The sequence below is a fragment of the Callorhinus ursinus genome, unplaced genomic scaffold, assembly GCF_003265705.2.
Source record: "Callorhinus ursinus isolate GAN/ISIS: 27379988/994484 unplaced genomic scaffold, GSC_fseal_2.0 scaffold7, whole genome shotgun sequence".
NCBI classification, from domain to species: Eukaryota; Metazoa; Chordata; class Mammalia; order Carnivora; family Otariidae; genus Callorhinus; species Callorhinus ursinus.
In genome coordinates, this window is record NW_027397069.1 from 68,578,106 (window position 1) to 68,721,886 (window position 143,781).

Sequence of the window (143,781 nt, forward strand, 5' to 3'; positions counted from 1 at the left end):
CCATTTCAGGTGTACATTTCAGTGGTTTTTATTTTTTTTTTATTTTTTCTTTTTTAAAGATTTTATTTATTTATTTGAGAGAGAGAGAATGAGAGAGAGCACGAGAGGGAAGAGGGTCAGAGGGAGAAGCAGACTCCCCGCTGAGCGGGGAGCCCGATGCGGGACTCGATCCCGGGACTCCAGCATCATGACCTGAGCCGAAGGCAGTCGCTTAACCAACTGAGCCACCCAGGCGCCCTCAGTGGTTTTTAGTATAGTCACAGATTTGTGCATCATCACCACAGCCAATTTTAGAGATTTCCATCACCTCTAAGTGAAACCCTGTACCCTTTAGTTTTCATTCCCCTGTGTCTGCCCCAGCCTTTAACAAATATTTTTGTACTCTCTGCTCTATAGATTTTTCTATAGATTTCCTTTGTTTGGAAATTTCAAAAATATTTTTAAAGGAATGTTGTTTGCAACGCCATGACAGTGAAATTGAAAACCTAGAGGAAATGGGCTTTCACAGCAAAATTTAAATTTTCAAAATTAACTCAAGAAGAGGTTGAAAACCCAGAAGATCAATAGCAAGAGAATTAAAACATGAATTTGATATAAACTTTTAAAATATGTACCAAATCCAATGGCTTTGCCTCTGAATTTTATATAAACATCTAAGAACAGAAATTTCTCAAGAACTGTTCTTGATGCTAGAAAAAGAGAATATCCTGGTTCACTTTATGAAGCTAAGATACCTTACTACCCAAATATCTTTGTTAAGACATTGCCAAAATAAATAAATTTGTTGGCTAATTTCACTGTGGAATATGAACATAAATAGCCTAAATAAAATATTTGCAAACTGAATCTATTAGCATCTAAAATAATTTAAAATATACGCAAGTTGAATGCAAAAGAATACTCAATCATGACCAAGAATGGTTGTTATAGAAATGAAAGGGTTGTTCCAGATTAGGAAATCTCTTAACAGAATTAAATCTATCCACAGATTTAAAAACATTGTATCAATGGAGGAAAATAAGCAATTAAAATTCTTCAGTTCTTAATATAAGCTTTAAGTAAATTGGGAACAAAAGGAAACTATTTAAGGAGAATATTATTTAAAAATTAAGGATTTAAGGGCGCCTGGGTGGCTCAGATGGTTAAGCGTCTGCCTTCGGCTCAGGTCATGATCCCAGGGTCCTGGGATCAAGTCCTGCATCGGGCTCCCTGCTCAGCGGGGAGCCTGCTTCTCCCTTTGCTTCTCTCTCTCTCTCTGTCTCTCATGAATAAATAAATAAAATCTTTAAAAAAAATTAAGCATTTAATTGAAGTCATGTTTATTGGGCGCCTGGGTGGCTCAGTCGGTTAAGCGACTACCTTCGGCTCAGGTCATGTTCCTGGAGTCCCGGGATCGAGTCCCGCATCAGGCTCCCTGCTCAGCGAGGGGCCTGCTTCTCCCTCTAACCCTCCCCCTTCTCATGTACTCTCTCTCTCTCTCATTCCCACTCTCTCAAAATAAATAAATCTTTGGGAAAAAAAAGTCATGTTTATTAAAATACAGAAGAAGACAAAGAAGCTTGCTATCACCATTATTTGTTAATGTTTTTGGAGAGATTTTCCTGATAGTCAGAAAATAAAATAAAATCATGATCTTGGAAGAGACAAAGCTATATTTATAAATGAGGTGATTGCATGGATTGTATATATAGAAAATCTGAAAGCTATACTGTCCAATATGGTAGCCACTAACCACTTATATCTCCTGAGCACTTGAAATGTGGCTGGTCCAAGCTGTGCTACAACTGTGAGACAGATACTGGATTTTAAAGATGTGGTGTGAACAAAGAAAGTATAAAACATCTAATTAATAATTTTGTATATTCCATGGTGAAATGATAATATTTTGAATATATTGGGTTAAATAAAATATACTATTAAAATTGTTTCCACCTGTTTTCTTTTTCTTTTTATAATATGGGTACTAGAAAATTTTAAATTTTGTATGTGGCTTACATTACATTTCTATTGGACAGCACTGCCTTACTGTGTCTAATACCAATATAAATTAAGAAAAAATTTTAAGGTTGCTGAATATTAGATAAATACTTAAAAATAAATAACTTTTTCTCCTTAAGAACCAACTACAAATGGAACTAAAGATAGCTCTACTTCTATTAGTGATAAAACTATAAACTACTTAAAAATAAATCTAACTAGAAAACTGCAGGACTTATATGAAGAAAACTATTAGTAATTTATTGACAAGAAAAAGTATCTGAATAAACAAACTAACAGAAATGCCTGTGTTGGAAGATGTCACATCATTAAACTCTAAATCCTTGAAAATTATATACATAAATCAAAATCCTTACAAGAGAATGGGCTCTTGGGGGTTTTGTTTGCTTGGTTGTTTGTGAAATTTTATTTTTCTTTGGTGTCTGAAGCAAATAATTTAATTGTCATAAAGCCAAATAAATATGGAAATGAGGGAAGACCTGCTTTATCAGATCTTAAAACATTGTTATAAAGCTCCTGTAATTACAAGAGTACAGTCCTGGCATAGAAACAGATAACTAAATAGTAAAGGAAAAATACATCCAAGCTTTGTGAAACATAATCTATGGTAAAGGTGTTGTTTTAGTTCTGTGAGAAAAGGAATTTTTAAAAATAACTGTTGCTGCTATAATTTTCTATTTTAGAAAACAAAACAGTTTATGAAAACTCTGGAAGGATCCAGTATATAAAAATAAAATCCAAATGGGATATAAAAATAAATAAGAAAATCTAGGAGAATGTGTATATAATGTTGCATCCAAAACCTTAAACAATACTGGAAACCCAGTAAGCAAAAGAGAGAAATGAGATTCAGAACATGAAACTCAGTTGAAGTAAAGAGAAAGAAATCCTAACATTGAATGGTGAGGGGAAGACAGCGTGAAAGTATGATGAGCATACCTTCCAGATTTTGAACGGTTTTTATTAAAAGGTTTAAATAATGTGCATGGATAACTTTGATAAAAAAAAAAAGAACACTAAGGAGCGCCTGGGTGGCTCAGTCAGTTAAGTGTCCGACTCTTGATCTCAGCTGAGGTCTTGATCCTGGGGTCGTGAGTTCAAGCCCCGAGTTGGGCTCCACACTGAGTGTGGAGCCTACTTAAAAAAAAAAAAAAAAAATGAACACCAAGATTTAAAAAATAAGTAAAAAGCTCTTCTTGTGTATGTGATGATGATAAAATCTTGAGGTATTAATGATTATTTCCTACTGTTATCTCATCCAATTCACTAAGAATTCTCTCAAATATTATTGCCCCCATTTTCAAAAGAAAATGAAGCTAAGAAAGGTCAACTAAATTACCTAAGATCATACAGCTAAGTAAAGAGAGCCATGTTTCAACCTAGACCATCTAAATTTAAGAGCTATGCTTTTTTTAATACCTCCAGTAGAATCAAAGTTGTTATACCTTTTCCCCAAAAATAACCCTCCCACCTAGTTCTGCTTTCACTTCTCTGTTCTCTCCCTCCTAAGTAGGGGTAACTGTTCTCTGGACAGGTGTATAATTAGGTAATTTTTGTTTAGGCCAAATATTCATAGTGTGTTAAGGAAGGTATAATATACTACATAAATTTGTAATCCCTCACTTAAGTTATTTACATGCTAAAAAACCAAATTAGAATTAGGTCATAGTTTTCAAAGGAAAAGAATCACCGAAATAGAGACCTAGTTGTGATAACTACTATTGGAGGAATAGTTCGTTGTAGGTTTTTATTTCCCCCTGGATTTGAATTAATCAGATGTATATGCTAAGTTTCTTCAAGGCTGTCAATTTTTTTAAAAGATTTTATTTATTTATTTATTTTTAGAGAAAAAGAGAGCGTGCGCGTGAGTGTGAGCAGGGAAAGAGGCAGGGGGAGAGGAAGAGGGAAAGAAGCAAACTCCCCGCTGAGGGAAGAGCTAGAACTGGGGCTCAATCTCACAATCCTGAGATCATGACCGGAACCGAAATCAAGGCTCCAGGGCTCAACAACAACAGAAACAAAAACAGACAAACAAAAAAGGAAGAAGAAAGAGGAGGAGGAGAAAAAAGGAAAAAATAAATTTATACTAGCCAGTGGTGTCCCCAGAGCAGCAACTCAAACCATCACCTTGAGATTTCACACTACCGCCTGCCCGCCAAGACTGACTAACAGGAAGATGTGAGAAGGAATAATTGTTCTGCCTTCAAGGAGAGGATAGAATAATTTCCATTTGAGGGCAGTTGACACCACTATATTTGAAGATTTAATGACTAGAGGTCAATTTACTATGAAACTAATGAAGCTGGGCTTGCATATGGTCTGGCAAAGGCCTTGGGAGGGGCCTTAGAAATGTCTCCTCATGGTCATATTTATTTGTAAAATTTTCAAAAGTAATACATTTTAAACACAGCTAATTAAAACTATTGTTTCTTTCCACTCAGACTTTTCCTTGTGTTGGGTTATGTTTGGGATATATTTAATTAGTTTGGGTTTAATGGAATATAGTTATGGGATAGTCACTTCTATGTCTAAGTAAGTCACTGAGAGTCATTCAGATTATAGGAATAGCTTCTAAGAGTTCTCCTACCTCCCAATACCAACTCACCATGAAGCATAACCCAAAGACCTAGGACTAAAGCCAAGTCTGTAGAAAAGTCTTCCAATCAATTCTTCCAATACATAGCATATGAAATCATAAGCTGGAGGCTTTGGTTCTCATCAACACCTAGCTAAAATGGAAATCCTTGGGGCGCCTGGGTAGCTCAGTTGGTTAGGAGTCTGCCTTCAGCTCAGGTCGTGATCCCAGGGTCCTAGGATCGAGCCCTGCGTCAGGCTCCTCGCTCTGCGGGAAGTCTGCTTCTCCCTCTACCTCTGCCTGCCGCTTCCCCTCTTGTGCTCACTCTCTCTCTCTCTCTCTGTCAAATAAATAAATAAAATCTTTTAAAAATAAATAAATAAAATGGAAACCCTCGCCTGTCAGGAATGTGTTCAGTAATGCAATGTATACAAGTATAAATGAACCATTCATTTTTAAAAAAATAGGAATGGCACAAAATAGAATTTGCCAGAATTCCTGTGTTTGTGGGGCAAAGCCTGTAGCAGTATTACAGACAGCAAGTATGTCTTTGGGTGAAGTTATATTTTATGCTTCTATGATTGGATTGATTCTTAACATATCTAACACCTCTTGCTCTGACAAATTCTGGCGGTTCTAGACAAGAAGGCATGCACAGCTGGCCCCAAAGCAGTGAAATGAGCTTGATATCTTACCACTCATAAGTGAAAGAAATTTAAGTGAGGTTTTCCCAGATTTGAAAACAATCCTAAAACTGACATGGTCTAACTAGTCATGAATTGTGATGCAGAAATTTTAAACTATTAATAACAATAAAAAATTTTGATTGAGCATGCTTTATGAAAGACTCAACTATCTTTCTATTCTTTCTAGAGAATATTATTTTCTAAAAGCAATGAGAAGGGGCACCTGGGTGGCTCAGTCGGTTAAGCAGCTGCCTTCAGCTCAGATCATGATCTCAGGGTCCTGGGATCGAGCCCCACATTGGGGTCCTTGCTCAGCAGGGATCCTGCTTCTCCCTCTGCCTGCTGTTCCCCCTGTTTGTGCTTGCTCTCTGTCTCTCTCTCTCTCGTTCTCTCTGTGTCAAATAAATAAAGAATCTTTAAAAAAAAAAATAAAAGCAATGAGAAGAGGCAATGAAACATTATGGAGCCATAAAAGGTAGGGAAAAAGTGATATAAAATACACCTGGCAGTTATTAATTAATTAATTAATTAATTAAAATAATATAAGTGTAGAAATAAAAGTATTTGTCTTAATTTCATGACATCTCTGATATTTGTCAACTTTTAGAAATCTGTAACTCCCCCCAAAACAAGTAATCCAATTAGAAATGGGCAAAAGACATGAAAAGACATTTCTCCAGAGAAAACATACAGATGGCCAACAGACACATGAAAAGATGCTCAACATCACTCATCATCAGGGAAATGCAAATCAAAACCACGATGAGATATCACCTTACACCCGTCAGAAGGCTCAAATCAAAAACACAAGGAACAGCAAGTGTTGATAAGGATGTAGAGAAAAAGGAACGCTTGCGCACCACTGGTGGGATTGCAAACTGGTGCAGCCATTGTGGAAAACAGTATGGAGGTTCCTCAGAAAAATTAAAAATAGAATTACCATGTGACCCAATAATTCCATTACTGGGTATTTACCCAAAGAAAATAAAAACACTAATTTGAAAAGATATAAGCACCCTGTGTTTATTGCATTATTTATAATAGCCAAGATATGGAAGCAGCCCAAGTGTCCGTCAATAGATGAATAGATAAAGAATATGTGTTATATATATATAGATATAGATATACAATGGAACATTACTCAGCCATAAAAAGGAATGAAATCTTGCCATTTGTGACAATATAGATGGTTCTAGAAAGTATAATGTTAAGTGAAATAAGTCAGAGAAAGACAAATACTATATGATTTCACTCGTATGTGAAATTTAGGAAACAAAACAAATTAAAAAAGAGACAAACAAATAAAAAAAACCAGACTCTTAAATATAGAGAATAAACTGGTGGTTACCAGAAAGGAGGTGGGTGGGTGGGATGGGTAAAGTGGGTGAAAGGGATTAAGAGAACACTTATCATGATGAACATGGAGCAATGTATAGAATTGTTTAATCACTATGTTGTACACCTGCAACAATATAACACTGTACATCAGTTATACTGGAATTTTAAAAAAATAAAAATCTGTAATTTGTTATGATCTCTTTTTCAATTCTTAATAAATATTTACTTTTGTGCCTAATTCTATGTTTATAAAGTTGCATTCCTTTTTAGAAGGTTCCTCAAATTATATATGATTCAAGTCCCCCCCCAAACCTGGATCCTCCCTTTGGCTCTGACAACAAGGGAAAAATACCCCAGGACCTTCAGTTTAGGATTTACTTAAAAGTAAATGAACTTCATGAACCAGTGGAAAGGTAAGCCTGCTCACTGCTATAGCACCAAATTCAGAAGCCTAGTTTCTTTCAGAGTACACAAATACACTTGGGCATCGTGTGTTCTGGGCCCTCTCCGCTCTTCCTACTGTACTGTATTCCTTGGTGATCCCAACCCAGCTGACTCACGGCTTAAGTAACATCTGTAGACTGGAGACTCTCAAATTTGTATCTCCAAACCAGACTTCTCTCCTGACCTCCTGACTTGTTTGTAAATGCTTACCTGACATTCTCACTTGAATTTTCACAGACATTTCAACCGTACCATGTCTAAAACTGCAATCTCATTATTTCAACAAACTTCTCTCCCAGTCTTTCCCATCTTGGTGAAGGGAACCTCCAAAGCCCCAGTTTCTTAAGGCTGAAGGTAATCCTGAGCACCCCACCTCCCAAACTCCCTTTACCCTCCTTTCAAAATGGATCCACTCTCTTCTCTTCCCCTCTACTGCCATGATCCTTGTTCCTATGATTGTCACTTCTCTCCTAGATGATTGTTAACCCCCTATTTTCTCTTACACAATCCATTTTCCAAAAAGCGTCCAATCAACATTTTTAAAATATATATTGTCAAAGCGTACACGCTTCCAGTTATAAGATGAGTAAGTTCTGGGAATCTAATATTCAATGTAGTAACTATAGTTAACAATACTATATCACATATTTGAAAATTGCTGAGAAAGGTCTTAAATGTTCTCATCACACACAAAAAAACCTGTCATTATGTGAGGTGATCGATGTTTTAACTAATCTTATTGTGGTAATCACTTCACAATACATACATGTATCAAATCATCATGTTGTATGCCTTAAGCTTACATAATGTTTTATGTCAATTATATCTCAATAAGGCTGAGAAATAAACAAAATAAACTAGCTGATCAAATCACACCCCACCACAGCCCCCCATTAAAATCTTTGTTCATTTCCCGCTGAATCAATATAAATCCAAACTCCTTGGCATGACCTTCAAAGCCCTGCGTGATATATTAACCTCTCTACCTCATCTCTTGTCAGAACAGCCCCCTATTGGCTTTATTTGAGTTTCTTGACACACCAGACTCTTCCATTTCAAAGTCTTCGTACATACCATTTCCTCTACATGGAATACAGGCCCCAACCCCAACCCCAACACACACACTTTATACAAATTCTGCTATAGGTCTTAGCTTAAGTCTCCTCAGGGAGACCCTTCCTTTACCACCCAGTTTAAACTGGGTCTCCATTATTTAGTCTCTCATTAGCAATTGACACTTTCCCCCTTTTAGGATAGATCATAATTTGTATTTATAAGTTACTTTTGCTTAAAGTTTGTCCGTCCTACCGGCTATAAGCTCCGTGAGGGCAAAAGCTGTTTCTATTTACCTCAGCACTGGGTTCACAAAAGCTTTCAATAAATACTTGTTGATGAATGAGTAAATAATACGATGCCTACTTAAAGTTAGAGCAAGCCTACTAAAATTATGATACAGGATTAGATAAAGGTTTTTAATCAGGAAGGAAGGGAGGGAGGAAAGAAAGGGGAAAAGAAAAAAGGTTGAATGAAGGAAGAAAAGCAAGAGAGAGCAAAGACACACTACATTTCTAAGGCTTTATTCCTGTCCTTTGATTTGGAAACTCAGCCTAAGCTTAAGATCCTATCAATACTTAAATCCCGCATATCAGTGAGACCATATGATAATTGTCTTTCTCTGATTGATTTATTTTGTTTAACATAATATACCCTCTAGCTCCATCCACGTTGTTGCAAATGACAAGATTTCAATTTTGATGGCTATGTACTATTCCATTCTTTATTCATTCATCTGTCGATGGACATCTGGGCTCTTTCCATAGTTTGGCTATTGTGGACATTGCTGCTATGTGGAATTTAAGAAACAAGGCAGAGGATCATTAGGGGAAGAGAGGAAAAAATGAAATAAGACAAAATCAGAGAGGGAGACACACCACAAGAGACTCTTAATCTTAGGAAACAAACTGAGGGTTGCTGGAGGGGAGGGGGTGAGGGAATGGAGTGGCCAGGTGAGGGACATTGGGAAGGGTATGTGTTGTGGTAAGCGCTGGGTGTTGCATAAGACTGATGAATCACAGACCCGTACCCCTCAAACAAATAATACATTATATGTTAATTTTAAAAAAAAGATCCTATCAATACTTGTGTAGTCCCTTTCCCTATTACAAAAGGACAGAAATAGCTGTAACTTCAGGAAAGCAATTTAACTGATAAGGTGAACATTCTATACTTCCTTATTGTACCTCTCTGTTAAATATCCAGAAATAGCACGTTTACTATCAGTCTTTTGCAGCCTTTCAAGATATACAGTTGCACCCCAATCTAAAATGTAAGCTTCTAATTTATATCACTAGAATCATGGAAGATTGAATGTATGGGTATATGGGCAGGAAGAATCTGTGTTGTTTTAGAAATATGCAAAATCAATGTAGCAGTGTTGTGATATGAAGGTAATACTGGTTGAAATGTCTCTGAAAAGTTACTCACTCAACTTTTTCTTTTTCATTTCAACTGTTAAATGAGTTTATTCCATTCACGATTCATTAGCCATTTTGATTTTCATCCCCATATTTATTAGTGGAGAATTTTAAATCCACAAATTATCATGTGGGTGAAAAACACAAATAAATGAGTGTTTTCAAAGAATTTACACATTTCAGAGGGATTCCCTGATGACTCAGAGTTCAAGCTGCACTGTGTAGAGAGAGCATGCTGTCAGTCTTCAAGGTATGGGTATATAAGACCACCTAATACTGAAGATACTCTGGTGGCTACTAACAGATAATTATTACTAACATTTCTTTTTCTGGCAGCCTTTTGGTTTAATTCATGGCTAATTATTTTTAAGTGATCTCTATACCCAACATGGGGCTCAAACTCATGACCCCAGGATCAAGAGTCGCATACTCTACGGACTGAGCCAGCCAGGCATCCCAATTCATGGCTAATTTAATTGGTGAAATAATGTTGCAAAATTAATTCATCCAGCAACCATGTATTGAATTCTGACTCTGTACTGGAGCTGCACTGTGTGGTATAGCCACCAGCCATGTGTCGCTATTGAGGACTTGAGAAATAGCTAGTGCTACCTTTTTACCTTATTTTTAATTAATTTAAACTGAAGCACTGACTCTCAAATCAGTTATTGAAAAACTTTTAAGTATGTTTGGAACAATTTGGGTATGCAAATCTACCTTTTCAACCCTAAATTTTCTGAAACGCAAGTATAGTCCAAGCATTTATAGTAAAAATTTAGCATCCATATTGAGACGTACTTCAAGTACAAAAAACACACTGGATTTTGAAGACACAGGGCAAAAAACACTAAAATATTCTATAATATTTTAATAGTGGTTACATACTGAAATGGTAATATTTTTTCTATTTGGAGTTAAATAAAATATATTATTAAAATTAATTTCCCCTGTTTTGTTTTATCTTTTAAAAATGTAGCTACTAGAAAATTTCAAATTTCATATGTGGCTTGCATTATATTTCTAGTGGACAGCTCTATCCTATGGACTACATGTAGAGTCAAAAATGATTTCACCTATCCCTTGGTGTCAAGAAGCCCATGACTTGAATTTCAATTAGTCTGAGCCAGTTGCTCTCACCATCTTCTTTAGCACCAGTTATACCACACAACCCAGCCAATGCACAAATATATGCCATTGGGCCTAAAGATCCAAGTATGGATGAATCAACACAAATGCACTCCTCCTACTAAAAATGTCAACCCGGAGGAAATTTTATGTGGATGATACAGTAAAAAATATAATTTTCACATATGATTACTAATCAATTCTTATCATTCTTTATTTTCAACACACTCTAACTTCTCCTCCTTTCATAGAATTTCACAATTTCCTGCTTGACCAAATTTCCATGCATTCCCCGATTTGTTAAGGCTTGAATATAGGCTAAACAAAGGAGAGTATATTCGTTATCTGTTGTTGCTTAACAGATTACCCCAAAATTCAGCAGCTTAAAACAATGAGCAGTTGTTATCTCGCAGTTTCTATGAGTCAGGAATCTGGGCACAGCTTATGTGGGTTCCTCTGGCTCAGTCTCCCATGGGCTGTTGTCAAAGTCAGGGCTGCAGACATCTCAAGGCTTGACTGGAGAGGATCACCTTCTAAACTTATTATGTGGCTGATGTCGGGCCTCATATCCTCACTGGCCATTGGCCAGAGACATTAGATTTTTGCCACGAGGACCTCTCCATGAGGAAACTCACAGTAGGGCAGGGGGCTTCCCTTAGAGTGAGTGAGCGAGAGAAGATTGAGAACAAGCAAGACGGAGGCCTCAATCTTTTTATGACCTAATCTCGAAAATGGCGTACTATCATTTTTGCCATTTTCTACGTGTTAGAAGCGAATCACTAGGTCCAGCCTACACTCGGGGTAGGTCATAACACAAAAGCAACAACACCAGGGGTTAGGATCCCCAGACCATCTTAAAGTATAACCAAAATCGGTTAATGAGCCCTTGAATAATTGAGACTGACTCAAGCAAAGAAAGTCTTTAATGTGACTCTTTTTAAATTGTTAACCATAAATCTAGAAATGTAATCAAATATTCTTGAAATATATATATATATATATATATATATATATATATATATATAGTAGTTCTGACTGAAGGTATTTGGTTACTGTTTGCTGGAATGCTAAGATTTTTAGGATTTTGTTCATGATTTGTGAGGGAAACCCACCCCCCCAAAATATGAAATATAGTCCATCCCCTAAAATGATAGTAGCATCATTAAAATTCTCAGAAGCTTGTATTTTTAAAAATCCATAATCAGAAGTGCTCAGGTCTGGTTTTGTTCATAGGCAAGTCATGGTTAATCCCTCTTAAAGACTTTTCCCTGGTACTGTGGAGTTGAAGTATTCCTGATGCTTTTCCGTGGCACGAAAATGTGGGCTGCTCTGAAGTGGTACTCAATTCCCATTTCAAATTAAAACTCATATGGAATGGATCCCCCTCCTTTCATTTACCTAACTCATCTCTCACTACACCCCCACATGAGTTTTCCACTGTGACCTGAATCATCCACCGACTTCTCTTTACAAGGCCATCACATAGCTATCATCCTGATTGATAACAGATCCGTTCTATTTCTTTCCATTAAACCACATTTTCCCTTGCCTCTAAAAAATAAAAAATCTGCTGAAGCTCACCTTCCAGACGAACCTCAGCAGCTTTTAATGACAATTTAATTAGACTGGAATGAAGGTGCAGACTACGGAGTGGTGGAGAGTTGCTATCAGACCAGTGTACTGACATTTACGATTTCAGAGGTAGAAGATTTTCAAGGTGTAACCACGGAAATGAACAGACAATTTGTTATCAAAATTGTTGGGAACAAGGGTGTCTATGTTATCGGAGGGCAGAAAGTTGGATGGGTGTATGTTCTTATGACAATGGTTAGGCGGAGGGATGCAAGTGAAGGAGGAGAGTAACTAGACTGGGGGGCCCAGTGCAATATCCCCTCAACTTGACTCAGGAAAGAGAAAGCTGTATGAGAGGCTGCAGTTAAAAAGGGGTGACAGTGACTAAGAGGAATACATAATGTACTGGATTTTCATTTTTAAAAACACAACCTGGTTTGAAGAAGTGATCAGCCAAATACAGGCTGGCCTGTGAATTATTCTGGAAGGTGTACCCACACTCTCACCTCCTGATGCCAAATCTATAACCTGTGACCCTAAATATATATCACAGCCAGACCGAGCTTCTCTTAGAGAAGTAAACTTGCAATGCTGGGAAAGTATAAAAATAAGTTGTTAAATGGTAAAAAAATTGATGCCAAATCACAGTGCTTAATATTTTTGTACAAGTATTATAATGTTTTGTAAATCATTGTTACAGTTTCTATGTTTTATTCATGATTTGAGATATTTGATGTGTTTAAGAGAACCTCACGTGTTAGATTTGTCTTTAAGTGAAATACTTAGAAATGTTTGACTAATTAAACTTATAATCCAATATTTAAGGGAATCCAATTATTAAATCTACAAGTATTCTCTTATTATTCATGCAAAAACTCCTTGAATGCTGAGGAAGTTTGATTAGACTTTATTAGGTAAAGAAGAAAAAAGTTACTAAATGTGCGATCGTTTGAAATGTCTAAGAAAATTTGGTAAATGTGTTAAGTGTTTAGGGAGATTTAATTATAAATTTATAGTTAGTAATATAAATTTATAAGATGATTGTTAACAAAGAAAAAGTAAAAATGAGTGTTTTGAATTTCAAGACAAACTACATTAGGTTTATAAATAAAATAAGATTTCTAAGTTGAGCTCAAAAGCAAAAAACTAAGTTCAAAAATTTGCAACCGTTACTGAGTATTTTTTCTTTTTTTCTTTTTTAAGTAATGTCTACGCCCAACATGGGGTTCAAACTCAATCCCAAGATCAAGAGTTGCAAGCTCTGCCAAATGAGACATTCAGGTGCCCCTGTTACTGAATATTAATTAAAATAAAAATAGTAATATGCCAACAACATGGATTGGTTACATCAATTATGACCCATCGGTATGATGAAATTTCAAATAATTACAAATAATTTTGTAGAAAAATCAATATAGACAGCATTTGATTTTTTAAAAAGCAAGCTATAAAAATATATATAAGATTATCCTGTGACGCCTGGGTGGCTCAGTTGGTTAAGCATCTGCCTTCACCTCAGGTCATGATCCCAGGGTCCTGGGATGGAGCTCCACATCCACATTGGGCTTCCTGCTCAGCAGGGAGTCTGCTTCTCCCTCTCCTTCTGCCCCCCATGCTCTCTCTCTTTCTCTCTCTCTCTCTCAAATAAATAAATTTTTAAAAAATCTTTAAAAAAAAGATCGCATGCCTCTTTAAATGTAGGAATTGTTTCCTCACCCACGTAACCCCAGTGTCTAGCACATAGAAGGCATTTAATAAGTGTTGCTTGAAAGAGGGAATGAAGAATAACTTCATTTTTCTTCTTGCCTCTCCACTTGAAAATGCAGGCTCTGATTTGAAGACTTCCTATCCCCCCAAAACCAATCTGCTCTAAAATATCTCCTTGTCAGTTTGCCACAGTGATTGAAATTCTCTCTGTTCAAGTAAACTTTTTTTAGTTAAAGCATTATCTCCAAACACTCTACTCTTGAACTCTATCCATTCCCAGGACTGGCAAAATGATCATGGTTGTCGACACTGAGTGATGAATATGGATATCGTTTACATTGTTACCTCTACTTTTGTGTATCTTTGAAAAGTTCTGTATTAAAAATTGTCTTAGAAACCTGTCAAAAAATTCAACAGGTCATGCAACAAATATTTAATTTATGAGAGCACACTGTATGCTAGTCACCGGGTTGGAGTCTAGGGATATACGTGTGAATAAAAGGGGTGTGAGTGGGCTATGGGTAGGAGTGGGACAAACATACAGTGCAACACACAGACGTGAGAAAGGAGAAGATATACCTAGCTCACAGTTGGGGTGCAGCCGGGGGCTGACAGAACAGTCCAGGACAAATCTAGAAGGCAGACTGGAAGGGGCAGGGAAAATGGTGAGAAGCAGGGGTCACTCCAGACAGAAACAGTATTAAGTATCGAGACATGGAAACCAGGTAGAAGGTGGTGAGTTTGGAATTCTAGTTCACTATGACTCTAACTTCGGGTACATATGGAGGAATGGTGGGAAAAAAATTGTCCAGGTACAAGCTAAACTGTTGTCACAAAGAGACCCCAAGATAAAGTGGATTAAATACGATCAAAGTTTATTTCTCTCAAGTAGCCGTCTAGAGGTATGCAGGTAGTCCAGGATTTTAGGGCTGCTCATTGGAGTCCTAAATGCCTTCCATACTGTTGCTCCACCATACCCTAAGATGTGGTCCTTGTCTGCATAATCAAAATGGGATGACTGTCATGTCCATGTTCCAGCTCAGCAGAAAGAAAAAGCAAACATGGAAGGCAAGAAATTTCCTTCAAAAGATAATTTACTTTGAAGTAATTTCAAATTTATAGAAAAATTTTCTAACCAGTAAAAGGAATTTCTGTATCTCCTTCACCTAGATTCTCCAATCAACATTTTATTGCATTTATTCTCTTGTATTCATGCTCTCTTTATATATGCATATAAGAAGAGGCGTGTCCTAAACTCTCTGATTTCCATTTCCCCCATGCAAAGTCATTCTCCTTTCTAACTAGGATACAAACCCTCCAAATCAGGAAATCAACATTAGTACATAGTTAAAGATGTCATTCAAATTTTGTCTACAGCAACGTCTCTTTCCCTTTCTGGCCCAAGATCCCATTCAGGAATATGGGCTACATTTTGTTGTTTATTTCTGCAGACTCTTTAGTTGTGGAACAATTTCTCAGTCTTTTGTGTCCTTGACAGTTAAGAGTACAGGCCTTTCATTCCTTAGAACGACCCTCAACTTTAGTCTGTCTCATGTTTCCTCATCCAGACTCTGGTAAGGCGTTCTTAGAAGGAATACCACAGAAATGACACTGTGTTCTTCTTAGAGGATCCCAAGAAGAGACATGCCATGTTGACCCAACTGGTGGGTGATGTTAACCTTGATCACCTGGTTGAGTTGGTGCATGCTAGGTTTCTCTACTATGGAGCCATCATTTTCCACTTTGTAATTGATTAGTATTCTGGAAGGGGGTGTTCCAAGACTGCACTAATATTCTATTATTTATAGAATGATGTGTGGCATCATCCGGGCTTTCCTGAAACAAAGTATTGTGATCCGATTGTGCTTTAGAGAATCTCAATGCGAAGGGGGCAGTGATGGTTGTTGTGGGGTGACTGTGATAATCTAAGCAAGATCATTGTGAAGACTCAAGGCAGTGGAGAGTAGAAAGGACGGAGGGAACATATGAAAAAGATATTTAGGTGATAGCTCCCAATCTAGACCTGATGATGAGTCTAACATGAAGATTTAAGAGAAGAAGAGGTTAATAAAAGGGTGAATAGTGACTGAGATAGTGTGTTGCAGGAGCACATTTTGGTTTTTTTGAAAATGGATGTGTAGTTGGTGAGAGGGGTATAAACTGAAGATACAGACTGGAATCTTTGGTGTCGAGACGGTGCTGGGAGTAGAAGAGTCACTAGGAAGGCTGGAGGAGAGAAGAGAGGGGCTTTGGCTCAGCATTTGGGGAAGGGAAAGAGGAGGTAGACAGCAAAGATTGAGAAGGTATAATTGGAGAGGTGGAGGGATGATAGTTGTAGTAAATAAGACATTAGCAGATTAGCCCCCTACAGCCTAACAAAAGTCTGAAAGGATAAAACATGAGACTTCACAGATGTGCATGGGAGTGACGGGAAGTAGAGAAAGACAAACCCAAAAATGCCCCCCATGGCCAAGGAGCGGCACACATACCCTAAGTGAACAGGTTTGTTAGGAAGAATGTGAAACCTATAGCTTTTCTTCCATCCGCTTCTTGGTCCTGAGCCGGGCTGCTCTAGTATTTGTAGTCCTCCACAGGCCCTAAGATCGTTTCCTGTCTTCCATCTCTACCTGCTCTCCCCTCTCACCAGCCAGGCCTACTGAGCAACAGAAAATGTTACCAGCTCTACTTTTATTATCTTGTCACCAAACACAAACACGTGTGAGTATTTTTAAGTATTTTCCTTTAAGAAACTACAAGAGAAATAAAGGGAACAAAACAAAAGTCACAGGAACTGTGCAAAAAATAGTACTAGAGCAGTTTGTTAGTTACTGTTTTCCTGGAAGTATAAATGGCTCTAGGACAGCTTTCAGTCCCCTTCTCAGAGGATGCTCAGAGACGCCTGGGGTAGTTTCCATAGTTAGCTTGGGTCCTAAATCAACTGATTCCTTTCTTAAATGCAAGGTTATTTCTGCTGCTGACTCTTGGCAAGCATACAATTCTGTTTCTTTCTTCCTTTTTTTATTTTTTTGTTTAAAAATTTTATTTATTGAGATATAAATCACATACCACCAAAGTCACTCATTTAAAATGTGTAATTCAGTGGTTATAGTGTATTCACAGAATTGGGCAACCGTCACCACAATCTACGTGAAGAAAATTTTATGACTCCAAAAAGAAACCTCAGACCCATTAGCAGTCACTCCTCGTTTGCACCCCTGCTTCTCCCAGCCCTGGGAAACCACTACTCTACTTTCTGTCTCTACTGATTTGCCTATTCTGGACATTTCCTATAAATGGAATCATATCATATGTAGTCTTTTATGACTGGCTTCTTTCACTTAGCATAATGTTTTTAAGGTACCGTGTTGTAGCATCTACCTCTCCTTTTCATGGCCAAATAACATTCCATTGTATGGATACACCACAGTTCGTTTTTCTATTCATCAATTGATGGGCATTTGGGTTGTTTCCACTCTTTGGCTATGATGAATAAAGTTGCTAAGAACATTCATGTATGAGTCTTTGTGTGGATGTATGTTTTCATTTCTCTTGGGTACATACCTAGGAGTGAAATTGCTGGGTCATAAGGTAACTATGTTTAACCTTGTGAGAAACTGCTGGAATATTTCCCAGAGCAGCTGCACCATATTACATGCCTACCGGGAGTGTACGAGCGTTCTGATTTCTTCTACATCTTCACCCACACTTGTTATCTTTTTGATTCTTACTTTTTTTGCATCAGTACTTTCTGCTCTTCTCTGTAGGGGAAGTAGGGGTCCCAGCTAAATGGCCCTTCTATGCTTTACCACCTCTGTGGACTTCGAAGCCCTGTGTACAAGAAAAGCCAATTCTTTTTCAGTGCCTAAAAATCCCACTCCTAGGCTTTGGGCCAATCTGTACTGGCCTGGCGTACCTAGTTTCACCCTTCCTGAAGCGTCCTTCCTCTGACTCCCTAGGAGAGAGGGGGCTAGGATGCTGCCCTACCTTCCCCTACCAATGAATCTCCTTAAATCCCTTGCTCCCAAGGGTTGTGGTTCCTTTCTCCTTTCCTGGATACCAAAATAGTAGAATCCCTGGTGATTTTCCTTGAAATGTAAACGGGCCCAAGTTCCCCTTCACCCAGATTCACTCTTTCCTATTCCATTTGTCTGAAGTATGTTAACTAGCTGGGTGTCAATGACTTTCTTGACTTGTTAAAACTCTATCCCTTCCCCTCCATTTTGTTTTTAGTTCCATTATTTTATATGTTGCTGATAATTGAATTCATGCTATTCTCCTTGAGCCCAATATTGCTTAGCAGAGTGTTTATAAACTTCCAAGATTTTAGAATCAAACTTATGAATTTTTGGCTTTACTGTAGAGCGATCAGAGAATGTAAGCTTTGCTTTTGAGATTTATTTATGTGACCTGGTATATCATCAAGATTTCTAAAGTGCCAAAGAAGGCCAAAAAAAAAAAAAAAGGTATCTTCTCTGCATGTAGGATGTAAATGACTTGTTGATTATATATTGTTTGAGTCTTCTACATCCTTAGTTGTTTTTGACACTTTGACATGGGCCATGGAGTCATTACAACAGATGCCACATCTTCAATTCCTGTCTTCTTTTCATGAACTCCTTCCTTTGACTTCTGGAATCATCCATCTCTCCCTGCTTCAGTTTATGCTAATAGACTTCTGTAGAGTAGGAATAATGATACCTGACTATAAGATTGTTATTAGAATTAAATAAGATCACAGTTACAAAGTGATTAGTACAGTGTTTGGCAATTATACTGAGACATGATGGTTAAAAGCAGGGTTATGGATGAGAGCCAACCTGAATTCCAGTAGCCTCATACTAGCTGAAAGACCTTGGGTGTGCCACCTAACAGATCTGAGCCTTGGATTTCTTTTTTTTGTTTGTTTGTTTTAAAGATTTTAAGTAATCTCCACACCCAATGTGGGGCCCAAATGCACCAACCTGAGATCAAGAGTCACATGCTCTCCCTCTCTGTTGTGTGTGTGTGTGTGTGTGTGTGTGTCTGTCTGTCTGTCTATCTACCAACTGAGCCAGCCAGGTACCCCCAAGCCTCAGATTTCTAATTGGAGAAACAGGTTCCTTAGCGCTCCTAAGGCCACAAGTCAGAGATAATCAGTTTGCGTTTTGCCTTCCAGGCATTTGGATATATATATAATTTTTAAAAATCTGACACATGTTTTCAGAGTTTTGTATCCTTTCTTTTTCTTTTTTTTTTTTAAGATTTTATGTATTTATTTATTCAGAGAGAGTGCATGAGGGGGGAATAGGGGGAGGGACAGAGGGAGACAGAGAATCTCAAGCAGGCTTCCTGTTAAGCATGGAGCCTGATGCAGGCCTAGATCCCACAACCCGGAGATCACGACCCGAGCCAAAACCAAGAGTTGGATGCTCAACCGGCTGAGCCACCCAGGCGCCCCAGTTTTGTATCCTTTCTAATGGAACTCTTTAGAGGCATAATTTTTAATGGCTCTCGTTGTGTTAAAATGAGTTAAAAGTAACTCATATTATATTTCTTTGTAAAAACAAAATATTAAATTGCAATCTACCAGCAATTAATTAAGCCATAGGAGAATCCTATGGATTAATTTCTAGGTATCGATTTTGAAATCTATGTGTTATGGGTGGATTGTGCCTCCCCCACCCCCGAAAGAGATATTTTGGAGTCCTTAATCCCTGTACTTCAGATCATGACCTAATATGAAGATAGGGTCTTTCAATAGGTACTCCGGTTACAGTGTGATCATTAGAGTGGGCCCTAATCCAGTATGACTGGTGTCCTCATAAGGAAGGGGGAAATTTGGACACAGAGACAGACACACACATTCACACCCACACACACACCCACCCACACACACATGGAGAATGCCACGTGAAAATGAAGACAGAGACGGGGGGTGATGCAGCAGAAGCTGAGGAATGTCAAAGGTTGCCAGCAAACCACCAGAAGCTCAAAGTGAGGCATGGGACAGATTCTCCCACACAGCTCTCAGAAGCAACCAACCCTTACTTCACCTTCATCTTGAATTTCTAGCCTCCAGAACCGTGAGACAATAACTTTCTCTTGTTTAAGTCACTCCGTTTGTGGTACTTTGTTACAGCAGCCCTGACAAACCAGTACATTACCTGCTGCTAAGAATTCTAAGGACCTGTGTGCTACCAGGTTTGTGTCTTGAAAACTGTTTCCAGGGTTGTGCTATCTAGTTCATCTCATTTAGGTGGGTTAGTAAAATGAAAATAAAGAGCAGCTGGTGACGTCTAAGGGAGCATAGTTATCTGCCACACATTCGGGATGACTTAACTACTCCATTATCTCAAAATCTTTTTCCCCCCAAATCTTTTTATTATAGAAAATTTCTAAGAAAAATATAATGAGCTTATTTAAGTATTGCTGAGATTCAATATTAGTCACACATGGTCAATTTTGATTCCCCCACTCAAACCTTCCCACATCAAATTATTTTGAAGAACATCTCAGACTTTATCTCATTTTTAACAGCTTTATTGAGATCGAATTGACCTGCCATATAGTTCACCTCTTTACTGTAAAACTCAATGGTTTTTAGTATATTTACAGAATTGTGCAACCATCACCATAATCTAATTTTAGAACATTTTCATCATCTCCAAAAGAAACTGTATTCATTAGCTGTCATTCTCTATTCCTCTCTCAAGCTCCCCATTTTATCTGTAAATATTTCATACGTGCTTCTAGAAAGGTAGGAACTATTTTAAAAATACATAACAATATTATCACATACAAGCTTTTTTAAACAATAATTATTTAATATCAAAGATAAAATCGTGGTCACATTTTCTTGACTACTCTGTATTTTCAGTTTGCTTGAACTAGGATCCAAATAAAATCCTTACATTGCACATTGCAATTGCTTGATATATCTGTTAGTTTTCTTTTCATCTATAGGTTCTCTCCCTTTTTTTTTTCCTTACAGATTTTTATTGAAGAAAATAGGTTATTTGTTCTATAAATTTTGCTAGGGTCTGGGATTTTCTGATTGTATCCTTGTGTCATTATTTGCCATGTTCCACTATCCCGTGTATTTCCTATATATAGGTAGCTGGATCTGGGATCTCAATCAGATTCAACGGTTTTTGTTTGTTTGGATAAGACTACTTCATAGGGGGCGCCTGGGTGGCTCAGGTGGTTAAGCAACTGCCTTCAGCTCAGGTCATGATCCTGGAGTCCCGGGATCGAGTCCCGCATTGGTTTCCTGTTCCGCAGGGAGTCTGCTTCTCCCTCTGACCCTCCTCCCGCTCATTCTCTCTCTCTATCATTCTCTCTCTCTCAATAAATAAAAATCTAAAAAAAAGACTACTTTAGAGATAGAAGCGTCGTGTCAAAATTTCTTTAAAATATTCTTTTATTGTGAAATACATCATACCTGCAGCAGTGTATAAAAATAGTTATATAGTTTAAAAAAGAATAATAAAACAAACATCCAGCATCCATTGCAGGTTAAAACAGTAAGAGTATATAGCCAGGTCCTTAGAAATACCCAGTCTCCCTTCTCTAATGAAATCTCCAATTAAATCCTTCTCTTCCCACCCCATTCTAGAGGTAAGCACTATCCTGACTTTTGTGATAATTATTCCTTCAACTTTCTTTATACCCTTTATGAATATATTCCTAAAAAGAATATTGTTTGGTTTTGCCTTTAGGTCTATTATTCCATGATTTGCTTAACAGTGCCCCACCCAACACTGTTTTAAGATTCATCCATGTTGCTTCAGATAACTGTAGTTCATTCATTTTCACTGTTATATAGTATTTCTTTCTCTCTCTCTTTTTTTAAAGATTTTATTTATTTATTTGACAGAGGGAGACACAGCGAGAGAGGGAACACAAGCAGGGGGAGTGGGAGAGGGAGAAGCAGGCTTCCGCTGAGCAGGGAGCCCGATGTGGGGCTCGATCCCAGGACCCTGAGATCATGACCTGAGCCAAAGGCAGACACTCAACAACTGAGCCACCCAAGGTGCCCCAGTGTTATATAGTATTTCATTATATGAATATACTAGTTTATTCTTTTGTAGTGGACATTTAGATTGTGCCCAATTTTTTGACATTACACACAATAATGCTATGAACATTTTTGTGCATGTGTGTAGAATTTCTTTAAGGTATATATATATATACCTTAGAGAAATACAACTTGTTTGTCTCTTTGCTTGTTTTGTTTCCTAAATTCCACATAAGTGAAATCATATGGTATTTGTCTTTCTTTGTCTATTTCACTCATTTGTTATTTGACTAATTTCCTTCCCTCTTACCACTTCTCGTAGAAATTTCTGCCTTGTGCCCAAGATTCTTTGAAGAAGCATCATATCTTCATGATTTTTTGTTCTTGAACCTTGCTCCACCCAAGCGGATATTCTGCAAACTTGCAATCATCAGTTTCTTTTAAAGCTTGCAGTAATCAATTTATAAATAAAAGGCAATGCATTTGATCTTGGCAGTAGGGAGGCTTACAGCCCATTTTTCTTCTCATTACTAGCCTGCTTCATTGCTTTTATCTCTTCATGCCTCACTTAACTCATGCCTCTTCCTCTAGTTCTTTGTTGGACCCAAGGTAGACACTTATCATTTTTCAAAAGCTATTAATTGTGATAAAATGCACCAAGATGATATTTACCATCTTAACCATTTTTTTAAGTGTACGGTTCAGTAGCGTTAAGTACATGCAGATGGTTGTGCAACCAATCTCCAAAACCCTTTTCATCTTGCAAAACTGAAACTCTACCCATTAAACACCAACTCTCCATTCCCCCCCCCTTCCCTCCCACCCATGGCAATCACCATTCTACTTTCTGTCTCTATGAATTTGACTGCTCTAGGTACCTCATACAAGTAGAATCATGCAGTGTTTGTTTTTCTGTGACTGGCTTATTTTACTTAGCATGTCCTCAAAGTTCAACCATGTTGTAGCACGTATTAGAATTTCCTTATTTTTTTAAAAGTCTGAATAATAGCTCTTTGTATGTATATACCACATTTGTTTGTCCATTCATCTGTAGATGGAGATCTGGATCGCTTCTACCTTTTGACTATTGTGAATAATGCTGCTATGAATGTGGGTGTACAAATCTCTCTTCGTGACCCTCTTTCAGTTCTTTTGAGTGGAACTGCTGGATCATATGGTAATTCTATTTTTACTTTTTTGAGAAACTGCCGTACTGTTTTCCACAGTGGCAGCACCATGGGAGACGCTTTTGTTTCCGTCATACCCTATGGGGTAAAAATTATTGTGCTATAGACTACCGCTGAGGGAAAGGATTGTATGACCAAGAATGAACACTGCCAATTATCATGCTTTATTAGAAAATTATTTACATAATTAAAAGCATGGAGTTCCTAGAATTGGGATTCACCTTATAAACCATTTGGTCCACTCCCCTCATCTACAGGTGAGTTAGCGGGGACTGAGAGGGCAAGCGGCTTGTGAGGTCAAAGGGCTAGCTAAGGGAAGACTCAGAACTGGCATCCAGGGCTTTCCAATCTTCAACTTACTGCAAAGAAAGTAATTTTCAACTGGAGATATATATTCGTCGAAGAACAAGAATTATGGAATGGATAATTCAAAACATCCTCTGTGTGTTTTGCTTTTGTTTCTATGGCTGGTTTTTTAGCCTCCCTAATTGCCTTGGTTGACATTGAAACCGAGCTGCCTTTCTCGTTGCCGCTACTGACTAGGTCCTGAGCATCCTTGGAGATGGAGGGGCAGACAAAGAAAACCCGTCCGTATTTAAGATCCACCGAGTTCGAAATGCGACCCTCTGCTCTTCCGCGCGCTACCCAGGGCTGCGGGTGTGTGGCGCGGATTTAGCTGCCATCCCGGGGCCTCAAAGACCCCCGCGCGCGAGGAGGACGGTTTCCGGCTCTCTGCTGTCCCCAAGCTCCGGGATCCATACGGGAGGGTTCAGGGACTCCCTGGGGGGGGGGGGGGGAGGGCAAGGCAGAGCCCTTGCCGCGCCCCCTCCCCAGCCACCGCGACGCAGCTCCGACCACTTCCCCGGCGGATCTGCGCCCCATCTCCCCCGTAACAGTCGGGGAGCCCCGGGCGCCGCGGAGTGCGGGCTGCGGATCACGGCGGGCACGTGGGCTCGGCCGCAGCGCTGCGCCAGGCACCGGCTCCCCGGCTCGGCCCAACCTCTCGGCTCCCGCCTCGGCCCCAGCCGGTGGGGAGAGGGATCCTCCCCCCTTCCACTTTGCACCAGTCCGAGGGAATTTGCGGTCGGTGACGCGCATCCTTAAGCGAGCCACCTGCAGCGCGGGGCGCGCCGCTCTGGGCGGCATCGCAGGGCTGGGCCGGCGCGGCCTGGGGACCCCGGGCTCCGGAGGCCATGCCGGCGTGGGCGCGCCGTGGCGGCCGGCTGCCGCTGCTCGGTAAGGCCCCGCACGCCCGCTCGCTGCCCCCCGCAGCCCCCGGCGCGGCCCTCGCCCCCACCCCGCACTGTGGACCCGGGCGCGCGCCTCCCGGTCCCCGCCGCCTCGCTCCTCCCCGAGCTCGCTCTTCCCTCACTCCCGCGCCCCTCCCCTCTTTCGCGCCCTCCCGACTCGCCCCGAACTTGTCCGCGGCCCCGGCCTGCCCACCCCACGGCGTCCTCCCTCTTTTCTAACGCCGCCGCTCCGGCTCGGCTCGCGTTCCGAACGGCGGCCCGGACTCCGCGGGCGGCCTCCCGACGCCCTGCCCGGGGCCGGGGCCGGGGCCGGGGCCGGAGCTGGGGCCGCGCCAGCTGCCTGTCCCTCCCGGCGCCCGCGCTGCCGCCCGCTCGGCCCCCGCGCTGGGTGGTGGTCTGTCCGCCGAGGCCGCGGCCCGGACGGTGGCCCCAGGTGGCTCCGGACCGCGCCTGGACCGACCCGGCAGACCGGAGACTCCCGGGGGGCGTCTTGGACTCTTTTGAGGTTCTGATTTACGGAGTGAAGTCTGAGGGGTAAAGGCGCCCGAGTTCTCCCCCAGAATTAGTCATCCCGAGTTAACGACCCCCACCCGCGCCGAATTTCGGTGGGACCAACGAATAGCTACTTTGGAAATGTTATGCAAAGAGGATTTACATATGAAAATACTAGCTGCCCCTTCTACCTATACTCGATTTTTATCCCGGCATTAAACCCCAAGGGGGTTTTCAAGGACTCAGCTGACTGTTCCCAAATAATCTCCTGGATGGCATAGTCAGCAATGTGAGGGGGAAAAAAATCCCCTTTATATCTATCTCATCGATTCGGAAAGATAAGAGGGTTGTTTTGCATTTAGGGTGAAGGAGACATTTGTGGGAGCCTTGGATCCCTGTCCAGTCCAGCAACCTTGGGACTGGCACTCACCGCCCCCACCCGGCGTCCTCCTCGATCTCCATCCAGTGGGGGTGCCCGGGTGTCTCCGCCAGCTCCAAAATTCGGGCATTCTAACTTGAAGTCTTTGTGGCACATAGAGAAACTATTTTCATAATAGACGTGCAGGAATTATGTCCAATAGCTTTTTGTTAAAAATAATTCAGGATTAGAGAGTAAGAAATGTAACATAAGGGGGAGAAGAGTGGGAAAACAGACCTTTTGCATTTCTTAAACATTTACCTTTGCTAATTGGTAAATATGTACATTTCAAATGTACGTACAATATGTTTTTCAGTCTATTAATACAAAAAGCTGGCTCTCTGTTACGTATGACATTAAGTAGTAAGTGAATTTTTCAATAGCATACAGAGGCTTACAAAGATTCGTACTTGCAACTATATTTAAACTGCACTGAATTCCTTTATATTTAGGAACAATCTCAGAAATGTCTACATCTCGTTCCAGATTTTTCTAAATGAGGTATAATTTGCATACAGCAAATATGCACCCATCTTAACAGTACGATTCCATTAGTTTTTATGTGTGTATGTACCCACAGAACCTTGGATATAGATAGCAATACTACCCCCACCCCCTCTCAGTCAATATCCCCCCAAGAGGTAGCCACCACTCAGATATTTAATACCATCCCTTTGCCTGTTTTTGCCCTTCATGTAAACCAAATCATCCTATGTACTCTTTTATGTCCAGCTACTTTCACTCAACTTTGTGATTAGGAGATTCAACCTTGGTCTCAGTAGCAATGGGTTTTTTTTTTTTTTAACTGCTGAGTGCTATTCCTAAGTATCAGTATATTATACAATTTATTTATTCATTCTGTTGTTGAAGAACATTTAGGTTGTTTCCAATTTTGTTCAATTAGGAATGACTCTGCTGTGAACATTGTTTTACATGTTTCTGGGGGACATAAATACTCATTTTTTAGGGTGCTACCCACCAGTAGAATTCCCAGATCATGGATTCAGTTTTGGTAGAAACTGTCAGTTTTCCAAAGTGGCCCTACCAACTTAGATTCCCTCTGGCAGCTTTTGGGAGTTCCAGATCCTCACATCTTTACCAATACTTGGTATTACAGATTTTCTTGAGCAAAGGAGCAGAACGTGAGAAACTTAAAGTGAGGACTTCAAAATATTTAAAAACTTTAAATTCCTTGAATTATAAGATGCAATCCCCATTTCCCTTATATTGTTGGCTCTACCTCTCATGAATAATGATGAAGCTTTCTAAGTAGGGTTTAAAGAATGGAAACGTGCTCTCCAAGTCTTAACTGCATTATGTGCTGAGACTGGAGAAGAGGAGGGGGATTTTCAATATTTCAATTAGTATGATGCTGTCTCCTTCATTCACGTCGGAAAATTCATAGTCAGAGCCTTGAATTACACATTTTATTGTCATCCTCTGCCCTTGTTGCTTTTTTTGCTTTCTTTGCCTTCTTGTGAACCACTAGCCTGAGGGGAGATGATTCAGGAGGAGGTGGAGGGAAGGGTTGCTGGGCAAAAAATAAGTTTGGATTAGATGGGACACCAGACTTGGTGTCCTGATAATCAGGTCCCCTTTGATTCTAAAAGTCTAGTTCTAATTGTTGCTGTCATATACATTTAGATCGGCTGTCCATTTCTTCTTAGGCACTTCATATCGACCCATAGTAAATTATCTCTGAGGCTGAGTTGTGAACTCTTTGCCTTCCATGAAAGAGTGGCTCTACTTTTTATAACTAAAAAGGCACTCTCAGGAATTCTTGGTTATTAATCAAGATTTTGTCATTGTTGTTGTTGAGTTCTCCTGTCATTGAACTGCGAAACAATCAGGTGATCAGATAGTAAATGTGGAGGAGGAAGACTTTACTTTACATACCAGAGAGGACTTCGGGTAAGAAAGTTGGGGAGGAAGCATGCATTAGAGAGAAGAGCATTTTTTTATCTGATAAAATTTTATTGAACACGTATTTCTGTGCTGGGCACAAGGGGTACAAGGATGAAAGAGACAGGATAAAGGAACTTACATATAATAGCTAATTCTATTCTATTTATGAAACGCATGGTCAGTGCCTTTCCCCAGGAAAAGCACTTCAGCACAAAGCTGCCTTTGAGTTAGTTAAACCTTCCAACACGGTTGTTCTGACCACTAAATATCTGTAGATGAAAAATAGCATGCTTCCATGAAGGAAACTTCAATCCTGGGATTCCTGGGAATCCCAGGTTTTTTGGTTCCCTCAAACCACTTAAACGTACATATACTGTATTTAATGGTTGTGGGAAAGAAACTGCTCTTCATTGAAACTAAAACAAATGGACTGTTCTAGAGTTCAATATGGCCATCTTTTAGGTCTTGGGAAGAAGACATTTTCCACCTCACTTTACTTCCAGAGAGCATCTCTCTCCCTTGCGAAGCCCACAGGAAGTCTGAGTGCTAGCACTTTCTCCACAGTTCTTTTTGTTCCTGTCATCTTGTCACTCTTCAGTGAAACTCAGCAAGCAGTGTGACAAGAGCCCTTAACGTTCAATGTTCAAGATTACAAGCGTGCCGACTCCCCAGACACCCACCAGATACTGTCTTCATCTTTGGGTAAAGATTCTGATTGGACAAACAGCAAATAACCTCAAAAGTATTGTTTCGTATCATTTTTCTTGATGTTGAAGGGGACCTTGTGGAGACAGGACTAAGAATTTGGAGGGGGGCATATGAGGATTGAAAATTAGCTTAGCCTGCTTTATAATTTGTGTATTTTGGCCTTGCTCCTGTGCTCTATCCTTCATTCCCTCCGAAATAACAGACTCTTGTGAATCTCACTATAGGTGGTTTGTCTGAGTAGAGCTCCTTGGTTTTTGTCAGGTGACATGGTGATCTTAAGACTTTTCCATGACTCCCAAAAGAGCCTTAGCTACTGCTTAGTTAGGTAGCCATAGTCACGTGGCCAAAGGTTTTTCTGTCTTTTGGAGGGGGGTGGCCTATGAGCTTTTTATGTAGGTGACTTACTTACATGTGTTGCCACCTTCTATGGCTATACCATCAGTGGTCCTCAAGTGATAAAAGCTTTTGTAGAACTCACTGAAGGTCGTTAATTTGAATCATGCAGTTCTGTTCTATGGGTACCAACACATGTGGAGGAAATTTAAAAATAATATAAAGTACACACACAGTGTTCTTTTGTGGCTAGAGGAATTGCATAAGATCCTAAAAGAGGAACTATTGTTATTTTTTAGGTTTAAACAGTAAAATATTTTTTCACTGCTGTCATTATAAGTCAAATGGTAGCCAAGAGTCCTCCAAAAAATTATTTACAGTCTACACTAAAGCATGATATTGTCATTATTTATACAAACTTATATTTGGATTATAAGATACTCACTGAACTCTGTCTTCAAATGATTTGCTACTTGAGTTAGGATTTTCCTAATGGTAGGGATTCTGTTCTTGGAGGCAATGCAGATAGATAGATATATTAGGAAAAACAAGACAGTTAGGAAACATGTGTTCTTTCCTTTGGCAGGGAATTTCTCTGCGCTTAAGTTCCTCATTTGTAAAAAGGAGATAAGCAGTCTCCTACTCCTTCATCAGATAATTCCTGTAAAGTACAGCGGCATTCCTTGTTAGGCAGGTGCTTTGCAGAAAGGGAAGTATATAACGTCTGAAGAAATCATTAGGCTTTAGAGTCCCAGGGTTTTCCTCCTTCCCTTCTCAGACACTTTTGAGCACTGCCTTTATCTAGGACTTGTGTAAGTCCCCCATAGTACTGGTTCCTGCCCTCAAAGAGCTCGCAGTTTAATGTTGGGGGTGTTGGCAGGACAAGGTCAGGCATATAAAAGGGAAATTGCAGTGCAATTTTGGAAATATGCACAGAGACTGATCCTGTAATCCAGACTGAGAAAGTAAGGCAAGGGTTCCAAGTGGAGGTCCTGCCAGAGCCGGGACTAGAAAGATAAGAAAGAGTTGACAGGGAAAGGGGAGGAGAAGGACGTTCCAGGCACAAACTGGACAGCAAAGAAACGGTAGAAAGGTAAGAAACATGCAGTAGATGGAAAAGTATAGTTCCATTCTGGAACTATCCATTCCATTGTGCTGAGACGCAATGTACAAGGCTTCCGGGACAGAGTAGCTATCATTTGAAAAGTTGTGATTCAGAAAATTGTTGGAAGACTGTTCAGTGGATAGCTTTCAGAAAACATTCTGGGTTGCCAGAGGCTCTGTGTGTAATGTGTAAGGAGTGTTTTGGTGATGTGATGAGGGACTTGGACTTTATCATGTAGCCCAAGAGTTTCTGGATGGAATTTGGTTATTCACTGTATTCCTCAGGGTGTGTGTGTGTGTGTGTGTGTGTGTGTGTGTGTGTGTGTGTGTGTTGCAGGGGGTGTTCCCCACACGAAGCAATTCTCAGACACCAGCAGATATCCTATAATTTCACTCAATTCTGGCAGTATCTACCTGGAAGCAGCATCAGATCCCACAGGTTAGGGGTTCAGATCCTTCCTTTTGCCACTTCAGACGTCCATCCCAGGTCTGGGCTGTCACCTGGATTTCAACCACGGGCTAGCAATCAGAGGTTTTTATGACCTCCCCCCTCTTCAGGTTTGATCAATTTGCAACAGTAGCTCACAGAACTTACACAAGCATTTTACTTAGTAGATTAACAGTGTGTTATAAAAGGCTCTAACTAAGGAGCACCCAGATGAAAGAGAGGCATTAGAGTAAGGTGTGTGGGAAAGGGGTGGGGCTTCCACACCCTCTCCAGGAAGGCTGGCACCTCCACATATGTGCTTGCCAACCTGGAAGCTCATCAAATCTCCCAGTCCGCGAATATTTATGGAGTTTAATCAGCAGCTCCCCTTCGTCCCAGAGATCAGTGGGTGGGGCCAAAAGCTCCCACCCTCTGATTACTTGGTCTTTCTGGTTATCAGCCCCATCCTGAGGCCATCTAGGAACCCCACCCTAAGTCACCTCATTAGCATCAACTCCAGTGTGTGCTCAAAAAGGGCCCACCATGGATAACAAGACATTTCTATCACTCGGGAAATTCCAAGGGTTTTAGATTTGTGCCAGGAACCAGGACTGATCAAATATATTTATTATACCACACCAGTCTGGTCTACTGCCTTCTTTTACAACAGGTGAGGGAAATGGGGTCCAGAAAGGTTAGAGGACTTGCTGAAATTCAAAGTCATCCAAGTGGGTAACTCTCCAAAGAGGGGCTTGGAACTCAGACCTCATAAGTCTTCTCCAGCTCTCTGTGTTTTCCAGGAGAACTCAGCGTGGAGAACCTGAAAAGGAGGCGCCCTGACATTCTCTGATTTGTTTTATAATGTCTAAATCCATCACCCTTTCCAAGGAGGAGATTTTTTACTTTTAACTAAAATTTTATTTTTGATTGTTGCTAATTTTTTTTTCCTCTTACCCCCGCCCCGACCCCAGCCCTGTCTCTTCAAAGCACACCACTCTGGGGACACTTTTCCAATTCCAAAGCTGTCGTCATTGCTCAGACTGTGTTTGGAACTGGACTCTGGGAAGTGCTACAAGGGTTTGGGAATGGATTCTCATTAAGAACCTTAATCTCAATGGTGGCAAATTCTTCCTTTGGCTTTTTAAAAAAGTCAGGTCTATTAAGGTACGATTTCCATAATGCAAATTTTACCCTTTTTAGTGTACGGTTCCCTGAGCTTACTCAACACCTGTCATCATATAACTAGCACCACTATTAAGATACAGAACATTTCCATTCCCCCCAAAACTTCTCTTATTCTTCTTCATAGTTAATCAACCCCAATACCCACTTCCAACCTCTGGTGACCAATAATTTCTTTTCTGTCCCTATAATTTTTCCTTTTCCAGAATGTCATATAACTGGAATTTTATACTATGTAGACTTTTGAGTCTGTTTCTTCACACAGCATAATTATTTGAGATTTATCCATCTTGTTATGTATGTCAGTACTCAAAAATGAAAACTCAGTCAAGTACGATTGAAGATCTAGTAACTTATTAAGTGCTTCATGAATTGGATAGTGCCCATCTAGCAATTAGAGGGGAACTCCAGGAGCTATACAAAACAGAAGGATTTTATAGATAGACATGGGATGGAACAGTTAGCAAAAGAAAAGAAAAGATTGCTTCACACAAGGTCACCTTCCCTTAGGGAGACATACAGGGTGTCTTGTTAGGTGGATTACTTCATCTTTCTTTGGGGCATGGAGGGGGCCCTTGTGACAGATTAACTCATTGGAGCTGACCAGAAAATTTCTGGGTGGCTGGCTAGTTGAGACTACATTTCTAGGGAAGTTGAAATTGCCATTAGGTTAGGTATTAAGCCCTGGTTTGGTGACTTGGCCATAGCATGAATAACTCTGTTTTGGGCCTGTGGTTTTCTTTTTAACAGTACTTTTTTCCATTCTATTGCTGAGTAGTATTTCATTGTTGGATGTGCCACAGTTTGTTTATCCATTAACCAGCTGAAGTTCATTTGTTTGCTTCTAGTTTCTGGCAATTATAAATAAAGCTGCTATAAATAATTGAATATAAGTTTTGGTGTGAGCATTGGTTTTAATTTCTCTTGGGTAAACACCTAAAAGTGGCAGTGTATTGCTGGAATGTATGTATGCTCAGTGAATATTCAACTTTATGAGAAACGGCCAGTTTCTCTCAAAGTGATTGTACCATTTTTCATCCCCACTAACAATGTGTGAGAGTTGCAGTTGTTCAACGTCATTGTCATCACTTGGAATGGTCAGTTTTTTGTCTTTGTTTTTTAACCCTTCTCATAGGGGTGTGGCAATGTGTCATGGTGGTTTTAATTTGCATTTCCCTAATGACTAATGATGTTGGTCATCTTTCTATGTGCTTAATTGTCATCCTATATTATGTTTGGTGAAGTGTTTCCTAAGTTCTTTTGCCCATTTTTTTTTAATCAGGTTGTTTGTTTTGAAAATACTTTTTTCCAGTCTATGGCTTCTCTTTTCATTTTTTCTAAGGGAGCTTCTTTTGGGGAGCAGAAGTTATTAGTTTTGACCAAGTCCACTAGTGGAAAAATCAGCCCTAGACTAAACACTGCTCTGGTCCTACCCAACTGAGCTTAAAGAAAGACCTGAAAGGAACAAAGTGTCTACAATGAACTTAACTACATCCCATAAAAATGTTAAAAAATATGTAACCAAATACATCCGACACCGGGTGAAATTCACAATGCCTGGTTTCCAGTCATAAATTAATAGACAAACAAAGGATTAAAAATTCAACCCACAGAGAACAATCAGTCATCCAAAAGGGACCCAGGAGTGGCATAGAATATAAAATTAGTAGACAAGAACATTAAAATAGTTGTTATATTATATTCCACATAGTTCTGAAACTAGAGTAAAGATTAGACATGTTAAGCAGGGACACAGTAAATATAAAAAAAAAAATCACACAAATTGGACTTCTAGAGATGAAAATTGCAATTACAATGGAAGGAGTTGACAGCAGAATGACTGCAGAAGAAAAGATTAGTGAACTTGAAGACAGCAATAGAAACAATCCAAAATGAACAGAGAGAAAAGACAAAATAAAATGAACTGAGAATCAGTGAGAACTTCAGCTGGTCAAATAGACATGTAAGTCCTCTCTCAGAATGTATCCTTTTTTTTTCTGGATGCTTTTAAGAGTTTCTCTTTATCATTGGCTTTAAACAATTTGATTATAATGTACCTTTTGTAGTTTTTTTTCTGAGTCATATGTTTGGATTTTGTTGGGATTCTTAGATCTGTGGGTTTATCATTTACATCAGATTTGGACATTTTCTCCATTACTTCATCAGCTATTTTTTCTGACCTCCTTTTCCCCATTCTTTCCAATGACATGTATATTTGACCTCCAAAAGTGAGTAAAATATAAAACTTTTTATTGTCTAAACCCCTTTGAAAGATAATTGACCGTTTAAGGCAAAATAATAGCAGTGACTTGTTGGTTTTATAACTTATGTCAAAGTGCAATGTATGATAGCAATAGCACAAAACCTTGGAGGGATGAAATTGAAATATACTATTGTAAGATTCTTATATTATATATGAGGTGGTTTAACAGCACTTGAAAGACTGCATTAAGGTAAAGATGTATACTATAAACCTTAAGGCAAGTGCTAAAATAACAAAACAAAGCATTATGGCTAATAATCCAAGAAATGAGATGAAGTAGAATCATAAAATGTCCTCACTTATTCCCAGAGGAGGCAGAAAAAGAGGAAAAAGGAAAAAAGAACAGATGGAACAGATAGAAAACAAAGAATAATATGATAGACTTAAACCTAAGCATATCAATAATTTTATTAAATTTAAATAATCTACACATCACAATTAAAAGGTTGTCAGACTTGGTAAAAAAAAAAAAAAAGCAAGTCCCAACTATATGGTACATAAATAAAGCCAAACTTGGATATGAAGACATAAAAACGTTAAAAGTAAAAGGATGGGGAGGAGGAAATCCCATGCCAACACTAAGCAAAAGCTGGAGAGGCTAAATAACAGACAAAGTATATTTCAGAGCAAAGAATATTAGTAGGGGCAGAAAGTCATGTCATAATCCTATAAGGCTTGGATCATCAAAAGGACATAAAAATCATAAACATTTATGCATCTAATAGCAGAGTTTGAAAATACATGGATCAAAATCTGATTGAACTGCCAAGAGAAATGGACAAATCCACAGTTATATTTAGAGAGTTCAACACTCCTTCGATAATTGATAGAAAAAAAGAGATCAGTAGTTTATAGAAGACTTGAACAACAATATCAACCAACTTAATCTAATTTACATTTATAGACTATTCCACTCAACAAGAGCTGAATGTACATTCTTTTCAAGTGCACACAATATACTTATCAAGCTGGGCCATATTCTGGACCATCTGAGAAGCTTCAGTAAATTTTAAAAGATTCAAGACATACAAAATATATCCTGTGACTTCACTGGTAATTAAATTAGAAATTAATAACAGAAAGATATATGGAAAGTCCTCAAATATTTGGAAACCAAAGAACACGTTTCTAAATAATCCATGGGTCAAAGAAGTAACCAAAAGATAAATGAGAGTGTATATTGAATTGAGTGAAAGTGAAATGTATTATATTAGAATTTGTGGGATGTTCCTAAAACAGGACTAAAGAGGAATATAGCATTAAATTATTAATTATTAAATGGTTAGTAGCCTTAAATTTTTAATGCTACAAATTCAAACTAATGAACTGGAATTCAAGCATAAGCAAGGGGGGGAATAACAAATTAAACGTCATGTAAACAAAAGAAGGGAAACAAACACGATGAAAGTGAAAAATCAATGAAATAGGAAAAAAGGAGAAAATCAATTGCAACAAGATGAATAAAAGATCAGTAATATTGCTAGACTACTAACCAAACTGATTAGGAAAAAAGAGAAAAGACACAAATTTCCAACATCAGGAATAAGAGAGGCAACATCACTACAGAATCTATAGATACTGAAAAGATAATATGGAAATACTGTTAACAACTTTATGCCTACACTTTGACAACTTCCATTTAATGGAAAAAATTCCTTGAAAGATACATACTACCAAAGTTTATTCAAGGAAAATTGATAACCTAAACAATGCTATACCTGTAAAGAAACTGAATTTGTAGTTAAAAATATTCCTGCAATGAAAACTACTGGGGCAGATGGCTTTACTGGGGAATCCACTAAATATTTAAAGAGGAAATAATACCAAATCTGTACAAACTTTTCCAGAAAATTTGAGAGAAGATAATGCTTCTCACCTCATTCTATGAGGCCAGCTTTACTCTGATACCAAAACTGAAGATATTAGAAGCAAAAAACAAAAATAAACCTACAGACCAATAATTACCATGAATCTAAATGCAAAAATGCTTAGCAATACTTTAACAAGTTGAATTTAATCATATATAAAAAAGACAATAGATCATATCCAACTGGTTTATTTCAGGAAGGCAAGGTTGGTTAACATTTGCAAATGAATCAATATAATTCACCATATTCACAGATAAAAAAGAAAGGCCACTAAAAAAACAAAATCAAAAACAAACCTATAGGATTATCTCAATAGATACCAAAAAATGCATTTGACCAAATACAACATCCATTCCCAATAAAATTTCCCAGCAAACTAGGAATAGAAGTGATGCTCCCCCAATTAAGTAACAGCATCTATGAAAAACCTTTAGCAAACATCATACTTTTAATATCAAGTGGCTGAATATTTTCTACTAAGATCAGAAATAAGGCAAGGGTGACTATTCTCACTACTTCTCTTCAACATTGTACTGCAGATTCTAGCCAGAATAATAAGGCTAGAAAAAGAAATGAAAGGCCCCCAGACTGGAAAAGAAGGAGTAAAGTTGTCTTTATTTGCAAACAATATGATCATCTATGTATAAAATCCTATAGAACTTACAAAGAGGTAATTACAACTGATAAGCAAGTTCGATAAGTTTGTAGGACCGAAGATCAGTGTAGAAATTCAATTTTGTTTCTATAACTAAGAATCAGAAATTGAAGTAAAAATATCCAGAAAGATGAAATAGGGATAAAGAAAGGCAAGATCTGTACAATGAAAACTATAAAAAATTGCTAAGAAAAATTAGAGACCTAAATAAAGAGAGATGTACCATATGTATGTATTGTAAGACTCAGTATTGTTAAGATGTCAGTTTTACTCAGTTGATCCAGTGAGTCAATACAATTTCTATCAAAATCCCTGCAGAGCTTTTTGCAGATTTTGATAGGCTGATTCTAAACTTAAAATGAAAATGAAAGAGACCTACAATACCCAAAACAACTTTGAAAAGAACAAAGTTGGAAAACTTACCATCTTGATTTCAAGGCTTATTATAAAGCAAGAATAATCGAGACAATGTGGAATCGGCACCTAGATAGACAAGTAGATCAATGGAAAAGTATAAGGACTTCAGAAATTAGAAATATGCAGTCAGTCATTTTCGATGAAGGTGTAGAGGTAATTCAGTGGAGAAATCATACTCTTTCAATGAATGGTGCTGAAACAATTGAATATTCACATGTAAATATAATCATATGAAAAAGTTTTGATCCATAGTCATACCATTTAAAAAGTGTACTCAGAATGGATCATAGACCTAAATGTAAAACTAAAATGTACATTTCAAACCTGAAACTATAAAACTAGGAGAAAACCTTTATAACCTTAGATGGAACAAAGATTTTTTAGATACAAAACCAAAAGCATGTTCCATAAAAGAAAGAATGATAAATTGGACATCTTCAAGATTAAGAATTTCTAGTCTTCAAAAGACAAGCCACAGATTGGCAGAAAATATTTGTCAATTACATATTTGATAGGGACTTGTATCCAGAATATATTTTTTAAAAAGAACTCTCAAAACTTGAAGATGGCCATGTAAGTAAGAGGTTCCTGAACTTTCTCCCCTGGACATACCAAATCTCCAGCTACACATGGAACAATGTTCTCTGAAAGAAATCCAGAAACTAGCTGAGTGACTTCTACACATCACACAAATGAAGAAAAAACCCACATTGAAATAGGTGGAAAAGGCAGAGACACATGTCAATCTCACCAGAACCCAATCTCCGACGTAGCAATATACAATCGAGAGGGAACTCACAGCTCTCAGCTTCTCCCTGAGGGATGAAGGGTTTGGACCCAACCTCTAGCATTCCTATCACTAAGACTTCCGCTTGAGGGACAGACTCCCAAAACACATGGCTCTGAAAACCTATGGGGCTTGCATCTGTGAGCCCCGCCAGATGGTAGCAAACAAAGAAACAGTTCTTTGGACTTGGGAGGACTCCCTGTGGTTATACCCCTAGGGCTCAGTTCAGAAGCAACGGACACAAATGCTATCTCCCAGTCTTTCCCTTAAAGAGACCTATTTGCAGCCTGAGGGCTAGGCTCCCAGTTTAACACACATCTAGGAACTGACTGTGATCATGCCCAAGACTGTGGGGGCTGGCAAGTACCATCTCCACATTTTTCCTCTGTTAGTATCTTCCTGAAAAGAGCATGTGCACATGTTTGGAGCCCTGGATTTTGTGGGTGCCACTCAGAGGACTCACCCCTTAATTGCCCGGTGCTTATGGCCAGCAGGGCTTGCATTGATGGGTCCCCCAAGACGGTAGCAAACAAAGAAACAGTTCCTAAGTGGCTATTCCCCAGGACTCCGTGCAAAGGGAGCAGACAGAAACTTCCAGCTCCTGGTCTTTTCCTGAAAGAAGTCTATTTGCACACTTGAAAAACTATTGCCTGAGAGTCTGGCTGCCAATCACTCTTCATCTAGATGCTGACTGAGATCCTCCCCTTTGATACACTGACAGGTCTTGGCATACCTTTACTATTAGGAGCCAGTAAGAACAAAAAAGGTGGCTTGGACAATCACAAAGCTTTGAGAGGCAACCAAGACCTTAAGCCTGGACTGAATGATAAGGTTTATCTCCTACATGAGACCACTCTATGAAGATTGGGAGAGGTGGCTGTTTTAAACAATGCACAGAAACCAACACAGAGAGTAAAGGAAAATGAAGAGGAATATGTTCCAAACAAAAGAATAAGATAAAACTCCAGAAACAAACTTTAGTGAAACAAAGATAAATTGTTTACCTACAAAGAGCTCAAGTTAATGGTCATCGGGGCTCCACAAAAATACAAAAGATCATGACGACTATGAACACTTATATGCCAACAAATTGGACAATCTAGCAGAAATGGATAAACTTCTAAAAACATACAACCTACCAAAGACTGAATCGTGAAGAAACAGAAAATTTGAACAGAATTACCAGGAAGGAGATTGAATCAGTACTGAAAAACCTACCAACAAAGAAAATCCAGGACCAGATGGCTTCAATGGTGAATTCTACCAAACATTTAAGGGAAAATGAATACCAATCTTCCTCAAATTCTTCCTCCTCAAAAAAGAATGGAAGAAAACACTTACAAACTCGTTTTATGAGGCCAGCATAAGCCTGATACCAAAACCAGGCAAAGACATTACAAGAAATGAAAATTACAGATCGGTATCCCTGATGAAAATAGATGCAAAAATTCTCAACAAAATATCTGCAATCCAAGTTCAACAATACATCAAAAAGATCGTATGCCATACCTAGTGGGATTTATTCCAGGGATGCTCGGACAGTTCAACATCTGCAAATCAATCAATGTGATACACCTCATTAACAAAATGAAGGGTAAAAACCATATGATCATCTCAATAGATACAGAAGAAGCTTTTTAAAAAATTCAACATCCATTCATGATAAAAACTTTCAACAAAGTAGGTTTAGACAGACTATACCTCAATGTAATAAAGGCCATATGTGACAAGCCCACAGCTAATATGTTCAGTGATTAAAAGCTAAAAAGCCTTTCCTCTATCGTTGGGAAGAAGACATGGATGCCTACTCTTCCCACTTTTGTTCAACATAGTACTGAAAGTTCTTGTCAGAGCAGTTGGGCAAGAAAAGGAAATAAAAGGCATCCAAATCAGAAAGGAAGAAGTAAATCTGATTCTGTTTGCAAGTGGCATGATATTACATATATAAAACCCTAAAGACTCCATCCAAAAACTGTTAGAACTAATTAACAAACTTGTAGAATACAAAATCAATATATAAAATTCAGTTCTTTGTTCTATACGCTCACAACAAACTATCAGGAAGAAAATTAAGAAAGGAATTCCATTTGTAATTGCATCATAAAGAATAAAATAGCTAGAAATAAATATAACCAAAGAAGTAAAAAATCTGTAAGAAATTAACTAAGGCAAATAAATAGAAATAATTTCCATGCTCATGGATTGGAAGAATTAATATTGTTTAAAATGTCCATATTATTTAAAGACATCTACAGGTTCAGTGCAATCTCTATCAAAATTCCAACGGCATTTTTCACAGAAATACAAAAAACAATCCTAAAATTTGTGTGGAACAACAAAAGACCCTAAATAACTAAAGCGATCTTGAGAAAGAACAAAGTGAAAGGCATCATACTTTCTAATTTCAAACACTATTACCAAGCTATAGTATTCAACAGTACAGTATTGGCATAAAAACAGACACATAGATCAGTGGAACAAAATAAAGAGCCCAGAAATAAACTCATGCACATATGGCTAATGACAAAGGAGCCAAGTGTATATAATCAAGGGAAGATAATCTCTTTAATAAAAGGTCTTGGGAAAACTGGACAGCCACGTGCAAAATAATGAAACTGGACCACTCTCTTATACCATATACAAAAATCTCAAAATGGAATAAAGACTTGAACGTAAGACCTGAAATCATAAATCTCATAGAAGGAAACATAAGGGGTAATCTTGACATCCGTTTTAGCAAGATTAGATTTTTCAGATTTGACACCAAAAGCAAAGACAACAAGAGCAAGAATAAATGAATGGGACTACACCAAACTAAAAAGCTTTTGCATAGCAAAAGAAACCATCAACAATATGAAAAGGTAACCTATGGAATGGAAGAAAACAATTGCAAATTATGTATCTGATAAGGTATTAATATCCAAAATATGAAGAGAACTCATACAACTCAATAGCAACAAAAAAAGAGAGAAAGAGAAAGGAGAAGAGAAGAAAAAGAAATCTGGTTAGAAAATGCACAGAAGAAATGAATAGACACTTTTTCCAAAGAGGACAGCATCACTAATCATTAGGGAAATGGAAATTGAAACCACAATGAAGTATTATCTAACACCTGTTAGAATGGCCGTCATTAAAAAGACAGAAGATGACGAGTGTTGGTGAGGATGCAGACAAAAGAGAAGCCTTGTGCACTGCTGGAGGGAATGTAAGGTGGTACAGCTACTGTGGAAAACAGTATTTAAGTTACTAAAAAAAAATAAAAATAGAACTACCGTATGATCCAACAATTCTACTTCAGGGTACATGTCTGAAGGAAGCAAAATCACTGTCTCAAAGAAATATATGCACCCCTATGTTCATTGCAGCACTTTTTTTTTTCACGTTTGTGAATGAACATAGATTTCTTTTTTTTTTTTATGTTCAGTTAGCCAGCATATAGTACATCAGTAGTTTTTGATGTAGCGTTCAACGATTCCTTAGTTGACTATAACACCCGGTGCTCATCACAAGACATACCCTCCCTAATACCCATCACCCGGTTACCCCATTCCCCCACTCCCCTCCCTTCTATAGCCCTCAGTTTGGTTCCCGGAGCCCAGAGTCTCTCATGGTTTGTCTCCCCCTCTGATTTCTTCCCATTCAGTTTTCCCTCCCTTCCCCTGTGGTCCTCTGTGCTATTCCTTATGTTCCACATATGAGTGAGACCATCTGATAATTGTCTTTCTCTGCTTGACTTATTTCATAAGTCATTATTGCATAATCCCCTCCAGTTCCATCCATGTCCGTGCAAATGGTGGGTATTCATTCTTTCTGATAGCTGAGTAATATTCCATTGTATATATGCACCACATCTTTTTTTATTAAAGATTTTATTTATTTATTTGAGAGAGAGAGAATGAGAGACAGAGAGCACGAGAGGGAAGAGGGTCAGAGGGAGAAGCAGACTCCCCGCTGAGCAGGGAGCCCGATGTGGGGCTCGATCCCGGGACTCCAGGATCATGACCTGAGCCAAAGGCAGTCGCTTAACCAACTGAGCCACCCAGGCACCCTGCACCACATCTTCTTTATCCATTCATCTGTTAAAGGGCATCTCAGCTCCTTCCACAGTTTGGCTATTGTGGACATTGCCACTATGAACATTAGGATGCATGTGCTCCTTCTTTTCACTACTTCTGTATCTTTGGGATAAATACCTAGTAGTGCAATTGCTGGGTCATGAACATAGCCCATACCTTGGGCAAATACCTAAGAGTGAGATCAATGGATTGTATGGTATTCTTTTTTTTTCCCAGATATAATAATACATTGTTTTCTACCTTTAAATATTTTACAGTTCTTTTTTTTAAATTATTTTATTGTTATGTTAATCACCATACATTACATCATTAGTTTTGGATGTAGTGTTCCATGATTCATTGTTTGTGCATAACACCCAGTGCTCCATGCAGAACGTGCCCTCTTTAATGCCCATCACCAGGCTAACCCATCCCCCCACCCCCCTCCCCTCTAGAACCCTCAGTTTGTTTTTCAGAGTCCATCATCTCTCATGGTTCGTCTCCCCCTCTGATTTCCCCTCCTTCATTCTTCCCCTCCTGCTATCTTCTTTTTTTTTCTTAACATATATCGCATTATTTGTTTCAGAGGTACAGGTCTGTGATTCAACAGTCTTGCACAATTCACAAAACTCGCCATTGCACATAACCTCCCCAATGTCTATCACCCAGCCACCCCATCCCTCCCACCCCCCCACCCCTCCAACAACCCTCAGTTTGTTTCCTGAGATTAAGAATTCCTCATATCAGTGAGGTCATATGATACATGTCTTTCTCTGATTGAATTATTTCACTCAGCATAACACCCTCCAGTTCCATCCACGTCGTTGCAAATGGCAAGAGCTCATTCCTTTTGATGGCTGCATAATATTCCATTGTGTATATATACCACATCTTTTTTTTTTTTTTTTTTTATACCACCTCTTCTTTATCCATTCATCTGTCGATGGACATCTTGGCTCTTTCCACAGTTTGGCTATTGTGGACATTGCTGCTATAAACATTGGAGTGCACATACCCCTTCAGATCCCTACATTTGTATCTTTGTGGTAAATACCCAGTAGTGCAATTGCTGGATCGTATGGTAGCTCTATTTTCAACTGTTTGAGGAATCTCCATACTGTTTTCCAGAGTGGTTCATTGCAGCACTTTTTAGAGTGGCCAAGATTTGGAAACAACTTCAGTGTCCATTGATGGAAGAATGGGTAAAGAAAATTTGAGATACACAGATAGATAGATAGATATAAATCTACTATATATACTGTTTTCCACAGTAGCTGTACCACCTTACATTCCCTCCAGCAGTGCACAAGGCTTCTCTTTTGTCTGCATCCTCACCAACACTCATCATCTTCTGTCTTTTTAATGATGGCCATTCTAACAGGTGTCAGATAATATTTCATTGTGGTTTCAATTTTCATTTCCCTAATGATTAATGATGCTGTCCTCCTTGGAAAAAGTGTCTATTGATTTATTCTGCACAGTTTCCAACCAGATTTCCTTTTCTTTTCTTTTTTTTATTGCTATTGAGATAGGTATACATCTATTTATCTATCTATGAATACTATTCCACCATAAAAAGGAAAGAAAGAAATCCTGTTATTTTTGACAACATGAATGGACCTTGAGGGCATTATGCTAAGTGAAATTAGTCAGAGAGAGTAAAACAAATACTGCATGATCTCACTTTTATGTAGAATCTAAAAAACGAAACCCACAGAAACAGAGAATGGATTGGTGGTTGCCAGAGGCATGGGTAGGGGGTGGGAGAAATGGGTGAAGGTGGTTAAAAGGTACAAACTTCCGATTATAAAATAAGTAAATTCTAGGGATGTAATGTATAACATGGTGACTATAGTTACCAGTACTCTGCTATATATTTAAAAGTTTCTAAGAGAGTAGATCTTAGAAGTTCTCAGCATAAGAAAAAAAATTGTTCCTATGTGAAACTTATTGTGGTGATCATGTTGTAATGTATACATATATCAAATCGTTGTGTTGTATACCTTAACCTTATACAATGTTATATGTTGACAATATCACAATAAAACTGGGAAAAATACTGTCAAAACTCAATAATAAGAAAATAAGCACCCCAATTTTAAGAGATTTGATGTGGGCAAAATATGTGAACAGAAACACTGCCAAAGGATATATGGTATGTCACAGAAGCATCTGAAAGGGTGCTCAACATCATTAGTAGGAAAACAGATATTAAAACCACAATGATTTATTATATACTTAGCACAATGGCTAAAATTAAAAATTCTCATCATGCCAAGTGTTGGTGAGGATGTGACTTCCACAGCTGGAATTCCCATACAATGACAATAGGAATATAAAATGATACAACCTCTTTGGAGAGTAGTTTGGCACTTAGAAAGAGACATAGACACCCCCCCCCATGACCTGGGTGCTCCAATCCTTGGTATTTAGTCAAGAAAAATAAAAGCATATGTCCATACCAAGACTTTTATACAAATATTCATGGCAACGTTGTTTGTAAGAGGCTAAAAGTGGAAACAATCCAAATTCTATCCACATGTAAATGAATTAAAATATTGTGTTGTATCTTTATACTAGACTACTACTTGTCAGTTAAAAGGAATGAACTACTGATATATACTACAGTAGGGATGAATCTAAAAATAATACAGAGTGAAAGAAGCCAGACAAAAAAAAATTTCATACTATGGAATTCCATTTATATGAAATGCTGGAAAATTCAAGCTAATCTATGGTAACAGAAAGGAGATCAGAGGTTGCTTGGCATGCGGTTGTGGGGTGAGTAGGAGGGAGGGATTACCAAGGGGCATGTGGAAACTTTTAGGGGTGAATAAGTTCACTATCTTGACTATGATGATGGTTTTACAAACATTTGTATTTACATCAAAACTTACCAAATTATACACTCTAAATTATGTTCAACTTACTGTATATTAATTATACTGAATAAACTATTTGAAAAAAGGGTAGGGAGAAAAAAACCCTAGGAAGTAGGGCAGGGAAGGTTCTTAAACTCTCTTTAATCTTTTTATTCCCCTTTGTCCCTTAAAATTGTTCTTATTCGATTTTTTTTCCCCTTTCTTTTAAAAGACTAGGGCCTGGGGCACCTGACTGGCTCAGACGAAAGAACATGCAACTCTTTTTTTTTTTTTTAAGATTTATTTATTTATTTGAGAGAGAAAAAGAGAGCACGAGCATGTGAGCAGGGGGAAGGCAGAAAGAGAGGGAGAGAATCTCAAGCAGACTGTTAAGAGCATGCAGCTCTCAATCTCGGGGTCATGAGTTTGAGCCCCATGTTGGGTGTAGAGATAGCTTCAAATAAAAAAGAAAAGGAAAGAAAAGCCTAGGGGCTATATTAAGGGAAATCAAAAACACATAATGACTAATCCTGATGAAATTGTCATAAAATTCTCACCTTACATGTGGCTATATAAATTGGTATAGCACCTTTGAAAAACCAAATGGCAATGCATATCAAGAACCATTTAAATATATCCTTTATATATGTTTATATCCTTGAATCCACTAGTTCCATTTCCAGAAATGTATACTAAAGAAATAATATTTTTTTTAAAGATTTTATTTGACAGAGAGGGAGGGAGAGAGCACAAGCAGGGGGAGTGGCAGGCAGAGGGAGAGGGAGTAGCAAGCTTCCCGCTGAGAAGGGAGCCTGAAGTGGGACTCGTTCCCAGGACCCTGGGATCATAACCTGAGCCAAAGGCAGATGCTGAGCCACCCAGGCACCCAAAAAATAATATTTTAAAAGTGAAACACTTAGATAAAAAAAAAACAGTGAAAAGCTTAGTGTAGTATTTTATTTTATTTCATTTTTTCAAAGATTCATTTATGTATTTATGTATTTATTTATTTGAGAGTGAGCATGCACATGCACATGAGCAGGGGGAGGGGCAGAGGGAGAAGGAGAGAGAGAATCCCAAGCAGACCACTGCTGAGCGTGGAGCCTGACACAGGGCTCAATCTCACAACCCTGAGATCATGATCAGAGCCAAAATCAGGAGTGTGATGCTTAACTGACTGAGCCACCCAGATGTCCCTTAGTGAAGTATTTTAAATGGCAAGAGGGCCAAAAAAAAAAAAAAAAAAAAAAAAACCCTAAAATGTATAACAGCCAGGGAATGATTAGAACATTTTTTTTAGTGCCACCAAAGGAAAGCAAATCAATTGCATCTAGTACCATAAGAAGTGCTTATGATATATTATTTTCAAAATCAGAATATAAAATGATTTCTGCTCGATTAATGCAATTAGTTAACTCTTTCACAGATGGGAAAGGTTCTAGAGAAATGAAAATGGTTTATTTGTTAGGATGCCAGGATTTAGGGTGAATTTTCACTTACAGTTCTACTTGTCTTGCTCTGACTTCTTTAATAAGTAATGAAATAATAAAGACAGATGAAAACAAACCAGTGAAAGTGTCTTAATATGTAGTTCTCATAGCTACGATACTGAGATTTTAATCAGATTACAAGGTACAAAGATGGTTGAACACATATATTTGCCTTCCTCCAGGAGTTCACGCAAATGACAAAATTTTTTAAAGACACAAACTTAAAAGGACAAAGACACTGGAGAGGCAGAAAATAAAACTTAGAGAGATTTAAAACACATGAAGAAAGCTGAATCGAAAGGTGCAGGATGAGAAAGCTGAGAAGCAACCTGACTTCCATTGTAGGACACCCCAAAAGAGCATAAGTTGCCCAGCTCCCAGAACCGGGGCAGCCAACATGAGAGAGGACTCTTCTCTGGGGGATCTGGGTTAGCCCATGAGAAAACCTAAAGATAACCGTACAGAGAAGATGGGGCAGCAGGTCACACAATGCCCACAGAGCTTCCGATGAACACTTTGGACTTCACTCTTATATATGAGCACACTGTCAAGGATCATCAGTCATTTGGGGAGAAAACATCCAAATGCTAGAACAGAAAGTGAAGGAGAGGAGGAAGAATCAAAGAAATAATTCAAGAAAACTTTTCCAAAGAGAAGAATATGAGTTTCTGGATTGAAAAGGCCCGCTGAGCATCTAGCACAATGGATGAAAATAGAATCTCAATATGGCACATAATTCTAAAGATTTTAGGGCACAAAGAAGAAATTTCACAAGCATCCATAAAGAAGAAAAAATTGCTTGTGTGCAAATAATATTTCTCATTTGCTCTACCCTTATTTCAAATGCTCAGGAGCACATTGGACAGGACTGCTCTAAGTACCTCTGATCCTGATTTATAGTAAAACTTGCCTTTTATGAAATTATATATCATACACACTTTCCTGTTGGCCTCCTTTGCCTGATTACATTTTGTTTTGTTGTTTTGTTGTGAAATGAATACATACTTTCTTTTCAAGGTGTGCATGTATCAACATCATTGTCTTTATTTTGTTTTACAGTTGTTTTTTCAGCAATGATATTTGAGACTATTACAAATCAAGATCTGCCTGTGATCAAGTGTGTTTTAATCAATCATAAGAACAATGATTCATCACTGGGGATATCATCATCGTATCCCATGGTAAAGTAATATTAAAATTCTAACTTTAGCTATTTTCTCTAGAGGCCATATTTTGTAAGCTATCAAAGCATACCATGGCTATGTGGGTTTTTCTTTTTGTGTATTTAAAAATATTATGTACTCACATGCACTCCATTTCATCCAGAGTCATGTTCTGTCCCGGTTTGGACTCAGGAAAGACACAGATACTCAGCATGAAAAAGTAACAGGAATTTCCCTTTGTAACAGGAATTACCCTTTCTCCTTAAAGAGAATCCAGGCTTCTCCCTCAAACCCGAGTCCCTAATTTCCAACTGCCTCCTGGATCTAGATAAAAATAGGTTTTCCATTTGCTCATTAAAAACCACCTATATAATTTATTTCATTTATATTTCCCCAAACCTACTCCTATACTTGTATTAATTGATTTGTGCTTATGGGCCTGTCCAGTTCCCAAGCTTGGAAGGTCAGCATTATTTTGGACTACTTCCTCTCTCTACCTTCACATTCAGTCAGTTACCAAGTCTTGTCAATTTCCTTTCTTTGATAATTCTCATATAATCACCTTATATTCTCTGGTCTCACAGTCACTTCCTTCATTAACTCCCCCATAATCACAATAATATCATAAGTGGCTTCTTCCTTCTACAGTTCATCTCCGATAGGGCTGCCAGACTGTTCTTTCTGAAGCATGGCTGCATCCTTTACCACCTGCCTTAGAACCTTCAGTGACTTCCCATTAAACTGACGTGCAAATTGCTCCATCGTCTGACTCTGGCTCCTTCAGGTTCCAAACTTGTTTTTCATTACCCTTCTCCTTCATGCAATTCATCTATCAGCTTAGGTATTTACTCAAAAGAAGGAAGCTTAAATAATAGAGAACTGAAAATATTAGAAATATATAACAAAAAGTGAACATAAAGTAGCCAATTCCATGAACATTTCCAGGTAAGGATTCATACCAATATATATAGTCAGTCTGTTTTCTTCTACATAGATAGAATACATAAACACATAACATACATTACACGATGCCCTGGGGACTTCACTCCCCACCCCCTTAAGATCAGAGATATTAAAAATATTCTCAAACTTAAAGTGTGAAATAGGTTTCTGTAACATTCCACATGAATGGAAAACTCCTGATTTAACAGATGATTTTTTTTTTTTATGCCAGAAGCAGGGCTGGTTTTAATTTTTTAACAGATACTGGCATCAAATAATTAAGATATTTTGCATACACAATATTTCAGCGTGGACCAAAAATGTTGATATTATTTGCTATGCTGTTTTAAACTTTCGGTGTCTTTTCAACTTAAGAAAATAGCTGCACACATTTAAGTGTTTTCTTATCAAACACAATCTTTGAAAAAAGCTGATAATTGGTCTTGGTTCCTAGTATTAAGTCTTGTGTTTTTTTTTTTTCATGTAGTATGTTATATTCTTAGGCAATATTTAGGATTGTAGCTCTCAAACAACATTAAACAGATAATCCTACAAATCCTAGATGAAGCAAAGATAAGCAGTCTGCACAATGTGCTTTCACCTTCCTGAAGTTGAAGCTGCTCCTTTGGGGCATTTTCCCACCTTAGTGGAAAGTGTATTGTTAGGGAAGCAGTGCTCTTTAAAAAAATGGTTTTGATTTCTTCCACAGTTCGCATTGCTCAGATGAGACATCTTTCTGAGACTCTTACAGTTCAGGAGTGTTTTGTGGTTTTGTTTGTTTGTTTTTTTGTTTTGTTTTTAAGATTTTATTTGTTTATTCGACGGAGAGAGACACAGCGAGAGAGGGAACACAAGCAGGGGGAGTGGGAGAGGGAAAAGCAGGCTTCCCGCCGAGCAAGGAGCCCAATGCTGGGCTCCGTCCCAGGACCCGGGATTATGACCTGAGCCGAAGGCAGATGCTTAATGACTGAGCCACCCAGGCGCCCCCAGGAGTGTTTTGAATAACCAACCATTCTAGTAGACAAAACTTGCCAATGTAACTCTAATAAATAAGCAACTACATCCTTAGCTGTATTACTGATACAACCTGGAAACAAAATAAGATGATTTTACTGTTCCTACAATCCACTTAATTGTTTAAAATCTGAATGTTTTCACCATTTATCATTTCTGTTTGAAGAAGAATGTGGTGTAGGCTGGGTTTCTCCACTGCAAAGTTACTCTTTTTTTTCTTTGTAATTAGCAAGTATTTGGGGGAAGATGCAAATATCCCGTTTCTCCTCTAATTTTCACCTGCTGATTTTAGCACCCATTGGGGGATCTTGCCTACAACAGTTATTACTGTGATGTTTGCCTAATGGTGATTTTCTTTTTACCTTATTCCCTCTACATGTCTAAATTGGAGTTGTGTGAGGAAGAGCTATCTTTTCTCTCCATTTTATTTATTTATATCAGTATGGACTCAGAGATATTTATTTTATTCTATGACTTATAAGCCAAGACTATCAGTTTTATTTTGTTGCTCAGATTTGTCCAGCTTTGGCCATTGGGAGCTACTTCATGATGACTTCTGTGTCCTTTCAACTTGTGCCCAGTTTTCTCAAGCACTTCCTTACTTCCCGGTGCTACAATATAGTTCAGGTTCATCTTGCATTTTTCCTTACTATAGCCCTGGAATTAGCCACTTCTCCAAAGAAGCACTGGTTTTTTGGAGGATAGTATATAGAAACCATGGTCTGAGAGCTGGGTTTGCTCATTGCTATTGGGATGTCATTGCCTCTGGGTCCTCTGGAAATGTATGTATGTATACTACCCTCCCCCCCAACACATACAACACTTTTATCTATCATCTCTACATCTACCTACTTACCTATCTTATATCACCAAAAATTCATGCTGATAACTCTCATCTCAATTCAGCATCAAAGGGTTTATTCTACCTTTTCCTCTTTCCGTATTTGTACTTCTCTCTCTGATAGTAAGAAACCTGGTTCTCATTATCTATAATAATTGACTTACGTAAACCTGGTATATACCTAAACTAATTTCAGAATTGCTAACCCACATTCCAGTGAGAAACAGATTTACTAACTAGAATACAGTCTTTGTGTACAATTCTTTTTGTCTTTAATCTTACAGTATCCGATGTAGTATTTTTCAGTTACTTATTTTAGTTCTTTTCTTTCTCACCCCCTTCACCGTGGTTATGTTATTGATCTGTAATAGATATTAAATTTTTTTTGGTATTCCATTTTGAGTTCCCCCAAAATTCTGGTTGGTTTTAATTGTTTATTTTTCTGAGTATGTGAAACATGATTATGGTCCTAAAATCCAAAGGCATATAAAAAGATACACTCAAGGGGCGCCTGGGTGGCTCAGTCGTTAAGCGCCTGCCTTCGACTCAAGTCATGGTCCCAGGGTCCTGAGATCGAGCCCCGCATTGGGCTCCCTGCTCCGCGGGAAGCATGCTTCTCCCTCTCCCACTCCCCCTGCTTGTGTTCCCTCTCTCGCTGTGTCTCTCTCTATCAAATAAATAAAATCTTTAAAAAAAAAATACACTCAAAGAAGTATTACTCCCTCTTCATATCTATAACCAAGTTTCCATCCTTTTCCCACTTACCTCTTGTACATAGCGAATCCCTTTAGTTTTTCCTTTTTTTTTTAGAGAGAGAGTACATGCAGGTGGCGGGGGGAGGGGTAGAGGGAGAGAGAGAATCCCAATCAGGGGATTCTCCATGCTCAGTGTGGAGCATGACAAGGAGCTTGATCCCATGACCCTGAGATCATGACCTAAACAGAAATCAACAGTTGGATGCTTAACTGACTCAGCCACCCAGGTGCCCCCACTTTAGAATTTTTTTTTTATCTATTCCTAGATTTCTTGTGCACAAATGAGCAGATACATGTGTATTTTCTCAATCCCCTTCTTTCTTACATGAGGTGTAGTATACATGAAGGTATATACTTTTTTCACTTTTCTTCACCTAACAGTATATCCAGGAGATCACTCCAAATCAGGTCATGGAGAGTGTCCTCATACTTCTTTATAGCTGCATAGTATTCCATTATATGGAAGTACCATGGTTTATTCAACCACTCTTCTGTGTATGAGCATTTAGGTGGTTTCTAGTATTTTGCAATTACTTGTTTATAGGTATAGTCTTATATGTGTGGTCCTTGAAGTGGAATTGCCGGCTCAAAGGATGAGTGCACATGTAGTTTCATTACCTATTACCAAATGTTCCTCCAGAAGGATCACGCTGGCTTGCATTCCTCCAGAAATGTATGAGAATAGCTGTTTCTTCACAGCTATTATTCGCACAATGTGTTGTCATACTTAAAATTTTGGGCAGGTTGATAGATGAGAAGTGATATCTCAGTGTTGTTTTAATTTACGTCTTATAATTATAACTGAGTTTGAACATTTTATTTGTATCTTCAAGGGCTATTCTTTATATCTTTCTTGGGTTAATTGTCTATTCCTTTCTTTTCCCCATTTTTCTACTGTGTTTTGGTCCTGCGTCCCTCATTGTTCTTTATATATTGGGGGTATTTTATTGGTAATATATGTTGCAAGTATTTTCTTCTAGTATGTCAGATTTTTTTATTTTGTTTTGTTTTGTTTTTACTTTATTCTGTGCCTATATTTTAAGATCAAGCTCAATTTCTGGACTTCACTTAAGCCTCCCACCACCACTATCCCAGCTTGGAAGTTACTTCTCCCTCCTCTGAAGTTCCAGGGCACTTAAATTTACCTTTCAAAGTAGTTGGTATCTTTTTATGGGGCACGTCATATTTCACCTGGTGTTTTAGCTATTCCTTCCTACTAGACGTGAAACCCTTTAAGGACAAGATCAATGTCTTTTCTTCCTAGTCCCATAGTGCCAATAGATGGTCTAGCACTTATCAGATATTGAAAAAATGAGCTTATCCGTTACTTGCTGAATAAATGGACAAGTAAAACCAGAAGTATGGCTTATGATCAGTAGCAGAAGACCTACCCTGCTCTTCACCTGAGGAAGCTTGTGGGTATGTGTTTGTGTGTATGCATGCACATGTGTGTAGGCATACTATGCTATGTGTTTGGAGGGTAGGAGGTGAAGGGTCCAGAGACAGAAGTTGCTGCCACACCCTCCTTTCAGTATATCTCAGTTACTTAAAGCAGGCAAGAAGTGTGGTGGTGGCAATGAGCCTATGGGGTATCTGCCCAGAAAATATTTAGGTTTTTAAATTCCCTCTAACATGGATACCAATTTACTATTACTATGTAGACTCTTTTTTTAATTATTTATTAAAGATTTTATTTATTTATTTGACAGAGAGACACGGTGAGAGAGGGAACATAAGCAGGGGGAGTGGGAGAGGGAGAAGCAGGCTTCCTGCTGAGCAGGGAGCCCGATACAGGGTTCGATCCCAGGATCCTGGGACCATGACCCGAGCCGAAGGCAGACGCTTAACTACTAAGCCACCCAGGTACCCCTACTATGTAGATTCTTATCTACATACCAATAATCACAAAAACAGTCACCTTTATAGAATGAATTTTATGACTATTGTTTGTATATTAGTTTGTTAGAGCTGCTGCACCACGGTATCACAGCCTGGGTGATAAAGAACAAATTTATTGTCTCATAGTTCTAGAAGCTAGAAGTCTGAAATCGAGATGTCATCAGGGTTGGTTCTTTCTGAAGGCTGTGAGGGAGGGATCTGTTCCGGGCCTCTCTCCTTGGCTCATAGAGGTTCATCTTCATATTCACATGGCTCTCTTCCTGGTGCATGTCTTCTTCAAACTTCCTCTTCTTATACGAACCCACCCCAACAGCCTCATTTTAACTTGATTACCTGTGGAAAGGCCTCATGTCTAAATAAGGTCACATTCTGAGGTAGTAGGGGTTGGGAGTCAACATATGAATTTCAAGGGGACACAATTCAACCCATAACAGTATGTAAAACATATTAGAAATGAAGCCTACAGTTATCTATCTTTTTTTTAAAGATTTCATTTATTTGAGAGAGAGAGAACACAAGCATGGGGAGAGGCAGAGGGAGAAGCAGACTCCCCACTGAGTAGGGAGCCCGACATGGGGCTTGATTCCCAGGACCCTGAGATCATGAGCTGAACTGAAGGCAAGTGCTTAACCAACTCAGCCACCCAGGTGCTCCTATGTCTTCTCTAGAGAATTGTAGATAATAGGATTTTCAGTCAGTAATGTGTTCTCCAGTGTTGAGGGCAGTATGTCAACACGAATCTATTTGATAAAGGTCCCAGCTAAGAAGAGGATGTAAAAACATGCACTAGTAGTGAATTCACCTTATTTCCACACAGGCGTCAGAACCCCCAGAAGACCTCGGGTGCGCCTTGAAGCCTGAGAGCACAGAGGGAGTCTATGGAGCAGCAGCTGTGGAAGTGGACATGTTGGCATCCATCACACTGCAAGTACTGGTCAACACCCCAGGGAACATTTCCTGTCTCTGGGTCTTTAAACACAGCTCCCTGAATTGCCAGCCACACTTTGATTTACAAAACAGGTAAGTGGGGGGCGGGAGGGGGAAGGGGGAGCACCCACAAGGATTTTGGGAGGAAAACTTCCTTGCATTGAATGTAGTTCATATGGAGTTTCTTTTCAAATGTCTATCCATAGCCATCGTAACTCTTATCTCCAGTGAAATAATGAACTAAAAATATAGTTAGGGCATGAATACATGGCATTATGTATTTATCAAACCTATAGTATGTATAACACAGAAAGTGAACTCTAGTGTAAACTATGAACTTGAGTTAGTACCAGTGTTGGTTCACCAATGGTAACAAATATACCACACCTAGGCAAGATGTTAATAATAGGGAAAATTGTGTGTGTGTGTGTTGGGGGGGAACATATGTGGGATCTCTCTGTACTTTCCACTCAATTTTTCCATAAATCTAAAATTACTCTGAAAAATAAAGCCTATGAACTTAAAAAATTACATATAGATGTAGTTAGGGCCTAAGAAGGCAGTGAATGGCTGGAAAAATGTAAAACAAACAGTGAAAGAATATTTGGGATTTTTGCAGTGTCTTGTTTTTTTAATTGGATCTTGTCTTAAAGATAAAAAGTTAGAAAATGTCCATTACTTTCTACTTCAAGTAGCCAGAAGCTTCTTTCTGGGAAATGCCGGGGGAAAGAACATTTGGTTTTAATCTCTTTTGTTTCACAACACGATGAGCAGAATTGCCGGTGACATCCACGAAGTGTTTTAGTAAGAAATTGATCTAGGTATGAGGAAAATGGATCTCATGATCCAGAAAACTATCTTAGCCGAGAATTGTGATGGAACGGCCAAGTCTGTAACTCTGTGCTGATTGCTGCCCCCTGCTGTCTCGGTCCCTCTTGCTGAGACCAGATATGGGCAGGAAGAAAGAGGCACAAGTCATTCAAATGCCCACTCGATAATTCTAAGACTACTTTTCTCTCCAGTTCTTGGGGGTGTTCTGGTGCCCCAGGGTGTAGAAGAGGTTCTGTCTTTCCAAGAACAGTGCAGTAAGTGGTACCCAAATGGCCTACAGGGGGTATCCTGCCTGACTGAGGTATGGGGGGGACATCTCTGTGACTGACCTGTACCAAATTGTTTGCATTTGTTTCTTTCAGGTCAAACAAACTCATAAGTAATTTTTAGGACAGTGGCTGTAATTCTGAAGTTTGGTTCTAAATCTTGGAACACATTCATTTTCCTTTCCTCTTTTGAGACTGTATTACTCACTTCTGTTTTTTGGTTATTTGTACCTTAGGGTTAAACCAAAGCACTCTTCTATTAAAATTTTTGGCTTAAAGTAATGTTCTGGTAATCTTATTAAAATTTTATGCCACAACAGTTCTCCCTGGATTGAGACCAAAAAGCAAATGTAGGGTTCTTGTCATTCCATGAGAGGTTGCCTTCTTTGATTTAGGACCGACGGTCCCATTTGTTAGTCCACGTTATAGGTCTTATGTGGATTAGTTAACTTAGTACCAAAACTATTTAGCAGCTTGTCCACGGTAGAGAATTACAGAAATTTAGCTCGGGACTCATGGCCAGAAAGCTTGAACACCTAGGCTTTGATCACTGTCTTCCAGTTGTGTATGATATGCATTAAGTGTTCACAAATGACACCAGGAGAACAAATGGTTCAGAGAAAGAAAGCACATCACCAGAATATCTGCAGGCACAAATCAAATACATATCCTATTAACGTATTGTCAGTAGGAACGCAAGCACAAGTATTCTTGAACCAAGCAGCTTAGAGCTCTACGGCAGGGCAGGGCAGGGCAGGGCGGGGCATCTCTCATATAATGTGCACTTGGATTGCCCGCAGACCTTGTTCAAATGCTGATCCTTGATTCAGTGGGTCTGGGCAGGGCCTGAGAGTCTGCATATCAGTCAACAGTCAGCTTAGGCTAACACTTGGAGAAATTCTACACTCTTGAGTAATGAGCATCTAAAGGTCAGGAAGTGTAAATTCACACCCAACATTACTCAACAAACTATTAGAGAATATTGTAAGCTTTAATGAGAACAGGTATCACCGAACACATCGAAGTTGTTTCTTGGAAAAAGATTGCTCCCAGCCAAATTTATCTCTATCAGGTATCTAAAAAGTTAAAGGCCAAACACTGAGCCACCTTTCTCCTTACATATATGTGATTTTCTCCTTCACATAGGATAATGCCTTGTGTTAGATTTTGCTTGAATTCTTTCATCTACAGAGAGAGTCACACAAAACAGAATGTTCCTTATCTCTGTATATCTTGCTCATACAGTCGTCTGGGTCCGCAAGTGGGGAACTGAGACTGATGGCCAGGTGACTGAGCAACATAACTATGGAGGTGCTTGTCATTGAGGGGAACGGTCCGTTACTACTGGTGGGAGTGTACCCCCAAGCCTGGTGGGAGTGTACCCCCATGTTGGGATGGGAGATCCACCCCCCCCAGAGGCCCGAGAGGCATGAGGTGAAGGTGCTGGAATGGAGGTCACTCACTCTGAAGGGAGGGCTTGGATTACGTCAGAGTCAAACTAACCAGGCTCCGGCAGAGTGGGAAGCTGCTAGCCCCCTGTGCCACAGTCAGAGATGGAAGGTGGGGGCCCCCTGAGCCGCCCGCTGACTCAGGATGAAATTTTATGTTTTAGTTTCACACGTTTTCCAAAATAACCAGTTCTCTTTCTTGTTTTTTTTCAGAGGAGTTGTTTCCATGGTCATTTTGAAAATGACAGAAACCCAAGCTGGAGAATACCTACTTTTCATTCAGAGTGAAGCTACTAATTACACAATATTGTTTACAGTGAGTATAAGAAGTAAGTGCACCTTGCTACTCAGTATTCCATTTTACCAGCTGCTGAGGACACAATATTCAGGTTTCCCTCAATATGTAGTTGAATGGATTGAATTCACTTCAACCATCCATATAACCCATCGACACTCTCTGGCATAACCCGTGGACTCTCAGAATGAGCACTCTTGAAAACCCAGGACACTCTCTGTTCAGCCCTCCCCAACCCCCATTTTTTCAGTGACATGACTGACAGGGAAGAAATGGAAAACATTTTGACCTTGACCTTGGAGTTAGAAGTCCTGGGTTCTTATTCTGGATCTGTTCCCACCACCTTTGGCAGGTCGCTTAATCTCTCTGAACCTCAAATTTCCTGTCTGTAAAATGGGGATAAAAATACATACCTCACGGGATTGTAAGATCTTCGCACCATCCACTAGAGCTCGCTGAGATTTGAAAATGTCCATGTCTGCTCTAACAAGGTGGTCGCTAGCCACATGTTGCTATTGAACACTTGCATGTGGCCAGTGTGACTGAGGACCACAGTGTTAACTTTATTCATGTTAAGAAGTTAAAAATTAGGGGCGCCTGGGTGGCTCAGGCGTTAAGCATCTGCCTTCGGCTCAGGTCATGATCCCAGGGTCCTGGGATCGAGCCCCGCATCAGGCTCCCTGCTCGGCAGGAAGCCTGCTTCTCCCTCTCCCACTCCCCCTGCTTGTGTTCCTTCTCTCGCTGTGTCTCTCTCTGTCAAATAAATAAATAAAATCTTTAAAAAAAAAAAAGGAAGTTAAAAATTAAACTTAAATAACCACATGGAGCTCGTGGATACTTGATTTATATGAATGCTAGATCACTACGCAAACTGCCAGGAACAACGCAAATGTTCTTATCCATGGAGGCAACTGTGCCGTTGGCAGAATCGCCACATGCATGTGCCCTCTGGCTTCTTGTTTCCTCCCAGTTTTGCACAGTCCTAGCAATTGCACAGACTCAGCACGGTATACGCTGAACACTTCACCTCACATGACACGCAGGGACTAGAGGTAGGTGCCTTCATATACATCCTACTGCCTTTAAAGACCAAGGCAGTGCTCCCAAAACTCTGGTTTATGCCATTTTATTTTATTTTAATTTATCTATTTTTTTTACATTTTATTTATTTATTTGAGAAAGAGAGAGAGAGCACAAGCAGGGGGAGTGGCAGGCAGAGGGAGAGGGAGAAGCAGGGTCCCCGCTGAGCAGGGAGCCCGATGTGGGGCTCAATCCCAGGACCCCAGGATCATGACCTGAGCCAAAGGCAGATGCTTAACCAACTGAGCCACCCAGGCACCCCTATGCCATTTTAAATTAGTTTTCTGGCCACACCTGAGTACTAGGCCACCTCTTCCTTGTCAGCGACTTGAAGGCACAAAGCCAGGGCATGGTGCATGAGCGTCCAGCCCACGGAGGTGCCCTGGCTCAGGGACAGCCATGGACGGTGTTCTGCACGTACCATCTTTGCTGAGTGGGATGCCGCACGTACCATCACGTTGCCTCACAGCAATCCCACCTTCACGCGGGTGGGAAAACGGACACACTGGGTGGGTACCACTAGAGGCCAGGTCTACGCTGTCTGCACCACACTGCACTGGGCTTGTGGTCGTGTTGCTAACAGAAAGAGCACCTGTGGCCATGTAGATTCCCAGAAGTATCATCTTAACTGGGGCCGGGCTAGGGTGGTAGGTTTCTAAAATCAGCCTGTAAGGCAAAAAAATCTGGTAAAGTCAAACTTTGTCAAAATTTCTGAAAAGCCCTTCAGTTTACTCTGAAATTTATAGGACCAGAGGCCTAGAAGCTCAAAAATCAAGAGGTACCATTTGTTTCTCTTTGATTTTGGTCTTGTTCCCTGTCCCCTCCTCAGTACCTGACCCCACTCGGTGGGTCAGCGAGTCTGTGTGCTTCAGGTCGGAAGGGAATCGGAGATTCCTTGCTTGCTCTCTTTCTTTTTTTCAGATAAGTGGTGTCTGTTTTCGTCTCTATTATATGTAAGGTATCTTCTTTTCACATAAGATTTATAGTGTAAAAATATGACAACAACTATTCAAGTAAATTGTAACGTGCTTTTAGCATTCTGGGTGGTGAGGTTAAAAAAATCAGGTGTGGGAGTCTTGGCAACAGTCAATGTGAAAAAGGGGAAAGGGTTTACGAGCAAACCACAGGTTTAGCAGTAACCAGCAGTTAAGGCCTGGTTGCTAAAAAAAAAAAAAAAAAAAAAAGCTGAACCTTGGCAGCATTCATGAGAATGGAATGTCTAGGTTCAGGAAATGAATGGATGATTATTCTTCTCAGACGGATATTGACAAAACAGAGCAACCAGATAGTGAAGAACTTGGAATTTCTTAAATTCAAACAGCTGAAGGACTTGAGAATGTTTAGCATAGAGAAGGAAATATTTTGAAGGGAGGAGACTGATGGCAGTGTATTGTAATGTATTTTTCTGGCATATGAGTCAAGGAACCTGGCCTAACTAGTTAAAATACCTTGGATGGGGGGAGGGGGTGCCTGGATGGCTCAGTTGGTTAGGTGACTGACTCTCGGTTTCAGCGTGGGTCATGATCTCGGGATCTTGGGCTGCACTCCGCTCAGAGTCTGCTTGTCCCTCTCCCTCACCCCACTTGTGCTCTCTCCATCTCTCTCTTCCCCCCCTCCAATAGATAAATAAATAAAATCTTTAAAAAATAATATTAAAAATAAAATACTTTGGACAGTAATTATCTCCCTGACCTTTGTTTCTGATTTTCAATATCTGAAAGATTTTCATGTGGAAATAAAGCTACACTTAAAAAAAATGCTCTAGAGGGTAGAATTGGGACCAATGGTCAGAAATTGCAGGAAAGAATAAAAACCACCACATAATGAGAAAAGATATTTGCAATTCACTTAATCAACAAAGGATTAATAATCATAATAGGAGATAAGAGCTTCTATAAATCAATAAGAAAAAAACAGAAAAATGAACAAAAGACAAGTGGGCATTTCACTTTCAGAACATGAAAACTAAATGGTCAACAAATATGTTAAATAATAACTGAGAAAACCAAGTTAAGACCACACTGAGAGGGGAGCTTGGGGGGCTCAGTCGGTTAAGCGTCTGCCTTTGGCTCAGGTCATGATCCCAGGGTCCTGGGATGGAGCCCTGCATCGGGTTCCCTGCTCCGCAGGAAGCCTGCTTCTCCCTCTCCCACTCCCCCTGCTTGTGTTCCTTCTCTCGCTGTGTCTCTTTCTGTCAAATAAATAAATAAAATCTTAAAAAAAAGACCACTGAGATACTATTTTATACCCACTAGATTGTTGAAAATTAAGAAGTCTTGTATACTTGGTGAGTATACAGAGCAACAGGAAATCTCATGTCCTGCTGCATCAGTTAAATTAGCACAACCCCTTTGGAAAGCAGATTATCATTATGTGTAAAGCAGAATGTGCTCATATCATACAAACCAGCAGTTCCCCTCCTAGGTGTATTATTAAAGAAACTTACACACCTACCTCAGTAGAAATGTACAGAATGTTCATAGCACCATTGTTGTTAAATACAACAGACTGGTAACAAGCTAAATGTCCACTGCAAGAAAATGGAGTAATAGATGGTAATATATTCACTGATGGAACACTATGTAGCGGTAAAAAAATGAATGTAGTATATAGCTACATGCAAAACCATGGATGAATCGACCACATAAGGTTGGATGAGAAAATGAAGTTATGGAAGACTACGTATTGAGGGATACCATATTTTGAAGATCAGAAACAAACAAAGCAAACCAATATATTGTTTGGGGACACACATCTATGTGGTGAAAATATTTTTAAAAGCACAGGAATGATAAACACAAAATTCAGGTTAAAGTTTACCTAGGGTTGAGATGGTGGGAGCATAAAAGTAGATTTGAAGATATTAATATTCCAGGTACTAAGTTGGAAATGGGTCTGTAGGCATTTGCGTTTATATTGTGCTTCAAAATTTACACTTCATATATTTTGTGTGCATATAAATATATATATATGTATGTATTACATAATATTTTTAAACAAAATGTATTGTAAGGCCAGAGATTGGAATTTAGAACAGGGAAAATTTCTTTTAAAGGAAAAGGTTTCTTGAAAAATGGAATGATCTACCCTGGGAGGTAGTGAACTCCTGTCGCTAGAGGGGTCCACGCAGAAGTAGAAAGTTTGTATGTTAAGCATTGTGGGGAGCAGAGGATGGGGGGAGGGGAGAGGCATGATGGTCCAAAAAGAATGGGAAGCCAAACTGAACCTCTCAATTCTGTTCCAATTCTAACTCTATCCTACTGTATTTCTGTGTTTTTAACTCAGTATATTTCTCCCTAGTTCTAGATAAAGTCATGGGAAGAAAGTTGGGTCTTCAATATATGGGCTTTAAACTTTATGTGATTTCTAGTTTTCTTTTTCTTATGCAAATCACTATTTGTATTTTTACATGACCTCACTCCACTTAACTTTAGTTGTCTGTAGGTTTAGGAAATACCCCAAGAAATTAGCTAAGAGGGCAAATGCTAAAGTTGGCTTTTCAGCCAGAGTTGAATTTAATCTATTGGAAAGGAGGGGATGTATTATTGTATACATTTGGAGGGGAGCAGAAAATGCTGCTATGGTATAAAACATGTAGCTTTCCTTAATGACGTAGAATTCTTTTTTTGAGGGGGCTGCTAAGACAATTAGTTTTAAAATATGAAAATGTTACTAATTTATGATGCTCTAGATACACTGCTTTACACATTAAGGAGACCTTACTTTAGAAAAATGGAAAATCAGGATGCCCTGGTCTGCATATCTGAGAGCGTTCCAGAACCGACCGTGGAATGGGTGTTCTGCGATTCACAGAGTGAAAGGTATGACGTTTTATAGAGGTAATTGCTATTATAGCTTTACTTTTTGGTCTTTTTCTAATATAGCTGACATCATACTGTATGCATCAATTGGCTCATCAGAAGAATGGGAATGGGAAAAGAACTTACCTTATGCTGTAGTGATGAAATGAATGGATACATGTGAGGCTCATCAAATGGTTGGCGCCTGGCAGATAATACCACATAAATGTTTACTTTTGTTTTTCACACATGCCATAGCTAAGTTCTCACAAAGTGAGAATTCTTGCAGTTTGAACTAATAAAAATTTACTAAAGAACTTAATGAAAAATGGGACTAAGAAGGAGAAAAAGTAGTAAAAAGTTAGGTTACCAAATGATACGAATGTGATCACAAATTTTAGAGGAAAAAGAAGAGATTACCTGTAGATACATATGTAACCTGTGCATGGGGGGGGAAGATGGGCAATCTACACCCCAAAATAATAATAGTTGTTATCTCAGGGTGGTAGGAATATGGACAATTCAAAATTCTTTTCTTTGGGGTTTTTTTTTTGTATTTTCCGAAATTTCTACAAGAACCCAATTATTGTTGTCTTACAATAAGAAAAAAATACCCTGAAGGAACGATATGTCAACAAATAAAAGAATGCATTTGACTAAAGTGGTAAGGGGGAGAGAAGGCTCCAAAAGCCTGCTTTCGGGAAGGCCGCGGTTAGGGTTAAAACTCTCAGGGAGGAATCCAAGTCTGTCTTGTGCTGAGAGGGGGGTGTGAGGGCGTGGGGATAGGGATGAGGAGGTGAGGGGGGGCGAGGGAGGTTGCGGGGGCCTGGGGGTAGGGGGCTGAGGGGGTGGGGGCGCGGGTGGCGGGCGGGGGGGGGGGGGGGGGGGGGGGGAAGGGGGGGGGGGGGGGGGCTGAGGAGGGATGAGGGTCTGAGGAAGCGTGGGAGGGTGGACGGGTGGTGGTGAGGGGTATCGTGTGGGGTCCCGAGACCCGCCGACTTCCCTCCTGAGTCACGCCTCGCCTCTTCCCCGGGAGCTCTGCGGACGGTTGACTTCGGCAACTTTCTTCTCTCTTCCTTTCCCTCGAAGTCCTCTTCTGGGCTTGAAAGAAGATACCCAACTTTGTTAGGTCGTATTGAAACCTAATGGTGCTTTTCCTTTTCTCCCGCCTTTTTTCCCTCTTTCTGTCTTCTTTCTCCATTCTTTCTCTCGCTAAACAACAACAACAAAAGAGGTCACCAAAGCCCCCCAAATTTAAACTTACATAAAAATTTATGTAATTTGGGGTTCCTGGCTGGCTCAGTCGGGAGAGTGTGGGACTCTGGATCTCCTATGGTGAGTTCGAGCCCCACATTGAGGGTAGAGCTCACCAAAAAAAAAAAAAAAAAAAAAAAAAAAGAAGAAAAAAGTATGTAATTCTGTCCAGTGTTATTCTAGTTTCTTTCTTTCTTTTCTTTTTTTTTTTAGTGTCACTCTAATTGGTTGAGATAATGACTAACTAGAAATCTTAGTAGATTTGGGTTTATTTACGTTTTGACCCGTTCCTTTCTCTTAACCAGCTCTAGAACCTTTCACTTTGTTTTTCTCCTTCACTTTCATTTGTAATTTTAAAAGGTGTTTGGTCAGAAGGCTCTTTTTTTTCTAATTGCAGCTGTAAAGGGGAGAGTCCAGTTGTTGTTACAAAGGAGGAAAGTGTACTTCATGAACTGTTTGGAACAGATATAAGGTGCTGCGCAAGAAACGAGCTGGGCAGGGAGTGTACCAAGCTGTTCACAATAGGTAGGACCACGAGGCGGGGTTCTTCTCTTTCCAGTGACTATTCCTTAGGAAAAACCGAGGCGGACAGTGACTGCTTAGGTCATCATTCACCTTCAGAGCTGCCATAGTTCTTTTTTTTTTAAATTTTTTATTGTTATGTTAATCACCATACATTACATCATTAGTTTTGGATGTAGTGTTCCATGATTCATTGTTTGCGTATAACACCCAGTGCTCCACGCAGAGCGTGCCCTCTTTAATACCCATCACCAGGCTAACCCATCCCCCCATCCCCCTCCCCGCTAGAACCCTCAGTTTGTTTTTCAGAGTCCATCGTCTCTCATGGTTTGTCTCCCCCTCCGATTTCCGCCCCTTCATTCTTCCCCTCCTGCTATCTTCTTCTTTTTTTTTTCTTAACATATATTGCATTATTTGTTTCAGAGGTACAGATCTGTGATTCAACAGTCTTGCACAATTCACAGCGCTCCCATAGTTCTTTATGCCACTTAGAATATTTGGGATTCAGAACTGCTGATTTCTTTATGAAAGGGTAGACAGTCTCTAAAGGATTCTTCTATCCAAGCAGCTCGTAACATTTGAGATGACAGTAAAATCTTTGGTCTTCAGAATGTTCGGCATGTATTTTGCATTGAGGGAAAAAAATAAATCACCTTGTTTTCTCACTCGGGATGTTTTCCTCCTTCCAGATCTAAATCAAACGCCTCAGACCACACCGCCACAGTTGTTTCTGAAAGTAGGTGAACCCTTATGGATAAGGTGCAAAGCTGTTCATGTAAACCATGGATTCGGACTCAGCTGGGAGCTAGAAAATAAAGCCCTGGAGGAGGTAAGATGACAAGTTTGCATTCTGAAACTGCAGACACAACGACCGAATAGTATGGGTTGAAGTCATTAAATTCAAACTCTGTTTTATTAAAACCTAGGGCAGCTACTTTGAGATGAGTACCTATTCCACAAACAGAACTATGATACGGATTCTGTTTGCTTTTGTATCATCAGTGGGAAGAAACGACACTGGCTATTACACTTGCTCCTCTTCAGAACATCCCAGTAAATCAGCTTTGGTTACCATCATAGGTAATGCAGGCTGCTCATGCAATCTCTATTGATCCTTTTAGTTGCTTTAGTGTGGAGTGTGAGGTGTGTCCTGCAAATTCGGATGTCAGTTTACGTTCGTGTCAAAAAGCTGAGAACGAAACTGACATAGAATAGTTTTGTAAAAAGTAGAAGCTGCCTGCACTCTTCCTTTTCCACTTAAACCGTGCTCACTTGAATGCCACTGTCTTTGCACTGTCATTATAATGTAACCATCTGTTTGTGAATGTTTGTCTGCCAATAGACTCTAAGTTTCCGAAGGACGGGAATAATCCCTTCTATCTTTGTGGTCCCAGAACCTGGCAGAGAGCCTGACACAAAATAGGCACCTAATCAACACTTGTTCTGAGAACCGAGGGTTATGAGCAATGACAGAGAGAAGGGACAAGCACTTAGATGCACGGAAATTGGGTGGGCTGTGTAGGATTGGAAAATAACCATGCTTCGGTAATCTCAGATCAGGTGGCAGCCTCCAGCCATACTGAGAATGCTAGGAAATGAGGTGATTCACATACCAAACTAATAAGGAAGTGCTTCATAAAGAAACCTGTTGAATACTGCTGGCTAGATTGTTTTATTTGTGCCCGAGATGATTTTATGTGGGACGTGTCACTCACCAAGAGGGCTGTTTTCACTCAGCAGAGGGCTTCCAAATTCTGCCAGTCGATCCCCCCTCATGTACATGCTTGGCTGGGCTGGGGGAACCCTTCGATCTCTTGAAATTGTCCACAAAATCTGGAGGTTGATTTATATACATTTCTTTGGGGAGGGAGTCAATTATTCATATCCAATTCTTAGAGGAATCTTGACTGTAGAAGGTGAGGAACCCAGGCTTATAACTGGGGATAGGACTCCTGTATTTCTTGTCGGACTATCAATTCTGACCTGCGGCGTGCCCACATCTGAGTTTTCTTATGTCAAACTGATGAACAAAAATTTATTGTATCTTTTCAATGTATGTCCATATGGATCCCATCTAATTTATAAATGTACTTTTTTTTTAACAGAAAAGGGATTTATAAATGCTTCCAAATCAAGTGAAGATTATGAGATTGACCAGTATGAAGAGTTTTGTTTTTCTGTCAGGTTTAAAGCATACCCACAAATCAGATGTACATGGACCTTCTCTCAAAAATCGTTTCCTTGTGAGCAAAGTGGCCTTGATGATGGGTACAGGTGAGCCAACAAAGAGCTCAGGGGCTCGCCTGGCTTAGTGCAACCCTCCTTCTTGCCCCTAGAAGAGCAGTTTTGTATTACAAGTTTATATATTATTGAGTTGACGTTGAAGATGAGACAAGAAAAAGCAGAGATGAGGCCATCGTACTAGTCTTATAATCAGTTCAGATGGTGTAACCTACTGCACAAAAAAACAAAGAATCCTATTAGTTTGAGTATGGTTCCGTGGCGTTTTCTGAGTCACTAGATTGTTACTTCCTATTTGAGAGTACTGTGCTTTAGTATACTGAATCTCCCTCAGCACATATGCAGATGATTGAGGAAGTAAAACCCCTTTAAAAACAGCAAAACATTACCTATAAGTGTATTGATTTAACTTTTCAAAATTATAAATGCAATAATAGCCTCAGAATAAATGGTGAAGGAAAATTGCATTTGTATAGCTGTGTTCAAGATTGTTTCATGGGAGAAACTCTTTGTTCCTTCTTTGGAAAACAGAAAACAACTTTTTTTCTTGTATTTTCTATAGCTATGACACCTCTTATCTCTTAAACGTAGTCCTATGTGACATGATTTCATGCTAGACTCTGAGCGCCTGAAAGGCCCTTGTCGTCTCTCAAGCAACTCAGTGGTCTAGAATAAATCGTTTCTTGACATGTGGTCCATAAACCATTTCTGTAGGAATCATCTGGGCAAATGTTAAAAATGTGGATTCCTGGCTCCCATTCTAGACATGCTCAACAACTGGGGCAAAATGCCCAGATTCTACATTTTTCATCCCCTCTGGTGGTTCCTATCACGGGTCTCGATCCGTGTGTTGCAGGACAGTAGCTACCAGCCACGATGGCTATTGAGTACTTGAAATGGGCTAGTCCAGATTGAGATGTGCCATAATTGTAAAATACACACTAGATTTTGAAGACTTAGTGTGAAAAAAAGGACTGTAAAATATCTCAATTTTTATGCTGATTATATGTTACATTATAGTATTTTGGATATATCAAGTTAAATAAAGCCAATGATTAGTTTTTACTTATTTTTCTTTTTTATAGCTAACTGGAAAATTTTAAGTTACCTATATGGCTTGCATTCTGTTTCTCTTAGATAGCACTGGTCCCGGTGAAGGGGAAGAGTTGGGTTTTTTTTTTTACCTGGATTCTTCTCTGTTTCACAATTGATGTGCTGTTCTTCATACCCCAAAATTATTTATAACTGATCCTTGTTTGCATTTTTTAAAAGGCTGTAATGCAGAATTCGCATGGAACCCTCTGTCCTCTCTTGCCCTAACCTCTTAATGTTCAAAGCATTCACTTTTCAGTTAATTAAGAACACAATCTTTGACCTGTGAGCTGACTGATACCCACTTCCCTGAATCAGGGTTTCTCAAAAGCAAACTATTGACATCTTGGGCTGAATGATTCTTTGTTCTGGGGGCTGTCCTTTGCACTGTATGATGTTTAGCAGCATCCCTGGCCTCCACCCACTGGATGTCAGTAGCAATTCCATCCCCAGTTGTGACAACCAAAAATATCTCTAGACATTGCCAAATGTCCCTGGTTTGGAAAAATTGCCTGGGGTTGAGAACCACTGCCTCAGAATAATCACCCCGTTGTCATAAGCTCTTATTCTGAATTATCAAACTTTTGAGAGTAGGCGGCCAGGGAGTCAGCCCCTATCTTTCTACTGACTTGACTGCCACAGGCCTGAGTTGAGATGGGTATCAGTGGTATCAACATCTACTCCCTTCTTTGTATTGTGACCCCGTGTCAGAGAAGCTCTTAGTGTTATGGGATTATCTTTTGATCCTGATCCAAAGAGCTAGAGGATCAATTCGATTTAATTCAACAAATACTCCCTAAATATCTTCTTGATGGGCTTGATGCTGTGAGGGCATACAAGAATGAATAAGGTAATGTCTCTTTCTCTCTCCCCACCCCTCCCAAAATTAGACAGGCACATTCAAAGGCAAGGGGCACCTGGGAGATAATTCATTGCTCCTTTGCTGCTGAATTCTGGCACAAACTCTTGAGTTTTTACAGAATCACTGTTTAGAGGGCCATGTCTCTGATATCCAGGTCATGGACCAATCTAATGGGCTGGTGAATTCCATTTCATTCCGTGGTCACAGTCTCTACCCTGGACCCCAAGCAGTTAACCTGTAGAGGTAGCCAAATGAATAAATCAGGATAGATCCTGATTCTTATAGTGTTCTGTGCCTCTTCCATTCATAATTACCTGGTAATACAGTTAACGTCTTTGTGTGTTGAATCTCACCAGTGAGTTTATCAGCTCCCCCAGAGGGGCACTCTGTCATTCCTCTATCTTTATACAATACCTTGTTGAGACAATGTGTATTTAATAAATGAATGAATTCATCATTACCCCTGGAAGTGTTGATGCATCGCCTGGGCCAGAATGAGTCAGTGGTTTCCTGTGTGCCCTGCAAGGACCACACACAAGACACTCACACAACGCGCAACACTAAGAGTTTATTTTATTTAAAAGTCCTTGAAGAGCTGCAGTATTTGTTGGTAATACTGATGCACTGGGTACAGTGTTTGTCAGTGATAATGGTGCACTGGATATCATGCAGCACCATATGCATCACGTAATACGCAACACAAAGGGAAAATGGAGCCTCCTTCTTTGTGAAAAAGATGCTCAAAATACTGAACAAAAAATGAATAACGAAAAATCTAAACGTAGCTTCCAGTGAGTGCCCTGAATGTCTTTTGCTCTTCACACCAGGCTCTGTGTTGAGACAGCAGACTCCATTATAATCTGACCTCTTTCCAATTTAGTAATAAGATAAAAGAATCGTACAGTGAGCATTCTTTTCCTTACCACTTACGTTCAAAGGTTTAACCAAACTGAAATTTGTTGGTGAAGGACTGTATTTTAATCATGTTGCAACAGATGGCTTTATAGGCAAAGTGACACGAGCTTTTGTAGCTGTAACTGAAAGGCCTCTGTAGGAACCTTCCTCGTGAAAAAAAGGCTATGGTGTGGTCATAGTGTGTGTGCCAAAAGTCCGTCAGCTTCCCCACCTTCACAGCTTCGTTTCTCCTATTTACTTCCTCAAACATCACACCCCAAGTGTGAGGGCTTGCCTTTCTGTGTTTACATTTTATTCCACTGTAATTCTCTAGCAGTCCTGATATCTTGATTTCACGAAGCGGTCCTAGGATATTCATCTGTTGTTTTGCATAATTTCCTGTCCCCCTAGACTTACTTATGAATGCTGAATCTACCTTAGCTTTTCCCAGTTTCTTGGTTAAAAAGAAACAAACAAACAAAAAAACCCAAACCTTAAGATGTTAGAATTATTTAGTGATTCCTTCTGAAAGACTGTCCTTAGCTTGCCCGATCCCTGTGTTTTTCTTTTCCCTGGAGTGTTTCATTTTCCACCTCTAGTAGCCTGGAGTTCTGCACACACCGAGCATTAACTGAGCGCTTACGGGAAACAGCAGTGTGGTGGTCATGTGAGTTCTGGGCCGTAAGATGCTGTCCTTCTCAAGAACACACTAACAGAAAAACAGGCTCTCAAGTCAATAAATGATATGTAATTGCAGAAGTGTATTAAGCCTCTTTGGAAGGATTTTCTTTTTTCTGGAAAGAGATGGGCCTTGAACGAATACAGGAAGGAGGGAAATGTTGTGTGGGTTCAGTGAAGCACCGAGAGCCCCCAGCAAACCCTGCCCCCCTTCCCTGCTGCTGTTTGGGGGCCACGGGGCTGTTCCTTTTCTCCCAAAGACCCTGCCCACCGAGAGCAAAAGAAACTTCTTCAAACTCTGACCACATACCAGACAATGTGCACATCCTTTATGTGGATTATCTCGTTTAATACCTATAATTCCATTTTTTGAAAGAGGGAAGCAGGCTGTTACTTGCCCACATGGGGCAAAATCAGTACCCTTCTTTTACTCCTGTTTTCTGAAATTACCTTTTAAAAAAATAGAAATAACACCAATATCTCTACCTCTAGAGATTATATTTCGGGCTCTTTCTATGTAACCACCAGGATAGGAACATATAAATACAGGTTTTTATACAAATATGACATTAATTTTGCCATTTGTAACCTGATTTTTTTTATTTAAAATATTTTGTGAGCATCTCTCCATGGTACTAAGTATATTATATCTTACCCTAGTTACATTATCATCTTAATGGCTGCATAGTATTCTGCTTTTTAGGCCATTTTATTTTAACTGACTCCTGTTGATGGGCATTTACTTTAGGTTTTTTTTTTTCTTTGCATCTTTCTTTTGGCTTTAATGTGATTTTCTCACTTAGAGTATATGCCACAGTAAAGTTTCTAAATTTCTTTTATATTCAAAATGATTACTGGACTTAATAAGCCTTCTAGTAATGATAATCTAACACATATATTGTGTTCAATGTAGGAGCTGGGCACCATTACAGACATGTCATACAAAACTACTTAATAAAAATTTAATACAGTGTTCTCCCACAACCATATGAGGTCAATACTACTACTGCCTTCATTTTACAGACGAGGAGGTATAGAGAGGTTAAGTGACTTGCCCAAGGTCACACCACTGGGCAATGGCAGAGCTGGGATTCCAGCAACCTAGGATTCAGAGACTACGTTTTTGACCATCTCACTATACTGGCTCTGGACACCAAGTCATTTCAAAAGTGTAGAAGTCCCAAACCCAATGTGCAAGAAAACAAAAATGCAGGCAGTGCCAGCATTTTCATTGGTTATTTAGAAATAAAGCGTGCCTCCTGATGAGTTGTACCATGCAACGCTTTGCTACTCAGTGCTTAATGGTTCTATTGCCCCAGGCTTGCTGACTCCCCTGAAATAAAATAAAAACGAGCAGGGTATTATTATATAGAGTCATATGAAATCATCGGCACCTTCCTCCCACCTCCTGACTATCTTTATCTAACTCGAGGCAGAAGTTGGAACAGACCAGATTCAACTTCAGCCTGGCCGTGTTCCCCCAGCCCCGCTGCAGGTACAGTCTGCAGGAGACAGAATCGCTGGCTTCCTCATCAGGATGGCTAGCACTCGGTGCTGAGGAAAGCCACCTCCAGTCCCGTCAGCTTAGTCACCAAGATACTCTTTCACTGTAAACTCTAACGTCCTGATCTCCTGTCTCATGCCAGCTTGCCATTTTTAGAAAAACCCTAAGGGGAAAGAGGAAGCTTTGAATCTCCAGATCACCTCGTTGGTTAGTCCCCTTGGAATTCCCAGAGGAGGTTCAGTGACACCGTTGTTGCTCTTGCTAGGGTTAACTGTCATCAAAGGGCTGGGAGGGGGGCCCAAGCAGTCTAAAATGAGCTGGGTATTTGGTTTTGTGTTTAGGCTACTTAGGTGACCCATTTCTTACCTGGAAGAGTGAGAACATTTCAGATGCTCTCTTGTCTATCCCATGGCAAATCATACCCCATTAAGATAGCACAAAAGACTTCGGAGGGAAAAAGTTTACAAAACATTTTGCTTTGGTCTGCATGATAATCACTAACTGTATGGGTAGTTTTTCCTTCAATCCAATTGATTGGTGCTTTGGGCAGGGTGCCTGGCCAGCCACACTGGCTTCTTTTTAATCTCCTTTCTTCTTTCTTTATAGGGTCTTTGACTATTGTCCATTGGGAATTAACGTTTTCCCTTTTAAGAAGCACACATCTTACCCTTCTTGGGCCACTTAAACTCTGCCTTCCTAAAGTCCGGGAATCACAAATAGCTACATCTGCTTTTCTCCCTAGTGTTATAATGTTGCGCTCCCCCATCTTTCCATCACTGCGACTTCAGCATCCGTTTCCTTGTTGTCCAGAAGTAGGTCAGGATAAGAAATTCCACTTTCTCCTTCAGCCTTCTTGTCGTTAACAGGGCAAACAAATCAAACAGGGCAAACAAAAAACTTGTTAAATGCTCACTTTGATAGGCCAGAGAAATAAATCCCCTTCTCACTATACAAAGTCAGAATTACCCTTAGCTTCGGAGTTAAGGGCACAGAACACTGGTGTCAAGTAAACATGGGCTCCAAAGCAGCTCTATCAGTCAGTCAGTTGCTTGATGTGGGTGTTGAGTCTTAGAGATGAGCAGGGATTCTGCTCTCTCCCTCTTCCATATCCAGCACAACACGGGCTAGTTCTTTTTTCCTGGTGCCTCTTGGGTTTGCTCTTTCCAATCCTTCCCCGTTTTCCCTACCTTAGACAGCACTTGTTTTTGTGTGCTCTAACTTCTCAAATCTGAACTTTTACTTCTGCTCTCATCAGACTTCCCACACCCTACTGGAACTGCTCGTCTACCTTCACCACCAACGCGAAAATTCTGTGAGAACAGAAACTTACCTCTTGTACCTCACTGTTGTATCCTTGATTCCTCCAACGAGTAGATTCTACCATTGATAGTAGAATGAATGAATGAATGAATGAATGAATGAATGAATGAATTCCTGTGTTACAGCAACTGCCTCCCGACTTCTCTCCAGTAAACTTTTCCTCCTGCCATCAGTCTAAACTACAACGCTGCTCATGATATTCCTTTCCTGATCAGGAATCTACAGCATCTTCCTGATTTCCCCATGAGTTTTGAATAATGAGGCTTGTTTCTCATGGTCCCTGATCACTTGGTCCCACCCTACCTGTTCAGCCTTTTCTCCCACATCTCAGCTTGTGCTGCCCCCTCCTCTCCATGTGGCCACACTAGAATGCGCTTGCCTCCCCCTTGGGTGCTTTGCTTTTGCCCTCTCCTTAAAACCAACTCATCTGCAAAGAGTCCTAGCTCAAGTCCTGCTTCTGTGCAGACCTCTGAACGTTTCTCATCTCTATTGGCCTCCTCTGCCTTCTTTGATCTTCTATTGGCCTTTAGTTTAATTCTACCTATGGAGGTTTTGTCCACCCGCCCACCTGGTTTATGATATCTTTGAGGACAGGAGCCATATTTTGTAGGTCTTTGCATTCTACATAGCTCCTAGTTTAAGTCTGGTTTCCACACCCCGTGTTCTCCTGTTTACACTTCTACCCTGGCAAGATGTTTTATTTATATATGTTTTATATATATATACACATATAATTTACTGTTAATAGATTATATAGAGGTAGCCTATTAAATATCTTCTGAACAAGCCTTAGATGTTCTTATTCTGTTTTAAGGGAATATTTTTTCCTATTTCTTCGATGCATAAAGGCATATTCAACAGCTCTTTGATCCCCCATCTCCCCTACACTATCCAGTATCCTGCTATAAGGATCAGCATCCTGTATACCTGGTAGGCATGGTGGCTAATGCGCAATATCAAGTTATCCATGTCCAAATGTATTGAGTGGTTGATGAGCACTCCAAGTAGATACTAGAGCCTGCTGAAACCACCTAAAGATTTCTGTACAAACTCTGTGGATTTGAGCCCTCATCACTGTTAATTGCTACAAAAGTCAAGAGTTGGTTATAGGTCCTGCATTGGACCAATGTCAGAGAGCCATCCTTTTAGGAAGCAGGGCGATTATGGGCTCCTGTCCCTATAAGTGGTTCTTCCATATATCTGGGAAGTCAGGCAAGTCCAGGATATATAGAACAATAGGGGCAGGAACCTCTTCTTGTCTCTCTTAGGAACCCCAGCCTAGAGGAGTGCTTCTCAACCTTTAATGTGCATATGAATCACGTGGAGATCATCTTAAAATGCAGACTCTCAGTCAGAAGGTTTGGGGTGGGACCTGAAATTTTGTATTTCAAACAAGCTCCTAGATAATGCCAATGCTGATGTTACCTGGCTGTGGACCGCACCACACTTAGATTAGCAAGGGCTTAGCATATAGACACCTTTTTGCCTACTGGACTTTAGGGAGTCAGCGTCTCAAGGAAGACTCCCATGCATGCCGACATTCGTTCCAGCATCTCCTATAAGAATCTGGCTAAGTGTATCTTTAATTCTTTTTCAAACAGCATATCTAAGTTTTGCAACCATAAACACCAGCCAGGAGAATATATATTCCATGCAGAAAATGATGATGCCGAATTCACAAAAATGTTCACGCTGAACATAAGAAGTAAGTTAAATTATCAAGAAATTTCATTTTCATTTTATAACTCCTTCATTATGTATTAACTATTACCAGAAAGAGCTAAGCAATGGCTTAGAAGGGATGCTATAAGCTATTTTTATATGCCGAAGTATGTTGAAATTTTACTTCAAATCTACCAGCTTTATTTATATATAGATCTATCAATCAATAGATATATAGATAGATAGATATTTCTTTCTGTGTTCATCCTTTGAAGCTAAGATACTTCTTCCATGTCCTCTCTGAGTGCACTTTAGTGTAGTCCCATTGACTTGGTACTTTGAAAGGTCATGTTAAGGAATAGCTAAAAGTCACATTGCCTGCCATTTGTTTGTCTTAGTAATTTCTGTTTCTTTAAAAGAAGAAGATATAAAAAGATGAGAGTACATTTCGTTGGACTTTTTGTAGGTGTTTCTTCTGAGGCCAAGAATCAATTTGACTCTTGGAGGTAATAGATTTGCATGCCTCTGCTGTCTACAGGAGGGGCCTGGCAGTGGAAAAGTCATGTTCCGCAGATGGGTGGTAGGGTTGCCTGGACAGAAAATTCCATACAAGGGGCAGAAAGGGAATAACCAGAGGGCTTGAGTCATCCTGCATATGAGACACCCTCACCGAGGCACAAACAGCTTGGAGTGGACAGGCAGCCTCGATGAAGTGAATGCTGAAGCCGTTTCTGGAAAGTCCCATACCACAGGAGCTTATTTTTTGTGTTATTTTCTACAGGGAAACCTCAGGTGCTAGCCAAGACATCAGCAAGTCAGGCTTCGTGTTCCTCTGATGGCTATCCCTTACCATCTTGGACCTGGAAGAAGTGTTCAGACAAGTCTTCCAAGTAAGGAGGACATTGGTGTCTCTTGTGTTGGAAGAACATAGAACTCACACTCTCTCTGACATATTGACTCTTTCTCATGAATACACTTTAAGAAGAAATGATGAAGTATTTAAAATGTTTGCCTTCTGAGTCAACCATAATTCTCAATGGTCACAGAGTGTTTATGATAACTTTCAACAGCGAAATAAATCCCTTTCCAACCTCCGGAGACCAACCCTAACTTCTAATCTGACGACAGCCCCACCTGCCTAACCTCTCTGTCTGCCATTTCTTTTCAGCTGCACAGAGGAGATCACAGAAGGAATTTGGAATAAAAAGGCTAACAGAAAAGTGTTCGGACAGTGGATATCAAGCAGCACCCTTAACATGAGTGAAGCCATGAAGGGATTCCTGGTGAAGTGCTGTGCCTACAATTCCCTTGGCACATCTTGTGAAACAATCCTTTTAAACTCATCAGGTAGACAGCAGTCGCTATTCTAATGTACCACCTCCAGGAATTCCCCACTAGAAGGCTTTCCCTGTCCGTTGGCTTTTATTTGGGGAATTTCACCAGAGCACATAGGTTTGGTGTGTGAGACAAGAAGGCTTTTTGAGTCAGGCAAGAATCCCCACTGAACATATGCTATTTTGTAATTCAGGGGCAGAGTGACTTCTCCCTACGTGAGTGTGACTCATGCGTTACAGTGATGGAGGTAGAACCATAAACCCCAAGAACAGGAAGTATCTACCGAAAGATCCAACTCCAGAGAAACTGATTTAGTAATTGGGGTCCCTACCATTTTACCTCTTGGTTGATCACCTTCTGTTCCTTTAGCCTGCTGTTTTATACTTTTGAGTTTGTTTTTTTAGACGCCTCCTAATTTAAACAAGTCTGAAACCCGCCCGCCTACACTGAGAGTTGAGAATCACCAGCATCCCAAAACTAACTTCCCATTCATACGATACCTTCATCGGGAGAGCACAGACTTCTTTTTTTTTTTTATCTGACTTATATATCCCGTGGGTTTAACTAGGTGTCATTCCTATAACCCTAGGAAGTGATATGTAAAAATGGGGTCAAAATCATTCAAAATTATCTAGAAAGGGAACTTGTCCTTTAGATGAACGTTGCCTGATTTTCTGTGGGGAAATGAGTATCTGTCAAGTGCTTGCAAGAACTGCAAATGATGGTTTCTCAAACAGGAGGTGAGAGACGATAATAAGATCTACTCCATCAACCAGGAACACAGGTTCATTGCTCGGTGACACTCTTGCCTTGCAGGGCCCTTCCCTTTCATCCAAGACAACATCTCCTTCTATGCAACAGTCGGGCTTTGTCTTCCCTTCATTGCCGTTCTAACCATGCTCATTTGTCACAAGTACAAAAAGGTAAAAGCAAAGGTAAAAATTCATCCCTGTTTCCCATTTCTAAGGGCCTGCCTGTTGCTAATTGACCCATTATTTCATCTCTGAAGCAATTTAGGTATGAAAGCCAGTTGCAAATGGTACAGGTGACCGGCTCTTTGGATAATGAGTACTTCTACATTGATTTCAGAGAATATGAATATGATCTCAAATGGGAGTTTCCAAGAGAAAACTTAGAATTTGGTAAGAATTGAATAGTTCCAATGTTTCTGTAGCATTTCCTATCTATTGGAAAATCTCTAACATGTCCTCACTCACCATTTGTCTTTCAGGGAAGGTGCTGGGATCAGGTGCTTTCGGAAAAGTGATGAATGCAACAGCTTACGGAATTAGTAAAACTGGAGTCTCAATCCAGGTGGCAGTCAAAATGCTGAAAGGTACAGTAAAGTGGGGCGCCTGGGTGGCTCAGTCGGTTAAGTGTCTGCCTTTGGCTCGGGTCGTGATCCCAGGGTCCTGGGATCGAGACCAGCGTGGGGCTTCCTGCTCGGCAGGGACCCTGCTTCTCCCTCTCCTCCCTGCTTGTGCTCTCTGTGGCTATCTCTCTCTCTCTCTCTCTCTCTCTCTCTCTCTCAAATAAATAAAATCTTTTTTTTTAAGATTTTATTTATTTATTTGACAGAGAGATAGAGAGCACAAGTAGGCAGAGTAGCAGGCAGAGGGAGAGGGAGAAGCAGGCTCTCCACTGAGCAGGGAGCCGGATGTGGGGCTCGATCCCAGGACCCTGGGATCATGACCTGAGCCGAAGGCAGCCTCTCAACCTACTGAGTCACTCAGGCACCCCAAATAAATAAAATCTTTGAAAAAAAAAGGTACAAGTGCAATGCTATCCACAATGATGCACGAAAATGGGAGGCATGGTCTCCCGCCTCCGTGTTTACTCTTTTCCATCATTTTTATGGTTGCTGCTTGCCATGCTTCAAGGCTAAAAGGGGACTGAGTTGGGGTTCGGGTCAACCAAGTTGTGAGTATAAAATACAAGTCATGAACGCAAAACTCCATCTCTTCTGGACTCCATCTCAACACTTTTGTTGAGTGTTTTCGGCTTCAGTATTAGGGGGTACTGTTACTACAGGCAGATGTTTCTCACATTTTGACACAGACCCTGGGTAGAAGAACAAATTGAAGCCCTCTGTATTCTCACTTCCCACTCGTGGCTTCATTACCTCCCACCTGGCCTCCACCGCCATCCCTCCCCTTAGCATCACTCACTCAGCCAGAGTGCCCCGGTTGGCTTTTGCTGAGGGAATCAGCAACCTCCAACAAACCAAGTCTAATGGGCATCTTTTAGTCTTCATGCTGCTTGACTTTTCAGCATAGATTGGCACCATTGACTGTTCTCTCCTTTAAACCCTTTCTTCCTCTGGTTTCCGTGTCACCATATTCTTTTGTTTTTTCCTCCTGCCTCTCTGCCTGCTTCCACAGTCCTATGCTGGCTCCTCGTCTTTTACCCGGCTTTTTATGTGGGGTTCCTGAAGGCTTGCCCCTGGGCCTCCTTCCCTTTTCACACCACATGCTCTCCACAGGCTATGTCAACGACACCCATGCCTTCATCCCTTGTACCAATGGTTCTCACAATCGTGCCTCCCTTCCGAGCCTCAGGTTATGTCCAAATGCTTGGGTGTCTCCAAAGTTTCCCTAATTCAGACTGAACTCCTCCAACCCTGGCCCTCCATCAACGCTCCCTGTCTGTGATTGGTTACGAGTACCAGTGACTTGCCACATTCCCCACAGTCAGGTGAACCAGAAACCAGAACCAGAAACCAGAAGCCTTCATTCCAGCCCCCTATAAGCCATCCGTCTCAGATTCCCTGCTTGGTGTTCCTTGAATCCATCCTCTCCTCATCTCTAGTCCGAATCTATCTCTCCTGAACGAACGGCTGCAGTAGCCTTCCAGGCAGGGATCCTTATGCGCTCTTACCTCCTTTAGGATTCTCTATATTGAAGCCCCATGTGACGACAATGAAACGCAAAGCGGATCATTTTCCTACTTAATGTTGCCGCGTGCTTTTGATCACTCCCGAAGTAGTGTCCACAGCTCTGCGCGATCTGGCTGCCCGCCTCGCACTCAGCACACTGGCCTTCTTCCAGTTCCTCCGGAACACCATGCTTCCTCCCATCCCAGGGCCCTTGGACAGGCCGATCCCTCTGCTCACCCTTCCCCTTTAACACCGTTCTCTCCCACTCCTCCTTTAGATCTCAGCACAAATATCACTTCCTCAGGGAAGCCTTCTCTCACACCGCAGAAGAGATCAAGTTCCGTGCCGTATGCTCTGTTAGCTCTCCGGAGGTTTCTTTCCCATGCAATTTATTGCAGTTGTAGGGACATATTTGCTTAATTATCCCATTCATGTCTCATCTGCCCCATTAGTCTGTAAGCCTCACGAGGACAAGGGTTGTATCTGTTTACTGTGTTTTCTGTATTTTGATCTTTGCCCAATCTATTACTTCAGTACAGAATGTTCTCCCTCCCTTCCCACTGTAAATTCACCTACTGAACTCTTATTTTTCCTCAGGTCTCAGCACATGCACTTGGCGTTCCCTTCCATACCTCCCCACGGCTAGGTTAGGTGTCCCTCTCGTGTGACCCCACAGCACCCCCTCCATTCATTTGCCACTTTGCATTTATCACACTATTTTATAATTGTTTATCTACTTGTCTTTCTTTTCCGGGACATTCTAAACTCCAGGAAGACAGGGGCTGTGTCTTGTCTATCTTTCAGTCCCCATTGCTTGGCACATTGCCTCATACACTGTAGACATTCAATAAATACTTGTTCAGTGAACGAATGGATAAGAATAAATGAAAGTGCTTTGAAAAAGTTAAGTACACCATAAAATATATTACTTGGTTGTGAGGAACAAGACATGGACATTTGAAAGCCATGGACCCCTATAAAACATGAAACAGCAGAAGACATGACCCATACTCGTGGGTCATAGCGCTCACAGTGAAGAATCTCACTCCCATGCCAAGATGTTGGTAGTAAGGAGACCCCCAAGACCTCACTAAATCAAAATAGATGGCATCAGTGATCTGAAAAAGTTAGCATAAAGGCTAGGTGTCTTCCAAGACAAAATAATGACACCTGGAAATATTGAATAAAATCTTCATTGAATGTAAAGAAAAGTTACTATGTCTGTAAGAAAGAATACATTAACAGAGGAGTGGGTGCCTGGTGCCTCGGGCTCCAACACCCTCCTGGGCAGGAGTGCCCCAATCACCTGGGCACCTCACTCTCCGTGACATGAGACCTTTGAGTTTATCAATAACTACCCTCATTCTATGCTTCTAAGCAAGATTATGAGTACAATTTGCCAAGCTATCTAGACTTATCTTCAGGGAGAGAATGCATTAGCCAACGGATACATTCTAGCCTATTCTGCAGTTAGGTTTCTCATGATCAATTAGTGAGTCTCTTGAGAACTTGGTTAGTGGGAATTGGTCTCTTTGACCTTCTCACCATTGGACCCATTGACAAGTTTAAGATTTTAAATCTGAGGGCCACAGGCTGGAGCCAACCTTGCTAACATTCCTATCTTGTCTTTCTGTGTCCAGCAAATCCAAGAGTCAAAAAAAAAGTTATGTTTTTCCCTTCAGTATATTTATTAACTTCTACCATGCAGGAAAAATCATGCATTTTGTTTTGTTTTTTTGAGGGTCAATATAAAGATTTTTATTTTGGTAAGTAGAGGAATGTCCAGTAGAAAGGCACATTATCAGACTAAACTTTTATACTGCAATCGTTGAAATTCTGTCTTAAACACAAGATATTATTATTCAAAATTTGTGAATTATTTTATGCATTTTAAAATTTTCATGCAAATCTGCTCTGAACCGAACAAAGTTTTAATTTATTAAACGATCTAAAATACCTATTTTGCTTCAGTTTTATATTTTGTTTATGCTTTTCCATTGACAGAAAAGGCTGACAGTTCTGAAAGAGAGGCTCTCATGTCCGAACTCAAAATGATGACTCACCTGGGAAACCACGAGAATATCGTGAATCTGCTGGGGGCATGCACACTGTCAGGTAATCAATTCCTGCTAAAAACATCTCATCAAAAATATTTTAGCCAGAGGACAAAGAGGACATTTGTTCTCAATTTTTCCTCTTTCCTCAGTCATAGTACAGGCCCTCAAACCCGAGCGGAGTTAGACATTGAGCACTCCAAAATCAGATGGGTCAGTGTAGAGAATGCCTCTCTGGGCTGGGATATGCCACATAATTCTAACCTACTTAAAAACAACAACCGCACTGCAGGTACACTTTGTGGTGGTATCTCATTCTACCTGCTCAGATGGAGCTTCTCCCCAGCCTGTGAAGCTGGCCTCCCTGCAGTGGGGAGAATGGCCGCAGAGCTTGGCCGCTGCCCAGTTTGGGCTTCTTCAAATAAGGCACAGTGAAGGCGGGATTTCAAACTCCATTTTCCCAGCACTCAGTGGAGCATGCGCTCTGATTCACTTTTGCCTAGAAATACCGGAAAGACGAGCTCGTGGGTCATTCCTTCTGGGACGGGGTCAAGAAAGAAGAGAACAGGGGCGCCTGGGTGGCTCAGTCGTTAAGCGTCTGCCTTCAGCTCGGGTCGTGATCCCAGGGTCCTGGGATCGAGCCCCACGTCTGGCTCCTTGCTCAGCGGGAAGCCTGCTTCTTCCTCTCCCACTTCCCCTGCTTGTGTTCCCTCTCGCACTGTCTCTCTCCCTGTCAAAAAAAAAATAAAATAAAATCTTAAAAAAAAAAAAGAAAGAAAGAAAGAAGAGAACAAGAGCAAATAGATCTAGGAGGCTACTCGGACCTATATCTCCCTCCTCAGGCAAACAACAGATGGGCGTAGATTTGCCAAGTGCTCACAATGCAGTTGGCATATTACACCTGGTTAGTTGCAAACTGGAGAATCCAAGTGGTGGAGGGTTATTGGTGAGGCAGTGGACAACAAGGGCCCAAATGGAAGGCAGAAGGAGACTGCTTTCCAAAGGAGTTAGAGCCAAAAGCCAAAATTGAGTTTAAAGTATAAGAAGAGATAAAATCAGAAAAAGTTGTACTCTTCCCAAGTCAGGGGAAAAGTGGGCTCTCATAGATGATGTCGTCTGCCGCACAGACATCTGAAAGAATTATTTGGAATTTGTATACCTATAATGAAAATTCTATTTCAGGACCAATTTACTTGATTTTTGAATATTGTTGCTATGGTGATCTTCTCAACTATCTAAGAAATAAAAGAGAAAAATTTCACAGGACATGGACGGAGATTTTCAAGGAACACAATTTCAGTTTTTACCCCACTTTCCAATCACACCCAAATTCCAGGTAAGAGAAGTGGGCCAGGGTTTCACAATGATACGTTACAGAACACAGCCCCCGTATGATGGTTTAACACCCTGCACTGGCTGGGCTCTGAAGGCCAGAGTCCAGCATTGTGTAGTCTATGGGCTCTAAGATCTAGAAAGGTCACTTATCTTCGTTCTAGTTTCTCTGCTGATCTGGAACAATGAGACTTTCACTTTCCTATGGTACAGGGGCTGTAGCTGTCTCCGTCCACCTGTGCCTGAATCACACTCTGGACACATACTCAGTTTTGGGAAGAGTGCTTTATTCAGTCTTTCACCTCTCCTGGATGACACGTAGGAATTAGTAGAAAGAATGAACACTTTTCCCAAAGTCCTTGACATATTCGTAGAGAGTAGTTCAGGTCTTGGGAGTTTGATGCAAAAGAGCTCTGAACTCATAAATTGGATTTTCAAAAATTAGAAAGGATCAGTTGACATAATGTGATGGGGACGAAATTAAGTAGCGGTAACATTTGTCTCTATGCTCTGTGTTGTATATTCTGCCATCCATGGGGAGCCTGGGTCCTGTTAGGATTTTTTGTTTTAGCATGCATAAATGAAGGTTGTAGGAGTTTGGTGGGATGCTCATCTTCATCCCTGGAAATTTCTTGCTAATTACTTAAACATCATATAACACCTATCTCTGAATGAATTCACAGGCATTCTTAATAGAATGATTCCTCAATCCACAGTGTCTTCCTGTTTCCTCCACACATGTGAAAATTCTCCCTTATCCTAAAAGCAGGTCTTTAGAAACTTCTGTCTTTACCAAGGGACTTTTGGAGGGTGCGCTTGAGATTCCAGCCTTGTTTTTCTTAGCGTGTAGGTTTCAGTGCAGGCCTTTGGCCTTCTAAGTTCTGAGACAGAGACCTAGCATCTTAAAGCTGGGAGGCCCCTTGGAGATCCCCACGGGCGTCTTTGTGTGGTTGCCCGGAACCAATTCATGCCTGTCACTCCAGTCTTGTCTTTCACACTTGTTTCTCAGTTCGTATTCTAAAACTGAGAAAATTCTGCAGTGTCACCTGTATTCTAGAATAGAGTCTCTTAATGAGGCAGATGGTGTGATCCGCACTCCACGGTTAGCAAGAACTAATGCTGGTCAACAGGGCCTTTGATTCATTCTAGTCACTGGAGTATTAAACACACTGAAGCGACGTAGGAATATTTGTGGTCTGCAAGCATAAAGTCATTTTCCAAAGATATGGAAATTGTAAATTGGGATGAATTTGTATGCTGGAATATATGGAATCATTGTCTGTATATAATGCACACAGAATTCCTCAGTGAAGAATTTTATGTAATACACCACAAAAGAGTTTCGTTATTACTGTTTATTAATTTCACAGGAAAAGGAAATGCACTTTATTTACAAAGACCAACTTGAGAAAAGAAGGATGTTAAAACAACAGGTCTTTGTAGAAGATCTGTATTACAGGACCTTTCATAGGGAAAGTGGGCTTTTAGAAACAAAAGAGGTGTGAGTCCTAATTGTACATTTTGTTAGCTTCATGATTTCAGCAAATCACATTTGTCTCACCAAGTCTTTTATAAAATGTGACTCTGACACCCAGCTTGTCGAGTTGTGACAAGGACTGAGTGAGGTCCTGTTTGAACTGTGGGACCCTGTACAGATAATGGGGATCACTTCTCTCCTCGTTAGACTTGGCAAGCTCAATTCCACACATGTTTTTAATGTCCACACACGCAAAAAAATGGACAAGTGGATGCTGTGCTTTTAATCTGAAAGCCCATTTATAACTAGAATTCATTTCTTTGATGAATTGTATTTTTTTAAATGTCTAATCAGAAGAAGAACATAAATAACAAAATAATTTTTTTAATAGTATGCCTGGTTCAAGAGAAGTTCAGATACACCAGGACTTGGATCATATCTCAGGGTTCAATGGGAATTCATTTCAATCCGAAGGTAATATTTTATTCTAATTAGTAGCACCTTAAAGTAGAAACAGATACAGGAATTCTGTTAGTTGTTTTTTTAAAACGTGTGTCAATGCAAAGCATGTTTTTCCTTGCTAATGTCCCCTGAAGGCTTTATTAATGCATATTTGCTTTAAAGGTAGTGAAAAGCCAACAGTTTATGTATTGTGCATTTGATGTCAGCATGCAACTAATAAACACAGAGGGCTGTTTTATTTGGTCAGGTTGTTCTTTTTAAAATCATAAATTAATTAGAGCCATTGAGTACTGACAAGTGGAAAAATGATGAGTTCTGGAATCTGACAAAAGTTGGGTTAACCTTGGGTTCCTTCACTTTCTGGCTGGAAGACTTGGGACAGTTTATGTAACCATCTGAGCCACCATTTTGTCATCTGTGAAATGGGCCCAATAGTACTTTCATCTTAGTACCATCAGAAGGATTAAATGGAAGTACAGTAAGTGCCCAGTGCAGTTCATGAAATGTGGTGGTGTGATGCTAATTCTTTCCCATGTGACAAAACTACCTCTCACAAAAGAGGAGGATCAGAAGCTCCTGACTGATCAGGAGGCTGTCTGTCACCAAAGTAGCTGGAGAGGTTACTCCTCTAACCAAAAGGAATCTTTGGCCGACCCTTCAGAGGCCCCACAGGTTTAGCATGAACGGGTTAGCCCCAGTGCTGGGGAGCTTCCTGTGTAGTCTGGGCGTCCCTCCTCACTATTGCTTTGATAACCTCCCCATGGGGATGTCAATGGGGCAACTTCTTAGACTTGGGGCAAGCAACTGACCAGCAATTGACCAGTTTTGTTTTACAGATGAAATTGAATATGAAAACCAAAAAAGGCTGGAGGAAGAAGAGGACTTGAACGTGCTGACATTTGAAGACCTTCTTTGCTTTGCATATCAAGTTGCTAAAGGAATGGAATTTCTGGAATTTAAGTCGGTAAGCCCCTTTTGAAGGAGAAACTAACAGCAACAAGATAATTTTGGAAATGAGATGTGCTTTCCTTTTTCTTATTTCAACTTGTATCCCTTAAAATCTGTCTCCCCCGCCATCCACCACCCCCTTCACTGTTGGAGCCACGTAGAACGTTCATTACAGCCGCTCTGGGTGAATTACAGGGGGAATGCCTGAGATCCCTTATTAGATAAGGGTTATCGAAGCCCTCCCCCGCGGTGCAAAGTCCCCTGAGACTTCCAGCTAGGAAGTCACAGCGAGGCATACAGCGTCAGTCCTTCCTTGGACAGTCAGTCCAGGTTGTTCAAGGCTGTGCCCTGCGCATGGGCATTTGACCCCGGGTAAGCAAGGCCTCCAACACAGTGTGCTGGGCTTGCCAGGACAGCCCCTGGCAAGAGGGGCCGTTGCCTCTTCGGCAGTGCCGTGTGGTGGGCTAGCAGGATCCTGGGGCACCTGCTGCCTCCTCTGTTGCTAATCCCAGACTCACAGGACGTTGATGTGTGAGGGTCATGGAGCCTGCTTCAAACCCTGGTTTCTACCTCAGTTTTGCATTCTTTCTATAATTGTCTCTCAGCCCTGTTCTCAGACATTTCAGGCATCTCTTACCTGTGAGCAGATGGAAGTCGCTTCTCCGGCTGCTTTCTGTCTGCACCATCTTATTTTCTGTTACCTTCTGTGTATTTCCCAAACTCTTCCCTCCTCTTTTCCCTTTGAATCTTTGCTTCTCTTTCTCCCTCTCTCCTCCAGGTCCCTCCTCTCTCCTTGTTCTCTCTGAATTTGGAGAGAATCATTTCAACTGTATTTTTTTTTCCTTAAAAAAATTACTTTCTCTAATATATTGTCATAGGTCATGTATATCTCAATTTAAAAAAAGATTAACATGAAATAAATCAACAGCTCTGAAGAACAGAAAAAAATGATGTTCACAATAGCAACCAAACCTGGGAAGCGTCTTGAGATAAACCCAAGAAATATACCAGACCCACACAAAACATTATTAAAGGGCAAAAAGGAGGCCTGAATAAATGAGCTCTCCCATGTTCATGTAGGAGAGATTCAGGGTTTATTAGAAAAGCCAGTTCTGTCCAAGTTAATCTGTATGTTTAGCACAACTCCAGTTAGAATCTCAGTGGTTTTTTTTTTTTTTCCCTCATGGATGTTGAAAGTGCGTATTGCCTTCTTGGCTTTTCTTTTTCCAGATGTGGGCATCCTTGCTCACCAGTTAAAAAAAAAAATTTCTCTCTCTTAATATTTTCCCAGCCCTCATCTCTGGGGCATATTCTTCTTCTTTTTTTTAATTCAATTAGTTAACATATAATGTATTCCTGGTTTCAGAGGGAGAGGTCAGTGATTCATCTGTTGTATACAAGACCCAGTGCTCATTACAGCACATACCCTCCCCAGTGTCCATCACCCTGTTACCCCATCCCTCCCGCCCCCCTCCCCTCCAGCAACCCTCAGTTTGTTTCCTGACATTAAGAGTCTCTTACGGTTTGTCTCCCTCTCTGGTTTCGTCTTGTTTCATTTTTCCCTCCCTTTCCCTATGATCCTCTGTCTTGTTTCTCAAATTCCTCGTACCAGTGAGGTCATATGATACACGTCTTTCTCTGACTGACGTATTTCGCTCAGCACAATACCCTCCAGTTCCCTCCACGTCGTTGCAAATGGCAAGATCTCATTTTTTGATGGCTGAGTAGTATTGCACTGTGTGTATCTACAGCGTCTTCTTTACCCGTTCGTCTGTCTGAGGTGCATTCTCCTCCCCTTCCCTGCCTGCTGTTGGAGTCCTCTTTTCTCCAGTGTATCCGTAGTTGCTTTAACTAGAGTTCACCTACTTGGCTACAGTAGTGCTTGCGAGTCTTTGTAGACCTTGGGAGGCCTCCACCTCGATCGTCTGGCCTGGTTTGCTGCCTGTCTTGAAGTAAATATGCAGACTGCTCCCAACTGGAGGTCAAGGGGCACTGCTTTTTTAACCTCTGGGCTTGTTATAATAAGAACTTTTTTGAGGAATATCCAGGTTCTTACACCCTCTCGCCTTGTTTTTCCTTTAGGCCCTATCCTCTACACCATGACGTCACTGTCTCCGTTTGTCTTTTCTCCCTACCGCTCTGGTGGCTCCTTGCTTTCCCCATAGCCTCCGTGACCCCCCAGCGTTACTCGAGCACTGACTAGTACCAAGCGCGGTGCGAGGTGCTGAGATAAGAGTCAGAGCCTACCACTGACAGGGAGAAAGAGACAAGCAGACACGCAAATCAAAGATGACAATTAGTGTGGTCAATACTCATGTTCACGTAAGCTCTGGGAACCCAGGAAACGCACACACATATCAGAACCAGGGGTGGGGAATTGGCGCAGAAAAGGCTTGGGGAAGGAGCTCGTGCTTTGGCTAGAGGAGATTTCTGAGGAAAAGGAAAACCAGCAGGGAACATGGGATAGGGCAGGGAACACGAAGTCGGGAGGAAGTCTGTTGAGAAAGGTCACGAGTTAAATGTGTGGCATGTGGTTCCCGGGACAGCAGAGTAGGGCCTAGTCCAGCAGATATTCCTATCTGAAGCTCAACAGAAATGTTTAGGTTGGAAACAGAGGTTGGGTGATGGTAGTTGCATTCCTCGGTTTGGACGAAGTGGCTCGGGTGGATGCGGACCGAGAGAGTGCGGCCCTGGGGAATGAGAGCAGGCTTGCATGGAGCCCCAGGAGGAAACAGGTTCCAGCAGGCAGTAGGAAGAAAACAGGGGCCGTGCTGAATTCACAGAAGGAGGGACCTGAAGGAGGAGGGACTGGCCCGGCAGTACCAGGTGTCACCAGGAGGCCAAATCCCATCTCAGCTGGATTGGTGCCGTGCATGTCACTGCGGGGCTTAGCCCAGGCAGCTGGGGCAGACATCTGGGAGGAGGAAGGCAGGGTGCAGGGGGCCGGTAGTAAACGGGGGCGGGGGCGGAGTATAAATGGAGTCTACAGGCAGCGGGCAACACTCTCAGAAAACTGGAGAGGGAGGAAGGAGAATTAGGGGGATTTTAGTCTGCCTGGTTTTTGCTTTTATTTTTTCAAGATTGAAGAGAGTCCTTTGGACCTTTAGCTCCTAGTGCTCTGTTCCTTTGAATATCTTCCTCCTCAGAGTTAACTCTCTTGCCAGACCACTCAGATTCATGTCGTGTCCTCTGTCCATCCAGAGACTCCTAATTTCACTTTAGTCAACCTTCCCAAACTTATTTTTTGTTTTTTTTTTTCCAAATATTTTCTTTGATCGTACTCTCATTGCCAAAGCTGTTTTCCAGTCAGAAAAGATATGATTTTCTCCGCCCCACTGGACAAGAGCCTCCAAAAATCCCTTTGGGAGGGAGCTCAACACTGGGCCCTGGTATTGTGTCTTTTATTTATAGGAAGACACAACTCCCAGCCAGGTTTGATCTCCTTCCTAAGAACCCATCGTCTTGGCTCCCGGGAATGTTCCATAAGCAGCACGAATGACTGCAAACACAACAGCTGAAGAATTGGGCCATCTGCATTCCCTCTTGTGCCGCACGTCACGCGTGATGACTGCCGGTGGCCCAGTAAAAATAAGACACCTCGATGAACCACACTTTGCTGTCATCTGTAACTCCTGCTGAACTTGAAACTGGAAGCAAAATTGCACTCTGTGATAATCTCTGTCATAGTAAATAACACTCCAATTTCATTCTTTGTAGTGTGTTCACAGAGACCTGGCAGCCAGGAACGTGCTCGTGACCCATGGGAAAGTGGTGAAGATCTGTGATTTTGGACTGGCCCGGGATATTATGAGTGACACCAACTATGTTATCAGGGGCAATGTGAGGCTGCTATTTCTCACGTATTTTTATGCTGTTATTTTGTGTTTTGTTATTGTGACGGAAGACATCCGCATTCACTGTAGTGCGGGTTTGATTCCAAAAACTTCCTCACTGCAGTCAGCTTTCTTATGTTTGAAAGCTTTTTCTGTAGCTTCAGGGAATATTCCGGTTATAATAAAACCTGAGCAACATAGCATTACATCTATCCTTGGGCGAGTCAGAACAGACCAGTTAGGGACCTTGGAGTACAATCGACATTTAAAAGACACTCATTACTTGAACTTACTTCAGTTCCCTTAGCTATAATGTAACCAGAGTCATGTTTCCAGGTATGGGAATTTGGCAGTCGCTACAATAAAGCATTTTTTAAAGTACAACATATGAATTAAATATTAAATGTAAATTTTAAAAGGGCACAATATTTAAATTAAATATTAGCTAATGAATATTTAGCATCTTATTACTGTCACACAGGAAGACCTAAAATATGACAAAATCTACTTGTTAAAAAATAAAAAAACAAAAATAAAAACCCAACTAGGGACAGATATGTTATTTAAGAACTATTGGAAATACTAGATGATAAAATTGTGTACTGAAAAGAGTGGCGTGTAAGAATCACAACACCTAAAGTTAAGCCCCTATTCCTTTTTGGAATTTTTCTGTGCTTTATTGTCCCCACTTGTGAAATAATAGTGGCACCAAGTACTGAGTTGGCGCTTACCGGGTGCTAAGCACTATTCTTAGTGCTTTACATATATTCATTCATTTAGTTCTCAAAGTGCCTACTTGTGGGTGGGGAAACCGAGGCACAGAACCATAATTTGCCCATGATTACACAGCACGTGGACTGGAGCATGAATGGACTGAGCCCCAAGCCTGTGCATAACCACGGTGACACATGCAGCATTTCCCACGAGGACTGTCCGCTTACCTCATTGGCGTTGTTGTGGGAATAAACCAATAAAACCAACATGAAAGCACCTGTCTGGGGTAAACGGCCAATAAACGTTAAAAATCAAATTAAACACTATTCCCATTAGAATCAAATAACCATCTCAGTTGATTTTAGATCTATACCTCACTTGTAGCTGAAGTCATAAAGATGATCAAAGCTCACGGTGGCTGTGTGGTTTTTACCTTACTAGCTGGTGGTCTCTTATGTGGGAAGGTGAATTCCATTTGGCACTTCAATTAATTCCCTTAATTAATCAAATTAACCAGACTAGCCTGTTTGATTCTATCAGCTCATCGGTTTGTATAGGATTTAAAATAGGGTTTCTTTCTTGAGCTTTGATTTTTTTTTTTTAATTTCCCTAAGTAATCTCTACACCCAATGTGGGGCTGGAACTCACGACCCTGAGATCCCGAGTCACATGCTCTACCGACTGAGCCAGCCAGGTGCCCTTTGAGGTCTGATTTTACTTGGCAGATTAAACGTGCACTGTGAAGGGCTCCTCAGCTCATGAAAAAGAAAATGCTACAAAAAGCTCTGTCCCGGTAACCTATCTGCCCCTGTGTCTTGATTCTAATCTGAGGCTATACTAACTCTAAACCTGCCTTTCGTGCTACTGGAAATTATTCAAGCCACAGAAGCCAGCCTGGTGTCATTCCTGGAAGTGATGACATATACCCCCCTCACCACATTTTTGTAGCTGGCATTTCCGCTAAAGTTCTTCCAAGAAATGCTTTAACAAAATATCTTGCTAATTTACCTGTATCTACGTACCTCTGGGCAACAGACTGCTTACTCCTTAATGGGAATTATCTGCTGTTAAGCTTACCCATTCCAAGCACAAAGCTTTGTTCAAGATGAGTTTTAAAGAGATGGCCAGCTGTGGGGCGCCTGGGTGGCTCAATGGGTTGGGCATCTGACTCTTGATTTCGGCTTAGGTCATGATCTTGGGGTCATGAGATGGATCCTGAGCTGAGTGTGTCAGGCTCTGCACTGAGTGTGGAGCCTGCTTAAGATTCTCCCTCTCCCTCTGCCTCCCACCCCCGCCCCCGCTTGTATGCATGTGCTCTCAAAAAAAAAAAAAAGAAAAAAGAAAGCCGGTTAGGTTGGTTTTTTGTTTGTTTGGGTTTTTTTGTTTTGTTTTCTTTTTGTAAGGCTATTATGTTAGAATGTTGATTTAAAAGTGAAAACCTTCCACTTGAGGAATATGATTTTCTCCATTAAGCATTAAGAGTGGCTTTAGGAAGCCAAGAAATTTTATCATCTAGCTAGTAAGAGCAAAGAAAATACTCTTCACCATTCAGTTACTTCACCACTGATCACCACTGATCTCCTCCTGGACTCCACACAGGCTCGTCTGCCTGTAAAGTGGATGGCTCCTGAAAGCTTATTTGAAGGGATCTACACCATAAAGAGTGACGTCTGGTCATATGGAATATTACTCTGGGAGATATTCTCACTCGGTAAGTTTTGCACGCTGTTGCCATCCCTTGCCCCCTCCACGCCTCACCCCCCTTCCTAAATCAAAGCGTGCATGACATGCCACCTCTAATGCTCCCAAGAGCTCTCTAGTCTGACATCTGTGCCACTTCACGTTTTACTGTGGTGTCTTCCCCACCAGCCTATACCTGCGTGAGAGGAGGAGCCACAACTTTCCCCACTTTCAACCTCGTGCCAGGCGGTGTCTGGCCCGTGGGAGCTCTCGGTGCATGCTTGTTAATCGAGTGAATAAATAAACAAATGAAATAGTTTATCTTCCCTAATGTCTTCCTCAGGTGTCAATCCTTACCCTGGTATTCCGGTCGACGCTAACTTCTATAAACTCATTCAGAGTGGATTTAAGATGGATCAGCCATTTTATGCTACGGAAGAAATGTAAGTTCAAACCAGACTGCACGGTGGCTGAAATCGGGAATTTACAGTCTCTCTAGCTCCGAATGCATGTCAAAAAAAAATGCAAAATTCATGATTCCTCTTTAAAAAAAAAGAAAGAAAAGGAAACTCTTCCTTTTTCTTTGGGGGATTTCTGGACAAAACTGAAGATACCGTGAATTAGGGGCTTCAATTCTTTTGAGGGTGAGAAGACTCCATCTCCTAGTTCCTGGTCCACAAAATGCATTTCTGTCTGTCATCTAATTTGCCCTTCCTGGTGTGAGTTCAAAGTCTAGTAGAGTACTTGCCACAAAACAAACAGGCGATAGATGGTGAGTAGCTCCCAAGCAAGAAATGGTGGGAAATGATCAGCTTTTCTTTATTCGGATCTCCTCAGCTTACTCCTCTTCTCTTGCTTTTACAGATACTTTATAATGCAATCCTGCTGGGCTTTTGACTCAAGGAAAAGGCCATCCTTCCCCAATCTAACTTCATTTTTGGGATGTCAGCTGGCGGATGCAGAAGAAGCGGTACGTAGCTGCGTAGTACTTTATAAAAGACTATTAGAAAGGAAAGCAATAACTCAGAACATGCACCGATTTCCTGAGTCAAAGTTGCATGGTGTCTTTCTCAGCAGTTTGTCTGGTTGCCCTTTGAAAGTTGTATGGGGTGAGATATATTTATTGGTAAGTGTCTTTGGGGGGGATAAAAGCTTTCCCTAAAGTTTTCAGCTGATTGATTAAGAAATTAAATGCTTTTAAGTGTCCAGTGTACAGGACCAGACGACTAAACAAAACTTAATCCCTGACCCCCACTGACCTTTCCTAATTCAACATGAAGCCTTAGTATGGAATAATCACACAACCCAGTCATACAATACAGCAGAGTGGAAAGAACATTGACCTGGAGTCATGAGAATCTAATCCCAGCTCTAGGACTTTAGCTCCTCATCGCTGTATGAATTATGGCAAATCACTTTACTTCTCTGGGCCTTAGTTTTCGCACCTGTAAAATGGCTTGCCAAGGTAGGTGATCCCCCTAACCACTTTGTCTTTAACTATATGTGAGACTCCAGTGATGTTGTGTGAGACTTTTGCTTTATGGGTCTGTTTTTCCCATCTGTAGACTTGGTTCATGAGGGCAAGCAAATGCACTGCTCATCTTCACATCACCTGATGCAGTTCCATGCAGGGGCAGGAGACACTCACTGGTCATTAAATAAATGAGTGCCTGTCAGCACGAGGGTACGTCAGAGGTCACATCCGTTTTGTTCACCATTACATACCCAGTGGCTGGCATAATGCTTAGTGTATGGAAAGTGCTAAGCAAATATTTCTGGAAGGAAGGAAGGTAGGCAGGCAGGCAGGCAGGCAGGCATAAAAGTAAATTTGAGAAAGCAAAAGCCTAACAGCAGAAGTAAGGACATCAGTTAAGAGGTGACTGTGGCAACAGAGGTGAGCAAAGATGAGGGGGTGAACTAGACGGTGGGGTATGGGGAGGTGCAGAAGGAAGGGACACACACACAGTTCCTGTTTCAGGAAAGCGGCCTGAACTCACATCACCTCTCCTCTCATGTCCGTGCCCAAAACTCATAGGAAATATATACATAAAATATAAATATATTATCAATATATCATGTATTTATATATACTACATTGTAAATAAATATAATACAAATATGAAATAAATGTAAAATAAATATAAAAAAATGGGGCGCCTGGGTGGCTCAGTCGGTTAGGCGTCTGCCTTCAGCTCAGGTCATGATCCCAGGGTCCTGGGATCGAGTCCCGCATCGGTCTCCCTGCTTAGCGGGAAATCTGCTGCTCCCTCTCCCTTTGCCCCTCCCCCACTTGTGTTCTCTCTCTCTCGATCTCTCTCTTTCTCAAATATATAAAATCTTAAAAAAATAAAATAAACATTAAAAATATATAAATACATATATACACACATGCATATATTTTTTATTATATTTTTTTAAAGACGTGAGGCCATAATTGCCTTTGAAAGCCAGAAGGAGATCTTTGTGGACCAGAAACAGTGGAAAACCCCTGAGACAATGAAAGCAGTTAGGGCTGAAGAGGGAAGACCCACAACAGAGGACTCTTTGAAAGAATAAGGACAAGTGCTTTCCTTGAGGGTAGGGAGAGGTCTGGTGGGATCGTGCAGAAGTTACACAGTGGGACCAGTCACACTGTTAAATACACATAAGAATAACATGGGTGTTAAAAATGTAAGTATAACCACTGTGAAAATAGAAATATAATCTATAATCTCAGGTTCAGTGTAGAAGAAAAAAGGACCATAGAAAATCTGATCAATGCCACAAAATGGGGAAGAGAGAAACAAAGAGCATTCATGGAAATAGAAAAAGCTCAAAATGGCAGGATTCGTAAGTCCACTTAAGAAAGAGAATTTCAAAATAAATGAGACTATTATCACACAGATCACATTTACTAACCTCCGTGCGGTGGAATGAGAAATCACCAGTAACACCTGAAAAGCCCCCAGTGTCCTACATGAGAAATTAAAACTCATGCTTCTTACAGAAGCCTTTGGTTCACAAGAAGGAGGAGAAAGGAAAAAGACATAAAAATAGACCCTGCTTATTAAAACCTGTAGGAGCCAGCCAAATTTATAACTCTATAAATTCATTTATTAGAAAACAAAGAATGAGAATCAATGACTTAAACTTTCAACTCAAGAAGCTAAGGAAAAAGAAAACAGTGAATAAGGAGGGAAGAGGAGGAAGAGAATGAACGAAGCAGAGGAAAAGAACTAATAGAGGGGAGCCTGGGTGGCTCAGTCCGTTGAGTGCCGGACTCCTGGTTTCAGCTCAGGTCTTGGTCTCGGGGTCCTGGAATCAAGCCCTTCGTTGGGCTTCATGCTGAGCGCGGAGTCTGCCTGAGATTCTCTTCCCCTCCCTCCCCCTCCCCCTCCCCCCATGCTTGTGTGTGCTCTCTCTCTAAAATAAGTAAGTAATAATAAAAGAAAAAGAAAAGAACTAATAAAGAGACAGGCAGAATTAATTAAACCAAGAGTAGCCCTCAAAACAAAATAATAGTGATGATCAGGAAACCTAGAAGTTGTTTTTTGAACTAATAATGGTAATGATTTAATGGCTAATTTTTGAGTGTCATGCACTCTACTAATGTACTACCCATAATAATTCAATTCTCACATCAATCTCATGAAGTAAGTTCTATTATTACCTCTTTTGCAGATCAGTAAATTGAGATACAGAGAGGTTCAGTCGTTTGCCCAAGGTAACACAGTAAGTGTCAGACTTCGGATGTGAATACAATAGTCTGGATCTAGTTTACACTGTATATTAATATTGTATATTAATACAATATACAAATATACCACTAACGCATACTAACTATGAAGAGAACAATTAAGAAAAAAGAGAAAGCACAAATGACATTCAGAATAAAAAGAACATAACTATGGATAGAGAAACCATTTTTAAAAAGTGTTAAGAAAATCCTACGCACCTCTTTCTGTTGATACACTTGAAAAGCTAGAGTTCCAAAATTTGTATAAGGAGAATGTACTCATGTATTACTTGTGCAGTTAAAAAATTCATTTTAAAATCACTTAAAGGGGTGAAGGGGATGGGAGGTAGAGGCTTCCAGTTACAGAATGAAAAAGTCACGGGGATGAAAGGCACGGCACAGGGAATGCAGTCCATGATACTATAATAGTGCCGTATGGTGGCAGATGGGAGCTCCACTTGTGGGGAGCATGGCGTAATGTACAGACCTGCGGAATCACTATGTTGTGCACCTGAAACTGATGTAACATTGTGTTTCATCTATACGTCAATAAAACATTAATTACTTACATAAATAAAAATCACTTAAAGAAATGGACAGGAGGACATTAAAAGCAGAGACAGACCTGTCTCTGATTGGTCTCTGATTGGCTGTGGGAGTACAGCGAGCTTGAGGAGAGGCTTCTGAAAGTTCTGGATCATGGGACTGGAGGCGGGGCGGTGCGCTAAGTTGAAACTCAATACAAGAAGGAGAGAAGGTTTGGGAGATCAGAGATAATGGATTCAGGTGTGGAGCTGTCGAATTTGAAGTGTTACTGGTATTTCTGTCACAGCCTTCCTTAGATGGTTAGAAATTCAGTGCTGGAGATGTGCATTTGGTTCAACAGGTCATAACCAACTGCTAGGCTTGCTCTACAAAAATGAAGTATCATAACCTTTTCATCCTTAAGGGTAGAGACTGACTGTTACTGTGAAGACCTGGTTTGAAAGGAGATTTTTGTCCGTTTTCCAGAAAGAAAAATTAAGCAGAGTTCATTAAGTGAACACGATAACTGACTATCAAAACAAACTAACACAAAGAAATACACAGTAGTGTATTTGTAGTGAGGGGTGGGGAGAAGGAGGGAGTCTGTCAAACTCACGTAAGATTGCACTATCCCAGGTGCTTGGGTGGCTCAGTGGGTTAAGCGTCTGCCTTGGGCTCTGGTCATGATCCTGGAGTCCCAGGATCGAGTCCTGCATTGGGTTCCTGCTCAGCAGGGAGTCTGCTTCTCCTTCTGCCCCTCACCCCACTCATTCTCTCACTCTCTCTCTCAAATAAATAAATAAAATCTTAAAAAAAAAGAACGCACGATCCCTACATCATGAAGAGTTCTCATAAAAAGAAAAACATGGGTAGCCCAAGATAAAGGGCAAAGGAGAGAAGCAAGCTATTCACAATGAAGTGCAAATGTTCATTGAATATAGAAAAAGATATTCGACTTTTTGCTTATCATGAAACATGTAGGCAAGGAGATAAAACCTTCGCTGGACAAAGGGCTGGAGCCTTGAGCGATAGTTAACACCCCTGCTGTCGGGCTCGGGAGAAAACAGTGTTGTTCCCTGACACAGCAGAGAGGAGCAGAAATAAGTAAAGCTTTCTGCAGGACAGCCTGGCGATGTACGTCCCCATTCAGATGTGCATCCACTTTGACCTGTCAATCCCACTGCCCCCATTCAGCCCAGAAACAGACAGGGCCAGTGTGCACTTCCCAGTTTATGTTATAAAACCAGTCCATCAAAAGGTCAGTTATGGTGCATCTGTACTATGAATGCTAGGCTACTATTAAAAAGATGAATGTGCTTATATTTATTTATTTTTTTTAAAGATTTTTTTTTATTCATTTGAGAGAGAGAGAGAGCACGAGCAGGGGAGAGAGGCAGAGGCAGAGGGAGAAACAGACTCCCTGCTGAGTGGGGAGCCCGACGTGGGGCTCGATCCCAGGACCCTGGGATCAGGACCTGAGCTGAAGGCAGATGCTTAACCATCTGAGCCACCCAGGCGCCCCGAATGTGCTTATATTTAGTAAAGAGTGAAAATGTGTAACACATGTAACATTCGAACAACGTATTAGTAATTCAAAAGAAGGTTCTAAAACAGGGTCTACGCTCTGAGCCTACTGACACAAATTGTGTGTATCCAGCAAGCTAACTATAATGGCGATGCCTCTGGTGACTTCAGCTTTTCTTCCATATATCTTCCTATATTGCTTACAGTAGCTATATGAATGTGCATTAACTTTATAATCAGACAAAAAGTAGAGCTGTTTTCATCTTGGAAGCACGTTTTAAAGTCACTGGCCTCCCAAGTGAAACTCAAGAATCAGTCCCCTGTATTAATTGCATAATGAACAGATCATTTTAGTGGCCTTTCTCTTTTATGGTTTTACTGCTCGGCTTTTGGATTTCTAGATTGGGACTTTATATCCAAGAACAGAAACAACAATGGAATCAGCTATTTGACTATGACTTGATTTCTCCATTAATAAACCGAATTTGCTTTGTCAATTGATATCCTCTAAGATCATCCTCTAAGACTTAATGTACCGTAAGTAATCTGCAATATAGGCCCTTGACGTGTCCATCTTCATCAGATGGTAATCAGTGTTCTGTCTTTTTCCCACCTTCAGATGTATCAGAACATGGATGGCCACATCTCAGACCGTCCTTCCATCTACCAAAACAGGCGATCTTACAGCAGAGAGGTGGATTCAGGGCTCCTGGTTCCACAGGCTCACGTTGAAGATTCCTAGAGAAACAGTTTAGTCTTAAGGACTTCCTCCCTCCAACCCCCACCTTAAACAGGCTATAGATTACCAAAACAGGATTAATTTCATCACCAAAAGAAAGTATATTCTCAGCTGCTGCTTTGCTGGACTTTTCTCTAGAAGCTCTCTGTATTTACTCTTGTTTTCAAAGGAACTTTTGTAAAAAACAAATCATCCTTTGCACAAGGCAGGAAGAGCTGATAATTAACTTTACTGGAGCATCTACCTACATTCAAAGCCCTTCTTGGGCTGGCTTGAGTGAAAATCGTGTACCTAAGGTATAGTATATTCTTGTAAATACATAAAACAAAAGCATTTTGCTAAGGAGAAGCTGATATGATTTTTTAAATCTATGTTTTAAAATAATATGTAACTTTTTCAGCTATTTAGTGATATATTTTATGAATGGAAATAAAATCTCTTCTCTAGAAATGTTTGTCATTGAATTGTTTACATGACATATTTAGGGCAAGACTTAACTAGAGGGCAGGAACCTAATGAAATTATGTGCAACAATTTGTTTGTGCATGTGTATTTTTTTCCTACTGAGAAGCTCCAGCCTTTCGCCAGATTCTTAAAAGGATCCGTGACTCCTGCCCCCAGACCAGTGCAGAACAGCTGATGTCTGCTTGCTTCTCTGCAGCCCTCCATGGATTCAGCCTCCTTCGTCCTTTGAATTCAGCTTAGCTCCTTCCCTCCCACAGGCTTATAAAGTTGACTTGCCCTGATCCTTACTTTCCAGGTGTGGTTCTTGGTGAAGAACGTGATGAAGGTCTGCCTTTTCTTGTCCTCCCTTCCAGGGCCGTGGTTAAGATAAGAACCCTGAAGCCAGTCTGCCTGGGCTGGAATTCTTTTTCCAATGCTGCTTAGCCACGCAATGTTGGGCAAGTAACTGAACTTGTTTAGGTCTCAGCTTTCTCTTCGGGAAGATGGAGTAATAATGGATGGAATCTATCTTACACGGTTGTGGTAAGAGTTAGATGGACTACATATATAATATATGTACGTTATAAATGTATGCATAAACAGATGGTCCCCAACTTACGGGGGTTCAACTTAAGATTTTTTGACTTTATGATGGTGCAAAAGGGATACACATTCTGTAGAAACCTTTCTTTGAATTTTGAATTTCCCAGGCAAGTGGTATGCAGTACGATTGTCTCTTGTGATGCAGCTCCCAGTCAGCCACGGGATCGCAGGGTGAAAAACCAAAACACTGACAACCATTGTATACTCATTCAACCATTCTGTTTCTCACTTTCAGTACAGTATTCAGTACATTACTTGAGATGTTCAACACTTTATTATAAAATAGGCTTTGTGTTAGATGATTTTGCCCAACTGGATGGAGGCTGACGTCGTTGGTTTTCTGAGCACATTTGAGATGGGCTAGGCTAAGCTGTGAGGTTTGATACGCTGGTGTATTAAATGTATTTCAACTTAGATATTCTCACCTTACTATGGGTTTACTGGGACATAACCCCGTTGCAAACTGAGGACAATCTATATTACATAAACATACAGATTGCACAGATAGTGCCTGGCCCATAAATGTAAGCCAATTTGTCATTTGCACTTCCCTTCTGGTTTTAATCTTTTACTTTAGACCAGGTCACCATACACTCACTTATATTACACAAATCCGTTCTTCACCTAACCTCTTCTCCCAATCTCTGGGCCATCCAGTGTTTTCTGTGGCCACGGATAGATTTGTCTTCCTAAAGTATTGCTGTGCACACAGCACTTCCGGCAGGAGCACTTCCAGCAGGAGCACATCCGGTGACTCCAGGTGTCTATCAGCTAAAGCCAAATTCTCTTGCCAGCATTCATGCCCACCACAGCTGGGCTCCCCTGCATTTCTCAGTGTCAGACTACCTAACTCCATCTATCTCTGTCACCAAAACCACCTGCTCATGTTCAGGGGGTATGTCATGGGCATTCCTATCTCCAGTGTTTCTTTTCTTCACCGTCTACCCTTCTGGGATGCTTCTTCCTATTCAAGGAAGCCCCTGCTCCGTGGCCAGACTTGAGCTCTGTCTTACACTTCAGGTCTTTCTCAGCTCCACCAGCCATCAGTGCTGGCTTCTTCCGCTGAAATCTACAGGCTCCTTGTCCATATCATCCAGTTGGCTCTTAACATAACCACTCTTTCTTTTCTTTTCTTTTGTTCTTTCGTTCTTTCAGAGAGAGAGAGAGAGCTCGAGCAGGGGGAGGGGCAGAGGGAAAGGGAGAAGCAGACTCCTCGCTGAGCAGGGAGCCCGATGCAGGGCTCGATCCCAGGACCCTGAGATCATGACCCAAGTTGAAGGCAGGCGCTTAACCAACTGAGCCACCCAGGTGCCCCAAACATTCTTTCTTTTCACTTGGATTTTTTTTTAAGCAACAAAAACGTATTATCTTATAGCTCTATAGGCGAGCAGTTCAACAAATGTCCTTCTGGGCTAAAATCAAGGTGTCATCAGGGTTGCGTTCCTTTCTGGAGGCTCTAGCGGAGAATCCGTTTCCTTGCCTGTTCCAACTTCTAGAGGCTGCTAGAATTCCTTGGCTAGTGGCCCCCTTCCTCCATCTTTATAGCCAACAATGTTGTATCTCTCTAACCACTCTGTAGCCATGTCTCCCCCTGACTTTGAACTCAGCTGAGGCTGGTTCTCTGATTTTAAGGATTATGTCTTTTCACTTGGATTTTTAGAAGTTTGAAAGTAGATACGATTTATGCCAAGTTGTTATGCCTAATTCCTATTTGTGTATACAGTCAGGACACACAAAATACATGTATTCAATTGTTTTTTGCCTACTCAGGTTAAAGCACTCAAAAGAATTTTGTATTTTTTCTTATAGTAGTAAGTGAAATTTACCCTTTATGCATCCAACCCAGATCCCAAATTGCTTCTTCAGAGGAAATGCTGTTCAAGTTTCAGGTATAGTTCTTCCATCTTCTTGCTTAAATATACTTACGTTGCACGTATTTACACAAACACACACCCCCACAAAACTCTCTGTTTTTTACATAAATGGAATTACACTAGCCATATTGTCAAACATATTTTTGTGGTTAACCATGTGTCAATATTTTCCCAACTATACATGTTTGTGCGGCACTTGTGGTGAGCTAAGCATTGTGCTAAAAATGATACATGTATTCTCTTCTGTAATTTTCCTAACTGCCTTATGAAGTAGGTACTAATATGATACCATTTTTTCCTGGAGAAATTGGAACTTAATTTAGTAACCTGTGGTCTCCAAGCCCCTGTTAACACTTATCGTGTGGTTGCTCTTGGGTTCTACTATTATTTTATCTATTTTATTTATTTATTTATTTATTTATTTATTTATTTATAATTGTGGTTTTAAAAAAACCCCAACATATAATGCAAAACTTATCGTCTTAACCATTTTCACGTGTATAATTCAACCATGTTAAGTGTATTCACATTGTTGTGCAACCAATCTCCAGAACTTTTTCATCTTGTAAATCTTAAACTTTGGCCCCACTGAACAATAATTCCCCTTTTTTCCCTCCCCTGAGCCCTGGTAACCATCATTCTACTTTCTGTTTCTATGAATTTGACTATCTCATATAAGTGGAATTATACAATATTTGTCTTTTTTGTGACTGACTTATTTCACTTAGCATTGTGTCCTCAGGGTTCCTCCATGTTGTGGTATGTGACAGGACATATTCCCTTTCTTTTTAATGCTGATAATATTTCACAGTATGTGTATACATTTTGTTTATTCATTTATCTGATGGGCATTTAGTTTGCTCCCACCTCTTGTCTATTGGGAATAACGCTGCTGTGAACACGGGGGTACAAATACCTCTTTTGAGACCCTACTTCCATTTTTTTTTGTTTTGTATATTTTTGTATGCTTTTGTAGAGAAGTGGGGTTGCTGGATCAACTGGTAATTCTATTTTTAAGTTTTTGTTGTATTATTCTTAAAAACCCTGTTGTAGTGATCATGAGTTTCTTTGGCCATCCAGTGTCAGTTCCCATTTCTTTCAGTAACAGCACCGTGGTTGGAGGCATGGGTCTCCCTATGGCATGCAGTGGAGTGGGACTCCGGTAGAGGGGGTTTGCCTTCTAGCCCTGGAGGGTCCTTGACACAAGCTCGGCTAATAAACTTCCTCTCTTGTTCTGGAACTTTGTCACTGCACTGGAATCAGGCAAGGATGAAAAAGGGAGTTGGAACCCATTAATCTCACAATACTGGTCTCTGACAAAAGTGACAAGCAGTCCCCACTTCCTACATCCCTGGCGCTGCTTTGGTCCCTCTTCTTGCACAAGCCTTGGTCTCTGCCTTCCTGTTAGGTCTGTGAGCCACCCAGTGTCCTTTCCGTAAATCCCCTTGCCAGGAACCCAAGTCCACCTCCAGCGCTCACAGCCAAGACCCTTGGCACACACACCTGCACTGATGCGCAGTCTTCCTGCACCAAATTGAGGATTTCATCTGCTTTGTCTTCTCTAGAAAGTCCTCTCTGTTTTGGTTGACCAATGGTCTTCTTTCAAGTTTCGAATGATTTATCTTCATTTGTATATGATTCCATTATGTTGACAGGATCTGAGGAAGTAGAGTCACAGGCATTTGGTAAAAGCCCTCTTGAACTGCTTAACCAAAAATGTGGGCGATCATAAGGAGGAAAAGAAAAGCAAATTAACGGGGGTGCCTGGGTGGCTCAGTTGTTAAGCGGCTGCCTTCAGCTCAGGTCATGATTCCAGGGTCCTGGGATCGAGCCCCGCATTGGGCTCCCTGTTCCGCAGGAAGCCTGCTTCTCCCTCTCCCACTCCCCCTGCTTGTGTTCCCTCTCTCGCTGTGTCTTTCTCTGTCAAATAAATGAATAAAATCTTTAAAAGAAAAAGAAAAGCAAATTAACGTTTGTAGAACTTTTATAGAAATGTTCTCCTTTTCCTTCTGCCAAACTGATTTTAGTCAGACTCACATATATTCTCAACGTGACTTCACTCCAGATGGAACCAAATAAATACATTTATACATGGAATCCCCAACACAGCACACCCCTTGCTGTTGTAGTATCAAAGGCACCAAAGAATTGATTTCCTTGAAAATGAATATTCTCTTGTTCATGAGTTGTATAAAAATGGCACCATACTCTATATAGACTTCCAGTTCCCGCTTTCTTAAAAAAAAAAAAAATCAACGTTGTGTTTCTAAGATTCACTCACGGTGCTCCAGGGATCTTAAGTTCTTTCATTTCATTGATGTGTGATGTGAATATATAATTACCACTATTTATTCATTTTCACACTGATGATATTTGAAGCTTTTTGGGTTGGGTGGTATAATGGGTTCATGGTGTGCATTCATATTTTACTTTGTAACATAACTTTTATAAATACCAAATATATTTAAAAGACAACATTCTCTGAGGAAGGAAGGCATTTAAAAACTGTATTGGGGAAAACAAAATTAGACTCTATTAAACACAGCTCTTACCACAGATCCGGTATTAGTTTGGGTCAAGTTGTGTCTCTGACATAACTACATACTTTTTGTAAGATTTTATTTTTGGGGGCCGCCTGGGTGGCTCAGTCTTTGGGCGTCTGCCTTGGCTCAGGTCGTGATCACGGAGTCCTGAAATTGAGCCCCGTACACGGCTCCCTGCTCCATGGGGAGCCTGCTTCTCCCTCTCCCACTCCCCCTGCTTCTCTTCCCTCTCTCGCTGTGTCTCTCTCTGTCAAATAAATAAAATTAAAAAAATTTATTTTTGGGTTGCCTGGCTGGCTCAGTCAGAAGAGCGTGTGACTCTTGATCTTGGGTTTGTGGGTTCAGGCCCCACGTTGAGTATAGAGATTACATAAAAATTAAATCTTTATTATTTTATTTTATTTTTTTAAGTTTTATTTATTTAAGTAATCTGACTAAGCCATCCAGGCGCCCCCAACTACACATTTTTACCACGTGGAAGAACACAACTTACAAGCCCTGATTTTAGAGATGTGTTCCTGCTACTGCGTGCATAGCCCCTCCATCCAACCAGTAGGTGGCGCCGTAGGACTACTGTTTTTTAATTAATCCCAGGCATTGGGCTGGACTTCGTTCCTATACTCTGCCTCTGGAAAGGCAAATTTTAACAAGCAGAATAAAGAAAAGGCCAATCTGTTAATTAGAAGGAAGAACAACCCTCTACATAGATCACTTAAATTCATTTATTCAGTACTCAGTTATTTCTTGACTATGATAACGATTGCACATTTTATGTGCATTATTTATCACATTCCCCACAATAACAGAGCGGTCTATGTCAGCTTCTTTATAGAATCTGGTTTTTACCATTCAATTCTACACAGTGCATTTATCAGCATAGGGGATTGACTTTGGAGCTTATTCTTCTTGGAGCACCTTCTATGCTTAGTGTTGCTTGAGCCTGGACTGGCTTCCTGTTGAAAACAGTTTGTTTCTCAGAGATCTTTTGGAGTAAGGAAAACAGCCAGGGGTGTTTGGCCTGCAGCAGGAAGATGTCCTGGGTGACCTCTTATCAAAGTTCCAGCCCTTCGATTATCCACCTTCTGTCCCTCCTTCACCCACCTCTGCCACTTGTGTTTCTTCCTGATCTTCCTTCTCTTTCCTCAGCTCTTCATGAAGGACTTTCCCAGTGACATGCTTATCCGAACCCCCCTGCCACTCCCACTGTCATTTTTGTCAAAAATAAATGACATATCAGCATTCAAATTTGCTTCTGTCTATGCCACAATGACCCTCAGCAACAGAAAAAAAGGTGGTGGGAGTTACCACCTAACAACACCACATCTTTTTAGCTCCTAGAAGCCTACCATGTATTAAATTCCAAACTATCTTACTGAGGCAGAAAAGGCTTGATGAATTTTTTCTGGTAAAATATATATAACATATGTACATGCATATATACAATTTACCATCTGAACCATTTTTAAGTCTAGGGCTCAATGGCAATAAGTACATTCACAATGTTGTGCAACCATCACCACCTTTCATCTCCAGATGGAACTTTTTTATCTTTGCAAACTGACACTCTATCCCCATTAAACATTAACTCTCTATTCCATCTACCTCCAGCCCCTGACAATCACCATTCCACTTTCTGCTTCTTTTTAAAAAAAAGAAAAAGAAAAGAAAAAAGATTTTATTTATTTATTTTAGAAAGAGACAGAGAGAGTGTGCATGTGTGAGTTGGGGGAAGGGCAGAGGGCGAGGGACAAACAGGACCCCAGGATCATGACCTGAGCTGAAGGCAGATGCTTAACTGACTGAGCCACCCAGGCGGCCCTCTACTTTCTGCATCTCTGAATTTTGCTCCTCTAGGTACCTCATATGAGTAGAATCATCCAGTATTGGTCGTTTTGTAGCTGGCTTATTTAACCTAGCACAATGTCTTCAAGGTTTGCTCTGATGAACTCTTTATATTAACATTTGTTGTCCAGCAGCAGTTTACCAGCCGGTGAAACCAAGGTTTAAGAAGGTTAAGTCACTGACTTAGACACACAAAGCTAAGTGCAGGCCTGGCTGGGACCACACCCTCCGCTTCCTCGCAGCCACACCCAAGGTCTGGGCTCCTGCCAGTTTCTTGCTTTTGGCTTAGTCCTCAGCTAAGGAACGTGGTCTGGTAACAGCAAGATTATCTGAGTTCCGACTCCCAATTTGCCTCAAATTAAAAATATATATGGAGGAGAGCAATCTGTCTTTCTGGCATCTTATTGGGAAAACACTCCCCTTTAAACTCCATAAATGAGAAGTTAAGGGCTGCTAGTTAAAGGGAGCGGACGTGTGAATGTTTCAACCAAAAAAAATGAAACAAAAATTTGTGCCCATTTCAGCATTTTCTCTGTGTCAAGGCGCCTGGGTGGCTCAGTCGGTTAAGCGTCCAGGTCTTGATCTCAGGGTCCTGCATTCAAGCTCCACATTGGGCTCCACACTGGGCATGGAGCCTACTTGAAGGAAAAAAAAATTCTCCGTGTTCACCTATAAACCTCTTAAGAGAAAAATTTTATAATAAAATCAAATATAATATATTCAGCAACTGGAACATAAGAATCCTATCTGGTACAGTCAAACAAATTATGAGGCTACATCTTTATATCATTTCACTTTTTAAAAAAGCTTTATTGATATATAATTTGTACACCACACAATCCTCCTATATATGGTGTACTATTCAATAAATTAGCTTTTTGCTCGGCTGAAAATTGCCTTACCTTCTGACCACGTGCCATTTCTTGGATTGATCTGATTGGTGAGAGTCAACAGAGGTGAAGCCCAGAGTGCTGAGTTAAGCTCAGTGGCATGAGCTGCTGAGTTCCGCCTTAGTAATTTGTATTTTGTTGTTGTTGTCAGTATTGTTTCTATGTCCGCGACTCTTTAATTCCTTAATAACTTTTTTGTGTCTTGAAGGTTCGAATGTTAGTAGGTTATTTGGAGTTTCATTATTATACAATAGACAGACCAAAATAAAAAGTTCAGTGTCTAGTCTGTGCCAGAAAGGTAGTAGTATCAGTAGGGAGGTCCTTCCTACCCTTGTGTATCAGCATTGCCATGAGTGGAAGGAGTTTCTACTTGCAAATTCAGATGTCTATCTCCTGCTGTTCTCAGAGGAACTGAGAACCCCCAGGCTCCAAGCCCCAGGCAGGAGCTCCTTTGGGGGTGGGGAGACCCTCAGTGTGCAGAGATAAGAGCAGGAAATAGTAAGGGGTCAGACTAGAGGGGTGGGGGACAAAGCCATGGACCCAAGATGGTCTTCTTTCTTGACTTCTGGTCTACCTTCTTTTCCCAGAGTCCAGGGATGAGGATTATAATAAGGCTGGGGAGCCTGGACAGACCAGTTGTGGGGATCCAGCCAGACTTCCCCTCAATCTTATCTCCCCACAGTCTTATTTGGACATTGCAGATGCTGCACAAGTCACATTAGAGTGAACCAAGGCTCAGGGTGGTGCTATCCTCGAGGAGGAGGGGAAGAAATGGATATTGGGCTGTTAACTGGGTCTGCAGCAAAGCCTGCACACACAAGGAGAAGACCAATGGCAGAAAGGAAAAAGGAGAAAATTCTCTTGTTGGTCCAATGGAGAGATTGTACACAGAAAATATTAGCCCACGCCTCTGTAGTGCTCTGTAAAGGAGCTGTTTTGGGCACTTCTGTATAGTCACTCATCTTTCACAAAATCCCAGAAGATAAATACATTATTATCCCCATTTTACAGAGAAAGAAACTGAAGAAAAGAAAGTTCAGTAACTTGTCAAATGTCCGGTCATAGTGGCAGAGCCAGGATCAGAACTCTCCTGGGTCCGTGCTCTCCACACTGGGTTCTACACCCAAAACTGTGTACACACTTCAGGATTCAGTGTGTTTTCACATATACATGGGTACTTTATAGATACGTGTTAATCTCATATGAAGACAAGCCAGTAATGGCAGTCTTCTGATACTGGATTTACTTCCTGGAAAAACAAATCTAATCAGCTCCTTTTCAAGAGATGAAGTCTTGGCCACTCTGTCAGCCATGACCTTTTGGCCCAGGTAGTCAGAGAGGACCTGGGCTGGAAAGTGTCTACAAACAGAGGGAGGAAACAAAATCTGTGGTTGCTGAAAGATTGTCAAGGGCACTATGGTCACCCGCCTCTCATAAGCCACAGTGGCAAACGTAACTGACTTACTAATGCTAAGAGCTGCTCTGCCCTTGGGTTTTGACTCAGATGGAGGCAAACATGTAGCTAGTATGACTTTTAGAAATATGTTTGCATTTTTTTTTGTTCTAAAGGGAAACAGCGGCAGTTTATTTTAAAATTTTGACCTCTTGGGGCACCTGGGTGGCTCAGTCATCAAGTGTCTGCCTTCGGCTCAGGTCATGATCCCGGGGTCCTAGGATCGAGCCCCGCATCAGGCTCCCTGCTCAGCGGGAAGCCTGCTTCTCCCTCTCCCACTCCCCCTGCTTGTGTTTCCTCTCTCGCTGTGTCTCTTTCTGTCAAATAAATAAAGAAAATGTTAAAAATAAATAAATAAAATAAAAATTTGACCCCTTCTTTTCTTTGACTTTACCTTCCATGGTATTTTTTTTTTTTGAATATACATGAAAGCTATTAGGGTGAGAAATTTAATCTATGTGGTCATTTGGTCAACTAATTCACCCCATGGTGTTTATTGGGTACCTACCATGCGCACAGTTCTAGGCACCCAGGACCCAGAGGCAAACAAGACACACCATCTCCAGGCTCATGGAATTAGTTGGGGCTGAGAGATGATATGCAAATAAGTATAATAAGCAAAGTGATTTCAGATAGGTGTATATATATTCAGGAAGAAAGTAACACATAATGGTGTTTGAGAGACAACTGAGAATGGGGCACAATTATTTCTTAGCACATCCTGTGTAATGAGCATTTATGAAGTACCTATTATGTTAAGCATCTGAGATACAGAGAAAGCATAAAACACATGACCTGACTTCTCTAGCAGCGACACATGGGAAATCAAATTTTAAGTGGGTGGCCTTGTGACCTGTCTTGGAGTTATCAGAGAAAACTTCCTGGGATACCCTTGACGTTAAAATGTTAATGACACCAAAAGTCTCTCTAGCTTGAAGGCCCACAGTGAAATAGGGTCCCTCCCTTTGTGGGAACAGTTTGGTGGGAAACATTTCCCATGTAGAGATCTCCACTCCCTGGATTAGAACCTTAGCCTGTGTTTGCTCATTACACAAGGATTGTGGATCCACTTCTGCCAGAGGCATTCAAAACATGCCAAGCTGGTGTTGCATTAAAAAAAACAAAAAAAAAAACAAACTTGCGCATTCAGCAAATATAAGCTGGTAAGCAGAGCCAGAGTCACTCACTTTCGAGAGGGGAGCTGTCGTTCTGCTGCCTCGGGTTGAATGCAAGCAATGGACATTGAGAAGGTCAACTCCATGGACTTTGGAGAATTTGTGGATGTGTTTGGGAATGTCATTGAGAGATGTCCCCTGATTGCAGCTGCTGTTTGGTCCCAGCGCCCATTCTCCAACTTGGAAGATTTAGAGAAGCACTTTTTTGCCTTTATTGATGCCCTTCCACAGTCAGGTAAGGCTTCAGCATTAGATGCTGAGAATCTCTACAAAGGGATTTCAAATATGCTTATCAAAATATTTTTAGATATTTCAGCCAAGTTGCTCATCGTTGATATATTGATTAGCAATTTCTATTGTCAGGTTTAATTTCCTCAGACTTAGTAAATGGGAGTCAGACACTTGCAAGGTGTTAGGCCAAAAGTAGAATTAAAGACATATGTTGGTCTCAGCTCAGGTCTTGATCTCAGGGTCATGAGTTCCAGCCCCTTGTTGGGCTCCACACTGGGCAAGGAGCTACTTAAAAAAAAAAAAAATCCAGAAAAAAGAGACATATGTTGGCTCAGGTAAAGTGGCTGTTAAATGTTAAAGCTATGAGGTCAGGAGAAAAGAAGCAGGCACTTGTCTCCTCAGGCCTCACAGTCGCTCGGAGGCCAAAGGTCAGGCTGAAGGCCCACCCTCTCTTAGCCAAGTGTGTTCACTTTGGGAATGTCCTGTATGCAAGAGAGGAGACAGCACAGTATCAGAATATCTCAGGAGCCCGGGGAAAGAGCAAATGGCTGACATTTTTACCAGAAAGGGCCAGTCTGGACTGGACTGCTGAGGAAAGTAAACTCATTCAGATCAGCAACTCCCCGAGGGAGTGAAGGGGAAAAGACAAAAATCTGAAGGAATTCCTCTGGAGAAAGGGAAAGAAATTGTTGATTTCCTCTGGGCAGAGAGAGAAAAGGAGACACTTCTGGGTGTGGGGTGAGGAGAGGTAGAGGTGGAGGTTTAGGCTAACCCCAAGTGACTCAGAATGACACATGGTCTCACAAGAATTCAGAGGCCGAGGGTTAGAGTCAAGGCTGCTTCCGGGGCTGTCCAGCTATCTTCAGAAAAGCCTGAAGGGAGGCAAGGGACAAGGGCTGCCTTCACAGAGGGGCCTTCCACAGAGATCTGGTGTGTGTGTGGAGGGGTGGGGAAAGAAGAGCCACTCTCTTCTCCTCCACTACGAGGCCAACAAACGGACTCTTGCCTATCCGTCCAGAGTTAGACATTCGGGATGGTTTCCAATTGTCAGGTGAATGTCTCCCAAGGAAGGGACTCATTTTAATTTATTTTAGGCACATCTAGCAAGAGGGGAGGACAGTGTTATAAACTCAAACTGTCAGAAATGTCGGGACTATGTTGGCAGTCACCCACTTCTCAGGGCCTTTCTCAGCTCCGCCACTGGGCTCAGGCATCAGTGGGGCCCGGACACCAGAGCCTTGTAACTGATGACTCACAGGAATGGTTAGCCCCAGCTTGATGAGCGAAGGGGCTTCCCTTGTCAGCCCACAGCCTGCGGAGCGAGCTGGAAAGAGCAAGAAGCCACCAGAACCCATGTTCAAAATGCCTGACAGGAAAATGCAGGTCAAATGAAAGCCTTCTAGGCCAGAGGGACAGAATTTTTAAAGGGTGTGAATGCCTTATGAATGGCATCTTTTCTATCAAGTTAAAAATAAAAAGGAGAAAAATCCCAATATCTGTCTTAATATCCGAGGGGTGGTGGGCTGGGGAGGGAAGGTATCACATGGATAATTTAAATCTAGTATTCACTGGTTTATCCAGTTATTCAACATTTATTTAGGGTTTACTGTGCCAGGAACTTAAATAATAAAAATTAAAACTTCCCTATTTCTGTCTTCCTTCCTACCAGCAGTCACCCCGATTGGTTTGAGCAGAGGTTCTAGTTAAGGTTAGTTAAGGTCTAGATAAGGTTAAATCCAATCACAGTCCTGAGCAAAGTGGGATTTGAGGTTGGCATTCACTCCCTCCCTCCTGAGGCTTGTATTTGATCTCTCTCCTAACTCAACGGGAACTCGGCATTCTGGCCAGCGTCAGAATCCTACATCACTCAGTGAACAGGATACCAGGACTTAACCAAGATTTAAATGCATGAAATGATTCAGAAGATGAGATCATAAAATGATTTTAGAAGACGATGGTTCCTGGTATTACCCCTTACCCACACATTTTCCCTGGAGTGACTTTAGTAGCAGGTCAGTGGGACAAAATGACCAGAGGGAGTTGGAGGGTTGTTTGCTTCTGCACTAGACACTGTTTTGTGGAGAGACTTCCCTGTGGGTGGAGCCTGCTTCTCAGCCCTAAGCCGGTCTCCGCACTCTCTTAGGCAGCTGGGAGCAGAGCGTCAACGCTGTATGGGTGGTTACACTGTATCGAATCATCTCGATGATGATGAGGAGGAGGACGATGACAATGATGTTGTTAGATAGACAACTAATAATAACAATAGCCAAAAAGCATTTGACCCTTACTATTGGTGTGTTTCAGGCACTTTTCTCAGCATTTTGCATTTGTCCACTCATTTAATCCTTACAATCATCTTATAAAGCAAGTATTATTATTATACCCATTTTACAGATGAAAAACCGAGGCACAAGGAGATTAAATAACTTGATCAAGAACACACAACTAGAAAGTGGCAGAACTGGAATTCAAAACCCTGATAGTCAACCCAACAGCATTTGAAGCATTTTTAGAGAATCAGAAGAACAGTCTAGAAACAGTTTCTAGGGGTTTCATCTATTCATTCAGTAATTTATTCAGTTAACATTAATGCTTGTTGTCCCAGATCCTATGTTTGGCTGTTTACATAAACAAATACAATGGGATTTACCGACTAGTCCAGCTTTAATCTTTGCATGGTTGGAACAAACTGGGTGTAAGAGAGTCTTTGAATCCTAACACTAAAAGACACCTTAAAGAAAAGTTTGGGATATGGTGATCTACCTGGTTAAGGCTTTGTTTTATACATGATCTCTCTACCATTAGCAGAAACCAAAATCTTGTTTCTAGAGTAAACCGAGGTTGACAATCTAGTTAAGTTGCACTGCGACAATTACTGGTCAGCAGGTGGCAGTCCAGGATTAATATTCAGCTCTAGCATTAATTGGCCAAGTGCCTTTTTGAGCCAATCAGTTCCTGATTTCCAGGCAAGGGGCAACGCAAAGGTAAAGGGAAGATGGTTGAAACACCCCCCCCCCCCCCCCCACACCCAATAACAAACCAATTCAGGACTGATCTGTGTTTAAAAAAAAAAAAAAACCCTCTCATAAAATAGGGTTAATCATGTATTTCCTTGTGATATTTCAAAATGGCAATATTTCCATAATTTATTACTTAATATTTATTTCACAACATAGTTGTTGAATGAATAGAAAAGATACTAATAATTTCCTGAAATGCAGACTTTAAGGTATTTAGAAGAGACTATTAAAATGTGTGCAATCAGGTGCCCGGGTGGCTCAGTCGTTAAGCGGCTGCCTTCAGCTCAGGTCATGATCCCAGGGTCCTGGGATCGAGGCCCGCATCGGGCTCCCTGCTCCGCGGGAAGCCTGCTTCTCCCTCTCCCACTCCCCCTGCTTCTGCTCCCTCTCTCGCTGTCTCTCTGTGTCAAATAAATAAATAAAATCTTTAAAAAAATGTGTGCAATCAAAAAATAAAAGCATATAGCACTCCTTCCTAAGAGTAATGTGTTGGTCAGGTGCCCACTGTGCCCCAGGAATTGTCCCAGGCATTGGGGATAGAACAGTGAACAAGACAAGTGTCTACCTTCAATGAGGTACATTCTAGTAGAGACAGGATTAACATAAATAAGTGAGATAATTTCACATTCTAGACACTATTAGAAGAAAATATGTAATAAAAGATATCTTTCTTAGGAAGTGACATTTGAATTTAAAACCAAAAAATGAGGAGGAAGCAGTCTAAGATCTAGGAGAAGGCCATCTAAGTAAAGGAACCTGAGACTTTTGGCATTTCAGGAACACAGAAAGCCCATGGTTACGTGAGATAGTGAAGAGTGGAGGGATATAAGGAAAGAAAGGTCAGGGGGGCTGCAGAGGTGCTAAAAGTGAGGGGTGATGCTCATTCAGACTAAAGTTGGAGCAGGAGAGATGGAGACATGTGACTGGATTCTCAGAATACATTTTAGAGTTAGACTGGCAGTTTTTAGATTACATTACATTAAATTTTATTTTATTATGTTATGTTAGTCACCATACTAGACTCACAGTTTTTTTAAAGATGTATTTATTTATTTTTGAGAGAGAAAGTGGGGGTGGGAGGGGCAGAGGGAGAAGGAGTCTCAAGCAGACTCCCTGCTGAGCGTGGAGCCTGACAAGGGGCTGGATCTCAGGACCCTGAGACCAGGACCTGAGCTGAAACCAAGAGTCGGTGGAGACTTAACTGACTGCACCACCCAGCTGCCCCTCAACGGGTTTTTTTTTGATCGATTTTGGGGGGGAAGGCAGGTCAAGAACAAAGAGAAATTAAGGATAACTTCTAAATTTTTAATCTGAGTAACTGAATGGGTAGGAGTGCTGTTTTCTACAATGAGGAAAACTTTACAATTGAGAGGACAAGGTGGAAAATGAAAGCTTGTTAAGTCTGAGGTGCGGACTAATCATCCACATGAAAATACTGAGTGTCCGTATGGACTGTAACAAAGGAACTCATTGGAAAGCTGTAGGCTAGATTGGATCTGGGTGTTATCAAAAAAACTGATGGCATTCCTGGGGCGGGCTCCCTCTTCATCAGGGAGCCTGCTTCTCCCTCTCGTCTTCCCCTGCCCACCACATCATTCTCTCCCCCCTTGAAATAAATAAATAAATAAAAATCTTTAAAAACAAACAAACAAAACCCAAAACTGAGGGCATTTAAAGACCTGGGACCCAATGAGAACATCTGGGCATCAAAGTAAAAACAGAAGGGAAGACATGTAAGTACTGAGTCCTGGGGTACTTTGGTGTTAGTGACCTGGCAAAGCAAGAGCCATCAGAGAAAGGAGGCAAGTGATGGTAATCTTTTAAGAAGAAGAGCGAAACAACCATGTGACATTCTCCCAAGAGGCTGAGGAAGAAGAAGACAGAGCACTGGTCATTGGGTTTGGGCAAGATGTCCATCATCTGTGACCTTGATGAGTGCACATTGGTTGGTTGGTGGGGCTGCAAGCTTAATGGAATGAATGGAGGAATAGGAGGTGAGAAAGGGAGGAACACTGAGTGGACAACTCCTTTGAGGAGTTTGCTGTAAGGAGGAGCAGAGATAGAGGGAGAAACTAGAGGACAATAGGGAATCAAAGGTGGGTTTTAAATTTCTTGATGGGATGAGTGATTCTAAGGCATGTTTGTGTGTTGATGAGGAGCAGGGTGTGGGGAAGAGAAATGGATGTTTGAAATTGTAGTCTTGAGATGAAAAGAGGGGCTGGCTTCAGGAACACAGCAGAAAGGACAGATGATCCATTGTACCAGGAGGGAGAACACACTAGTTCCTACTTGATGTCGGGACCCTGGTGGCCCGCAGTGGGGTTCTAAGCCAATTGCCTGCTCCACCGTGGCCACCGGCGCCTGCGCTGTTCTCCTATTGAAATAGAAAGAGTCAGCTCTGTGCCAGCTACTCTTGTAGATGCAAAGATGCATGACTTGTGGTCATAGCAAATAATACATGTCTACACCTACATCTCTACATGTCACATGCCAGTGACACAGGCAGTAGGGTTTTAGGAAAGACTGAAGAACAGGCAGCATTCAAATGGTCCTGTGAACCACAAGACACTCCACTGAGCTGGGTCAGTGCCTCCCCCGGGGAGTACTCATGGGGTCAGTGTTGTGGGACAATAAAGGGGAAGTCTGGTTGGATGGGATCAGGTTCTCTTTTTTTCTGACCTACCATCCTCTAACGGACTCCCTGTACCTTTCTCTTTTTATTGGCAGCTGTGTGTGTGTGTGTGTGTGTGTGTGTGTGTGTGTGTGTGTGTGTGTTTCTTCTTCTCTTTGCTCTGCCCCTTTCTGGGTCTCCCTTCTCTCCTCTTCCCCCTCTCCTCCCCGCAAACAGTGTAAAACACAGGCTCAATCCTAGGCAAATATTAACCCCAGGCGGCATTTTCAAGAGGGAAGACGAACCCAGGGGAGTGGGAAGCGAGGTGCAAAAGCAAAAAGGAAAGAGGCAGGTCTGGTGCGCGCTGCACCTCCACCTCTCTGCTCTGCTCTCAGCTAGGCTAGTCTGCTGGGGAAGGACCCCCACAACGGCACCACCCACCAATAGCTAATGACTTCCCCCAAGCTCAAGTTGGGCTTCTAGAGAATAAGAAATAAGGGGGGGAGGGAAGCTGAGAGAGGGGGAGCCACTGAGAAGACTGGGTCTCAGCTAGCGCCCCACATCTACAGATTGCTTTGAAAACCTGAATCTGCAAGGAGGGGGAGCCAGGGCGAGCCCTCTGGGTCTGGACCTGTAGAGCGGCCCAGGACTCTGTTTTCCCATTCTCCAGCCGGCCTTTGCGGGGGCCCAGGGCTGGGTGGGTGCGGAGTAGATTCTGCAAGGCAGCTGCCCGCTGGGCACAGCCAACCTCCAGGACCAGGGGTTGGGGAGGGGAGTGCAGGTAACACCTTCATTTTCGCCCCACCTGGACCGGGCTGGAGACAGGAAACAGAAAAGAACCACCTCCCATTTGCAGTGCCCCGGGGACCGGGATGTAAGAGGAGGTCTAGAATAGTGGTGTTGTAGAGATGGAAGAATTGGTGACACAAGTTTCATTTAAATAAGCGCTCCTTAACCTTGTAGGGGCAGCCAGTGCCCCCAAATCGCCTGGCATTTGAGCTACTAGCTAAGTGACCTTGGGCAGGTCACCTAGTCCCATTGAGCTTTCACTGAATGCTCTCTTAAAAGCAGATGTTCCCCACCCCACCCCACCCCCGTTATCCCCACCTGGCAACTGTCTGCGTTAGATGGTGCCATCCCAATCATTCTTTAATTGGGCAGAAACTATAAGGCTTGAGTACCGGGAGGTTTATGCCATAACTAGAGTGAGTTTTAAATGATCTCCTTTTCCAGCTCATGACTAATCCCAGTGCCACGGTCAGATACTCCCAGCTGCACCACAGTCCAGTTACAATGTTTACTACAACTAATAGTAACGGCTGTTTATTGGATGTTTGCTAGCATTAGGCACTGTGTTTTAGGGAAATGAATTGTCTCTAATCTTCACAACTACTCAGCAAGTTAGGTGTCATTATCCTCATTGTACAGATTACGGCTGTCTGCTTACCATATCTGAAATCTTGCCCAGCCTTGAGGATTTGAATTCTCTCTTTAGGGAGCTAAGCAAAATGGTTGGCCGGGGCTCAGGGAAACTCCCTGGATTCGGATTGAAAATCTCAGGTATCACACCAGGGGTTTCCAATTTTAGGCCTAGGAGATTCTGAGAGACTATCTTCCAAGAAAACTCCAAGGTAGTCTCTGCAGTGTCTTTGGGACCTAAAGTTGGAGAAGGGGAAACAGCCTCAGACAGGGTGGGTGGTGAGTGGGTGTTATTTTCCTAAAAGGAGGAAAGTCACTTTCATTCAAAGGGCTGTGGAATTCCGGCTGGAAATGGGCTTCTTTGCAGTTAATCATCTGTAAGGCTCTTTGGATGCTTGATTCCAGAAGCCCAAAACTCACACTTCGGATCACAAAATCCTGGACATTTATTTGCCAAGCCCCATGGATGTTATCCCTCTGGACCCTCCCCGCCCTTCTCCTTTGGAACAGAACGAAACCCATTCTGTGGCTTTTGCAGGAAGTCTTCAGGCCCTTGTGTCCGGCCCTCTTCGACATCAAAGCCCCCTTGAGAGCAAAGGACTTTGAAAAGATACGAAATGCTCGGTCTCCTTATCGCGTCCCTGCTCCCTCCCGAGCAAGTCGTAAATTCCGAGCCCCAGTGGCCTCTCCCCTCCGCTCTTCTTGCCCCAAGGTCTCAAAGGACAAACTTGTCACTTCCCGCCCCGCCCCGGGTCCAGGCCGAGGCCCCTGAAGTTGGGACGGAGGGGCGTCCGAAGGTTCGGGACGTGTTTGAGGGGCGGTTGCAGTGGGCACCCCTGAACCTCCAGGACACCCCTTGTTGCCCCTTCGTCACCTCCTGAAGACCCTGCTTCCCTCGCGAGGCCCTCTTCGGGCGGGGCAGGAGGCCCAGCTCTGCCCGCAGGCAGCCCCGTGCGTCCTCCCCGCGGCGCGGTAACGTGCCCCCGACGCGTGTCTGTGCTTCCCTGCAGGCCAAGAGGGCATCCTGCGCTGCCACCCGGACCTGGCGGGCCGCGAGCTGCAGCGGGGCACGCTCACCGCCGAGTCGCAGCGCGAGCAGAGAAGCGCGGGCCTGACGAGCCTGGGCGCGGACGAGCGGCTCCGGCTGGCGGAGCTCAACGCGCAGTACCGCGCGCGCTTCGGCTTCCCCTTCGTGCTCGCTGCGCGTCTGAGCGACCCGGCGGCGGTGCGGCGGGAGCTGGCGCGCCGGCTGCACCGCCCGCCGGCGCAGGAGTTGCGCACCGCCCTGGGCGAGGTGAAGAAGATCGGCCACCTGCGTCTCGCCGACCTCCTGGGCGCCCACTCGGCCAGGCGGTAGCAGCCCCGCGAGCCCGCGACCCGGGGCGCCCGCCGGGACGCGCAGGGACGCGAGGCTGGCGCAGGCCCGGAACGGCGTCCACACGCGCACAAAGGGAGGGGACAACTGAAGGCATCGCACGAATAATGAGCCCTTTTGTCCTCCCCCCCCACACACACACACTCGCACGCTTTGCCAAAATATCTGTATAGGTTCGTGCTTTGCCCCCGATTTATCCAGCTCACTGCTTCAATTCTTCACTCCCTTTGCAGCGCGTTGACACCACCAGCCTTTGTGGATTCCAAAGCGCTTATCCAGCTCTTGTTGGCGCCGCATCCTCTCCTGCTAAGCCCGAGCTGCGAAGCAAAACGGGCGGAAAAGGAATCCACAGTGGTTTGTCTGTTTTTTCTTCTCCCACCTCATTTGCTGTACCCGACATTAACATGTGAGCAGAAGTAGTTTTCTCACTCTGGGGCGCCTACGGGAGCCGGAGCTAGAAAAGCAAAGTACTGATTTGGGTCTTCCGCGCCGGGGAAGCCGAGGGTGGGGGTCGGTGGGCGGATGGGAGCCTCGCGATGGGCCAGCGTTGGGAAGGCGCCCCGTGGGGGCAGGCGGAGTGGTTGGCACAGTCACTCTTGAGAGAGGGGTGGGAGTGGGGGTGTCTCCAAGGTGGACGGGCCTAAAAGTCAGGGGCGGGCGGACTCGCCGACTCTCCCAGAGGTCGACCCTTGAGAGTTGGCTTGTCAGAACCTCAGGCTGCCCGGGGAGACCCATCGGTCATTAAAAAGTTAATAATAAAATAAATAATAATTTAATAATACCCATTGAGTAGTGCTGGATATTCTGGCCCCCAAGGTGAAGATGAGAACCACCCCCCATAGCTCTGACAAAGCAGGTAATGGAGGAAAATGGTGCCCATTGCAATCTTTCTGGTCCGAGGAGGCCGGTTCTGAGGAGCATATCAACCCTGGGGCTCCCGAGCTGTCTGCACTGAGGGCCAGAATGTCCACTCATGCAGAAGGGGGTCATCACACACACACACTCTCTCTCACCCCCGCACACTGGAAGGTCTATCCGACCCCAACGAACACGACTTAAGTTTCTGTTGACAGAGGAGAAACAAGCCATACCCGTCCTCCTAGATGCAGACAGGGTAAGAAGTGAAGGCAGAGTTTGGCCCTTTTGAAGACTGGAACCTCCCTTAGTGACCACCCCGGGTCCGGGGCAGCAGCAGCAACTGCAGCAAGAAAACCTTTTCACAAAAAGCAGTGTGGCCTCACCTTGGTTGGGGGGCTGAACCCCACAGAAAGAAGCCGCTCTGACCACACCAGGTATTTCAAACAAGGAACCTCCATCCCTTTCCCACCTTACAGGGGTTCTCTGCTGGGGGAAGGGGGAAGGCCAGAAACTGGTGCCAGGGCTAGGTGGGGTGCCAGGGGAGTGAGCCGTGGCTACCAACATCCCTGTAGACTAAAGGCCAGGGCCTCCTCTGCCTGGGCCCGTGCCAGATGCCTTCCCCAGAGGCAAGAGCACCAGGGGCACACTACAAAGGCAGCTTGTCGACTCAGTTCCTGTGCTCTAGGACCCCAAGGCAACAGTGGGCCCCTCAGGCCTGGGGCTAGCCTCCTGTTTCCCTTTAGACCGGGCAAATTGGGGGCCCAGGATACAAGTGCCACAGGATGGGTCTGAGGCTCACACTGATCCACTATATTCAAGCCACCCTGTCCAACCCTAGGATGAGTCCTGCTTAGATAGGTGGACCCCCATTGCAGTGTCTGGACTGTCCGTGTACATGTGCTCCACCTAGGATAGCCAGGCTTCCCGGGGCGGCGCGGGGGAGGGGGCACACTTCCAGCTGTAATTGTAGACTGAGTGTACACGAGATCTGGACCTCTTAGGCACGACCTGGGTGTCCTCAATCACACAGTTACATATCAAAGCTTGTCCGAAATTGTTTCTTTCTGCAGGAGGAGATACCGGGCGGGAAGACCCTGGATCCGCCCCCTCAGAGGGGCTGGGAGGTGGGAGGGGATGCAGAGCCGGCTGAGCGGGGCTTCCTCCAAACACTCCTGAGCCCTTGTAGGCTTGTCGGCGGGTGCAGGACGCGGGACGTGGGCGCCGGGCTGGCAAGGGCCCTGGCGAAACCCGCTGGCAGCTCAGGCTTTTTTCTCCAGTAGGAGCAAAGAGGCCGCGGCGGGGTCTTGCGCGAGCGGGTCACCTGCGGGGCTGCCAAGGTCTGGGAGAGCAGTTTTCTGTGGGTTCACACAGCAACACGCCCTGGGCTTCTGCTGGCCTTGGCCTGGCGGAGACGTTTCTCGTTTCCAAGCCCCGGTGCGCAGGATGCGGGAGACAAACCCGGATGGCGGAGACTGCGGGCCACCTTCTGGGGCCTCCGCGTGCGCACCAGCCGAGGCGGTGCGGTGGCCCGAGCGCGCTCGGCGTCTGGGGTCCCAGTTGGTGCAGATTTTAGGGTGGATAATTTAAGACTTTACTTACTAATTCATTGAAACACACACACACGCGCGCGCGCGCGCAAAAGTAATGCTAAAAACAGTTGGAAGGCGAGGAGCTGATTTCAGTTTCCCTAACCCTTCAGGCCTTCCAAGCACACTCCCTTCCCAGGTGCGGGGACTGCTTCGCCAATTTTCACTTCCCTCTTAAAATGTCCAACCCTAACCCAGCGAGTGCTCTGAGCAAAAAGACCTGAGAGCGCTCCCGCTCGGAATTCATGAGCCCAAACCGAACTTGGCATGCACATGTGTGACCGACAAACCGAATGGGGGGGGGCCTCCTTTTATTTGCCCAGAGAAGCCGTCTTTTTGGTCTGTGTGTCCAAAAGATGTCCACGGACACTGTCATGGGAAGAAGGGAAGGGGGGGAAGCAACACAATTCCTTTGCATAAATTTCTTTACCCATTTTAAATTTGACACATTTCCAGAGATCAGCCTTAGGATATCAGTTCCAATTCAAAAATAAAGAGCTCTTTTTAGAAAGTATTTACTGTAGGACAGGAGTAGATGGACACCTTCTTTGGTAATTGGTGAAAATTTTGGGATGGAATTTATGGAAAATTCGCCATTCAATAAACTAATAAACAGCAGTTAGCAGGTGTCTGAGAAAAGAGAGAAATAAATAGGATGTGGGAAGTAGTCCGAAATGTTGCAACAGCAGAACCTGATTGTTCTGATACCATTTGGTGGGGGGGTGGGAGTGGGGAGTTTGGATTCCAGGAAACATCTACTTGGTTTTGTGTTTCCAGGGTGGCACCAGCAGCCTTAGTAATAATTAACATCCCTACAGAGTCTTACGGGTTGCAAAGAATGTACCTATGTTCCTGTACCTACAGTTTTAGTGACTGGAACTGCTAGCTGTGTGACCTTGGGAAAGTTGCCCGACCTCTCTGAGCCTCGCGTTTCTCCTCTATAAAGTGGAAGTGCTACACAGACAGTAAGGCCCCTGTCTCCCCTCCAGGGAGAGTAGCTTCCTGCTGGGCCCAGTAATTCAAGGAGAGCTGAACCTTATCTGAGCCCCTTCCCTCAGCCTCATAAAGTCTACCATGTAGGGCTTCCTCCGAACATATTTTCATATGATAAGCAAAGGTCACTCTAGGCACAGACGTTGGTGAGTGAACAAATGGTAACTGAAAGCCTTCCACGTCAAGAGCAAGTGATAACGTTTAGCTGTTGCTGACCCAAGAGCCTGATTCTCCTCAGCATCAAGAGTTTTCCTCTGGGGTGAGACCTTAAGGCCCTCACTTGAGGGACTTTAAATCATTCTCAGTGCTCATCCATCACACAGAACAAGAGTGGGTTATACAATACCTCCACACTGACCACAGACTCTAATTTCAGAAGAAAGAATGAAAACAGGCCACCACCACTTATTTTCATGACATTCATCCAATGAGTAAAACCAGATTTCTGTTCCCGAATATCACCCCCTCTCTGAAGGCTCTTTCTTTTCCTAAATCTCTGGGCTTTACGAATATATTTTGGATAGAAGAGCATAATAAAAACTGTACATTCCTTGCCTTGGATAAGAAAGCCTGGTGGTGGTCCCTCCAAGAGAGGAATAAGGCAGTGGATTTCCCCAAGCTCCTGCACCTTGTCTCCCTGAGTTTTACCAACTTTAGTCCACTAATTTAAAGTTTTACCAACTTTAGTCCATTAATGACCTCCCACAAATTTGGGAAATTCTCCTCAGGTAGAGAAGCCCAGACACTCAGTTTGCAGCGGAGGGTGGGGGGGGGGACATTCGTGACTCCAATGGGGGCAGGGACACATCTGCTCCTGTGAGGGGAGCCTGGGCAGCTGTGGACAGCTGCGGCCCTCCCTGCTGTTCAGAATGAACATGTTGGGATCCATTGTGGCCTGATGGGGCTGAGCAGGCAGTGGACTCTGGGGACGCCCCACAGAAAGGACACTGCCATTGATTTCCTTCCCAGAGATGTTAGCTGAGTGGGCCTCGGCAGGGCAGGGTGGGGGTGTTGCGGTCAAACCACCCATTATTGAGCCTTTCTTTGTGCAGGGGAGTTGCTGCTTGTGTGCAATGGCTGAAGAACTCCCTAAACGCCAAATTAAGTAGAGACCAAGTCATTTCTCCACAGCAATGTAGATTGCCAGGCTGACCACTTGTATCAAACCACATTCTCTTCTTTCTTACTCTTCCTTAATTATCCCAGGAATCCAGGTCAATGAAGGGTGAGGGTTTCCTGCACAGAGGAGGAGAGGAAGAACAGAAGCGTTGCACTATTTGGATAATTTCCTTGATCTGAACGGGATTCCGAAAGTAGACTTGCATGCTAAGGGACAGAGATGGCCTGCCCTACCTGGGTTACAAGGGTCACAGGTGCCCCAGTTTTCAGGAGCTACAAATATGGGGCAAAGGAGGGTCCCCCAAGCTGGAGCAAACACTGGGGACCTTTGAGCAGGGAGAGAGTCCTGTCAATGATCTGTGGATTCAAGGAGTGTCCCATCTGCCTAGGGAAGCAGCCCGCCCCTTCCTGTGCCTCACGCTCCCCTGCCCCACCCCCGCCCCGCGCCCCTGCCCTTGCCACCAGCCGGAATTCTGGAAGCCCTGACCCTCTCCAAGGAATGTTGAATGGCCTTTACAATGTTAGCAACAAAGGGACGTCCCTTTGATAACTGAGTTGTGGCTGCCCTATAGTCTTCCTGATGCTTTATTTACCTGGGTCTCTTTCTTCCCACCCACTCCTGCCCTTAAAAGCTTGCTTTAGCGCTGGCTTCATGGGGTCACATTCAGCCTCAGCCCAACCCCAGCCCCAAGCTTGCCACCAGTGTGCCTCCTCCAGAACAATTTGCTGAAGGCTTCTCTGGTGGGGCAGCTGGTTGGAGACCAGAGGTACCGGCTGGAAAGGAGCCTTGAGCTGAGAGGTTGGGGATGACCATCCCAGGCAGTTCTCAGCTCAGGCGAAAAGGTTCTAAGAAAGCCACCAAGCACCTTGGGTCCTGGACTGAGAAAGCTCTCCCCTGGGGCTCTGATGCAGGTGGTTCCTACACCCTTCCAGGCCATACATCTGCACCCAAAGGTTGGCGGAGTCCCATCCAGAGCAGGCCTCCAGAGGATAGGCACCTGACAAAGACCCACCAGAGGCTAAGCCATCATGAGGAAAAAATACCCAGACTTCCTTCTCATCAGCCACCTTCCACTGCTCTCTGACGGCCCCTGCCACCCTACCTCTTGGGGACTCAGAAGGGCCTCTTGGTTGAGAGGGCAACCAGATGTGAGACATTTCCAATCTGAGGAGCTTGTCCAAGAACATCAGTAGAGGCTCCTTTCCCTCACCAAACAGCCCAGACCCAGGGCCTTGGGGGAGGGGTGTGTGTGCTCCTGCCATGCAGGCCCATTTGCCATGAAGAAAACCAATTGTTTTTTCACTATGATTTCCTTTCTCCAGCTCTTGCACCCCAGGTGAGCCTCAGGTTTACCTGTGGTCCAGCCAACGCTGGGGCCTGGCGTGACCCCTGGGGCCAGAGCAACCCTGGCCGCTCCCAAAGCATTTGGGCGGGCAGGCCAGAACCCTTTCTCGGGGGCAGAGCACAGAGACACAGCTGGAAAACCGGGACAATTAGCCAGCGGCCGCGGCTGGGCCATAAAAATGCAGGAAGCGGCCACTGCAGGGCGGAGGGAATGGCTGTCCCCAATAAAGTGATTGTTCCAAAGAATGCCCACATTCCGAAGACACAGGCTTGAGCCTGGGCCTCAGCTTCCAGAGCTCGAGGCTTGGGAGGGGGTTGTGGGGGGACAGAAAGAGGAATTGTGTCTCCAGGAAGAGGAGGAAGATGTTTGGTAGATCAAAAGTCTGCAGTGCCCACCACTTAACCTCCCACATTCTCAGCCCATTCTCATCAGGACTGCAGACTCCCCCTGTCTCCCCCTGTCCCCCAACTCAATGATTTGGGTTCTGTAATGGGACTTGCAATGTATTTCCTCTTTTATTTCTCGAGAGGTCCAATGACACTCAGCTGTCTAGGCCAGGCGGGTAGGTCCACATGGAGGACCTGCTCTGTCTCCCACCTCTTGAGTGCTCAGCTCTCTGACCTTCCACCGACCCCTGATTTTTAAGCATCTTCCTTAGGAAAAGCAAAGGACGGGAGGGACCAGCAAGCAGGAGATCCCACAGCCCTGGGCTAGTTCAGATCCTACTTGAGCCAGGCCTCTCTCCACTCTTCAGCTTTGGTGGGTGTCATCTGTAAAATGGAGATGCCAACACCAGCTTTGTTCCCCATCTAGGGAGATGTGAGGATCAAGGGAGATAAAGGGCACTGGAAGGAGCTCTCCAGAGATGAGAAGGGGAAGTGACAAATACCAGGGAGCGCTTGACAATGAGAACCGACAAGTGCAGATCTGGAGATGAGTGGCTAGCGTCCCGCTGGTTCCGAGACCGTTCAAAGCCACCCAGACGTCTTGCCCAGTCTGCGGACCAGGCTGCTGTGATCCTCAAATCCTAGTCTGGCAGCGCGGGCTGGGCTTGGAGAGAAGGCTTGGAAGGCTACCGCGGGTCCGCTCCCTGCGGTAGCTAAACGGAGATGGGCGATGGGCGAGTGCGCAAGACGACTCGCATCGCCTTGTGTTCCTGTCGGGGCAGTTCCCGAGCCAGGCCGCGCAACACAGGTCTCAGCAGCCGCCACTGAGCCCTGGGCCCCTTGACACAGTGCTTCAAAACCAAGGAGGAGCCTTTCTCAACTCTTCCCTACTCGGAGTTCTTCAGAAGCAATCGTTACTAATGGCCCGGGTTCCCTTTCGGACTCCTAGAGATGAAAGACAATTTTCTTCAGATAGTGTTTTACTGTGTAAAGCAGAAAGTCTTTTTAAGACAAAGGTATGATATATGACATATACCTAGGTACCTATTAGCAGAAATTCTGGCTCTTCTTTCCTTGATTTTTAACCACTTATTTAAGTAAAATAAACATGTCCGTGTGGGCTCGCTGAATCTTCGCAGACAACAACATACTGTGTCACCAGCACCCTGCTCAAGAACCGAGAACTTTGCCAGCACTCTAGCAACCCCTTTTTGCCCCCCCTCTGTTACTGCCCTCCACTAGTCTGACTTCTACCACAGTCTCCTTGGTTTGACAATTTTGAGTCTTGGATGTAAATGCTTTTTAAAAAATTAATTGCCTTAATTTAACTTAAATCCCAAATGTGAGATGAACTCGGAGATGCAGCCTGAAGCTAGGGTCCTCATTTATGTCGTGAGAGAGGCAAGAGTTTCTTTGGGGGAAGAAAATAACCGATTAGCAGTGACAGTTGTTTGGCGCGACAGTCGTTCTGGCCAGGCGCTTCAGAGAGGGCAGGCACCGGCTCATCTCTTAGGGCTCGGCTCGTCACCTCTCGGGTTGGTCAAAAACGTTGTCATCAAAGTAATGGCTTCCCTTTTCTTTTCTCTTTGGTATAGAAGGAGCTTCTTGATGCCCCCCCCACCCCGCAAATGCATACACACTACTACTCAGTTTCTAAGCCCAGATTCCCACCAAGATAGCTCTCCCCCCCCACCTCTTTTGCAAGTCTCTTGATTTCATTCTTTGAACCTGTGATTGGAGGTTAAAGTGCACCAGGTTGGAAGGAGGAAGCTCTTAACAATAAAGGTTTGAATATTTAGCTGTGATCGGGTCTCTGGAGCTCCCCCCCATCCCCTTATCTTTTAAAATGCAAATCGTGTTTCGGGGGGTTGTGCGCCGGGTGCGCGCTGCGCCTCGACGTCTCCAGCCATTGGTGTCTGTGTCATTACTAATAGAGTCTTGTAAACACTCGTTAATCACGAAAGGCCGCTGGCCTGGGGCTCCGCACTCCAGCCTGTGGCGGGTCTTCCCCGCCTCTGCAGCCCAGTGTGAAGGAGGTGGGAGGAAAGAAGGAAGAAAGGGAGGAGGGAGGAGGCAGGCCAGAGGGAGGGACCGCCTCAGAGGCAGAAGCGCCGCGAGGAGCCAGCGGAGCTCCGCGGGCTGGGGCGCAGCCAGCCGCCCTTCTCCGCGCCCCCTCGCCCCTTCCCCTTCGCGCCCTCCGGCAGCCTCCAGCGTCGGTCCCCAGGCAGCATGGTGAGGTTTGCTGTCGGGCCCTCGCCACCATGTACGTGAGCTACCTCCTGGACAAGGACGTGAGCATGTACCCCAGCTCCGTGCGCCACTCTGGCGGCCTCAACCTGGCCCCGCAGAACTTCGTCAGTCCCCCGCAGTACCCGGACTACGGCGGCTACCATGTGGCGGCTGCGGCCGCCGCGGCCGCGAACTTGGACAGCGCGCAGTCCCCGGGGCCGTCCTGGCCCGCAGCGTACGGGGCCCCGCTCAGAGAGGACTGGAACGGCTACGCGCCGGGGGGCGCCGCGGCCGCCGCCAACGCCGTCGCCCACGGCCTCAACGGGGGCTCCCCGGCCGCCGCCATGGGCTACAGCAGCCCCGCCGACTACCACCCGCACCACCACCCGCACCACCACCCGCACCACCCGGCCGCCGCGCCTTCCTGTGCCTCGGGGTTGCTGCAGACACTCAACCCCGGCCCTCCCGGGCCCGCCGCCACGGCCGCCGCCGAGCAGCTGTCCCCCGGCGGCCAGCGGCGGAACCTGTGCGAGTGGATGCGGAAGCCCGCGCAGCCGTCCCTCGGAAGCCAAGGTAGGCGGTGGCGGCGTCCCGCAGGACGGGGCTGCCCGGCGGGCCGCATGTCCCGGGCGGACGGAGGCGTCCAGAGCTGTCCAGGAGCTCCGCGCCAGGAGGGCCGGGGCGGGAGACCAATTCAGGGGGCCTCGACTGCGGGGCTTCTCTCCTGCGCCTGGGCTGGCTGGCGGGGGGGGGGGGGGGGGCGGGCGGGGGGGCAGTGAATATTTTGGTTTCCCAGCCCGTGTTCGGTTTAGGGCAGAGGAGCACCTTCCTCTTTCCAGGGGTCCTTCATTCGTACCGTCCCAACACTCTCGGGACACTCCCCGGAATGTCGGCGTAGCACGGCTGTGCAGGAGCGCCGCCTCCCCACTTGCTGCGGCTCGCGCTGGGTGCGCAGCTTCGAGCCGCGGGGCAGAGGAGCCTCGCACTCGACCGGGCCGGGCCATAGAGCATTTCTTTCCACGCCATTGAGCCACTCAAGAAGAATGGTGGCCTGGGGGACCAGGAGGGCTGAGAGGCTGTGCGTGGAACCACATTCGGCCATTCGGGCCAATTCAAGGGATCTCAAGAGCTATGGCGAGTAGGGAGACCCGGCAAAGCTGCAGTTGCGGGAATGGCCCCAGGAACCAAGGGGAAAGGAGCGCGCCCCCTCATTGAACCTTTGATTTGCAAAGGAGTTAGTTCAATCAAAAGCTGGAGGGCTAGGGGCAAGAAGTCGTGGGGGTCCTCCTGTGTATGCGGAGGGGGAAGGGGAGGAATCCTTGGGGAGGATTCAGCCTCTGCTCCAGACAGGGATCATTTCTCCCCACCCTTCCTTTCCAGGGTCTCAGGGTTTTGTGTGTGTGTGTGTGTGTGTGTGTGTGTGTGTGTGTGCGCGCGCGCGCACGCGCACCTACGTTCAAGAAGCTTGCTCAGATGTCCCTGCAGACATCCTAGGCTTGCCAGATTGTGGGGGCTCATTAGTTCCGGGTCTGCCCCTTCTGATACCGGGATGTGTGTCAAAGTGGGAAGGAAACGCGAATAGGTGTGGTGGGAGAGTCCTGTTGGCGTCCCCTTTGCACTCCTCGAAGTCCTCCTAGCCCTCTGCACTTCCGCTTTTTTTTTTTTTTTTTTTATCTTCCCTTCTTTCTGGCCCAGCCCGGCCCGCATACAGGTTATGGCCACTTTGCAGAGGTTTATAGCCAATTACAGCCGTATAAATCAGAGAAGTCCTTGGGGGCTGTCTCTGGGCATCGGTATTTGCGTCACTAGGCACATGGCGGGTGGGAAATGCGGCCGCCCAGGGAGAAGGCCACAGGGCCAGCCTCGGAGCCTCGGCTAGGTCCCTTCCCCAAGAGGAGGCGCCGTCGTCTGAACAGAGCCCCGTCTCAGAGAAGGCTCTCTCTTAGGGAGCCTGCCTGGGGCGCGACTGGCAGCGACAGGGGCCTCTAAGGGAGACCTTTGGTGTGTCCCGGGAGAGTGGCCGCCGGGCCTGGGCCGGGGAGGGGGAGAGGGAGGGGAGCCACAGGAGCCCAGGCCGCGGGGTCAGCAGATGAGAGGCCGCTGTGATGTCCCGCGCCGAGGTGGTAAGGCCGCAGTCGGCGCCGGGCGCCCTTGTGATGTTAATGTCGGGAGGCCGCGGCCCGCGGGCCAGAGCCCGACTCCTCTGCGGAGCATCATCTGTCAAGGGCCTAGGGGGTTGGTCCTCGGCCCGGCTCGCTTTGATATACACCTTCCCAGCCCTGCCATTGTCTCTTTTAGGGCCCGGAAAGAGGGTGGTGACTTTCGCAGTCAATAATGAATTCTCACAAGTCCCTCTCATCTCTCCCCTCCTCCAGCCCCCTCCTCGGTTCCCAGGGGGTGCGGGGCGCCTCCAAGGCCCTTGGGGCGCGGGGCGCGGCACGCTCAAGGGTCCTGGTCACCGCGTTCCCGGCCCATCCGGGGTACTGAAAGGGGGGCGCTGGAGCAAGAGCCACTCCCAAGCACCCCAAGGCGAGCACCGCTATGAGATGTTCAGCTCCGAGAGCTTTATTTGCGCCCTGCTCCCCAGCCCTGGAGGTGCGCGTTAGGCTCCAACCTGGCAGCAGTGTCAGCCGCGCCTGATACTACCTGCGTGACCTAGTCTCATTCTCAGTTTTCTCATCTGTAAAACGGGGCGACTACCGCTGGCAGCCTCGAGTGGGTTTGAGGCGGGTAACGCGTGTGAACGCGCCCTCCACTTGGAAAGCTCTCAGAACGTGTTAGTTCTCTTCACTTTCCTAGCCGGCGCGGGGTCCGGGCCGCTGCGCCCATTCAAATGCGCCTGCCGGGCCGTGTTTATGTTAATGCGCCTGGCGGGGAGGGGGATAAAAGCCGGGACCGCCATTTGCTCAGTAGTGGTAATTCAAACAGAATGCGGTTGTTATTAAGGCATTGAAAGAGCTTTTCTTTGATAAGATCGCCTTGTCCTGCATTGTTTGCGGCTGTGTTCCCCTTTCAGCGGCTCGGGGGAGCTCCCTCTGATCCCGCCTGTATCTTCCCAGGGCGCTTTTGTTGTGGTTTGCAAAGGGTTCTACCTGAACAAAGTCGGCCTGCGGGGCATTAAACACCTCCAAGAAACTCCCAGACCCTTTAGATCTTCCTGTAGGACTGGGCACCGGGCGGCTGAACCTGTTCGGCTGCAGGAAGACCTGGACCTGGGGCCGCGCGGAGGGAAGAGCTCCCGGCCAGGGCCCTGCCAAGGGTTGACCCAGGACAGACCCGGGGCAGACGCCAGGCTCGGGCCTGCTCCAACCACGACGGCACTATTTGTCAAAGCCCTTCAGTAAAACAATCCATCTGAGGTTTAATATGTTGACTCAATCCAATGAGCATAGATCACTGGTCTGGATAGCTCTGGCAGAGTTTGTAGCAGAAATAAATGGGGGATTAAAAAAGAAAAAGTGCTAAATGCCAAATCAGGTTCTGCCAGGTATACAGTGTTGCCGGCGGGAGGGTTTTTCTGCCTGCCAGACCCCAGCTCAGAATTCCACCCGATGGGCCAAGATTTTGGTGACTTGAGGGAATCTGTCAGCTCCTGCACCCACTTTTCCACTTTTAATAAAGCAAACAGAAAGTAACACCACCATCCCACACATTGTCACCAGCACACCCCCCACATCCTCAGCTGTTTTTAGGGTGGTCTTCCATCTCTGGCAGGCCTGAAAATCTGAGTACTCCCAGGACTCTGGAGATTCGTCCTGCCCCCTTGCCCTTTGGGCCTAGCCTGCCGCAGTACTATATTTGGTTTCCAGAAGGGTGGTTGGGTTCTGTTATCATGTGCCTATGCAGTTTTAGTTTTTCTTCATATTTAAAAACCACTTAACCCCAAGGTTAGTTTAGTTGTCTTGGATAGCCTCGCACCCTCCCCTCAGGACCCCCTGGGGGGTCTTGTCAGACCTGGCAGGAACCAGCCAAACCCTGGCCCCCTGGGGCGATGGAGGAAGAGAAATGGCCCTTGGGTTAGGGAGGTTTGTCATTACCCATGACTGATGGGCCACCTTGCAGTTCTCAGCCTAACTTCTCCTTTCTCCACAGTGAAAACCAGGACGAAAGACAAATACCGAGTGGTGTACACGGATCACCAGCGGCTGGAGCTGGAGAAGGAGTTTCACTACAGTCGTTACATCACCATCCGGAGGAAAGCCGAGCTGGCTGCCACACTGGGGCTCTCTGAGAGGCAGGTGGGAACCGCCTTGCTCCCTCCAGGGCCTGGTCACTGGCTGGGGGGGTTGGGCGGGGGCATTCCTCAGGCATAGTTAGAAGCTGGACCCCAGAATCCACCCAGTTGTGTGGGCAGATTAAAGTAGGAGAATAGAGGGGCACCTGGCTGGCTCAGAGCATGCAACTCTTGATCTCGCAGTTGTTGAGTTCAAGCCCCACGTTGGGTGTAGACCTTAAAGTAAGTAAGTAAGTAAGTAAATAAATAAATAAATCCGGAGGATAGAGAGTATTTCCTTCCGAATGCTTTTAGAAAAGTCCTTCCACCTCTAGTTGTCTTTTTTGGATGTTGATTTTTTTTTTCCCCCTATTCTCCGGGACCTGGAAGGTGCAAGAAAAAAACTGAGTAATAGTTTATTTTTTATTTTTTTAAGATTTTATTTATTTATTTGAGAACGAGAGAATGAGAGAGAGCACGAGAGGGAAGAAGGCCAGAGGGAGAAGCAGACTCCCCGCTGAGCAGGGTGCCCGATGTGGGACTCGATCCCGGGACTCCGGGATCATGACCTGAGCTGAAGGCAGTCGCTTAACAAACTGAGCCACCCAGGCGCCCTGGAAAAACTGAGTAGTTTAATCCAGAATTCTATTTCGGTGCAAGAAGACTTACAGACCTATTTTCTTTGTGCCCAGCACCATACCTGGGGAAAAATTAATATAAGACCCTAATCCCTGCCCATAAAAACGAGAGTGAGGCTTGACTCATGAACACTCCATATGGTCTAGAAAAAAACCAGGCCAAATCCACCCCTGGGAAGCCCCACATTAAATCTCGTTCCCAGGGGACGCCTGGGTGGCACAGTCGGTTAAGCATCTGGCTCTTGGTTTCGGCTCAGGTCGTGATCTCAGGGTTGTGGGATCGAGCCCAGTGCAGAGTCTGCTTGGGACTCTCTCTCCCTCCCCCTCTGCCCCTCCTACCCCCCATGCACCCGCACACGCACACGCACGCCCTCTCTCTCTCTCTAATAAATGGATAAATCTTTTTTTTTTTAAATCTCATTCTCAGCTTTAAGGTGAGGAGTATTACGTTTCAGTTTAGGTTTGAGAGGCCCAAGGTTGTCATTTTGAAGTATATCCATGCTGGTCTTCTCTTGCTTGTTGTAGAAAAGGCTCTGCAGTTTCTGTTTTCCCTGGTTCTGAGACTCTGAACTCTTGCAGTAAAGCTATAGATAAAGGCTGCTTTGGAAGGAAACGTGGCGAAGGAGGAGGGAGGAAGGCGCTTCTCTGCCGAGGCCGTCGTGGGCTCGGGGGAGGGCTGCAGCGCTGGGCTGTCCTGGGGCTCTCAGATGGAAGGCTGGGAGAAGGCCTGGGGGTCCTTGAGTCCAAGGGGGCACTTTTTCAGCTGCAGAGGGACATACTGCTGCTGGTGCTGAGGGCCATTCCTTTTTCCTCCTGCATCGGCTCCTTCACCACCCTCTGTTTTTCTCTGCTTTCTATTTCTAGGTTAAAATCTGGTTTCAGAACCGCAGAGCCAAGGAGAGGAAAATCAACAAGAAGAAGCTGCAGCAACCACCGCCTCCACCGCAAGCCCCGGCGCCTGCCCCGCCGCCTCCCCAGCCGCAGCCAGGCCCTCTGAGAAGCGTCCCGGAGCCTCTGAGTCCCGTGTCTGCCCTGCCAGGCTCAGTGCCGGGCTCCGTCCCTGGGGTTCTGGGCCCAGCAGCGGGGGTGTTAAACCCCACTGTCACCCAGTGACCTACAGTGGCCGGCAGCAGCAGAGCGATTCCGGGCTGAGCCACGGGGCGCAGAGACTCGGCTAGAATCCTCAGGAGAGAGCCGCTCCCCTCCCATGCACAAATGCACGCCCGCTCACCTAGCTCTCAGAGGAAAAATGGGGGCCGGGAGTAAAGACAAGTGGGGTCGGAGGCCTCAAGGAAGACATTCTCCCAGATTTGGACTTCTTCTGGTCTTTCTGCCAGCCAGATGGGCTGTGACAACTGGGGCTTCGTTTAGTACTGGCAGAAGCATTGCCTGGACTGGCTAACCAGACCAGACTTTCAGCCCCATCCTCCCCAGCTCTTGGCCTCCAGAATCTGCGGGACGGGACGCATGTCTGGTCGAAGCTGAGGGGAGAGAGGGACTCAGGGGGAATGCCAGTGCTTGAAGCCAAGGTGGCTACTGCCTACTCACTGCCATTCAAGGGCCGGCTGGTCCCTCCTGCCTCAAGGGCAGGCAAGATTTAACTGCAAAAGTCAGAGGCAGCTAAGATAGAAACCTGGACCTGCCAGAGACTGCAGAACCCCCAGGTCTTTGTCTTTCTTCTCTCCCCTTCCCAGACCAGGAAAGGCTTGGCTGGTGTTCTGTGCGGTGCATGGTGTGAGGGGCGTGGTTATTGGACTCCAGGCCTGACAAGAGGGCCCAGGACAGGGCCTTGTTTAGAAAGCCTGTCACCAGAGCTTCTCTGGGCTGAATGTATGTCAGTGCTGTAAATGCCAGAGCCAACCTGGACTTCCTGTCATTTTCACAATCTTGGGGCTGATGAAGAAGGGGAGTTTTTGTTGTTGCTGCTGTTTGGGTTGTTGGTCTGTGTAACATCCAAGCCAGCATTTAAAAAGCCTTCTGGATCCATGGGGAGAGAAGTGATATGGTGAAGGGAAGTGGGGGGTATTTGGACACAGTTGCAGTTTTTCTAAAAAGAAAAAAAGAGAGAGATAAATGAGCTTTCCAGATTTCAGATTCTGTATTTATCGTCTTCAGATTTTATCCGGAATTATTATTTTTTTTAAGAAATGAAATATCTTGTCTACTTGCAAGCTAGTATTAGAAAAATCAGAGACAGGGTGGAGAAGCTTATCTGGACAACCTCATTTTACCCCAGAGCATCAGAAGCCTGAGGGAGCAGGTTCTGAGACCTTCCCTGCCCCCAAGCCTGAGCCCAACCTTGGATTGTGGAATGTGTGGTTCTCCTGGGGGTGCCTTTGGGCAAAATGCACATCTGAATGGTCAGCTGCTTCCAAGCTGCCGAGAATTATGGGGGTGAGGTGGGGGTGAGAGAGTCCCCTCCTAGCATCTCATCAAATCCGCACTGATGCAGCTGCAGACATCACCCTTCATCAGTGATTCCCTTCACCCTAGGGATGTCCCGCAGTCCAGCTAGCTAAACATAAGCATTCAGTAAAAATGTTCTATTTTCTGTTCTCTCAAGGGAACATTTCCAGGAATACAGTCTTCTGTGAATCACCGGGCATTTCTCTGAGCCTTGTGTGTCTCCACTCCTTGCCCTGTGTTGCAAAACTCCCTCCCTTGCCCCACACCCACCCCCCACTCCACAAAGAATTCAAGAACCATTATAAGGGGACCCTTTTAGAGGCGGGTGCTTATTATCTGGCGGATCCGCGGGGCACCGGGCTGCTGCCCTTGAGGTTCTGGGTGCTGGAAGCCGCCGAGCTGGGCGCTCTGCGCAGGCAGGGCCTGGGGAGGAGGGCTTTGCTCTCCGTTTCGGTCTTCCCACAAGCACCTTCGAGCCCTAACCGCTGCCCCAGAAGAGGGAGGAGGTGGCCCGAGGGCTGGGGAGGAAGAGCAGAGCAGCAAGACCTAAATACCGCCTGCAGCATCTCCCCGGTTCTGCGGCCCTTCCGGGTGGCATTCCGCTCCCGGATTGAGAAAGGGGCTCTGGTGGCCGGGCCCGCGGGCGCCTGGCTCAGAGCTGGACGGAGAGTGCCTGGCCCGCCTCTCGGGCTTGGGTGGGGTGGGGAGATCCGCCGAGCAGGGGGTGGTGTTCCAGGCCAGGTTGTCCGCACCCCCCCACCCTCTCTCCGGCCTCCGTGCCCCCTGGGGAGTCCGGCGCTGGGAGGAGAGCGAGGACCCGCACCCGGCCGCGCCCACACGTCCGCCCCCAGCCGCCGCAGCGGTTGCTATGCGTTGCTGTGAAACGCCTGTCAATAAACCCTGTTTGGACAGTGGAGCGAGAGCACAAGGGTTGTTTGCTTAGTGGTTAGAGGTTCAAAAGTCAGCATTGTCCCGCTGCAAGCGATTACAAGTTCTTCCCCTCGCGGGGTCCAGCCCCCTTGCACTGACGCCCGCCGCGGGCCCGCGCCCCGCGCATCCGGGGCGAGGAGGGGCGCTCGGCTGCTCTCTGAAATGCAGGTCGGGGGCTAGTCTCCCGGGTCGTGAAGGGGGGGCGAGCAAAGAGGGCGCCCGCTGGCAAGCGAGGCCACCGCACTTGCGACGCCAGGAGTCGCCCCTGGAGCAAACCTGAGGCAACACGGGGACTTGGCGCGAGTGGGCAGTCTCGCCCGAGGAGGCGTAGGGAGGTCCGCGCTGGGACGCCCTTGTCTATTTTTGATAGGATGACTTCGCTGCTCCCAGGGCCTCCCGCTCTAGGACCGGGATGACTAGCCCTCCCTCGTCGTTCCTTGGCCCTCCCAGCGCCCTCCGGGAGCTCCGGCCGCCAGGAGGCGCGCGCGCTCTTGGAAGAGCCGGGTAGGAGCCCGCGCTCCCCTCGGGACTCTTGAGCCGATCGGAAAGGAACTTAGTTCTGACCCAGCTGGAAGGTTGCAAGCTCTAGCGCCCCTCCCACCGCAGCTGCTCCCAAACTGGGGCACGGCGAGATTTCCCCACTGCGGTCGTGGGGCGGCTGAAACGAAGTTCAAGCTAGTCAGGCGCAGGAGATTCTTGGATCTGCTGAGTGTTTAAGAAAAACACATTTGGGTGAGGGGAGCTATTGGCCATTCTAAAAGGGCCTTCTTGCACAAGATGTTTCTTTTTTAAAAAATTACAGTAATATGGGTACAATATGAATATATAGGAAAACTGTGAACTTAGAATAAATATGGGGAAGAATGTACCTTTATTGTGGAACTCATGTCAAAAAAGGCATATATAGGGAAGCCTGCCAGGCTCGGTCCGAAAAGCGTTCTACTCTTGATCTCAGGGTCATGAGTTCAAGCTCCATGTTGGGCGGGGTTAAAATAAGAAAAATATATCAAAAAAGAGTTTTTTTTTAACAGCATATATGGGTAGAAGACAGCCTGAGTCTTTTTTCTTCTGTGAACAAATTCATGGCTTTATCATATTCATCCAATAAAGTTAGCAAGATGGGCGCTAATGAGAGCCATAAAAGTTTCAGTTTCTTTTTAGCTTCACTTCTTTCTGACAATATCTGTAAGAGGCCTACATCAGTCAAGAAAACTAATCTTAAATAGAAATCTTAATATATAAACAGCAGTATTCTTGCTGTTGTTATTCACAGCCACTCAGGAAAAAATAAGAGAAGGCAAATAAAGCATAAACAAAAAAAACGTCAGTTACATGGGGCGCCTGCTGGTTGGGTCTGCAAAGCATGCAACTCTTGATCTCTGGGTGGTGAGTACAAGCCCCAAGTTGGGCTTACTTAAAAAGAAATCTGTAGAAGTTTCAAGGGGCATTATTTGTACTTTGATTTAGAGACAGGCTGCTATTTACTGGTTTAATGACCTTGGGGAGATCCCTGCCACTAATAGGGGAATCAAATAAGGTAAAGTAAGGGAATGCAATTTACAATATACACTTAGGATTAATCCCCAATAAAGACAAGAACTACTGCTGCTTTTGATCATGAACCATCTTTTGCAAAGTGTGCAAGAATCCTTACAAAGAACCTTTGAGCAAGGGTAATTTCTCAAGTCACCTCTGAAGTTTTTCTAATTCATTGAGTTTTTCTTACTTTGTCAAGTAGTCCCCAGTCCGTTGTCTCTTGATTTCCACTGCCCAGGCATCTGCATAAAATCTCAAGTGGCAAAGTACTAACATTCCAGGCATGAAGATGAGTCCCTGATGTGCATAGTTGACTTGCCTTTTCACCTACCATTAAGGATATCCCCAAACACTTGTAGTAGTATTTGGGAAATTCATATTAGTTGAGGATGTAGTTAGAAACTTCCTTATAATGATCAGGACACTTTCAAGCCAAAGGGGGCAGAGAGGAAAGTACTCTAACTAGATGGCATTGAAAGTTTATTTTGAAGCAATTTCCATTCCAACACCTCAGTATCAATTCTGTACTCTTCCGGGAGCCACCCCAAAAAGCTGCTGTGGATTTAATTTTTTAATGCCAATTCATCCCTTGAGATGATTTCAAGCATTTTACTCTAGTCCCCATGATTTTCCCTGACATTGAATAAAACTACAGCAACAGATCTTGTGTTAGATTAGTTTTGTGCTTTGGAGGATAAGAAACACACTCATTTCTAATAATGTAGATTAACTTGTAAATATTTAAAATTAACGTTTATTTTCTTAAATTACATCGAGACCATACAAACTTCTAACCTCTATAATTATTTTTTTAAAATTTTATTAACCCCTATAATTCTTACATTTAGTCTTATTTTCCTTTTCCTTTTTCTTTTCACCTTTTTTTTAAAGATATTTATTTATTTGAGAGAGAGAGAATGAGAGATAGAGAGCACGAGAGGGAAGAGGGTCAGAGGGAGAAGCAGACTCCCCCCGCTGAGCAGGGAGCCCGATGTTGGGACTCGATCCCGGGACTCCAGGATCATGACCTGAGCCGAAGGCAGATGAGCCGAAGGCAGATGAGCCGAAGGCAGTCGCCCAACCAACTGAGCCACTCAGGCGCCCTCACCTCCTCTTTTTCTACAAGTGGATGACTATAATTTTAGGAAACCAAGCAGGCTTTATTGGTAACTGTGGAATTGGCTTAGTGATACTGGGCCAAAACAATCACTAAATGTCTTATTAGCTACAAACCAGAGGGAATATATACTTCTTATATCATTACTTTCTTGAAGATTATGAAATAAGACGTAAAATGAAACAAAACCTCTCAAATGCCAGATAAAGTAGGATCTTCCAGCTCTAGAGATTATACCAACATTTACCTTGACATTCTTCTTGGAAGAGTCAGTCTTGGAAGAATCAATTTAGAGAGCATGAGGGCAAGCACATGGATGACCTTTTGGCTCCTATGTCTCTAGTACCCAAACATTACATTTGTTTCAACAACAGTTTTTCCATACTGGAATTTGTCACTAACCTCAGTGGATAGTGATAATGTAATGATAAAATTAAATGACCAGTGGCTCTTTTTTTTCCCTGCAGGATCCTGGCGATTCTGTGCTAGAGTTTAATCCATAAATCAGAACACAACAAGTTTTCATCCATGAAGAATTCCCTGAGGTTAAATGGTAACCAGTCTCTTCACACATACACATTTATGTAAAAAATAATATTCAGGTCATGTATCAGGTTTTTGTGCCCAATATTGTATTGGAAAATAGGAGCCCAGGCATTTTATGCATTTTAATATTTGTGTTTTGATTTCTAGGAAAGGAATTCTTTTCTAATTGTTTATGCGTTATCAGAACTTTCAAGATTGATAGTTTGCTATTATAAAGCTTTGTATCCTTAGTATGACAATAATAGGTTTCATACAAGTGTTAGTTGATAAATTCCTCTCCAACCTCAGGAAAGCAAACAATGAAAAACAATGCAGGAGCTAGTCATTGTAGTACAAATATACAATGGCTTGTTGGGTGGCACTTACATAATTTTAATTTATGGACGATTAGTAGAATGAGTGACAAAGATTAAATACCTAAACCACACATTAAGCGTTGTTAAAAATGACCTGGGCAGCCTCTGTCTTTTACTCCTGAAAGACACTTAATGCATTGTTCTTTCACTCTGTGCATCTAATGGATTAAAAACAAAAAACACAACAAAACTGGGCAGAACTAGATTCTATTTTCAGTCCCCCCCTCCTGTTTTCTAGGCAGAAATATGTGAGTTGCTCGAAACAAATAGAAGAGTGACAAAATTAAGCAAGACTCAGAGACCATTGACCAATAAATAGTAATATAGAAGCACTAGGAGGAACAAGAAGAAAGACTGTGTGTGTCTGGAATCCACATATATAAAATAAAAACTTATTTCCCCCCCTCAAACCAGTTTCATGACAATAATGCCAATTTCAGAATCCAAAAATCCTGATTCTTTTCATTTGTTCCTGTTATAATTTTCATTGTATCTACGAATTTGACATAACCACCTGCTAGTGATGTATTGTTACACACACTAGACACTGATTCAGAATGACATTCTTGATCATGATCTTAAGTCCACAGAAAGCCAACAATCAACATTTATTTCTCGTTTCTAGGGTTAGAGTCTCGAAATGTACATCCAGTGTTCTAACGGCTACTCTTGGGTGAACACTTGGCCAGAACTAGAACTAAAAGGTCAAATGACCAAATGAATTAAATGACCAAATGACCGTGCCATCTGAAGCTGTTCCGTGAGTAAATTTTTCGATGGACTCGGTATTCCTGCATGAAACTGGGCGTTACTTTCGCAAAACTTAAGTCAGACCCCACCAACAAGAAGCAAGCTGTTTCCTTAGCGAGAACTTTTAGTTTCATTAAACTTTTAGTTTATTCCCAGCTCACACGTCTACCTCAGAGAAACCGTCTGGATTTGAGTCTTTGAATGTTTTAGACAGAAAAAGGGAAAAAGACTTTGCTCGTGCCCAAACAGAGAAATGGTTGTCCAAAATGGGCTAGGGGGAAGCTAATTTAGACTGGTGTCACGGCCCCTGTGCGCGGCCCCAGGTACTAGGAAAGGCAGTGGTGGCACTGGTGGGGGCGGCCTCACCCCTTCCCGTGCGGGTTGGACGCACGCACCCGCATCCGCTCCTGCCGCACTGGGGTTCAGGCTCCCGGACCGTCCCCAGGGCCCCCGGGAGCCACAGCCCTTGCGCCACGTGCCTCCTCGAGCTCTCAGCGCGCGTCGGGGCGCAGGTGGAGCGTCTTTCCCGCTCTCCGACGCCGGGGCCCGCGCCTCGCCTGGAAGACGCGAAGGCCGCTCTCGGGTCTGTCGGGGTCAGACCGCCCGCTCGCCCCCGCTGGGTCTTCGCCGCCGTCAGCGGGGGGTGTCCCGGCAGAGTTCCCGGCTTCCCCCGCCATCCTCCTCCCAGGTGCGGGGTGCGCGCCGGCCAGGTGCCAGCCCGGCGGGAAGCCCAGGGGACACCTCCCCGCAGCGCCCCGCCGGCGTCTGCGCCCCTCCGGAAGTCGCGCTTCAAGACCGCAGACACTTTCTTTTCATTCTTTGGGATACAGCTTGGTTTCAGCAGTTGCTTTGTGCTTGGGAGTTCCACGTCCGGCGAGTTTTCAAAGGCGCGCAGCGCTTTGGTGGGGGCGTTGCCGGGACCCCCGCCGGAAGGCCGAGAGCCGCTTTCGGCGGCGGAGCTGAGCGGCCCCGGCGGCGGCCGGGCGGGAGCGATGTTATTTTGGAAAGGGAGGACAGGCGTGTTGGTGTGCTCGGCCCCAGTCCGAGCGTCCCGGCCGGCCGCTAAGCCCGCGCGTCCCGCGCGTCTCCGCCTGCGTCGCGGCCGAGCTGGCGCCAAGTCCCCGGCAGGCGGCACTGCTGCCCCGGCTGAGCCGGCGGAACCGACCCCGGAGCCGGGACGAGCGGAGTGGGGAGCTAGAGGGCTGAGCAGGGCAGGCGGCGGCGGGCGGCTCGCCTGAGCCACCTCCCGAGCGGCCCTTCCCGCCCCTCGGGCTGCTTTTCCCGCCTCCCGGCAGGGGGCACAGAACCGAGGGTCCGTCGCCCCGGGTGTCGCCTCGAGCAGCGAGTGCGAACGCACCTGCACCTTTCCCCCTTCGCTGGCTGCGCTCTTGCACTTTCGCCCCCAGCTTCTTCTCCTCAACAGCCACCAAAGTGCGGCCCGCGACCTGGGGAGAGCCCCCCTCTCCCCCTGCCCCCCGCCCCGAGCCCGGTTGCAGCGCAGGGGTGCCCGCCGCAGTCGCGGCTCATCTCCGCGGGGAAAAGTCTCCCTGGTTTGCCCCTCACCAGACTCCAGAGATTTCCCATTTTAAATCATTGGCGGTTTGAGGTCTGATCCCCAGCCTAGGCCCACTTTGGGAAGTGTGGGGGAGGGGTGGAGGCGGAATCACTCTTAATCTCGTTTTACAGCTAAATAATTTACTCGAGGTTTTCTCTTGCTGCCAATTCCCTTCCCTGCACCACTGCCCTTGACTTCCTGCTTTGTGAAGCCCCGGGGAGAGAAAGGCCGAGTCTTCATAAAAGTTAATATTAATAGTTGTGGAGGCGCCATACCTGTGCTTCTCCAACACCTCATCTTCCCCTCCCCTCCCCTCCCCAGCCCAGCCCCCTTCCTCTTGCGCTTCTTTTAGGGACTCGCACTTTGGGGGTGTGTTTCGTAAATAAGGGCACTTGGGCCACGTCCTTTGCAAACCACATCCTCCTGCAGCTCAAGTGGCAAAGGTCGAGCGTGCACACAGTAGCTGCCCCACAGGAGCAGCGCCGGCCCGCCGCGGCTCGGGCTCTAAAGCACAGAGTTTAGAGATAAGCGGGCAGGAGAGTCAGCGGCTTTGACGGGAGAGATACCTGCAGGAAGGGAACGGGCAGAGCAAACTAAGTGGAGGTGGGAGTGGGAGGGTGGGGAGAGCAAAATTTGCTGGTAAGAGGGAAGTATTCAACACACGCTTAAAAAAACAAAAAAGGCAACAAACCAATAGTGTAAAAAGAATACCTGATAGGGTGAAGGACACCTTTTCCTAACATGTGGTCAAAGGATTCAAGCATGCTGTCTTTCTCATAGCAAAGTCTCCTTTGGTTCAGGCTTTTATTAATGCAAGCGAAGGGCTTGCGCGAACAATTCCTTTCAATAAATGTAAACAGTGCAGAAATAGGAAAAAAATTAATTTCTCCTTCGTTATTTCAATCCCATCCCTCTGGGATACCAATATTAACACCCCGGTCCTTATCATTCCAAGAACTTTTTGTGCTTACCCAAATATATATCCTATACCATCTTGTACTTTCTTTTTCCTTCCTTTAAACAAAACAAAGCAAAATAAAGTCATACTTTACTTTGTGAGTTGCTTTTATCACTGGATAATATATCATGGGCATTTTCCCAGCTCATTATACATAAATCCAACGGATTCTTTTTAGTGATCACCACATTTTTATCAGTTTAGATATACCAGAATTTTATTCATTTATTCAACAATTTTTTGAATGTTTATCACGTTCCATGTGCAGGGAAAACAACAGTAAGACCCCAGATATATACCTGAAACTAATGAAACATTGTGTGTGCGCTCTACTCAAACAAATCATAGTAACTTGCTATGAAAGATAGATAACAACACTGATATCCTAAAAAATAAGTTAAAAAATCTCTTTTTATTTATTTTTAAAGATTTTATTTATTCATTTGTAAGAGAGGGTGAGAGAGAGAGAGAGCACAAGCAGGGGAGGACAAGAAGCAGAGGGAGAAGCAGCCTCCCACTGAGCAGGGAGCCTGATGCGGGGCTCGAACCCAGGACCCTGAGATCATGACCTGAGCCGAAAGCAGACGCTTAACTGACTGAGTCATCAAGGCACCCCCCAAAATCTCTCTCTTTTTAAACAAAATCTCTGTTCTTGGGCAGCTTACGTTCTAGTGGGAAGAGGCTGAAAATAACCATATTTATTTAATGACTTCCCTCCTGAGGGATATTCAAGTTGTTGTCAGTGTTTTGCTATTATAAACAGTGGAAAGGTAACCATTTTTTAACATACATGCTTTTATAACTTTGTATTTTTAAGGGCTAGACTACTTAAACTGGAAATGCTAAGTCAAAGAACAGGCCCATTTTTTACTTTACTAAATACAGTCATTGTTTTCTGAAAAGGTTTGGCAAGTCACACTACCATCACAGGGGCCCTTAAGTGAGTCCCCCTTTCTCCATGGACTCTTTGTATTAGAGATCATCTTTTAAGTTTTTGTTAATCTGATGGACAGAAAATGGTACTAGTCAACTTTACGTTCCATGATTCTTAAGCAGGTTGAGCATATTTTCATGTGTTTATTGGGCATTTGTGTTTTCTGTGATTTGTTGAATCAATTTTTTTTAATAGTAAACTGACGGAAAAGAAATGGAGTACTTCCGCATCCCAGGCTTTGTGCTTGATTCTTCTTCTTCTTCTTTCTTTTTAAGATTTTATTTATGTATTTGACAGAGAGAGAGAGACAGCGAGAGAGGGAACACAAGCAGGGCGAGTGGGAGAGGGAGAAGCAGGCTTCCGGCTGAGCAGGGAGCACGATGATGCAATGATGTGGGGGCTCCATCCCAGGACCCCGGGATCATGACCTGAGCCCAAGGCAGACACTTAATGACTGAGCCACCCAGGCGCCCCTGTGCTTGATTCTTTAACTTAAATTATTTGATTTAATCTTTGCAACAACCAGCATCTATTCCTATAAGATAGATTCTAATCCAGGCCTAGCTGACATCAAACATCATGCTATTTAAACCAGTATTGAGTCTGACCTCTGAATGTAGCAAACTTCCCTAGGTATAAAGGCAAAGTAAGAAATTATGGGGGCGCCTGGGTGGCTTAGTCAGTTGAACTTCTGACTCTTGATCTCAGCTCAGGTCTTGATCTCACGGTTGTAAGTTCAAGCTCTGCACTGGGCTCCACACTGGGTGTGGAGCCTATTAAAAGAAAAGAAAAGAAATTATGAAGAAAACAATGGATACCTATCAAAAACATCATTTCAGGGGCACCTGGCCGGCTCAGTTGGCGGAGCATGCGACTCTTGATCTCAAGGTTGTGAGTTCAAGCCCCACATTGGGTATAGGACTACTTAAAAATAAAATCTTAAAAACAAACAAACACATCATTTCAAAAATTTAAAAGCAAATAGAAAATAACAAAAAGTATTTGCTACAAAAATGACAAGAGAGCTGTTATCCTTTTTTTAAAAAAAGATTTTTAATGTATTCACTTGAGAGAGACAGAGGGAGTGAGTGAGAGCATGAGCAGGGGGAGGGTCAGAGGGAGAGGGAGAAGCTGACTCCCCACTGAGCAGGGTGCCAGATCCCAGGACCCCAGGATCATGACCTGAGCCAAAGGCACGCTTACTGACTGAGCCACCCAGGTGCCTCAAGAGTTGTTACCCTTAATATATAAATGATACAATGCAATATGATAAGAGAAACACTAGACTTCTAAAGAATTATCATCAAATAATATAAAACTTTAAAAAATCAGATACCCAAGCCTGGTGAGGATGTGATGAAATAGGCATCTGCTGTGCTGATTGGGCTTAGGGTCCAGGATCTCATAATATAATTCAGGTCCAGGTGGATATTAGGTTCCTTGAGTTAAGGTTCTGCTTGATATGGAAACTTATGAATTAAAGAGATAAATTTTTTTCCACTCCTCCCTCAAATAAACCCGACATGCACTGGTGGGACAGGTATAGGATATCTGCTATAAATACTCCTAAAGTGGAGAAAACAGAAACACAGCAGTCATTGGTTTATATTAATTCTGAAATCCATCTGATCATATGTTGCCCCTGTATTGATTAGGACTCCATTGTGTTCTCTGGGAGTGACCATCTGGGATTTTTCCTTTGCCCTGTTGGTCTTTGTTCCTGTTCTCTGAGTCATCCTTCCTTTTTTCATGGAAAGTAATCAGTGTTTGCAACATTTTCAGCCTGCTTTCTGCCTAGAAGTTTGAGGAGCCAAAGGCCTCATTTCAATATATCACCTTTTGATTGAAGGTGATATAATTACTTTGAAACCCTTGTGGATTTCTCATGTCTCAATTTATAAAACTATTCCATTAAATTAAATTACCCACAAATCTGAGTCAAGTCCTTCTCTACCTTGAGTCCCTGTGAAGCCGTTGTGCAAAAATGCCTTTAAGATTTTTAGAAGCTCTGGGACACCTGGGTGGTTCAGTAGGTTAAACATCTGCCTTCAGCTCAGGTCATGATCTCAGGGTCCTGAGATCGAGTTCCGCTTAGGCTCCCTGCTCAGTGGGGAGCCTGCTTCTCCCTCTGCCTTCTGCTCCCCCTGCTTGTGCTCTCTGACAAGTAAATAAAATCTTTAAAAAAAAAAAAAGGATTTTTAGAAGCTCTATTATTTAACAGAGATTGTTTGTAAGGCTTGCCCTGCAATTCTTAGAAGGCTGAAGAGGTCCAGAATATGCCATTTTAAAATATTCCACTTTGGCTTAAGGATTATTTTGAGCTGAAGGCAGCTGAGAGTCAGCAGATCCAGGGAGAGTTCTCTTCGCTTCCCTTTCCTGACTAAAAGTAAGGCATACATTTTCCCTTTGTGAAGGTATTCCACCCCACTCCTGTACCAGGAAGAGGAGAGTCAGCAGGAAGGTGAGTCTGCATAAACAAACCTTACTAAAATCACCTTAATCTTCCATTAGTTTCCTTCGTGTACTTCCGAGTCGCTCCCCCACAATTCATCATCCCTTCCCTTTGTTAAAAATGGCATATACCCCCATCCTCAGGTCTAGTCACTTCTTTTTGAGTTTCACATTTTTTTCTGTGAACTCTCATGCAGACAGTATGTTAATCAAATTTGTGTTCTTTTTTTCTCCTGTTAATCTATCTTGTCAGTTAAATTTGAAAGCTCCCGGGTACTGAACCTAGGAAGATAGAAGGGAAAATTTCCCACTCTGACAAGGCCTTTAGTCTAGTTGACATTTTCAGGTCTAGGAAGCACCATCTTATACTGTACTTGGGTCTGAACAAAGGGCTGATAGTCATACCTTGGCTTCATTTTTAATTCTGAAAACACATTTTCCTGGCAGTGCACTGGATTTGATCTCTGCTCAGAGGTCATTTCTTATTTTGAGAATCCTTTGCTGGATATGACGAAAGAGGAAATATTCGGAAAAAAGGTATGGACTTCTTTACATAGTTTCCTAGACGTTTATTTAGCTTAGTGTGTCCCAGAAATGTAGGCCAGAACACAGTGAAAAGACTGGGATTAGTAGGCTTTCTTGGATGATGAACCATGTCAGAGGTGATATGAGAAGTGTGATGTCCATACCTGGCTAATACTCAGGGACAGAGCCTTCAGTTTTAGGCTTAAAAGCTGAAATTTACAATGAACAAATTTAAGGAATTTTTACACATTTTTATTAATTTATTTTTAAAGTATATCTATTTTTTCTTCCAAATGTGACACAGGCATTGTGAAAAATACAAACCCTCAGAAATAGAAATTATTAAGAGTGCAAGCCCCCCAAAACCACTATTAAGGATCTACTAAATTTTTCTAGATTTATAATATTCTTTTTTTCTACTTGCAAACATTTGTAAAATGTTGAACTTTTTTGGCAAAAAATAATTTTCTTCTTTAGAAGCTAGCTGATGATAGCTAACCTGTATGGAAAGAAATTAAGTCATTTACCTAGGCCCACACAGCTAGTAAATGGTGGATCAAGAATTCAAACCCAGGGGTGCCTAGATGGCTCAGCTGGTAGAACATGTTATTCTTGACCTTGGGGATTGTGAGTTCAAGCCCCACGTTGGGGGTAGAGTTTACTTAAGGGGGAAAAATAAAGAATTCTAATCCAGAAAGTCCAGCTTTAGGGTACACACTACAAAGGCTTTCTAGAGCAGTGCTCTTTGACAGAAATAGAATCTGATCCATATATGTAATTTTAACTTTTTGTAGCCGTATTAAAAAGAAGTAAAAGAAACAGTTGGAACTGATGTTAGTATATTTAACCAAACATACATAACAAACAAAATTATTATCATTTTAACATGTAAATAATATAAAAATTATTATTTTCATATTATTGCACTAAGTCCTAAATTTGATGTGCATTTTGCATTTTCAGCATATCTGAGTTTGGCATAGCCACATTTCTTTAAAAATATATTTATTCATTAGAGAGAGAGTGCAAGCAGGGGGAGGGGCAGAAGG

General features: G+C 43.1%; 3 protein-coding genes and 1 non-coding gene across 7 annotated transcripts; 3 read left to right on the plus strand and 1 right to left on the minus strand.

Moving 5' to 3' along the window:
• The first annotated feature begins 24,221 nt into the window (after positions 1 to 24,221).
• On the plus strand, positions 24,222 to 96,619 carry FLT3 (fms related receptor tyrosine kinase 3). Of its 3 annotated transcripts, none has more exons than XM_025875120.2 (24): positions 24,222 to 24,338; positions 46,377 to 46,498; positions 52,749 to 52,951; positions 55,617 to 55,732; positions 60,470 to 60,599; positions 62,230 to 62,357; positions 63,044 to 63,183; positions 63,281 to 63,434; positions 64,460 to 64,628; positions 72,547 to 72,650; positions 73,389 to 73,497; positions 73,776 to 73,954; positions 74,759 to 74,865; positions 74,952 to 75,084; positions 75,174 to 75,278; positions 78,822 to 78,932; positions 80,054 to 80,207; positions 82,072 to 82,154; positions 82,979 to 83,106; positions 86,808 to 86,930; positions 89,237 to 89,348; positions 89,661 to 89,760; positions 90,182 to 90,287; positions 95,701 to 96,619. In XM_025875120.2, exons 1-24 carry the CDS (start codon positions 24,296 to 24,298, stop codon positions 95,821 to 95,823), a joined length of 2,982 nt encoding a protein of 993 aa, XP_025730905.1. In that variant the 5' UTR covers positions 24,222 to 24,295; the 3' UTR covers positions 95,824 to 96,619. The 3 variants fall into 3 exon arrangements, with proteins under 3 accessions (XP_025730905.1, XP_073750844.1, XP_073750845.1); XM_073894743.1 differs by lacking the exon at positions 95,701 to 96,619 and adding an exon at positions 92,978 to 93,177; XM_073894744.1 differs by lacking the exon at positions 24,222 to 24,338 and adding an exon at positions 32,729 to 32,884.
• Positions 88,261 to 88,333, minus strand: TRNAP-CGG (transfer RNA proline (anticodon CGG)). Its single transcript has one exon. It is a non-coding gene; the product is annotated as a tRNA-Pro (tRNA).
• A 10,047-nt stretch (positions 96,620 to 106,666) lies between the features above and the next one.
• On the plus strand, positions 106,667 to 116,081 carry URAD (ureidoimidazoline (2-oxo-4-hydroxy-4-carboxy-5-) decarboxylase). The gene is made up of 2 exons (XM_073894302.1): positions 106,667 to 106,879; positions 114,936 to 116,081. Exons 1-2 carry the CDS (start codon positions 106,696 to 106,698, stop codon positions 115,280 to 115,282), a joined length of 531 nt encoding a protein of 176 aa, XP_073750403.1. The 5' UTR covers positions 106,667 to 106,695; the 3' UTR covers positions 115,283 to 116,081.
• A 7,454-nt stretch (positions 116,082 to 123,535) lies between these two features.
• CDX2 (caudal type homeobox 2) lies at positions 123,536 to 133,136 on the plus strand. 2 transcript variants are annotated; one of them, XM_025875138.2, is made up of 3 exons: positions 123,536 to 124,390; positions 127,910 to 128,055; positions 129,533 to 133,136. In XM_025875138.2, exons 1-3 carry the CDS (start codon positions 123,850 to 123,852, stop codon positions 129,779 to 129,781), a joined length of 936 nt encoding a protein of 311 aa, XP_025730923.1. In that variant the 5' UTR covers positions 123,536 to 123,849; the 3' UTR covers positions 129,782 to 133,136. The 2 variants fall into 2 exon arrangements, with proteins under 2 accessions (XP_025730923.1, XP_073750846.1); XM_073894745.1 differs by having other exon boundaries at positions 127,910 to 128,051.
• Positions 133,137 to 143,781: the final 10,645 nt, after the last annotated feature.

Bases quoted from the DNA above. Each gene is read 5' to 3' on its own strand.
- FLT3 (XM_025875120.2), top strand. From the start codon at position 24,296: ATGCCGGCGTGGGCGCGCCGTGGCGGCCGGCTGCCGCTGCTCG. The intron at 60,600-62,229 runs GTATGACGTTTT...TTCTAATTGCAG, and splicing joins TGCGATTCACAGAGTGAAAG to CTGTAAAGGGGAGAGTCCAG. The intron at 86,931-89,236 runs GTGAGGCTGCTA...GACTCCACACAG, and splicing joins ACTATGTTATCAGGGGCAAT to GCTCGTCTGCCTGTAAAGTG.
- URAD (XM_073894302.1), top strand. From the start codon at position 106,696: ATGCAAGCAATGGACATTGAGAAGGTCAACTCCATGGACTTTGGAGAA. The intron at 106,880-114,935 runs GTAAGGCTTCAG...GCTTCCCTGCAG, and splicing joins TGATGCCCTTCCACAGTCAG to GCCAAGAGGGCATCCTGCGC.
- CDX2 (XM_025875138.2), top strand. From the start codon at position 123,850: ATGTACGTGAGCTACCTCCTGGACAAGGACGTGAGCATGTACCCCAGC. The intron at 124,391-127,909 runs GTAGGCGGTGGC...CTTTCTCCACAG, and splicing joins GCCGTCCCTCGGAAGCCAAG to TGAAAACCAGGACGAAAGAC. The intron at 128,056-129,532 runs GTGGGAACCGCC...TTCTATTTCTAG, and splicing joins TGGGGCTCTCTGAGAGGCAG to GTTAAAATCTGGTTTCAGAA.